Source organism: Rhamphochromis sp. 'chilingali' (genome assembly GCF_963969265.1).
Source record: "Rhamphochromis sp. 'chilingali' genome assembly, chromosome: 2".
In the NCBI taxonomy this organism is placed as follows: Eukaryota; Metazoa; Chordata; class Actinopteri; order Cichliformes; family Cichlidae; genus Rhamphochromis; species Rhamphochromis sp. 'chilingali'.
Window position 1 is genome coordinate 26515738 of NC_137930.1, and position 135028 is coordinate 26650765.

General features: G+C 40.0%; 9 protein-coding genes and 2 long non-coding RNA genes across 13 annotated transcripts; 5 read left to right on the forward strand and 6 right to left on the reverse strand.

Annotated features, from left to right (window-relative positions):
• Nucleotides 1-3702: 3702 nt before the first annotated feature.
• LOC308392281 (plasminogen receptor (KT)-like) lies at nucleotides 3703-6776 on the reverse strand. Its single transcript, XM_080875254.1, has 4 exons — nucleotides 6680-6776; nucleotides 5173-5303; nucleotides 4947-5056; nucleotides 3703-4053 (listed from the first exon to the last, which is right to left on the reverse strand). Exons 1-4 carry the CDS (start codon nucleotides 6758-6760, stop codon nucleotides 3926-3928), a joined length of 450 nt encoding a protein of 149 aa, XP_080731380.1. The 5' UTR covers nucleotides 6761-6776; the 3' UTR covers nucleotides 3703-3925.
• Nucleotides 6777-12452: 5676 nt separating this feature from the next.
• Nucleotides 12453-15525, reverse strand: LOC308383688 (plasminogen receptor (KT)-like; the record flags this gene model as incomplete). The annotated part of the gene is made up of 5 exons (XM_080861753.1): nucleotides 15387-15525; nucleotides 15199-15295; nucleotides 13692-13822; nucleotides 13466-13575; nucleotides 12453-12583 (listed from the first exon to the last, which is right to left on the reverse strand). The coding sequence occupies exons 2-5, from the start codon at nucleotides 15277-15279 to the stop codon at nucleotides 12453-12455; spliced, it is 453 nt and encodes a 150-aa protein (XP_080717879.1). The 5' UTR covers nucleotides 15280-15295; nucleotides 15387-15525.
• Nucleotides 15526-20221: 4696 nt separating this feature from the next.
• On the forward strand, nucleotides 20222-29333 carry LOC308391991 (plasminogen receptor (KT)-like). The gene is made up of 5 exons (XM_080874838.1): nucleotides 20222-20341; nucleotides 20433-20529; nucleotides 26453-26583; nucleotides 26700-26809; nucleotides 27703-29333. The coding sequence occupies exons 2-5, from the start codon at nucleotides 20449-20451 to the stop codon at nucleotides 27828-27830; spliced, it is 450 nt and encodes a 149-aa protein (XP_080730964.1). The 5' UTR covers nucleotides 20222-20341; nucleotides 20433-20448; the 3' UTR covers nucleotides 27831-29333.
• Nucleotides 29334-32638: 3305 nt separating this feature from the next.
• LOC308393035 lies at nucleotides 32639-37657 on the reverse strand. Its single transcript, XR_013970911.1, has 3 exons — nucleotides 37617-37657; nucleotides 36199-36365; nucleotides 32639-34592 (listed from the first exon to the last, which is right to left on the reverse strand). It is a non-coding gene; the product is annotated as an uncharacterized lncRNA (long non-coding RNA).
• A 1544-nt stretch (nucleotides 37658-39201) lies between these two features.
• On the forward strand, nucleotides 39202-84975 carry LOC308391962 (plasminogen receptor (KT)-like; the record flags this gene model as incomplete). Its single annotated transcript, XM_080874795.1, has 4 exons — nucleotides 39202-39282; nucleotides 82378-82508; nucleotides 82625-82734; nucleotides 83628-84975. The coding sequence occupies 4 exons, from the start codon at nucleotides 39202-39204 to the stop codon at nucleotides 83753-83755; spliced, it is 450 nt and encodes a 149-aa protein (XP_080730921.1). The 3' UTR covers nucleotides 83756-84975.
• LOC308391963 lies at nucleotides 41593-44218 on the forward strand. The gene is made up of 2 exons (XR_013970729.1): nucleotides 41593-41694; nucleotides 42588-44218. It is a non-coding gene; the product is annotated as an uncharacterized lncRNA (long non-coding RNA).
• LOC308391961 (sterile alpha motif domain-containing protein 3-like) lies at nucleotides 65051-66965 on the reverse strand. Its single transcript, XM_080874794.1, has 5 exons — nucleotides 66885-66965; nucleotides 66316-66403; nucleotides 66061-66225; nucleotides 65566-65772; nucleotides 65051-65332 (listed from the first exon to the last, which is right to left on the reverse strand). Coding segments are annotated over exons 1-5 (606 nt in total). The 5' UTR covers nucleotides 66887-66965; the 3' UTR covers nucleotides 65051-65188.
• LOC308392011 (plasminogen receptor (KT)-like) lies at nucleotides 70874-74208 on the reverse strand. The gene is made up of 5 exons (XM_080874855.1): nucleotides 74084-74208; nucleotides 73896-73992; nucleotides 72399-72529; nucleotides 72173-72282; nucleotides 70874-71280 (listed from the first exon to the last, which is right to left on the reverse strand). The coding sequence occupies exons 2-5, from the start codon at nucleotides 73974-73976 to the stop codon at nucleotides 71153-71155; spliced, it is 450 nt and encodes a 149-aa protein (XP_080730981.1). The 5' UTR covers nucleotides 73977-73992; nucleotides 74084-74208; the 3' UTR covers nucleotides 70874-71152.
• Nucleotides 84976-96398: 11423 nt separating the features above from the next.
• Nucleotides 96399-102476, forward strand: LOC308392234 (plasminogen receptor (KT)-like). The gene is made up of 5 exons (XM_080875193.1): nucleotides 96399-96517; nucleotides 96609-96705; nucleotides 99602-99732; nucleotides 99849-99958; nucleotides 100852-102476. The coding sequence occupies exons 2-5, from the start codon at nucleotides 96625-96627 to the stop codon at nucleotides 100977-100979; spliced, it is 450 nt and encodes a 149-aa protein (XP_080731319.1). The 5' UTR covers nucleotides 96399-96517; nucleotides 96609-96624; the 3' UTR covers nucleotides 100980-102476.
• Nucleotides 102477-110565: 8089 nt separating this feature from the next.
• On the forward strand, nucleotides 110566-119732 carry LOC308388676 (T-box-containing protein TBX6L-like). 3 transcript variants are annotated; one of them, XM_080869527.1, is made up of 9 exons: nucleotides 110566-110705; nucleotides 114851-114989; nucleotides 117344-117446; nucleotides 117933-118097; nucleotides 118188-118334; nucleotides 118448-118524; nucleotides 118658-118728; nucleotides 118880-119087; nucleotides 119225-119729. In XM_080869527.1, the coding sequence occupies exons 2-9, from the start codon at nucleotides 114871-114873 to the stop codon at nucleotides 119406-119408; spliced, it is 1074 nt and encodes a 357-aa protein (XP_080725653.1). In that variant the 5' UTR covers nucleotides 110566-110705; nucleotides 114851-114870; the 3' UTR covers nucleotides 119409-119729. The 3 variants fall into 3 exon arrangements, with proteins under 3 accessions (XP_080725653.1, XP_080725651.1, XP_080725652.1); XM_080869525.1 differs by lacking the exon at nucleotides 110566-110705 and adding an exon at nucleotides 113673-113806 and having other exon boundaries at nucleotides 119225-119727; XM_080869526.1 differs by lacking the exon at nucleotides 110566-110705 and adding an exon at nucleotides 113731-113806 and having other exon boundaries at nucleotides 114884-114989; nucleotides 119225-119732.
• A 2830-nt stretch (nucleotides 119733-122562) lies between these two features.
• crkl (v-crk avian sarcoma virus CT10 oncogene homolog-like) lies at nucleotides 122563-133123 on the reverse strand. The gene is made up of 3 exons (XM_080870955.1): nucleotides 131795-133123; nucleotides 130947-131418; nucleotides 122563-124973 (listed from the first exon to the last, which is right to left on the reverse strand). The coding sequence occupies exons 1-3, from the start codon at nucleotides 132103-132105 to the stop codon at nucleotides 124839-124841; spliced, it is 918 nt and encodes a 305-aa protein (XP_080727081.1). The 5' UTR covers nucleotides 132106-133123; the 3' UTR covers nucleotides 122563-124838.
• Nucleotides 133124-135028: the final 1905 nt, after the last annotated feature.

The following is a 135028-nucleotide window of genomic DNA, read 5'->3' on the forward strand; positions in this document are numbered from 1 at the left end:
AACTTCAGCTGCTTTTTGAAAGACTTGTCAAAAAGATATGCAACCATGGTCTCAGTGAGTCCACAGTCTACCGTCAATCCATCTACATCGTTATCTGAAATATAAAGTACAGTATGAAATAAAAATAAAACCATTTTCAAATTTAGTTTTAAAGTGACATTATGGTCAATAATAATAATAATAATAATAAGCTATCATTGTGAATCTGTCTATATTCCCCAAAAGGAAGTTACAATTAATTCTCTTGATTAATTGTTAATATAAATTAACTGGTAATATAAAAATGTAAGTAAGTGTCCCTGCGCAGAGCTTACAGCTCTCATATTCGAAAATCCCACTAAGTAGGTGGAATGGTACAAATGTGTGCCTTCCATTGTTTAAAATCCCTTTGAGCGGGAAACAAGTTAGATGCTATAAATTTTGCTTAGAAAACGATTTTGTTAATAGCTATATTTACATACTAGCATGTTTTGAGAAATTATTGATTTTTTTACATTGTTGTACAGGGTTCGTCACTATTTATTGATAAAACACTCGAATACGGCGGGCAGACAGACGTTGAACATTCCACCAACAGTCTAAATAGTCCACATTTGTACCTTTCTTTGTTTAAAACTTCGCTAACTGCTAGCTTTCGCCCATGTTAAATCTACCTCTTCGGACTTTTGCTAACTCTACTGTAAATCTTTGCGCCTCATCGTCTGACACGTCAATGCCTTCTTCCATCAACCTTTTAAGGAGCTCCTCCGTGGATAACCCCCTGAGAGTCATTTTCTGCGTCAACGCTAGTCAGCGCGGAGGCGGAGCACTCATCGCTGCTGCCTTTTCGGCCTTTGGGATTAATGCGCGTTGCGAACTTGACACATGAAAATACAACATTGTGGTATTAATGCGCAGTTGTTTAGAAACCGTTATGCTGTCTTGGCGAACTATATTTGTAACTTACAAAATGTAGTCACCGTAACATAAAAATCTGCTTGACATTTTAACTTCCAAAGAACCTCGGTTTAACTTGATGTTGCAAATTCCATAAAAACCTCACAATTAATGAACAATTCTAGGATGTAGTAAAAGCACAAAAGTAAATGGCCAAACATAACAGTAAAATGATTTCACGTTTTTGAAAGATTTAAAACATTAAAAAATTATAACTGGAACTTAATAAAATGGAAATGGACCAGTTTTTTTTTTAACATCATTTGGTTGTGCCTGCATGTCATTGTGTGTGTGTGTTTTTTAATATAATTTAACATAACTTACACAAAGGTAGGTTACAGATATTCTTTGCATCATAGGATAATTTACGTACAGAGGAGAGGACCAACAGATTTGATTATAACATGTAGCTTTTATGAGCACACTCACATCTCATATGAATTTTACAATTAACCAGGCCCATCCAGATTTTCCCATGCTGACCCATTACCACATTCTGCCCCTGTCACTGCAGTACAGGTCAAAATGGTACAGATTTGTACTTTATTTCAAATTGAACCTTTAAAGGGGCATTTCTGGACTTTTAAAGACCAGTATTGTACTTTTAAGGGAACATTTAAAAAAAAATTTACCTATAGGTACAAAAATGTTCTTCTCTCGTACCTCTATTGGGACAAATAGCCACAATTGCTGACTTGCACATGTTAGACACTGTGGTAATGGATTGTCCTAAAAATCCAGTTCCTCTCCTGATGATAGAAACCCCTCTATGAAGAATCCCATTATGTTCTTCTCTCCCTTCCAAAGGAGGCCTGTCTCTGTTCACAATTTCATCATGGTGTTCTGAGACTCTTTGACTAGGTCTTAGGTCTGAGATCCTGGATTCAGCAGGGTCTGCTGCATCTCGATTTGAATTTTCCCATAGCTGATGTCTTTGAATCACAGAAGGCTGCTGCTGTATATGTTCAGGGTGAAGAATTTCACACACTTGGTTTAAACCGCTATTCTGATTATGCTGTCCTCTGCAGCTGCTGAAGCGGGGTTCAGGTATATGCTGATCTGGCAATGGTACCTCATGTTCCGCGTGTAAAATTTGGTTACCACAGCGAACTTCAGGTGCCTCGCATACAGTTTGGTCAGCAGTGGGTGAACGTTGGTCATCAAATCCCAACGTTTTTCTCATAATTTTGTGAGCATAAGTGCCCACAGTGCAAATTGCGCCCCAAACGGAGTTTGACATGTTTACAGATGAGGAGTTCTCTATTGCTTTCCTTAATTCTTGCAGTATTGTACGATTGAAAGACGTGATTAATTTATATTTGCTAACTACAAGCGCAAGATTAATGAAAACTGTTTTCTACGTGCGGCCGTCCTAAAGGTAAACTGTGTTAAAGCACCTCTATTTAAGGACTCATGTGGCAGAGATGGTGACGTCAACCGTCACGGGAGACTGTGACGTGCGGTCGACCGTCACGTCACAGTCTCCCCTTTTGAGAAGATCAAAGGATCAAAGAATAGCTCCGTGTCATTCCGCGCATGCTCAGATCATGCGCATTGAAATGAACGGGATATATATTTATTCATTCTAGATACCTTGCTATATAACAAAGGCGACTGCGCACTCAAAGGACGAGGAGAGTTCAAAATAGGGCTGTTCGATATAACGACACATATGGATGACGATATGAAAAAGTCTATCGCTTCATATTACGGCAATATTTTTTTTCATGGTTTTTATGGCTGTATCCCAATTCAGGGTCTGCAGCCTTAAAGTACGCAGCCTCAATGGTCCTCAAGGGCCGTGTACTCAAAGACCGCTAAGGCCGGAAGTGCGAGGCTTGTGAAATGGGACGGTCTAGCCTCCGTCGCGCTGCCCAGGTTGCCTAGCAACCATGATAGCTGGAAACGTGTGGTTGACAGAAATTAAGGAGAACATATTTTGTTCGTTTGTTTCTACATGAGCTTTGTGTGATTTAATAAGCATCTGAGGCTGAGACCACAGGACTGTAAAACATGATTGTTGCATGCTTGCATATTTCTGAAAACATCTTAGTGGTGTGGCAGCCATGGGTTGAGCCAGCCCTGCAAACCCTGTGGATGGACGATGCAGTGGACAGTGGGAGGAAGCATCCTAAAGCTCTCTTTGCAGACCAGCCTGTGTGATTCTCCACTCGCCGACCAGAAAAGGCAAACGGCGGGTCTCAGTTGCAGCACTACATCGTGCAGGTAGCTGTTCAGGAGACACTTGTGCAGCAAGTTTGGCTCAGACACAGGTTCCTGAAAGCTCCCCGTCTGCACCTGTGCCTTCAACTGTTTCGGCTTGTCCTGCTTGTGCCGCCTCCTCTCCTTCTTCTTGGTAGACATCAAGTGTTGCCACACAGATATTATGTGGAGGATGCAGCAGGCCCCCACAACTTTGGGAGGAAACAGAGGCCGACCCTCAAGGGCTCACAAGAAGATGGAGTGCCAGCGTGTTTTGAGGATGCACAAAGTAGGATCTTTAATATTTCTGGCCTTTGCTGAGCTCTGGCTCTGCTAGTTTCACTGTTTCTCTGTTGGGGAATCCTCTCACACTCAAACTGTGAAATATGCTCCACTCCAGTCCACTGAATGGCTGTGGAAAATATGAAAGAGGACATAACTTTACACATTAACTTCTAACAATTTAAGCCCAAAGAGTCAGGAGCCTTTCGTTCAATAAGGTCAACCTGACAGAGAGAAATAGCAGAGCCTTAAAATTTTCCATGATAGAGGACGTTGGTTCTATAAATTATTACATTATTTCTCCAAGAAGGAGCTGAGGCCGCTTTTACCTTAATGCTACATAAAGTATAGTTGTGTATCGTTTAGGGAGTGGGTATGTTTTGGACAGCTAAACCTGAGGTTTCTTTGTGAGCCACTTCCCCGTCTTTGTGGTTTGTTGAAAACGAAATGTACAGTGGCTGCAGCTCCTCTCTGGAACCACGCTGTTAGACAATAACTAATTACATTATTTCTCCAAGAAGGCGCTGAGGCTGCTTTTAGCACGGCGGGCCTTCTCTATGCTCTCAAAGGTTGGAGTCCCTTGAGGTAACTGTAGACGGTCATTTTCAGTCTCCATGATATTCTCAGCTTCCCCTAAAGACATCATGAAAAACACATTTAATGGGTATAATTAGTGACTGCAATCTTTTTTAAAAATGTCATTAATGAATAACTAAACACAATATTTGTTAAACATTTAGATGCATTATTTGGTAAACAGTAAGGTCCATTTGGACAGAGACTTTTTCTTTTTTAGCATTTTGGTTCTGTTCATTACCACAATTAATTTTAAATATAACAACTTTAAATATAATTAACTCAGATCCAGTTGAACTGCCGACTGTCAGCCTTAATTCAGTGGGTTGAACAAAAAGATTGCACAAAAATGTGAGAACTAAAATGCAATCCCATCATTTCAGGACATCAAAAGTAACTGGACAAATAAAATAAAATGTATTCATTTGAATCGTGCTAATGCAAGCGCCACACCTCAAATCAACTCCAGGGCTTCTATCTGCTTAATTGATAATGACATAACAAAGGAAGTGCCCACACCTGCCCATGAAATAGCCTTTCAGTCAAATGTCCAATTACTTTTTGTCCCTTTAAAAAGCGGGGGGCACACGTTAAGGGGCCGGAACTCCAAAACCTTCATCCGATTTGAATGTGGATTTTCTCATATGAAAGCTGGGCGTCTACACATTATATAGATGCCCATCATAGCGGAAAGTGGAAATTGTTTTGGTAAACAGACACTATTCATGTATTCAAATATATATATGGACCTAACTGTATATTAGAGCCTGTGTTTTCTGGATATAGTGAGTCTGTGTTTTGCTGTTCAAAGTAAAATAATCCTCTAAAACCAAAGCAAAGAATCACTATATAATGCTTGATAAGGATTTATTTACCCGTCTGTGCACCCTCTTTTTAAATGTTAAACAGGTTTCCTTAAGATGATGATGCCTGTAAGTGTGTAGCTTTACCTCTCATACGATTAATAAGCGTTCCATAGGCGCTGTCCATCTGGTAGGCAAATATGAAACTGAGAGGTATGATGGGAGCCAGCATGCCTGGGTTCTTTCTTTTAATAGCTCTAAAGAAAAATGATGATAAACAGAAGACAATATTTAACTGCAAAGATAAAAGCACAACACAGAGATGAGTCTGTGTGTGTTTGTGTCAGATCTTTGTGAGGTGTTAGAATCTCACCCTGCAGTTAGTCCCACTGTGGCCACCGCAAAGAAACTGCCAAAGTATTTCAGAAACTCTCTGGACCAGGCGATCTGCATCGCCATCTGCCGCTCTCTCATCTGGTTCTGCATCAGAATCTGGCGCTCCATCTGGGCACATGCACGCGCGCACACAGACACACAAAAATAAATTAAGAAGAAATGATGAAATAAAATTTTCCCTGCTTGGTAAGATTTCATTTTCAGTTATAATCAATTTCAGTCAATTACTGTTGATCAGAGCTGTAATAATCATCTGATTCATCAGTTAATTGTTTTATGAGAGTACAGACAGTTTAAAGAGATCTCCATAAGCACCAAAGGCTTAGTACTTTTTAAAAAAAAGCCCCTAAAAACTTGTAGGAAGTGTACATTACGTGAACAGAGATGTGATTAGTTGGGAGCACAGACTGAACTTCTATGTATGCTTGAGAAGTTTCTTTGGAATTTTTTTTAAGTCATGAAACTAAACCCTGGAATCCACTGCTGTAAACATGCCAACTACAAACACTACGCTCTAGGGAAGGAGGAAGTGACAAACTTTTCATCTCCACAATCTGGGTGTTTCGTACTCCTGACATCGACTCTTGGCTGTACACTCTTTAGGTTCAATGGAAATTACAGGAATGACTTCTGTAATTGACAGTGTTTGTTCTTTTAAAGCCAGCATCCGCTGAAACAAACTAGTGAGTAGTCTGAGCACACTTAAGGGTGTCCCCCTTTAACGGCCCATGTTGTGAATGAGTGAAGAATGCAATTATGAAAAGAAAGCATTTCCCGCTCCTCCACACCATGTGTATGAGCTGCAGGAACGGGAAATGGGGTGACACGTTCGCTGAAAGGTCAGCTTTCATGACGGCTTCATCTGGGTCACAAAAAAGGAAGTAAATGGAAGATAGAGGATGTTAAATTTGAATAAACTATCCTGAAACTCACTCCAGCATCTAAGTACATAGATGCTGCAGGGTCTCCATCTTATAAAAATGAAGCAGTTCAATATGCCCATATACACAAATACGTAACATAAGTAAAGATCACTGCACATCTTTGCTCAGCCACCAGTTTCACATTATTAGTTAGTTTGTCTCCAAAGCGCTCAACCTGAAATGGCCCTCTGATGTACTCATTCCTAATCATGTCCTTCATGGTCACTCCAAACAAAAAAATCTTAACATCTTCAACTCTGTCACCTCCAGTTTTCCAAACCACACATCATAGCATCTTGAAAACCTTTCCTTTCAGTCTGCAACTATCCATCACAAATTACCGCTGACACTCGTCTCCACCCACTGTTACTTTGGATGGTTGGATGCTATTTGAACTCATCCACTTTCACTGCCTCTGCTCCTTCAATATTCTGCCCATCTCCCTCTCATTTTTGTGCTGATGCCAAATGAATCATGAGTGTTCCCCATCTTTCACTAGATGGTGAAAGATGTCACAGCAGAGGTCAGAGGTGATGTGCGAGTGGGTGCACTTTCACTCACCTGCAGCCGTGCATTCGTTAGCATGAATTCTTGTTGCTTTTTTAAATTGTCATCCATGGATTTGGACAGCAGGACACCCATGGCTGCGTTGGCGTTTCTATGAATTAAACACGCAGTCATTCAAACATGCTGCTCTGCTCTCATCACAGCAGCAAACAAAATTCCAGAGTTGGGCTTAGAAAAGCCACCTGCTTCAAACTGGATTTGTTTCAGCATGTAGTGACCTCTTCAGGCCTTCAGTGTCTCTTCACTTCAGCTTTAGCTTTAAGCCTCAACTCATTTTAAGCTTTCCCGTTAAGTTAGCGAATAACAACACGACTACTGTCTACACAGAGGAAGTATTTGCAGCCCACCAAAAGGTTTTACCAGAGAAAAAGAGGGGAAAGTGTTGTTGTTTTTTTACTTTTACACCAATTCAGGATTTTTCTTTTCTTTTCTTTATTCAAATCAAGCAACAAAGTATATATCTCATTTACATTGACAGTTTTTTTTTCCTTTTTTCCCCTTTTCCCTTTCCCTCCCCTCTTTTTCCCCTTCCCTTCCTTCCTCTCCCCATCCTTTTTACATAAAATATAATTACCATTATATAAACAATCATATCTATGTCTATATCAATTGTAGATGTGAGAAGCAACTGAATTGCTGCATCCTGTAATGCATACTCTATTGGAGCGCAGCTCAGTGACAGTTATTCCTCTTCCTTGATGCTGCACCTTTTCGTGGTACTGTTTAATAAGTAAACACAACATGACTTGATTTGGGGATAATGGCAGGATGTTTGATATATGGGTGTAGAGTTGCTCTTGTCCTCCCACCCTAAGTACTCCCTGCTCATCAACAAATGGACTTAGGCTGTAGAGCTTGTGTGTCTTATCCTTCAGTTGAATGTCCTTCCCTCGAGTCAAGTCCTTGATTTCTTTGTTCTGTTCTGTTCTTAAATAACTACATTTTCCGTAGCCTGTCACACCAGCGTCTGAAAAATGGTGTAGTTCACACTGCCTGTGTTTGCAGGTAAGACACGTCTTTGAACTTTCACCTTTGACAAGTTTTGAAGATCTAGGATTCCCACAGTGACAGTGTTGATCTGAGAGTGGCTCGTCCCATTCTACTTTCTCTTGGCATAACTGTTGCAGGATTTGTTTTCCTCTTAGGATGAAGGGTGCCACAAATCCCAGTGGGTCGTACACTGATGCTATTGTGCACAGAATTCCTCTTCTTGTCATTGGGCGCTCTTTTACAGTTACTCTGAACTAAAACTCATCAGAAGAAATGCACCACTGAACACCAAGTGGTCTTTCCATCAATAGATCTAAGTCCTTAATACTTTCAGCACTCTCTTCTCCCGACAGTGACTTTATCAGATTTTCACAGTTTGGTATGAACTTTGTCTAATCTTAGTTTACCCTTGCTACACAATTCTCTTGCCTCTTTCACTAGTTTTATTGCTTCAGCTTCTGATATAACACGTACAAGTCCATCATCTACATAAAAGTTCCTTTGAATGAACCTCACTGTGTTTGGAGTGAACTTTTCCTCACATTGCGTGGCTAGATGATTTAAACCAAAGTTGAAAATCTTAGGCCTTAATGTAGAGTCCAGTAGGTGGCAGTGTTGACCAAAGAATGCTTAATTTCACTGTGGTCTCAGTTTTTAACCCTCCTGTTGTGTTGTTTCTGTGGTACAGCAAGGATATCCCTGAGTCAGTTTGTTTAGCCATCCAGAAGTGTCAGAACCCAAAAACTTCCAGTAAACTTTGCTGATATCTTATTATCAACTCCATTACTGCCCACAGGAACAGGACAGTTCACAACACCTGCGTTCTTGCACTTTACACGTCAGGTCAATAGAATACGGAGTGTGTGTGTGTGTGTGTGTGTGTGTGTGTGTGTGTGTGTGTGTGTGTGTGTGTGTGTGTGTGTGTGTGTGTGTGTGCGTGTGTGTGTGTGTGTGTGTGTGTGTGTGTGTGTGTGTGTGTGTGTGTGTGTGTTGGGGAAATATCTCTCACAGTTGCAAAGACAGATGTAGTTTTAGACCCTTTCAGCCTCCACTTTGGCTGCCAGGTCAAACCATTTTCATTTTATATGCTGGTTACACTTTTTAATCCAAGCAGAAATTTTGTATAAGAAAGGTCCTTTTAACAATTTTCTTTTTACATTTTAAAACTTGAAATCAGGTCAATTCATCACAATGGGAAGGTTAAAGCTTTTCACACATTAAGATCTGTCACTTTCATTTAAAAAAAACTGGAGCTAGCAATGTTACTACTGTTGACCTTGTAACATTTATCATTTCAAACATAGCACAAGTCTAAAAGCATACCTGATCGGCAATCATAAGATTAACTAAATGATACGTCACCTACTGTGTGGACTGCAGGTGCGTTGTTCTGTGACGTCACTGAAAATGTTTCCGGCTTTAAAGTCTGAGGCTTTCTCTGTGTGGTGTCTGCACTCCCACGGGTCAGACATGCCAGTTAGGAAAAAACAGGAGAGCATAAGGATGAATGGGGCAAGAAGCTTAATTATTGCTACCAAGAAGCAGAAGACAAAACTGAAGTAAAAGGATTCTGTGAAGGTAAAGGAATCAAATCAAATCCATTCATTTCATTGAGAATTCAAATTTATTTATGTGGCTTTGAATGCAAACAACAGCTGCCTGTCTCTAATACTGTAAGGTAGTCCCTACAGTATTAGAGACAGGCCAGCAATCTGATGATCCCCTATGAGCAAGCACTTGGCAACTGTGGGGAGGAAAAACTCCCCGTTGGGAAGAAACCTCCAGCAGAACCAGGCTCAGGAAGGAGCAGCCTTCTGCCGTGACTGGCTGGGTTCTCAACTGTTGTTTGCATGACTGAGATGGTAAGAGCCTAATTAACCCCATTATACCCCAATTATTAGTTATTTCCCTATTAAAATCGTCATAGTCCAGTTAGAGCCAAATAAAGTTGGCACTGACATTAGGTTGTCTTCACCTTTTCCATTTCCATAGAGGAAAATTAAAGGTATTGTGCTAAAAATGAAAGTAAATAAATTAATATAGCTCGAATTTTGTTGACCAAGAACAATAAAATGCAAAGGCAAACGCAAATACATCCTACAGCACGTGACATCAGGTGTGCCACATAATGTCTGACCTCTTGGACCATTTTCCAGAACATGTGATGAATAGCCACAATTGCTAACTTGCACATGTTAGACACTGTGGTAATGGATTGTCCTAAAAATCCAGTTCCTCTCCTGATGATAGAAACCCCTCTATGAAGAATCCCATTATGTTCTTCTCTCCCTTCCAAGGGACTAGGTCTTAGGTCTGGGATCGTGGATTCAGCAGGGTCTGATGCATCTCGATTTGAATTTTCCCATAGCTGATGTCTTTGAATCACAGAAGGCTGCTGCTGTATATGTTCAGGGTGAAGAATTTCACACACTTGGTTTAAACCGCTATTCTGATTATGCTGTCCTCTGCAGCTGCTGAAGCGGGGTTCAGGTATATGCTGATCTGGCAATGGTACCTCATGTTCCGCGTGTAAAATTTGGTTACCACAGCGAACTTCAGGTGCCTCGCATACAGTTTGGTCAGCAGTGGGTGAACGTTGGTCATCAAATCCCAACGTTTTTCTCATAATTTTGTGAGCATAAGTGCCCACAGTGCAAATCGCGCCCCAAACGGAGTTTGACATGTTTACAGATATATTTGCTAACTACACGCGCAAGATTAATGAAAATTGTTTTCTACGTGCGACCGTCCTAAAGGTAAACTGTGTTGAAGCACCTCTATTTATAGACTCATGTGGCAGAGATGGTGACGTCAACCGTCACGGGAGACTGTGACGTGCGGTCGACCGTCACGTCACAGTCTCCCCTTTGAGAAGATCAAAGAATAGCTCCGTGTCATTCCGCGCATGCTCAGATCATGCGCATTGAAATGAACGGGATATTTATTTATTCATTTTAAATACCTTGCTATATAACAAAGGCGACTGCGCACTCAAAGGACGAGGAGAGTTCAAAATAGGGCTGTTCGATATAACGACACATATGGATGACGATATGAAAAAGTCTATCGCTTCATATTACGGCAATATTTTTTCATGGTTTTTATGGCTGTATCCCAATTCAGGGTCTGCAGCCTTAAAATACGCAGCCTCAATGGTCCTCAAGGGCCGTGTACTCAAAGACCGCTAAGGCCGGAAGTGCGAGGCTTGTGAAATGGGACGGTCTAGCCTCCGTCGCGCTGCCCAGGTTGCCTAGCAACCATGATAGCTGGAAACGTGTGGTTGACAGAAATTAAGGAGAACATATTTTGTTCGTTTGTTTGTTTCTACATGAGCTTTGTGTGATTTAATAAGTATCTGAGGCTGAGACCACAGGACTGTAAAACATGATTGTTGCATGCTTGCATATTTCTGAAAACATCTTAGTGGTGTGGCAGCCATGGGTTGAGCCAGCCCTGCAAACCCTGTGGATGGACGATGCAGTGGACAGTGGGAGGAAGCATCCTAAAGCTCTCTTTGCAGACCAGCCTGTGTGATTCTCCACTCGCCGACCAGAAAAGACAAACGGCGGGTCTCAGTTGCAGCACTACATCGTGCAGGTAGCTGTTCAGGAGACACTTGTGCAGCAAGCCTGGCTCAGACACAGGTTCCTGAAAGCTCCCCGTCTGCACCTGTGCCTTCAACTGTTTCGGCTTGTACTGCTTGTGCCGCCTCCTCTCCTTCTTCTTGGTAGACATCAAGTGTTGCCACACAGATATTATGTGGAGGATGCAGCAGGCCCCCACAACTTTGGGAGGAAACAGAGGCCGACCCTCAAGGGCTCACAAGAAGATGGAGTGCCAGCGTGTTTTGAGGATGCACAAAGTAGGATCTTTAATATTTCTGGCCTTTGCTGAGCTCTGGCTCTGCTAGTTTCACTGTTTCTCTGTTGGGGAATCCTCTCACACTCAAACTGTGAAATATGCTCCACTCCAGTCCACTGAATGGCTGTGGAAAATATGAAAGAGGACATAACGTTACACATTAACTTCCAACAATTTAAGCCCAAAGAGTCATCCTGAGAAATGTCATTTAATATGCAGCATTTCATTATCACGTTAAAAAACAAACAAACCCCACATACTGCTTAAGTTGCTGCTCTTTGAGATTAAAAGATCTCATTACATTAACAGAAACACTGACATCCCTGCTCTACAGCTTTGCATTCAGGGGGTGTCCTTGTCACAAAGATCAATTCAGACACTGAAATCTTTTCAATTTTCTTTTTTTATTAATTTAAAATTTTTTCCAGATGTCAAACACAAAGTATAGATATCAGCACCTTGGAATCTACTGTGATGGCTTAAATTTGGAGGTCCAACAGCTTTGTATTGAAGCTCCCTCACACCTACAATTAAAATTTTAGTGTTGAAAATAATACATTTTATCTGTCAATACAAATGTCTGAGAATCTTTACCAATAATGCACCATTACATTTTGATCACTTCAGCTGTTGGTTATCGGCAACTGCAAAAGTTACCAGCCTGGCAGAGGGCATTTCATCAAAACAAAGCTTCTTAGAAAGTATCACGTCTATGACCTGGATAGAAAAGAACCACAGACTGAATACAAAGGATGGATTGTAGCCACTGAAATGAGAAAGAAAGGGCAAGCCTTTGCTGTTCCAGGACAGCAGGAGCTGAATGTAAAGGAGAAAAAGTGGAGGGTTTGGATGCTACGTCCATCTTTTGCATACAGTCGATCATCTAAACAGAGAGGCAAGTGACCTGCAACAGTCATCAGTGTTTCAGGAGCTTTTTAAAGGCGACGCTTTTAGCACGGCGGGCCTTCTCTATGCTCTCAAAGGTTGGAGTCCCTTGAGGTAACTGTAGACGGTCATTTTCAGTCTCCATGATATTCTCAGCTTCCCCTAAAGACATCATGAAAAACACATTTAATGGGTATAATTAGTGACTGCAATCTTTTTTAAAAATGTCATTAATGAATAACTAAACACAATATTTAGATGCATTATTTGGTAAACAGTAAGGTCCATTTGGACAGAGACTTTTTCTTTTTTAGCATTTTGGTTCTGTTCATTACCACAATTAATTTTAAATATAACAACTTTAAATATAATTAACTCAGATCCAGTTGAACTGCCGACTGTCAGCCTTAATTCAGTGGGTTGAACAAAAAGATTGCACAAAAATGTGAGAACTAAAATGCAATCCCATCATTTCAGGACATCAAAAGTAACTGGACAAATAAAATAAAATGTATTCATTTGAATCGTGCTAATGCAAGCGCCACACCTCAAATCAACTCCAGGGCTTCTATCTGCTTAATTGATAATGACATAACAAAGGAAGTGCCCACACCTGCCCATGAAATAGCCTTTCAGTCAAATGTCCAATTACTTTTTGTCCCTTTAAAAAGCGGGGGGCACACGTTAAGGGGCCGGAACTCCAAAACCTTCATCCGATTTGAATGTGGATTTTCTCATATGAAAGCTGGGCGTCTACACATTATATAGATGCCCATCATAGCGGAAAGTGGAAATTGTTTTGGTAAACAGACACTATTCATGTATTCAAATATATATATGGACCTAACTGTATATTAGAGCCTGTGTTTTCTGGATATAGTGAGTCTGTGTTTTGCTGTTCAAAGTAAAATAATCCTCTAAAACCAAAGCAAAGAATCACTATATAATGCTTGATAAGGATTTATTTACCCGTCTGTGCACCCTCTTTTTAAATGTTAAACAGGTTTCCTTAAGATGATGATGCCTGTAAGTGTGTAGCTTTACCTCTCATACGATTAATAAGCGTTCCATAGGCGCTGTCCATCTGGTAGGCAAATATGAAACTGAGAGGTATGATGGGAGCCAGCATGCCTGGGTTCTTTCTTTTAATAGCTCTAAAGAAAAATGATGATAAACAGAAGACAATATTTAACTGCAAAGATAAAAGCACAACACAGAGATGAGTCTGTGTGTGTTTGTGTCAGATCTTTGTGAGGTGTTAGAATCTCACCCTGCAGTTAGTCCCACTGTGGCCACCGCAAAGAAACTGCCAAAGTATTTCAGAAACTCTCTGGACCAGGCGATCTGCATCGCCATCTGCCGCTCTCTCATCTGGTTCTGCATCAGAATCTGGCGCTCCATCTGGGCACATGCACGCGCGCACACAGACACACAAAAATAAATTAAGAAGAAATGATGAAATAAAATTTTCCCTGCTTGGTAAGATTTCATTTTCAGTTATAATCAATTTCAGTCAATTACTGTTGATCAGAGCTGTAATAATCATCTGATTCATCAGTTAATTGTTTTATGAGAGTACAGACAGTTTAAAGAGATCTCCATAAGCACCAAAGGCTTAGTACTTTTTAAAAAAAAGCCCCTAAAAACTTGTAGGAAGTGTACATTACGTGAACAGAGATGTGATTAGTTGGGAGCACAGACTGAACTTCTATGTATGCTTGAGAAGTTTCTTTGGAATTTTTTTTAAGTCATGAAACTAAACCCTGGAATCCACTGCTGTAAACATGCCAACTACAAACACTACGCTCTAGGGAAGGAGGAAGTGACAAACTTTTCATCTCCACAATCTGGGTGTTTCGTACTCCTGACATCGACTCTTGGCTGTACACTCTTTAGGTTCAATGGAAATTACAGGAATGACTTCTGTAATTGACAGTGTTTGTTCTTTTAAAGCCAGCATCCGCTGAAACAAACTAGTGAGTAGTCTGAGCACACTTAAGGGTGTCCCCCTTTAACGGCCCATGTTGTGAATGAGTGAAGAATGCATTTATGAAAAGAAAGCATTTCCCGCTCCTCCACACCATGTGTATGAGCTGCAGGAACGGGAAATGGGGTGACACGTTCGCTGAAAGGTCAGCTTTCATGACGGCTTCATCTGGGTCACAAAAAAGGAAGTAAATGGAAGATAGAGGATGTTAAATTTGAATAAACTATCCTGAAACTCACTCCAGCATCTAAGTACATAGATGCTGCAGGGTCTCCATCTTATAAAAATGAAGCAGTTCAATATGCCCATATACACAAATACGTAACATAAGTAAAGATCACTGCACATCTTTGCTCAGCCACCAGTTTCACATTATTAGTTAGTTTGTCTCCAAAGCGCTCAACCTGAAATGGCCCTCTGATGTACTCATTCCTAATCATGTCCTTCATGGTCACTCCAAACAAAAAAATCTTAACATCTTCAACTCTGTCACCTCCAGTTTTCCAAACCACACATCATAGCATCTTGAAAACCTTTCCTTTCAGTCTGCAACTATCCATCACAAATTACCGCTGACACTCGTCTCCACCCACTGTTACTTTGGATGGTTGGATGCTATTTGAACTCATCCACTTTCACTGCCTCTGCTCCTTCAATATTCTGCCCATCTCCCTCTCATTTTTGTGCTGATGCCAAATGAATCATGAGTGTTCCCCATCTTTCACTAGATGGTGAAAGATGTCACAGCAGAGGTCAGAGGTGATGTGCGAGTGGGTGCACTTTCACTCACCTGCAGCCGTGCATTCGTTAGCATGAATTCTTGTTGCTTTTTTAAATTGTCATCCATGGATTTGGACAGCAGGACACCCATGGCTGCGTTGGCGTTTCTGTGAATTAAACACGCAGTCATTCAAACGTGCTGCTCTGCTCTCATCACAGCAGCAAACAAAATTCCAGAGTCGGGCTTAGAAAAGCCACCTGCTTCAAACTGGATTTGTTTCAGCATGTAGTGACCTCTTCAGTCCTTCAGTGTCTCTTCACTTCAGCTTTAGCTTTAAGCCTCAACTCATTTTAAGCTTTCCCGTTAAGTTAGCGAATAACAACACGACTACTGTCTACACAGAGGAAGTATTTGCAGCCCACCAAAAGGTTTTACCAGAGAAAAAGAGGGGAAAGTGTTTTTGTTTTTTTACTTTTACACCAATTCAGGATTTTTCTTTTCTTTATTCAAATCAAGCAACAAAGTATATATCTCATTTACATTGACAGTTTTTTTTTTTCCTTTTTTCCCCTTTTCCCTTTCCCTCCCCTCTTTTTCCCCTTCCCTTCCTTCCTCTCCCCATCCTTTTTACATAAAATATAATTACCATTAAATAAACAATCATATCTATGTCTATATCAATTGTAGATGTGAGAAGCAACTGAATTGCTGCATCCTTTAATGCATACTCTATTGGAGCGCAGCTCAGTGACAGTTATTCCTCTTCCTTGATGCTGTTCTGTTTAATAAGTAAACACAACATGACTTGATTTGGGGATAATGGCAGGATGTTTGATATATGGGTGTAGAGTTGCTCATGTCCTCCCACCCTAAGTACTCCCTGCTCATCAACAAATGGACTTAGGCTGTAGAGCTTGTGTGTCTTATCCTTCAGTTGAATGTCCTTCCCTCGAGTCAAGTCCTTGATTTCTTTGTTCTGTTCTGTTCTTAAATAACTACATTTTCCGTAGCCTGTCACACCAGCGTCTGAAAAATGGTGTAGTTCACACTGCCTGTGTTTGCAGGTAAGACACGTCTTTGAACTTTCACCTTTGACAAGTTTTGAAGATCTAGGATTCCCACAGTGACAGTGTTGATCTGAGAGTGGCTCGTCCCATTCTACTTTCTCTTGGCATAACTGTTGCAGGATTTGTTTTCCTCTTAGGATGAAGGGTGCCACAAATCCCAGTGGGTCGTACACTGATGCTATTGTGCACAGAATTCCTCTTCTTGTCATTGGGCGCTCTTTTACAGTTACTCTGAACTAAAACTCATCAGAAGAAATGCACCACTGAACACCAAGTGGTCTTTCCATCAATAGATCTAAGTCCTTAATACTTTCAGCACTCTCTTCTCCCGACAGTGACTTTATCAGATTTTCACAGTTTGGTATGAACTTTGTCTAATCTTAGTTTACCCTTGCTACACAATTCTCTTGCCTCTTTCACTAGTTTTATTGCTTCAGCTTCTGATATAACACGTACAAGTCCATCATCTACATAAAAGTTCCTTTGAATGAACCTCACTGTGTTTGGAGTGAACTTTTCCTCACATTGCGTGGCTAGATGATTTAAACCAAAGTTGAAAATCTTAGGCCTTAATGTAGAGTCCAGTAGGTGGCAGTGTTGACCAAAGAATGCTTAATTTCACTGTGGTCTCAGTTTTTAACCCTCCTGTTGTGTTGTTTCTGTGGTACAGCAAGGATATCCCTGAGTCAGTTTGTTTAGCCATCCAGAAGTGTCAGAACCCAAAAACTTCCAGTAAACTTTGCTGATATCTTATTATCAACTCCATTACTGCCCACAGGAACAGGACAGTTCACAACACCTGCGTTCTTGCACTTTACACGTCAGGTCAATAGAATACGGAGTGTGTGTGTGTGTGTGTGTGTGTGTGTGTGTGTGTGTGTGTGTGTGTGTGTGTGTGTGTGTGTTGGGGAAATATCTCTCACAGTTGCAAAGACAGATGTAGTTTTAGACCCTTTCAGCCTCCACTTTGGCTGCCAGGTCAAACCATTTTCATTTTATATGCTGGTTACACTTTTTAATCCAAGCAGAAATTTTGTATAAGAAAGGTCCTTTTAACAATTTTCTTTTTACATTTTAAAACTTGAAATCAGGTCAATTCATCACAATGGGAAGGTTAAAGCTTTTCACACATTAACATCTGTCACTTTCATTTAAAAAAAACTGGAGCTAGCAATGTTACTACTGTTGACCTTGTAACATTTATCATTTCAAACATAGCACAAGTCTAAAAGCATACCTGATCGGCAATCATAAGATTAACTAAATGATACGTCACCTACTGTGTGGACTGCAGGTGCGTTGTTCTGTGACGTCACTGAAAATGTTTCCGGCTTTAAAGTCTGAGGCTTTCTCTGTGTGGTGTCTGCACTCCCACGGGTCAGACATGCCAGTTAGGAAAAAACAGGAGAGCATAAGGATGAATGGGGCAAGAAGCTTAATTATTGCTACCAAGAAGCAGAAGACAAAACTGAAGTAAAAGGATTCTGTGAAGGTAAAGGAATCAAATCAAATCCATTCATTTCATTGAGAATTCAAATTTATTTATGTGGCTTTGAATGCAAACAACAGCTGCCTGTCTCTAATACTGTAAGGTAGTCCCTACAGTATTAGAGACAGGCCAGCAATCTGATGATCCCCTATGAGCAAGCACTTGGCAACTGTGGGGAGGAAAAACTCCCCGTTGGGAAGAAACCTCCAGCAGAACCAGGCTCAGGAAGGAGCAGCCTTCTGCCGTGACTGGCTGGGTTTTCAACTGTTGTTTGCATGACTGAGATGGTAAGAGCCTAATTAACCCCATTATACCCCAATTATTAGTTATTTCCCTATTAAAATCGTCATAGTCCAGTTAGAGCCAAATAAAGTTGGCACTGACATTAGGTTGTCTTCACCTTTTCCATTTCCATAGAGGAAAATTAAAGGTATTGTGCTAAAAATGAAAGTAAATAAATTAATATAGCTCCAATTTTGTTGACCAAGAACAATAAAATGTAAAGGCAAACGCAAATACATCCTACAGCACGTGACATCAGGTGTGCCACATAATTTCTGACCTCTTGGACCATTTTCCAGAACATGGGACGAATAGCCACAATTGCTGACTTGCACATGTTGGACACTGTGGTAATGGATTGTCCTAAAAATCCAGTTCCTTTCCTGATGATAGAAACCCCTCTATGAAGAATCCCATTATGTTCTTCTCTCCCTTCCAAGGGACTAGGTCTTAGGTCTGGGATCGTGGATTCAGCAGGGTCTGATGCATCTCGATTTGAATTTTCCCATAGCTGATGTCTTTGAATCACAGAAGGCTGCTGCTGTATATGTTCAGGGTGAAGAATTTCACACACTTGGTTTAAACCGCTATTCTGATTATGCTGTCCTCTGCAGCTGCTGAAGCGGGGTTCAGGTATATGCTGATCTGGCAATGGTACCTCATGTTCCGCGTGTAAAATTTGGTTACCACAGCGAACTTCAGGTGCCTCGCATACAGTTTGGTCAGCAGTGGGTGAACGTTGGTCATCAAATCCCAACGTTTTTCTCATAATTTTGTGAGCATAAGTGCCCACAGTGCAAATCGCGCCCCAAGCGGAGTTTGACATGTTTACAGATGACGAGTTCTCTATTGCTTTCCTTGATTCTTGCAGTATTGTACGATTGAAAGACGTGATTTGTTTATATTTGCTAACTACACGCGCAAGATTAATGAAGGCTGTTTTCTACGTGCGGCCGTCCTAAAGGTAAACTGTGTTGAAGCACCTCTATTTATAGACTCATGTGGCAGAGATGGTGACGTCAACCGTCACGGGAGACTGTGACGTGCGGTCGACCGTCACGTCACAGTCTCCCCTTTGAGAAGATCAAAGAATAGCTCCGTGTCATTCCGCGCATGCTCAGATCATGCGTATTGAAATGAACGGGATATTTATTTATTCATTTTAAATACCTTGCTATATAACAAAGCGCGCACTCAAAGGACGAGGAGAGTTCAAAATAGGGCTGTTCGATATAACGACACATATGGATGACGATATGAAAAAGTCTATCGCTTCATATTACGGCAATATTTTTTCATGGTTTTTATGGCTGTATCCCAATTCAGGGTCTGCAGCCTTAAAGTACGCAGCCTCAATGGTACTCAAGGGCCGTGTACTCAAAGACCGCTAAGGCCGGAAGTGCGAGGCTTGTGAAATGGGACGGTCTAGCCTCCGTCGCGCTGCCCAGGTTGCCTAGCAACCATGATAGCTGGAAACGTGTGGTTGACAGAAATTAAGGAGAACATATTTTGTTCGTTTGTTTGTTTCTACATGAGCTTTGTGTGATTTAATAAGCATCTGAGGCTGAGACCACAGGACTGTAAAACATGATTGTTGCATGCTTGCATATTTCTGAAAACATCTTAGTGGTGTGGCAGCCATGGGTTGAGCCAGCCCTGCAAACCCTGTGGATGGACGATGCAGTGGACAGTGGGAGGAAGCATCCTAAAGCTCTCTTTGCAGACCAGCCTGTGTGATTCTCCACTCGCCGACCAGAAAAGACAAACGGCGGGTCTCAGTTGCAGCACCTCATCCATTCTGTATGCATGAATCTGCACGCATGTATCACCTTCATTCAAAAAAAAGGAGCCAGCTATTTTATTACTGTTGACCTTGTAACATTTATCACTTTAAACATAGCACAAGTCAAAAAGCATACCTGATAGGCAATCATAAGATAAAGCTCGTAAGCACTTACCTGTGGAAGTGCTTCAGTATTTATTGCATTTGGCAGTAACTGTGGTTCTAGCTGAAGCATTTACAGTATTTTTGAAGGAGGCGAATTCATCGTCTTATCTGACAAAAATCAACGCCTTTTCCTGTTATTTGTGACCATTTTGTAAACAAATATGCTTCTTAGAGTTGACATTATTAAAAATCCTGAATTGGTGTAAAAGTTAAAAAAAAAAAAAAACACTTTCCCCTCTTTTTCTCTGGTAAAACCTTTTGGTGGGCTGCAAATACTTCCTCTGTGTAGACAGTAGTCGTGTTGTTATTCGCTAACTTAACGGGAAAGCTTAAAATGAGTTGAGGCTTAAAGCTAAAGCTGAAGTGAAGAGACACTGAAGGACTGAAGAGGTCACTACATGCTGAAACAAATCCAGTTTGAAGCAGGTGGCTTTTCTAAGCCCGACTCTGGAATTTTGTTTGCTGTTGTGATGAGAGCAGAGCAGCACGTTTGAATGACTGCGTGTTTAATTCACAGAAACGCCAACGCAGCCATGGGTGTCCTGCTGTCCAAATCCATGGATGACAATTTAAAAAAGCAACAAGAATTCATGCTAACGAATGCACGGCTGCAGGTGAGTGAAAGTGCATCCACTCGCATATCACCTCTGACCTCTGCTGTGACATCTTTCACTAGTGAAAGATGGTGAAAGTGAAAAAGCAAAAAAAAAAAAGCAGATTTTTAATTATTTTTTAACACATAAAATTGCCCCAAACCTTCCCACCAAAAGGTTTTACCTTCATACTTTGAAATTGTACTAGTTGCAGATGCTGAAATGATGTCGGACTAAGTTTAAATTGTGCACTTGTTTATTTGCATTATTTTTGTATCAGCTCCATGAGTACAGGAGACATCCACAGCAACTGTAGGTCTGCAAACATTTTTAATCTCTATGACTACAACCAAATCCATTTAGACCCACTACTTTCCCACTACTCTCTGGAGGAGGTAATTAACTACACTGCTCATTGTCTGAGTAGTGTGATCACTGTGCGTTACTTCCTTTGTCCCACACACTGACACAAACCCCTGTCCTAATGACGACACGCATACCATCTTTCTTTTAGTGTTTAAGTATTACTACACACCAAAGTCAAAAACCAGCCCAAAGTGATTTCACAGCAGGTACCACTGTGATTCTACTTAAAGAGGAAACTTGCACAGGTAGAAAAAAAGTTTGTTACCCTGGTGAAGATCATGCTATGGCTTCTGGACTGGGGTGAGCATACACTCAGCTTTAACCTCACTCTTCTCATTTTTCTAGCTCTTATAGTGTGTTAGTAAGATGTGGATCCAAGTCTGTAAAGCAGTTCTGGAAGGCGGGGATACATATTCTAACATGTGGTCTAGTTCGGTGCCTGATACACAGTTTCAAAAATCTCCTGTGGCTGCTCATATGTACGGTACACATATTTTGAGAATGGACTTCCTAGGAATGAGGAATTGGTGCCATCAAAATGGATTTATAGTAGGGGGTAGAGGTGGGAATCACCATACAACTCGCGATACGATATTATCACAATATTTAAAGCACGATACGATATTATTGTGATTTTTTTTAAAAAAATATTTTGCGATATTCATATTCTGTACATAAAGATAAACTTTATCAATATTCATTTTATCTAATATCAAAGTCTCACACTCAGTCTTTCTCTCATTTCAGTCAGTTTTATTGTTGACAAATTGAATGGTTTGTATTACAGTCTAGTCCAGTGGTTCTTAACCTGGGTTCGATCGAACCCTAGGGGTTCGGTGAGTCGGTCTCAGGGGTTCGGCAGAGCCTCCACTGCGGAGGTCGCAGAGGTCCAGCCACGCCCGAATTATCGTGTAAATTTGTGATGACACGCCCCCTTCTGGCCATCACTGGCTGCAGACGATCATGCTACACTGCTTGGCCAATCAGGGCTGCGGGGAATGTAGCGCGCGCAGTAGTCAACATGTGAATGTCGTGGTAGTACTTCGCGTGATTTTTTTTTTTAACATTTTAATCCATACTAACTATGTCGGGCAAAAAAAGAAAGTGGTTGGACGAATATGTACAATATGGATTTACATGTATCACGGAACGTGATGGGAGTGAGCGTCCTATCTGCATGATTTGCAACGCCAAGTTGAGCAACTCTAGTCTCGCACCGGCAAAACTAAAGGAACACTTCTTGAAGCTGCATGGAGACGGGGAATACAAGAACACAACACTTGCTGAATTCAAGGTGAAGAGAGCCAGATTCGATGAAAGGCCCACTCTGCCTGCTCTTGGATTTGTACCCGTTAACAAACCGATCCTCACAGCATCGTACGAAGTTGCTTACCTGATCGCAAAGCAGGGCAAGCCACACACCATTGGTGAAACACTCGTGAAACCAGCCGCGTTAAAGATGGCAAATCTGATACTCGGAACAGCGGCCGAAGGTAAATTATCACAAATTCCTCTTTCAAATGACACCGTCAGCGACAGAATAGAAGACATGAGTAAAGACATCTTGGCTCAAGTAGTCGCCGATCTGATTTCAAGCCCGGCAAAATTCAGCCTTCAGCTCGATGAGAGCACAGACGTTGCTAATCTAAGCCAGCTTACTGTTTTTGTGCGCTATGTGAAAGATGACATGATAAAAGAAGATTTTTTATTCTGTAAGCCTCTTACAACAACAACTAAGGCAGCCGATGTGAAGAAGCTTGTGGATGACTTCTTCGGAGACAACAATCTTTCATGGGACATGGTTTCTGCAGTTTGTACAGACGGAGCTCCCGTCATGCTGGGAAGAAACTCTGGTTTTGGTGCGCTAGTAAAAGCCGATGCACCACACATCATTGTGACTCATTGTATTTTGCACAGGCATGCATTGGCAACAAAAACCTTGCCTCCAAAAATGGCAGAAGTATTAAAAACCGTGGTGGAATGTGTGAACTATGTGCGAAATAGTGCTCTGAGGCACCGCATCTTCAGTGAGCTGTGTAAAGAAATGGGCTCTGAATTCGAGGTACTTCTGTACCATTCTAATGTTCGGTGGTTATCCCGGGGACAGGTGCTGAATCGTGTTTTTGCCATGCGTGTGGAATTAGCCCTGTTTTTGCAAGAGCACCAACACTGTCATGCAGATTGCTTCAAAAATCCTGAGTTCATTCTCATTTTAGCGTACATGGCTGATATATTCGCAGCTCTCAATCATCTCAATCAGCAGATGCAGGGTGGTGGAGTCAATATCATAGAAGCGGAAGAACACCTGAAGGCTTTTCAAAAAAAAGCTAACGTTATGGAAACGACGAACAGAGAACAACAACTTTGCAAACTTCCCCCTTCTGGACAACTGTGTAAGTAAGGTCGAAGATGTGTCTGGAATCGGAGATGTTTCTGTATCCACGGAACTGAAGCAAACAATTGCAACGCACTTAGATGAGCTTGCAAAGTCTCTCGACAGATATTTCCCTACAAGAGAGTCATATCCAGCATGGGTGAGACAGCCGTTCACGTTTGCTGTTGAGACAGCAGATGTCAATGATGAATACCTTGACGAAATCATTGAAATTCAGCAGAGCCAGGTTCAACAGCAACTCTTCAGAACAACAACACTCTCAACGTTTTGGTGTCGACAAATGGACAAGTATCCAATTATTGCTAAGAAAGCCCTGGATTTTTTTATATCATTTGTTACAACATATCTTTGCGAGCAATCCTTTTCGACGATGCTGGACATAAAAACGAAGAAAAGGAACAGACTTTTCTGTGAAAATGACATGAGACTGGCACTTGCCAAGGTGAAGCCACGCATATCTGAACTGGTCTCTCAAAGGCAACAGCAGAAGTCACACTGATTTGCAGGTATGTAATTTGTTGTAAGTTCATGCATTGTGTTGGTTTTGTTCTTTGAACAAGGTGATGTTCATGTACAGCTCATTTTGTGCACCAGTAAAAAAACATATCTATGTCTTGAATTTGAAAAAAAAAAAAAAAATTTCACTAAAGAGGGGTTCGGTGAATGCGCATATGAAACTGGTGGGGTTCGGTACCTCCAACGAGGTTAAGAACCACTGGTCTAGTCCAACTTAACTGAATGCAACCATCTGGTACAATTATAGCTATTCTGAACTATGCAATTTATGAAAACTATGCAGCCCATTCAGCAACTGAAGAATTTGAAAGTAAATTTAAAAATATATATAATTTTACATTAAATAAAAAAGTTTTAAACTTAATTAAAATTAAACATGTCTTAAATTAAAATAAGTAAACTGTCATGTTTATTGCTGCCAAAAAAAAAAGTTAAACACATTTGGACACTCTTCCTCAATTTTTAGTCATAAAAAGAAATTCTTCTGTGGAAATACACCACTGGGCTCAGATGTTCATATTGCTGTCTTAAGCAGGAGGAACTTTCTTTGGAAAGATGGAGTCAAAGAGGGTCAAAGCTTTCTGAAATCTTTCCAAATTACTGTAACTGTAAGATGCTTTTTTAAATGCCTATTTTCAATCCCCTGGCAATATTTCAATAGAATTGAAATCTTAGCATTGGTTAGGCACCTCAGGTCCTTGAGTCCTTTCTTTGTGGATTTACTAGTACATTTAGGAACATTACTCCATATCCAATTTTGGACAAATCATTTTTAAAAGCATGAGAGCATACAGAGTGCCCAAAAGTCAAAGTTTGCAAACATGCAAAAAAAAAAAAAACCTTAATCCACAAAAAAACCCTAACATGAAATATTTTGTATTCATCAGGAATACCTGCTGCACATATTTTCCGCATGTATTTGCTCTGCTTTTCTTTCTCACATGTTACATCTGTTTCTTTTCCTTCTTCCAATGTGTAGATCATGATGATTTGTGTGCATCTGTTTTCAAGTTAGTGTCCCGCTTTGTGTTCATACTTGCACCCTTCACAAATGTCACCCTCAGACTGCGTTGGTTCATTTCTGCTTTTTCCAGTCCTGTCCCAGAGTCACAGTCTGCTGCTTGTCTGAGCTTGCCAAAACCAAATCTTTTCCTTTTGATATTCCCACCAGCAGATATGTTTGTCTAGTTTTGAATTGCACATCTACACTATAATAGGGCTAATTTATCACTTATGGGTTCGTAGCTATCCCATACAAACAGCCTGTAGAAACAGAAAATGGTAAAGAATGTTATACAAAGACCCTGAAGTCTTTAATGTAGATGACACATTATCATTATTATTGTTGTTATAAGTGTTCATTATTATAAACACTCATGAGTCATTTGGCATCAGCACAAAAATGAGAGGGAGATGGGCAGAATATTGAAGGAGCAGAGGCAGTGAAAGTGGATGAGTTCAAATAGCATCCAACCATCCAAAGTAACAGTGGGTGGAGACGAGTGTCAGCGGTAATTTGTGATGGATAGTTGCAGACTGAAAGGAAAGGTTTTCAAGATGCTATGATGTGTGGTTTGGAAAACTGGAGGTGACAGAGTTGAAGATGTTAAGATTTTTTTGTTTGGAGTGACCATGAAGGACATGATTAGGAATGAGTACATCAGAGGGCCATTTCAGGTTGAGCGCTTTGGAGACAAACTAACTAATAATGTGAAACTGGTGGCTGAGCAAAGATGTGCAGTGATCTTTACTTATGTTACGTATTTGTGTATATGGGCATATTGAACTGCTTCATTTTTATAAGATGGAGACCCTGCAGCATCTATGTACTTAGATGCTGGAGTGAGTTTCAGGATAGTTTATTCAAATTTAACATCCTCTATCTTCCATTTACTTCCTTTTTTGTGACCCAGATGAAGCCGTCATGAAAGCTGACCTTTCAGCGAACGTGTCACCCCATTTCCCGTTCCTGCAGCTCATACACATGGTGTGGAGGAGCGGGAAATGCTTTCTTTTCATAATTGCATTCTTCACTCATTCACAACATGGGCCGTTAAAGGGGGACACCCTTAAGTGTGCTCAGACTACTCACTAGTTTGTTTCAGCGGATGCTGGCTTTAAAAGAACAAACACTGTCAATTACAGAAGTCATTCCTGTAATTTCCATTGAACCTAAAGAGTGTACAGCCAAGAGTCGATGTCAGGAGTACGAAACACCCAGATTGTGGAGATGAAAAGTTTGTCACTTCCTCCTTCCCTAGAGCGTAGTGTTTGTAGTTGGCATGTTTACAGCAGTGGATTCCAGGGTTTAGTTTCATGACTTAAAAAAAATGCCAAAGAAACTTCTCAAGCATACATAGAAGTTCAGTCTGTGCTCCCAACTAATCACATCTCTGTTCACGTAATGTACACTTCCTACAAGTTTTTAGGGGCTTTTTTTTAAAAAGTACTAAGCCTTTGGTGCTTATGGAGATCTCTTTAAACTGTCTGTACTCTCATAAAACAATTAACTGATGAATCAGATGATTATTACAGCTCTGATCAACAGTAATTGACTGAAATTGATTATAACTGAAAATGAAATCTTACCAAGCAGGGAAAATTTTATTTCATCATTTCTTCTTAATTTATTTTTGTGTGTCTGTGTGCGCGCGTGCATGTGCCCAGATGGAGCGCCAGATTCTGATGCAGAACCAGATGAGAGAGCGGCAGATGGCGATGCAGATCGCCTGGTCCAGAGAGTTTCTGAAATACTTTGGCAGTTTCTTTGCGGTGGCCACAGTGGGACTAACTGCAGGGTGAGATTCTAACACCTCACAAAGATCTGACACAAACACACACAGACTCATCTCTGTGTTGTGCTTTTATCTTTGCAGTTAAATATTGTCTTCTATTTATCATCATTTTTCTTTAGAGCTATTAAAAGAAAGAACCCAGGCATGCTGGCTCCCATCATACCTCTCAGTTTCATATTTGCCTACCAGATGGACAGCGCCTATGGAACGCTTATTAATCGTATGAGAGGTAAAGCTACACACTTACAGGCATCATCATCTTAAGGAAACCTGTTTAACATTTAAAAAGAGGGTGCACAGACGGGTAAATAAATCCTTATCAAGCATTATATAGTGATTCTTTGCTTTGGTTTTAGAGGATTATTTTACTTTGAACAGCAGAACACAGACTCACTATATCCAGAAAACACAGGCTCTAATATACAGTTAGGTCCATATATATATTTAAATACGTGAATAGTGTCTGTTTACCAAAACAATTTCCACTTTCCGCTATGATGGGCATCTATATAATGTGTAGACGCCCAGCTTTCATATGAGAAAATCCACATTCAAATCGGATGAAGGTTTTGGAGTTCCGGCCCCTTAACGTGTGCCCCCCGCTTTTTAAAGGGACAAAAAGTAATTGGACATTTGACTGAAAGGCTATTTCATGGGCAGGTGTGGGCACTTCCTTTGTTATGTCATTATCAATTAAGCAGATAGAAGCCCTGGAGTTGATTTGAGGTGTGGCGCTTGCATTAGCACGATTCAAATGAATACATTTTATTTTATTTGTCCAGTTACTTTTGATGTCCTGAAATGATGGGATTGCATTTTAGTTCTCACATTTTTGTGCAATCTTTTTGTTCAACCCACTGAATTAAGGCTGACAGTCGGCAGTTCAACTGGATCTGAGTTAATTATATTTAAAGTTGTTATATTTAAAATTAATTGTGGTAATGAACAGAACCAAAATGCTAAAAAAGAAAAAGTCTCTGTCCAAATGGACCTTACTGTTTACCAAATAATGCATCTAAATGTTTAACAAATATTGTGTTTAGTTATTCATTAATGACATTTTTAAAAAAGATTGCAGTCACTAATTATACCCATTAAATGTGTTTTTCATGATGTCTTTAGGGGAAGCTGAGAATATCATGGAGACTGAAAATGACCGTCTACAGTTACCTCAAGGGACTCCAACCTTTGAGAGCATAGAGAAGGCCCGCCGTGCTAAAAGCAGCCTCAGCGCCTTCTTGGAGAAATAATGTAATTAGTTATTGTCTAACAGCGTGGTTCCAGAGAGGAGCTGCAGCCACTGTACATTTCGTTTTCAACAAACCACAAAGACGGGGAAGTGGCTCACAAAGAAACCTCAGGTTTAGCTGTCCAAAACATACCCACTCCCTAAACGATACACAACTATACTTTATGTAGCATTAAGGTAAAAGCGGCCTCAGCTCATTCTTGGAGAAATAATGTAATAATTTATAGAACAAACGTCCTCTATCATGGAAAATTTTAAGGCTCTGCTATTTCTCTCTGTCAGGTTGACCTTTATTGAACGAAAGGCTCCTTATTCTGTCTCATTTCAGTCTTTCAGATACACCAATCGGGCATTACATTATGACTACCTAACTAACACTGTGTTGGTCGCCCTTTTGCTGCCAAAGCGGCCCTGACCCATCACATGATATCTGGCACCAAGATGCCAGGTGTGGCCTCCGTGTTGAATAGTCTGAATCAGTGTTACTCACTTTGCTAGTGGTCATAATGTTATGCCTGATTGGTGTATGCCACATGTTGATCCATGAGTTAAGTTTTATTACAGTGTTATAAGAGCATTGTGTGACCACAGCAGATAACTTGTCTCTAAATATTGCACAATTGCAGTTATATCATCAGTGTTTTCTTTAGGTTGTTATTTTCCAGGGTTTGCTTTGATTATGTATGATGGACTTGAAGGGAAATTGATAGTAATATTAATCAGTTTATGTTATCTCTCTGGGGGGTTTTGTTGTATTTAGATGAACAAGAATACCAGCTGCTATAAGCCTGGTTCATGAATGTAATGATGATGATTGAACAAAGTGGTAAGACAATGATTGTTGACTTTGGTCAAAGCTGCAATTAGACCAGTGCAGAGCAGAAATTCTCTTAAACACTCTTCATAACAGCTCATTTTATCTGGCTCTTATGTGTAATACGTCGCCTTTAAAAAGCTCCTGAAACACTGATGACTGTTGCAGGTCACTTGCCTCTCTGTTTAGATGATAGACTGTATGCAAAAGATGGACGTAGCATCCAAACCCTCCACTTTTTCTCCTTTACATTCAGCTCCTGCTGTCCTGGAACAGCAAAGGCTTGCCCTTTCTTTCTCATTTCAGTGGCTACAATCCATCCTTTGTATTCAGTCTGTGGTTCTTTTCTATCCAGGTCATAGACGTGTTACTTTCTAAGAAGCTTTGTTTTGATGAAATGCCCTCTGCCAGGCTGGTAACTTTTGCAGTTGCCGATAACCAACAGCTGAAGTGATCAAAATGTAATGGTGCATTATTGGTAAAGATTCTCAGACATTTGTATTGACAGATAAAATGTATTATTTTCAACACTAAAATTTTAATTGTAGGTGTGAGGGAGCTTCAATACAAAGCTGTTGGACCTCCAACTTTTTTAAGCCATCACAGTAGATTCCAAGGTGCTGATATCTATACTTTGTGTTTGACATCTGGAAAAAATTTTAAATTAATAAAAAAAGAAAATTGAAAAGATTTCAGTGTCTGAATTGATCTTTGTGACAAGGACACCCCCTGAATGCAAAGCTGTAGAGCAGGGATGTCAGTGTTTCTGTTAATGTAATGAGATCTTTTAATCTCAAAGAGCAGCAACTTAAGCAGTATGTGGGGTTTGTTTGTTTTTTAACGTGATAATGAAATGCTGCATATTAAATGACATTTCTCAGGATGACTCTTTGGGCTTAAATTGTTGGAAGTTAATGTGTAAAGTTATGTCCTCTTTCATATTTTCCACAGCCATTCAGTGGACTGGAGTGGAGCATATTTCACAGTTTGAGTGTGAGAGGATTCCCCAACAGAGAAACAGTGAAACTAGCAGAGCCAGAGCTCAGCAAAGGCCAGAAATATTAAAGATCCTACTTTGTGCATCCTCAAAACACGCTGGCACTCCATCTTCTTGTGAGCCCTTGAGGGTCGGCCTCTGTTTCCTCCCAAAGTTGTGGGGGCCTGCTGCATCCTCCACATAATATCTGTGTGGCAACACTTGATGTCTACCAAGAAGAAGGAGAGGAGGCGGCACAAGCAGGACAAGCCGAAACAGTTGAAGGCACAGGTGCAGACGGGGAGCTTTCAGGAACCTGTGTCTGAGCCAGGCTTGCTGCACAAGTGTCTCCTGAACAGCTACCTGCACGATGTAGTGCTGCAACTGAGACCCGCCGTTTGTCTTTTCTGGTCGGCGAGTGGAGAATCACACAGGCTGGTCTGCAAAGAGAGCTTTAGGATGCTTCCTCCCACTGTCCACTGCATCGTCCATCCACAGGGTTTGCAGGGCTGGCTCAACCCATGGCTGCCACACCACTAAGATGTTTTCAGAAATATGCAAGCATGCAACAATCATGTTTTACAGTCCTGTGGTCTCAGCCTCAGATGCTTATTAAATCACACAAAGCTCATGTAGAAACAAACAAACGAACAAAATATGTTCTCCTTAATTTCTGTCAACCACACGTTTCCAGCTATCATGGTTGCTAGGCAACCTGGGCAGCGCGACGGAGGCTAGACCGTCCCATTTCACAAGCCTCGCACTTCCGGCCTTAGCGGTCTTTGAGTACGCGGCCCTTGAGGACCATTGAGGCTGCGTACTTTAAGGCTGCAGACCCTGAATTGGGATACAGCCATAAAAACCATGAAAAAATATTGCCGTAATATGAAGCGATAGACTTTTTCATATCGTCATCCATATGTGTCGTTATATCGAACAGCCCTATTTTGAACTCTCCTCGTCCTTTGAGTGCGCAGTCGCCTTTGTTATATAGCAAGGTATCTAGAATGAATAAATAAATATCCCGTTCATTTCAATACGCATGATCTGAGCATGCGCGGAATGACACGGAGCTATTCTTTGATCTTCTCAAAGGGGAGACTGTGACGTGACGGTCGACCGCACGTCACAGTCTCCCGTGACGGTTGACGTCACCATCTCTGCCACATGAGTCTATAAATAGAGGTGCTTCAACACAGTTTACCTTTAGGACGGTCGCACGTAGAAAACAGCCTTCATTAATCTTGCGCGTGTAGTTAGCAAATATAAACAAATCACGTCTTTCAATCGTACAATACTGCAAGAATCAAGGAAAGCAATAGAGAACTCGTCATCTGTAAACATGTCAAACTCCGCTTGGGGCGCGATTTGCACTGTGGGCACTTATGCTCACAAAATTATGAGAAAAACGTTGGGATTTGATGACCAACGTTCACCCACTGCTGACCAAACTGTATGCGAGGCACCTGAAGTTCGCTGTGGTAACCAAATTTTACACGCGGAACATGAGGTACCATTGCCAGATCAGCATATACCTGAACCCCGCTTCAGCAGCTGCAGAGGACAGCATAATCAGAATAGCGGTTTAAACCAAGTGTGTGAAATTCTTCACCCTGAACATATACAGCAGCAGCCTTCTGTGATTCAAAGACATCAGCTATGGGAAAATTCAAATCGAGATGCATCAGACCCTGCTGAATCCACGATCCCAGACCTAAGACCTAGTCCCTTGGAAGGGAGAGAAGAACACAATGGGATTCTTCATAGAGGGGTTTCTATCATCAGGAAAGGAACTGGATTTTTAGGACAATCCATTACCACAGTGTCCAACATGTGCAAGTCAGCAATTGTGGCTATTCGTCCCATGTTCTGGAAAATGGTCGAAGAGGTCAGAAATTATGTGGCACACCTGATGTCACGTGCTGTAGGATGTATTTGCATTTGCCTTTACATTTTATTGTTCTTGGTCAACAAAATTCAAGCTATATTAATTTATTTACTTTCATTTTTAGCACAATACCTTTAATTTTCCTCTATGGAAATGGAAAAGGTGAAGAGAACCTAATGTCAGTGCCAACTTTATTTGGCTCTAACTGGACTATGACGATTTTAATAGGGAAATAACTAATAATTGGGGTATAATGGGGTTAATTAGGCTCTTACCATCTCAGTCATGCAAACAACAGTTGAGAACCCAGCCAGTCACGGCAGAAGGCTGCTCCTTCCTGAGCCTGGTTCTGCTGGAGGTTTCTTCCCAACGGGGAGTTTTTCCTCCCCACAGTTGCCAAGTGCTTGCTCATAGGGGATCATCAGATTGCTGGCCTGTCTCTAATACTGTAGGGACTACCTTACAGTATTAGAGACAGGCAGCTGTTGTTTGCATTCAAAGCCACATAAATAAATTTGAATTCTCAATGAAATGAATGGATTTGATTTGATTCCTTTACCTTCACAGAATCCTTTTACTTCAGTTTTGTCTTCTGCTTCTTGGTAGCAATAATTAAGCTTCTTGCCCCATTCATCCTTATGCTCTCCTGTTTTTTCCTAACTGGCATGTCTGACCCGTGGGAGTGCAGACACCACACAGAGAAAGCCTCAGACTTTAAAGCCGGAAACATTTTCAGTGACGTCACAGAACAACGCACCTGCAGTCCACACAGTAGGTGACGTATCATTTAGTTAATCTTATGATTGCCGATCAGGTATGCTTTTAGACTTGTGCTATGTTTGAAATGATAAATGTTACAAGGTCAACAGTAGTAACATTGCTAGCTCCAGTTTTTTTTAAATGAAAGTGACAGATGTTAATGTGGGAAAAGCTTTAACCTTCCCATTGTGATGAATTGACCTGATTTCAAGTTTTAAAATGTAAAAAGAAAATTGTTAAAAGGACCTTTCTTATACAAAATTTCTGCTTGGATTAAAAAGTGTAACCAGCATATAAAATGAAAATGGTTTGACCTGGCAGCCAAAGTGGAGGCTGAAAGGGTCTAAAACTACATCTGTCTTTGCAACTGTGAGAGATATTTCCCCAACACACACACACACACACACACACACACACACACACACACACACACACACACACACACACACACACACACACACACACACACACACACACTCCGTATTCTATTGACCTGACGTGTAAAGTGCAAGAACGCAGGTGTTGTGAACTGTCCTGTTCCTGTGGGCAGTAATGGAGTTGATAATAAGATATCAGCAAAGTTTACTGGAAGTTTTTGGGTTCTGACACTTCTGGATGGCTAAACAAACTGACTCAGGGATATCCTTGCTGTACCACAGAAACAACACAACAGGAGGGTTAAAAACTGAGACCACAGTGAAATTAAGCATTCTTTGGTCAACACTGCCACCTACTGGACTCTACATTAAGGCCTAAGATTTTCAACTTTGGTTTAAATCATCTAGCCACGCAATGTGAGGAAAAGTTCACTCCAAACACAGTGAGGTTCATTCAAAGGAACTTTTATGTAGATGATGGACTTGTACGTGTTATATCAGAAGCTGAAGCAATAAAACTAGTGAAAGAGGCAAGAGAATTGTGTAGCAAGGGTAAACTAAGATTAGACAAAGTTCATACCAAACTGTGAAAATCTGATAAAGTCACTGTCGGGAGAAGAGAGTGCTGAAAGTATTAAGGACTTAGATCTATTGATGGAAAGACCACTTGGTGTTCAGTGGTGCATTTCTTCTGATGAGTTTTAGTTCAGAGTAACTGTAAAAGAGCGCCCAATGACAAGAAGAGGAATTCTGTGCACAATAGCATCAGTGTACGACCCACTGGGATTTGTGGCACCCTTCATCCTAAGAGGAAAACAAATCCTGCAACAGTTATGCCAAGAGAAAGTAGAATGGGACGAGCCACTCTCAGATCAACACTGTCACTGTGGGAATCCTAGATCTTCAAAACTTGTCAAAGGTGAAAGTTCAAAGACGTGTCTTACCTGCAAACACAGGCAGTGTGAACTACACCATTTTTCAGACGCTGGTGTGACAGGCTACGGAAAATGTAGTTATTTAAGAACAGAACAGAACAAAGAAATCAAGGACTTGACTCGAGGGAAGGACATTCAACTGAAGGATAAGACACACAAGCTCTACAGCCTAAGTCCATTTGTTGATGAGCAGGGAGTACTTAGGGTGGGAGGACAAGAGCAACTCTACACCCATATATCAAACATCCTGCCATTATCCCCAAATCAAGTCATGTTGTGTTTACTTATTAAACAGTACCACGAAAAGGTGCAGCATCAAGGAAGAGGAATAACTGTCACTGAGCTGCGCTCCAATAGAGTATGCATTACAGGATGCAGCGATTCAGTTGCTTCTCACATCTACAAGTGCACAACCTGCACAAAGTACAGGAGACATAGTCAAGATCATGGGAGGTCAGATTTACCAGAGGATAGAATGGAAACAACACCCCCATTCTCCTACTGTGGCATTGACTGTCTTGGACCTTTTTATGTAAAAGAGGGTAGAAAAGAACTTAAAAGGAATGGTCTTCTTTGTACATGTATGTGTTCTAGAGCAATACATAATGAAATGTTGGATGACCTTACAACTGATCATTTTATGAATGCATCATGTTGTTTTATTTCTATTTGTGGACATGTAATCAGGTGTGACCAAGGTACTAAATTATTTTGGTGCTAAGGGAGAGCTTTTGAGGGCAGCATGGTGGCACGGTGGTTAGCACTGTTGCCTCACAGCAAGAAGGTCCTGAGTTCAATTCCAACCGTGTTTGCATGGGTTATCTCCGGGTACTCCGGCTTCCTCCCACTGTCCAAAGACATGCAGTTTGTAGGGATAGGTTAATTGAAAAATCTAAATTGCCCGTAGGTGCGAATGGTTGTCCATCCCTGTGTGTTAGACTGGCGACCTGTCCAGGGTGTACCCCACCTCTCGCCCTATGACAGCTGGGATAGGCTCCAGCGCCCCCCGCGACCCTGAAAAAAAAGGAGAAATGGATGGAGAGCTTTTAAATGCACTGAATGATTTTGACAAAGAACAGTTGAAACAATGCAGATGTAAGTTTGTTCTGAGCACCCCTCTTCAAGCCACATGAGAGGTTTTTGGGGAAGGCAAATTAGGACTATTAGATGCGTTTTAACGACTATTCTAGATCACACTTCTAAGAGACTTGACACTTCCTCACTCAGAACGTGTCTTTATGAAGTTATGGTTATTGTGAATAGCACCTAGTAGTAGTAGAGAACCTAAATGACCCAAATTTAGAGCCTCGTACACCAAATCATATTCTCATGATGAAGGCCAGCATTATTCTACCTGCTCCTGGCAAATTTGTGAGCAGGGACCTGTACTTGAGAAGGAGATGGCGCCAAGTTTAGTTTTTAGCCAATTAATTCTGGACAAGGTGGAAGAAGGAATATCTTCTCACTCTTCAACAGAGACAGATCTGGCAAAAAGATAAAAGGAGTGCAAAGGTGAAAGATATTGTTATTCTTCAAGAAGACAATTCTCCAAGGAAAAAGTGGAAACTGGCAAGAGTAACAGAGGTATATCCAAGCGTAGATGGAAGTATTAGAATGGTTAAGCTTTTTCTCTGTGATTCAATTTTGGATAGGGATGGGAAAAGGACTGTCAAACCAGCGTATCTTGATAGGCCAGTACACAAAACTGTGCTATTGCTAGAAGCAGAATAAATGCTAAAATGTAAGCATGTTCCTACTATAATGTGTTTAGGCAGAAATCACAATAGGTTTGTCATTTGGTGGGAGTTTTACTGCCATACTTTTAGTTAACATATTTTGTTTTGCACTATGCATATTTTATATGTCATTAGGACATTTATTGTGGAAATTCTCATGTAGGAACTATTGTACTGCATGTTGGTTCCACTGGTGCACCTGAGGAAGATGCATGCCCATGCTGAGGTATGACCATGGCAAGCTGAAGCTGGAGAGACAAATTTAAGTCAGAAGAAGTTCAAATGTTCTTAAAAATATCTGTAAGGTGTTTATTTCTGCCTCAAAGCATGGGCCAGTATGTTTTGCATATTATATCGATGACTTTATGTCTCTGTTTCACCCGTCTTTCTATTTCATTGAATTTACATTGTGTTTTAGTTCAACGGTTGTGAGTTTGTGATCAAGTTGATGCTGTAACAATATCAACCCCGAGACCTTACAACTCACTTTAAAGCCAACTTCATGCCATCAATAAAAATAACTCTTTGACTTAAAGAAGAGGTGGAAGTGATAAATATGTTTTCCAATAAATCTGATGGCCTACTAATAAAAGCACTCAGTGTAATTTAGACTAAATTAAGTGAAATATATGTCTACTATCAGACTAGAAGACGGAAAACACATCATAAGATGTTTACTTGAATTCTCAGCAACTTTGGTCCTCAGCCAATAAAAAAAATATGAAACTTTTACTGTGACGTCATAGAAAAACTCACCAAGGTCAAATCTTATTATGTTTACACGCAAACACATATCATCATTCTCGGGTTGAGCAACGCTACGGCTTCACTACATCTGTTTGTTCTGTACAAAAAGACGTGCAGGTCACTTAAAAATATCTCACCCTGTGTTTCTCTGCCTGTGGTAGAGGTGGAACCAGATCAAGTGGAGCTGATTCTTGAACAGCCTCAAGTCAGAGCTGGATTGACCTTCTGTCACCAGGTACTGATGAGCCCGCTGTGGAGAAACATCACTGATGATGTTCATGAATCCCCAGCTGACTCTGGTAACCTTAATACAGCACAGAAAAAATGTCACAATATTCATTTATGTTGTGATTATTGTGATAATAACAGAAACAGATGCATCTATGTCATCATCTTTGAGCTTTTACACTTAACATAATTATAAAAACATGAGTATAAAAGGTGTTAAAACTCTGATGCCATCTTGGAATACTGCACTTTGTTCATGTCATTACAACATTTCTCTCTTTCTAATCATATATCTAGATGTTATGTCAACACACATTTAATCTACATTATAAGAGTGCCTTTGTGATAAATGTGTCTTTCATTCTTGAATTAACTGGTTAAATATTTAATCTAACTAAACCCTAAAGATGGAGTCAGAAGACAACAGTCACCTGAAGGGGCTGAAAATTGTAAAGACCCTACAGAACAATCAGTAAATGTGAGTAAATCTGTGATTCTGCGAGTAACACACTGGGTTCAGTTTGGAGGTTGAACTCTCACTCACCAGGATTGACAGCTGTCTGTGCCACAGTTAAACTCATGCAGTGCTAATTTAAAAACTCTCAAATATTTTGGACAATTTATATTTTTCTATCACAAAAAATACACGTCTTCATTGAAGTAAACACACAGAGCAATTAATATATATTTTTAAATATAATTTTTCTTTATTTTAATTATCAAATTACAAATAAAAAAAACAACCCACCTAACGAGCCCTGGTCAACCCCTCACTTGAATTTTTGATTTTCAGTTTAAGGCAATTAAATTCAATCCAAAGATTCAACCCCAACAATCAAGTGATTCCCTATGAGCAACGGTGGACAGGAAAAACTCCCTTTTAACAGGAAGAAACCTGTGACAGAACCAGGCTCAGTGTGGGGCAGTCTTCTGTCATGACTGGTTGGGAGGTGAGGGCAAAATAAAACTGAACATAAATGAGAGCACAGTATAGTTATTATGTTATAATTAGCCAATCAAGGTGGGCAGGTAATAAATAGCGCCCGTTATGGCAAGACCTAGACCTAGACCTAGACCTACGTTACTTGCGAAGTTGGCAAAAGCACTCTGTGGTGCTTTCTCACGCCTCACATTCTCAGTCTCTTTCTTTCGTACACTCAACTCCCTTTCAATGTTGTCCATCCTTGCATTAATCATTCTATTTTGCTCTATGAGAGCCTCTAAACGCTGAGCTATTCTCTCCATTGACTAACTTTGTAACTGCTGCAGGGACAAGTGTCAAAAGAAAAAAAATGTTCCCTGAATTATTTAAATGTAAAGGTATTACCTTTGTCAAAGACTCCTGCTTTGCAAAAACAAGTCGCTGTTACCGAAGACGCACCAAGGTAAACTGTGTTAAAGCACCTCTATTTATAAACTCATGTGGCAGAGATGGTGACGTCAACCGTCACGGGAGACTGTGACGTGCGGTCGACCGTCACGTCACAGTCTCCCCTTTGAGAAGATCAAAGGATCAAAGAATAGCTCCGTGTCATTCCGCGCATGCTCAGATCATGCGTATTGAAACGAACGGGATATTTATTTATTCATTTTAAATACCTTGCTATATAACAAAGGCGACTGCGCACTCAAAGGACGAGGAGAGTTCAAAATAGGGCTGTTCGATATAACGACACATATGGATGACGATATGAAAAAGTCTATCGCTTCATATTACGGCAATATTTTTTTCATGGTTTTTATGGCTGTATCCCAATTCAGGGTCTGCAGCCTTAAAGTACGCAGCCTCAATGGTCCTCAAGGGCCGTGTACTCAAAGACCGCTAAGGCCGGAAGTGCGAGGCTTGTGAAATGGGACGGTCTAGCCTCCGTCGCGCTGCCCAGGTTGCCTAGCAACCATGATAGCTGGAAACGTGTGGTTGACAGAAATTAAGGAGAACATATTTTGTTCGTTTGTTTGTTTCTACATGAGCTTTGTGTGATTTAATAAGCATCTGAGGCTGAGACCACAGGACTGTAAAACATGATTGTTGCATGCTTGCATATTTCTGAAAACATCTTAGTGGTGTGGCAGCCATGGGTTGAGCCAGCCCTGCAAACCCTGTGGATGGACGATGCAGTGGACAGTGGGAGGAAGCATCCTAAAGCTCTCTTTGCAGACCAGCCTGTGTGATTCTCCACTCGCCGACCAGAAAAGACAAACGGCGGGTCTCAGTTGCAGCACCTCATCCATTCTGTATGCATGAAGCTGCACGCATGTATCACCTTCATTCAAAAAAAAGGAGCCAGCTATTTTATTACTGTTGACCTTGTAACATTTATCACTTTAAACATAGCACAAGTCAAAAAGCATACCTGATAGGCAATCATAAGATAAAGCTCGTAAGCACTTACCTGTGGAAGTGCTTCAGTATTTATTGCATTTGGCAGTAACTGTGGTTCTAGCTGAAGCATTTACAGTATTTTTGAAGGAGGCGAATTCATCGTCTTATCTGACAAAAATCAACGCCTTTTCCTGTTATTTGTGACCATTTTGTAAACAAATATGCTTCTTAGAGTTGACATTATTAAAAATCCTGAATTGGTGTAAAAGTAAAAAAAAAAACACTTTCCCCTCTTTTTCTCTGGTAAAACCTTTTTGGTGGGCTGCAAATACTTCCTCTGTGTAGACAGTAGTCGTGTTGTTATTCGCTAACTTAACGGGAAAGCTTAAAATGAGTTGAGGCTTAAAGCTAAAGCTGAAGTGAAGAGACACTGAAGGACTGAAGAGGTCACTACATGCTGAAACAAATCCAGTTTGAAGCAGGTGGCTTTTCTAAGCCCGACTCTGGAATTTTGTTTGCTGTTGTGATGAGAGCAGAGCAGCACGTTTGAATGACTGCGTGTTTAATTCACAGAAACGCCAATGCAGCCATGGGTGTCCTGCTGTCCAAATCCATGGATGACAATTTAAAAAAGCAACAAGAATTCATGCTAACGAATGCACGGCTGCAGGTGAGTGAAAGTGCACCCACTCGCACATCACCTCTGACCTCTGCTGTGACATCTTTCACTAGTGAAAGATGGTGAAAGCGAAAAAGCAAAAAAAAAAAAGCAGATTTTTAATTATCTTTTAACACATAAAATTGCCCCAAACCTTCCCACCAAAAGGTTTTACCTTCATACTTTGAAATTGTACTAGTTGCAGATGCTGAAATGATGTCGGACTAAGTTTAAATTGTGCACTTGTTTATTTGCATTATTTTTGTATCAGCTCCATGAGTACAGGAGACATCCACAGCAACTGTAGGTCTGCAAACATTTTTAATCTCTATGACTACAACCAAATCCATTTAGACCCACTACTTTCCCACTACTCTCTGGAGGAGGTAATTAACTACACTGCTCATTGTCTGAGTAGTGTGATCACTGTGCGTTACTTCCTTTGTCCCACACACTGACACAAACCCCTGTCCTAATGATGACACGCATACCATCTTTCTTTTAGTGTTTAAGTATTACTACACACCAAAGTCAAAAACCAGCCCAAAGTGATTTCACAGCAGGTACCACTGTGATTCTACTTAAAGAGGAAACTTGCACAGGTAGAAAAAAAGTTTGTTACCCTGGTGAAGATCATGCTATGGCTTCAATTTTTAGTCACAAAAAGAAATTCTTCTGTGGAAATACACCACTGGGCTCAGATGTTCATATTGCTGTCTTAAGCAGGAGGAACTTTCTTTGGAAAGATGGAGTCAAAGAGGGTCAAAGCTTTCTGAAATCTTTCCAAATTACTGTAACTGTAAGATGCTTTTTTAAATGCCTATTTTCAATCCCCTGGCAATATTTCAATAGAATTGAAATCTTAGCATTGGTTAGGCGCCTCAGGTCTTCTCCTTGAGTCCTTTCTTTGTGGATTTACTAGTACATTTAGGAACATTACTCCATATCCAATTTTGGACAAATCATTTTTAAAAGCATGAGAGCATACAGAGTGCCCAAAAGTCAAAGTTTGCAAACATGTAAAAAAAAAAAAAAAAACCTTAATCCACAAAAAAAAAAACCCTAACATGAAATATTTTGTATTCATCAGGAATACCTGCTGCACATATTTCCCGCATGTATTTGCTCTGCTTTTCTTTCTCACATGTTACATCTGTTTCTTTTCCTTCTTCCAATGTGTAGATCATGATGATTTGTGTGCATCTGTTTTCAAGTTAGTGTCCCGCCTTGTGTTCATACTTGCACCCTTCACAAATGTCACCCTCGGAGTGCGTTGGTTCATTTCTGCTTTTTCCAGTCCTGTCCCAGAGTCACAGTCTGCTGCTTGTCTGAGCTTGCCAAAACCAAATCTTTTCCTTTTGATATTCCCACCAGCAGATATGTTTGTCTAGTTTTGAATTGCACATCTACACTAATAGGGCTAATTTATCACTTATGGGTTCGTAGCTATCCCATACAAACAGCCTGTAGAAACAGAAAATGGTAAAGAATGTTATACAAAGACCCTGAAGTCTTTAATGTAGATGACACATTATCATTATTATTGTTGTTATAAGTGTTCATTATTATTATCTGCTTCATTTTTATAAGATGGAGACCCTGCAGCATCTATGTACTTAGATGCTGGAGTGAGTTTCAGGATAGTTTATTCAAATTTAACATCCTCTATCTTCCATTTACTTCCTTTTTTGTGACCCAGATGAAGCCGTCATGAAAGCTGACCTTTCAGCGAACGTGTCACCCCATTTCCCGTTCCTGCAGCTCATACACATGGTGTGGAGGAGCGGGAAATGCTTTCTTTTCATAAATGCATTCTTCACTCATTCACAACATGGGCCGTTAAAGGGGGACACCCTTAAGTGTGCTCAGACTACTCACTAGTTTGTTTCAGCAGATGCTGGCTTTAAAAGAACAAACACTGTCAATTATAGAGGTCATTCCTGTAATTTCCATTGAACCTAAAGAGTGTACAGCCAAGAGTCGATGTCAGGAGTACGAAACACCCAGATTGTGGAGATGAAAAGTTTGTCACTTCCTCCTTCCCTAGAGCGTAGTGTTTGTAGTTGGCATGTTTACAGCAGTGGATTCCAGGGTTTAGTTTCATGACTTAAAAAAAATGCCAAAGAAACTTCTCAAGCATACATAGAAGTTCAGTCTGTGCTCCCAACTAATCACATCTCTGTTCACGTAATGTACACTTCCTACAAGTTTTTAGGGGCTTTTTTTTTAAAAAAGTACTAAGCCTTTGGTGCTTATGGAGATCTCTTTTAAACTGTCTGTACTCTCATAAAACAATTAACTGATGAATCAGATGATTATTTACAGCTCTGATCAACGGTATGCTGGCTCCCATCATACCTCTCAGTTTCATATTTGCCTACCAGATGGACAGCGCCTATGGAACGCTTATTAATCGTATGAGAGGTAAAGCTACACACTTACAGGCATCATCATCTTAAGGAAACCTGTTTAACATTTAAAAAGAGGGTGCACAGACGGGTAAATAAATCCTTATCAAGCATTATATAGTGATTCTTTGCTTTGGTTTTAGAGGATTATTTTACTTTGAACAGCAGAACACAGACTCACTATATCCAGAAAACACAGGCTCTAATATACAGTTAGGTCCATATATATATTTAAATACGTGAATAGTGTCTGTTTACCAAAACAATTTCCACTTTCCGCTATGATGGGCATCTATATAATGTGTAGACGCCCAGCTTTCATATGAGAAAATCCACATTCAAATCGGATGAAGGTTTTGGAGTTCCGGCCCCTTAACGTGTGCCCCCCGCTTTTTAAAGGGACAAAAAGTAATTGGACATTTGACTGAAAGGCTATTTCATGGGCAGGTGTGGGCACTTCCTTTGTTATGTCATTATCAATTAAGCAGATAGAAGCCCTGGAGTTGATTTGAGGTGTGGCGCTTGCATTAGCAAGATTCAAATGAATACATTTTATTTTATTTGTCCAGTTACTTTTGATGTCCTGAAATGATGGGATTGCATTTTAGTTCTCACATTTTTGTGCAATCTTTTTGTTCAACCCACTGAATTAAGGCTGACAGTCGGCAGTTCAACTGGATCTGAGTTAATTATATTTAAAGTTGTTATATTTAAAATTAATTGTGGTAATGAACAGAACCAAAATGCTAAAAAAGAAAAAGTCTCTGTCCAAATGGACCTTACTGTTTACCAAATAATGCATCTAAATGTTTAACAAATATTGTGTTTAGTTATTCATTAATGACATTTTTAAAAAAGATTGCAGTCACTAATTATACCCATTAAATGTGTTTTTCATGATGTCTTTAGGGGAAGCTGAGAATATCATGGAGACTGAAAATGACCGTCTACAGTTACCTCAAGGGACTCCAACCTTTGAGAGCATAGAGAAGGCCCGCCGTGCTAAAAGCAGCCTCAGCGCCTTCTTGGAGAAATAATGTAATTAGTTATTGTCTAACAGCGTGGTTCCAGAGAGGAGCTGCAGCCACTGTACATTTCGTTTTCAACAAACCACAAAGACGGGGAAGTGGCTCACAAAGAAACCTCAGGTTTAGCTGTCCAAAACATACCCACTCCCTAAACGATACACAACTATACTTTATGTAGCATTAAGGTAAAAGCGGCCTCAGCTCCTTCTTGGAGAAATAATGTAATAATTTATAGAACAAACGTCCTCTATCATGGAAAATTTTAAGGCTCTGCTATTTCTCTCTGTCAGGTTGACCTTTATTGAACGAAAGGCTCCTTATTCTGTCTCATTTCAGTCTTTCAGATACACCAATCGGGCATTACATTATGACTACCTAACTAACACTGTGTTGGTCGCCCTTTTGCTGCCAAAGCGGCCCTGACCCATCACATGATATCTGGCACCAAGATGCCAGGTGTGGCCTCCGTGTTGAATAGTCTGAATCAGTGTTACTCACTTTGCTAGTGGTCATAATGTTATGCCTGATTGGTGTATGCCACATGTTGATCCATGAGTTAAGTTTTATTACAGTGTTATAAGAGCATTGTGTGACCACAGCAGATAACTTGTCTCTAAATATTGCACAATTGCAGTTATATCATCAGTGTTTTCTTTAGGTTGTTATTTTCCAGGGTTTGCTTTGATTATGTATGATGGACTTGAAGGGAAATTGATAGTAATATTAATCAGTTTATGTTATCTCTCTGGGGGGTTTTGTTGTATTTAGATGAACAAGAATACCAGCTGCTATAAGCCTGGTTCATGAATGTAATGATGATGATTGAACAAAGTGGTAAGACAATGATTGTTGACTTTGGTCAAAGCTGCAATTAGACCAGTGCAGAGCAGAAATTCTCTTAAACACTCTTCATAACAGCTCATTTTATCTGGCTCTTATGTGTAATACGTCGCCTTTAAAAAGCTCCTGAAACACTGATGACTGTTGCAGGTCACTTGCCTCTCTGTTTAGATGATAGACTGTATGCAAAAGATGGACGTAGCATCCAAACCCTCCACTTTTTCTCCTTTACATTCAGCTCCTGCTGTCCTGGAACAGCAAAGGCTTGCCCTTTCTTTCTCATTTCAGTGGCTACAATCCATCCTTTGTATTCAGTCTGTGGTTCTTTTCTATCCAGGTCATAGACGTGATACTTTCTAAGAAGCTTTGTTTTGATGAAATGCCCTCTGCCAGGCTGGTAACTTTTGCAGTTGCCGATAACCAACAGCTGAAGTGATCAAAATGTAATGGTGCATTATTGGTAAAGATTCTCAGACATTTGTATTGACAGATAAAATGTATTATTTTCAACACTAAAATTTTAATTGTAGGTGTGAGGGAGCTTCAATACAAAGCTGTTGGACCTCCAACTTTTTTAAGCCATCACAGTAGATTCCAAGGTGCTGATATCTATACTTTGTGTTTGACATCTGGAAAAAATTTTAAATTAATAAAAAAAGAAAATTGAAAAGATTTCAGTGTCTGAATTGATCTTTGTGACAAGGACACCCCCTGAATGCAAAGCTGTAGAGCAGGGATGTCAGTGTTTCTGTTAATGTAATGAGATCTTTTAATCTCAAAGAGCAGCAACTTAAGCAGTATGTGGGGTTTGTTTGTTTTTTAACGTGATAATGAAATGCTGCATATTAAATGACATTTCTCAGGATGACTCTTTGGGCTTAAATTGTTAGAAGTTAATGTGTAAAGTTATGTCCTCTTTCATATTTTCCACAGCCATTCAGTGGACTGGAGTGGAGCATATTTCACAGTTTGAGTGTGAGAGGATTCCCCAACAGAGAAACAGTGAAACTAGCAGAGCCAGAGCTCAGCAAAGGCCAGAAATATTAAAGATCCTACTTTGTGCATCCTCAAAACACGCTGGCACTCCATCTTCTTGTGAGCCCTTGAGGGTCGGCCTCTGTTTCCTCCCAAAGTTGTGGGGGCCTGCTGCATCCTCCACATAATATCTGTGTGGCAACACTTGATGTCTACCAAGAAGAAGGAGAGGAGGCGGCACAAGCAGGACAAGCCGAAACAGTTGAAGGCACAGGTGCAGACGGGGAGCTTTCAGGAACCTGTGTCTGAGCCAAACTTGCTGCACAAGTGTCTCCTGAACAGCTACCTGCACGATGTAGTGCTGCAACTGAGACCCGCCGTTTGCCTTTTCTGGTCGGCGAGTGGAGAATCGCACAGGCTGGTCTGCAAAGAGAGCTTTAGGATGCTTCCTCCCACTGTCCACTGCATCGTCCATCCACAGGGTTTGCAGGGCTGGCTCAACCCATGGCTGCCACACCACTAAGATGTTTTCAGAAATATGCAAGCATGCAACAATCATGTTTTACAGTCCTGTGGTCTCAGCCTCAGATGCTTATTAAATCACACAAAGCTCATGTAGAAACAAACAAACGAACAAAATATGTTCTCCTTAATTTCTGTCAACCACACGTTTCCAGCTATCATGGTTTCTAGGCAACCTGGGCAGCGCGACGGAGGCTAGACCGTCCCATTTCACAAGCCTCGCACTTCCGGCCTTAGCGGTCTTTGAGTACACGGCCCTTGAGGACCATTGAGGCTGCGTACTTTAAGGCTGCAGACCCTGAATTGGGATACAGCCATAAAAACCATGAAAAAAATATTGCCGTAATATGAAGCGATAGACTTTTTCATATCGTCATCCATATGTGTCGTTATATCGAACAGCCCTATTTTGAACTCTCCTCGTCCTTTGAGTGCGCAGTCGCCTTTGTTATATAGCAAGGTATTTAAAATGAATAAATAAATATCCCGTTCATTTCAATACGCATGATCTGAGCATGCGCGGAATGACACGGAGCTATTCTTTGATCCTTTGATCTTCTCAAAGGGGAGACTGTGACGTGACGGTCGACCGCACGTCACAGTCTCCCGTGACGGTTGACGTCACTATCTCTGCCACATGAGTCTATAAATAGAGGTGCTTTAACACAGTTTACCTTTAGGACGGCCGCACCTAGAAAATAGTTTTCATTAATCTTGCGCTTGTAGTTAGCAAATATAAATAAATCACGTCTTTCAATCGTACAATACTGCAAGAATTAAGGAAAGCAATAGAGAACTCGTCATCTGTAAACATGTCAAACTCCGTTTGGGGCGCGATTTGCACTGTGGGCACTTATGCTCACAAAATTATGAGAAAAACGTTGGGATTTGATGACCAACGTTCACCCACTGCTGACCAAACTGTATGCGAGGCACCTGAAGTTCGCTGTGGTAACCAAATTTTACACGCGGAACATGAGGTACCATTGCCAGATCAGCATATACCTGAACCCCGCTTCAGCAGCTGCAGAGGACAGCATAATCAGAATAGCGGTTTAAACCAAGTGTGTGAAATTCTTCACCCTGAACATATACAGCAGCAGCCTTCTGTGATTCAAAGACATCAGCTATGGGAAAATTCAAATCGAGATGCAGCAGACCCTGCTGAATCCAGGATCTCAGACCTAAGACCTAGTCAAAGAGTCTCAGAACACCATGATGAAATTCTTGGTAGCAATAATAGTTTTGTCAATTAAGCTTTCTTTCCCCACCTGCAGCATGCACCTATTTTCCACTTTTCTGGATTTGACAGCACTAATTAGAGCATCTGAGTGCTCACCCATCATTTGGTTCAGTCCAAGCCATAGCTAATTGTTTGCTGGTGGTTTGAGTTGGTTGTCAGTCCACGCAGGAGTCTGATTGCTCCGTAAGGTGAGAAACATCATTTCATTTTATTTTAAAATTTCATCAAAATACTAAATTCATTAGTTCACTTTGGCAGCCCCCAGTTTTATCCAAACCACAGAAGCCACAGGTGTGCTTAGTCATTGCATTAAGCCTGTACATAATTCAGACAGTTTTAGAATATTGGACCTCCTTTTTAATCATAAATTTAAAAACAAATCCTTCAAAATCTGTCTCATCATAATAAATATACATTCAAGTGAACATTAAATTCTCTTACTTTAGGCTTAATTACGCAGAACGTTTGATCAGGAGGACATCAGGTGTTTTAGGAAAGTGATTTGGAGGTATTCATGCCATTTAGGGTCCAGTAGGTGGCAGCATTGACCAAAAATTCTCGTCACAGTCTCACAATTTTTAATCTCCTTTTCACACATTTTTCACACATATCCTGTTAGTCAGACAGCATCTCTGTATGCATGAAGCTGCACGCATGTATCACCTTCATTTAAAAAAAAAAAAGGAGCCAGCTATTTTATTACTGTTGACCTTGTAACATTTATCATTTCAAACATAGCACAAGTCTAAAAGCATACCTGATCGGCAATCATAAGATTAACTAAATGATACGTCACCTACTGTGTGGACTGCAGGTGCGTTGTTCTGTGACGTCACTGAAAATGTTTCCAGCTTTAAAGTCTGAGGCTTTCTCTGTGTGGTGTCTGCACTCCCACGGGTCAGACATGCCAGTTAGGAGAAAACAGGAGAGCATATGAATGGGGCAAGAAGCTTAATTATTGCTACCAAGAAGCAGAAGACAAAACTGAAGTAAAAGGATTCTGTGAAGTTAAAGGAATCAAATGAAATCCATTCATTTCATTGAGAATTCAAGTTTATTTATGTGGCTTTGAATGCAAACAACAGCTGCCTGTCTCTAATACTGTAACATGTAACATGACAGAAATTCCTCCAATTAGTAGTAATACTTTAACATAACACAAATGTTATGATTTGGCACAAAAATCATGATTTGGCAAAAATACTATGATTTAGCAGAAATACTATGATTGAGCAGAAGTACTAAGATGTAGTAAAAGTACTTTGATTTAACAGAAATACAATTATGGAGGAGTAATACTTTAAAATGGGAGAAATATTGATACACACACACACATACACAGAGCCTAAAGGGAAGAGTATTTGTGCCATGGAGTGTTAACAAGAATGTGAGGTCCATATTAGAAAAGCTGGTAAAATCATAAAAGTTTGCAGAATTGTAATAAATGATGAATATGAATTACTGGTCTGTGACAGTGTATTAATTTGTAGGGAAAAAAACATGTTGACCAAGGTGGAATCGAACCCACGATCTTTGGCTTGCAGACCTGTGTCATTACCAACTGCGCCACTGGGAAAGAGAAGAGCTGCTTTGAAAAACAGGGTGATGAGGAGTCAGAATTAGATCGCGGTGAGAGGCGAAAAACGCCGTTTTTTGGAGTTACAAAATGTTGTGTAACTCAAAAACTAGGTGGACTAGAAGCTTAATTTTTGTACTGGCTGAATCAGCTTTGGTGTACTTTGACTGCGATTTTCATTGCTCTTTGTACAACCGTCACTGAGATATGACGAGAGAGGAAACGGAAGACCTCAGATATGATTGGCTGGCTGGGGACCTGGCAGAAATATATAGAAATAGTATGATTAAGCATAAATACTACATTTACCAGAAATACTATATTAAGCACAAATCCTATAAAAAGCAGAAATACTATATTAAGCACAAATCTTATGAAATAGCAGAAATAGTATGATTTAGCACAATAGTAATAAGTTAAACAGAAAAATTGGAAAAGCAAAATGGACAGCTGAAAAAATGCTGAACATGCTGAGGGTCCCTCAAATATACTTGTTAAATGAAAAAAAAAGTTTATTTATGTGGCTTTGAATGCAAACAACAGCTGCCTGTCTCTAATACTGTAAGGTAGTCCCTACAGTATTAGAGACAAGGCCAGCAATCTGATGAAAACTCCCCGTTGGGAAGAAACCTCCAGCAGAACCAGGCTCAGGAAGGAGCAGCCTTCTGCCGTGACTGGCTGGGTTTTCAACTGTTGTTTGCATGACTGAGATGGTAAGAGCCTAATTAACCCCATTATACCCCAATTATTAGTTATTTCCCTATTAAAATCGTCATAGTCCAGTTAGAGCCAAATAAAGTTGGCACTGACATTAGGTTTGTCTTCACCTTTTCCATTTCCATAGAGGAAAATTAAAGGTATTGTGTTAAAAATGAAAGTAAACTAGAAAAATTTGCATTTCCTGCGAAAATGCAGTGTGGATGCTTAAAGCTGAAGCTGTATGCAAAAAGTAGCTGAAAAAGCTGAAAAGTTGCAGAAATTGTAAAAACTTTGCAGAAGCAAAAGAAGTTTGCTAAAATGGAATAACTTAGCAGAACTGCAATATCTTAGAGGAAACATAATACTTGGCAGAAATACAATAGCATAGCAGAATTTAGCAGAAATATTGTAACTTACCAGAAACATGATAACTTCTCAAAAATACAAGAATTTAGGAGAAATAGTATAAGATAACAGAAAGAATATATTTAGCCAAAAATACTTAAACATTACAGAAACACTATGATTTAGAAAAATAGTACAACAGAGCAGAAATATTGTGATTTACCAGAGACACTGTGATGAACTATGAATATTGTAATTTTAAATTAAGACTATGTTTTAGCACAAATATTATAATTTGGCAGAAATACTATAATTTAGCAGAAATACTATATTAAGCACAAATCCTATAAAAAGCAGAAATGGTATGATTAAGCATAAATACTACATTTAGTAGAAATACTTTGTTTTAGCACAAATCCCATAAAAAGCAGAAATACTGTACTATGATTTAGTAGAAAAACTATAATTAATCAGAAATACTAAATTTAGCAGAAATACTATATTAAGCACAAATACTATGAAAAGCAGAAATAATATGATTAAGCATAAATACTACATTTAGCAGAAATACTATATTAAGCACAAATCTTATAAAAAGCAGAAATACTATATTAAGCACAAATCCTATAAAAGCAGAAATAGTATATTAAGCACAAATCTTATAAAATAGCAGAAATAGTATGATTTAGCACAATAGTAATAAGTTAAACAGAAAAATTGGAAAAGCAAAATGGACAGCTGAAAAAATGCTGAACATGCTGAGGGTCCCTCAAATATACTTGTTAAATGACAAAAATCTGAAAAAAAATTTATGACAGCCACACAATTACAAATATGTACACATGAGGAAACACACATGCACAGAGAGACACACACACAAGATCCAATTCAGTCAACCAGTCTAACTATATTCAATTTAAATCCTACAATGACATGCTGCCAAATAAGGGCAGGGTCCTCTCTCTCCCACTAAACACACACACACACACACACACACACACACACACACACACACACACACACACACACACACACACACACACACACAGAGGGAGAGAGCTGCCGAATTTAAATCCACCAATCAGAGTGGCTGTTTACGTTTTCCCGCCAAAACAGGTGCATCTTTTTACACACGCAGCACAGAGAGGCACAGGATTATTGCAGCCTATTTCTCATAGTGAGGACTCCCCTCAAACAAATGACCATAATTTCCTAACTGTAGGGGCTAGAGCGGTCATTCTTACACCGTTTTGTTCAGAAGTGATTGGGGAATCTTCAAGTGTTGACAATTTATCATTCAAATATGAATTTTTAGAGATATATGACATGGATGACTTATTGACTTAGAAGCCACGAATTCCCCAATATGCAAATTTGAATGGCTCAGGCCACATATATGATTGGCTGGCTGGGAAGCCATGCAGGCCCTGATATGATTGGCTGGCTTAGAAGCCATGAAGGCCCCAATATGCAAATTTGAATGCCTCAGGACACATATATGATTGGCTGGGAAGCCGTGCAGGCCCTGATTTGAAAATTTGAATGTCTCAGTCCTCAGAGAGGATTGGCTGCCTGGGGACCTGGCAGATATATATATAGAAATACTATGATTAAGCATAAATACTACATTTAGTAGAAATACTATGTTTTCGCACAAATACTATAAAAAGCAGAAATACTATAATTTAGCAGAAATACTATATTAAGCACAAATCCCATAAAAAGCAGAAATACTGTACTATGATTTAGTAGAAAAACTATAATTATTCAGAAATACTACATTTAGCAGAAATACTATATTAAGCACAAATCTTATAAAAAGCAGAAATACTATATTAAGCACAAATCCTATAAAAGCAGAAATAGTATATTAAGCACAAATCTTATAAAATAGCAGAAATAGTATGATTTAGCACAATAGTAATAAGTTAAACAGAAAAATTGGAAAAGCAAAATGGACAGCTGAAAAAATGCTGAACATGCTGAGGTTCCCTCAAATATACTAGTTAAATGACAAAAATCTGCAAAAAAATTTATGACAGCCACACAATTACAAATATGCACACATGAGGAAACACACATGCACAGAGAGACACACACACAAGATCCAATTCAGTCAAACAGTCTAAATATATTGAATTTGAATCTTACAATGAGATCATCCCATTAAAAGGCTTTCTCTCTCTCTCTCTCTGTCACACACACACACAAACACACACACGCACACGCACACACAAACACACACAGACAGACACAGAGGGAGAGAGCTGCCGAATTTAAATCCACCAATCCGAGTGGCTGTTTACGTTTTCCCGCCAAAAACATTTAGTAGAAATACTATGTTTTAGCACAAATACTATAAAAAGCAGAAATACTATATTAAGCACAAATCCTATAAAAAGCAGAAATACTATATTAGGCACAAATAGTATAAAAAGCAGAAATACTATAATTTAGCAGAAATACTATGTTAGGCACAAATCCTATAAAAAGAATAAATACTATAATTTAGCAGAAATACTATATTAGTCACAAATCTTATGAAAAGCAGAAATAGTATGATTTAGCAGAAATACTGTATTTAGCACAAGTACCGAAAAGTACCAGAAATACTATGATTTAGCAGAATAGTAATAACTTACAAAATTACAAATATGGAGGCATATTGAAACAGAAATGCACAGAGGGACACACAAACACAGGCTCTAATCCAGTCAACCAGTCTAACTATATTCAATTTAAATCCTACAATGACATGCTGCCAAATAAGGGCAGGGTCCTCTCTCTCCCACTAAACACACACACACACACAAACAGACAGACACAGAGGGAGAGAGCTGCCGAATTTAAATCCACCAATCAGAGTGGCTGTTTACGTTTTCCCGCCAAAACAGGTGCATCTTTTTACACACGCAGCACAGAGAGGCACAGGATTATTGCAGCCTATTTCTCATAGTGAGGACTCCCCACAAACAAATGACCATAATTTCCTAACCGTAGGGGCTAGAACGGTCATTCTTACACCGTTTTGTTCAGAAGAGATGGGGGAATCTTCCAGTGTTAACAATTTATCATTAAAATGTGAATTTTTAGAGATATACGACATGGATGACTTGTTGACTTAGAAGCCACGAATTCCCCAATATGCAAATTTGAATGCCTGAGGCCACATATATGATTGGCTGGCTGGGAAGCCGTGCAGGCCCTGATTTGTGGATTTGAATTCCTCAGCCCTCAGATATGATTGGCTGGCTTAGAAGCCATGAAGGCCCCAATATGCAAATTTGAATGCCTCAGGACACATATATGATTGGCTGGGAAACCGTGCAGGCCCTGATTTGAAAATTTGAATGTCTAAGTCCTCACAGAGGATTGGCTGCCTGGGGACCTGGCAGAAATATATAGAAATACTATGATTAAGCATAAATACTACATTTAGTAGAAATACTATGTTTTAGCACAAATACTATAAAAAGCAGAAATACTATAATTTAGCAGAAATACTATATTAAGCACAAATCCTATAAAAAGCAGAAATAGGATGATTAAGCATAAACACTACATTTAGTAGAAATACTATGTTTGAGCAAAAATCCTATAAAAAGCAGAAATACTATATTAGGCACAAATCCCATAAAAAGCAGAAATAGTATGATTAAGCATAAATACTACATTTAGTAGAAATACTATGTTTTAGCACAAATAGTATAAAAAGCAGAAATACTGTAATTTAGCAGAAATACTATATTAGGCACAAATCTTATAAAATAGCAGAAATAGTATGATTTAGCACAATAGTAATAAGTTAAACAGAAAAATTGGAAAAGCAAAATGGACAGCTGAAAAAATGATGAACATGCTGAGGGTCCCTCAAATATACTTGTTAAATGAAAAAATCAGCAAAAAAATGCACAGGGAGAGAGAAGTAAGTTTCTAGGTCAGCCTGGGAGCTGCTAAATTTGAATCCACCAATCAGAGAGCCTGTGTACTTTTTCCCGCCAAAACATGTGCATCTTTTTACACACGCAGCACAGAGAGACACAGGATTATTGCAGTCTATTTCTCATAGTGAGGACTCCCCTCAAACAAATGACCATAATTTCCTAACTGTAGGGGCTAGAGCGGTCATTCTTACACCGTTTTGTTCAGAAGTGATTGGGGAATCTTCAAGTGTTGACAATTTATCATTAAAATATGAATTTTTAGAGATATATGACATGGATGACTTATTGACTTAGAAGCCACGAATTCCCCAATATGCAAATTTGAATGCCTGAGGCCACATATATGATTGGCTGGCTGGGAAGCTCTGCAGGCCCTGATTTGAAAATTTGAATTTCTCAGTCCTCACAGAGGATTGGCTGCCTGGGGACCTGGCAGAAATATATAGAAATATTATGATTAAGCATAAATACTACATTTAGTAGAAATACTATGTTTTAGCACAAATACTATAAAAAGCAGAAATACTATAATTTAGCAGAAATACTATATTAAGCACAAATCCTATAAAAAGCAGAAATACTATATTAGGCACAAATCCTATAAAAAGCAGAAATACTATATTAGGCACAAATCTTATAAAAAGCAGAAATACTATATTAGGCACAAATAGTATAAAAAGCAGAAATACTATAATTTAGCAGAAATACTATGTTAGGCACAAATCCTATAAAAAGAATAAATACTATAATTTAGCAGAAATACTATATTAGGCACAAATCTTATGAAAAGCAGAAATAGTATGATTTAGCAGAATAGTAATAACTTACAAAATTACAAATATGGAGGCATATTGAAACACAAATGCACAGAGGGACACACAAACACAGGCTCTAATCCAGTCAACCAGTCTAACTATATTCAATTTAAATCCTACAATGACATGCTGCCAAATAAGGGCAGGGTCCTCCCTCTCCCACTAAACACACACACACACACACACACACACACACACACACACACACACACACACACACACACACACACACACAGAGGGAGAGAGCTGCCGAATTTAAATCCACCAATCAGAGTGGCTGTTTACGTTTTCCCGCCAAAACAGGTGCATCTTTTTACACATGCAGGACAGAGAGGCACAGGATTATTGCAGTCTATTTCTCATAGTGAGGACTCCCCTCAAACAAATGACCATAATTTCCTAACCGTAGGGGCTAGAGCGGTCATTCTTACACCGTTTTGTTCAGAAGAGATGGGGGAATCTTCCAGTGTTAACAATTTATCATTAAAATATGAATTATTAAAGATATTTGACTTCTAATGCACCATAACTGAGCAGAGCGAAGCAAAAACTGCCTTGACTTGCCCTCAAACAACGCTTTCTAACTCTAAATCTATTTGGAGTATCGATATCATTCTTTCACCGTAAGAGACAGCAGGCTTTGGTGAACAATCATGGAAATTTTCAGGTCTCTGTGGAAATCCAACAAAAAGTTATGACGAGAGAAAAAAGTGGTTCATTTCCAGAGTTTGAAATCTGAAGAAATCTGAGCGAAGGACAAATTTCCTACCCTCAAACAAGTCCAACTCATTTCAGAACGGTAATAGGTGAGAAAGAAATTCTTGAATTGTGAGCGTCACAAGTGTCTGAAGATATACCGGGACAAGCCTCATGTCTTAACTTTGCTTCGTTAAGGAGATATGACGATTCGAATATGCCTCTCATTACAGAAATCCAGCGGTCATTTTGAACAAGCTCTCCATTCACTTTATATGGAGAGGTTTTCTGACATTGTGTTGGTCTGAGGAGATTTGCCAAAATTCTATAAATCCCACAACAATGATAGTGACATTTTCTGAAAGCCAGCAAAAATACCTACATTTTGATGTATAATTTGTGGAAGTTGAGTGAAAATTGAGCAAGTAGCAAACAGTTGTTCGGACATGAAGAGAAGACTGCAAAACCTTCAGTGACACACTGGAAGCCAAGAGCATAGCAACGATAACAACGCATGTATTTTGTGAAAAATCACAATTTTGCAACTCAAAACTTTAAGAGGCATAAAAGTAAAACAGTAAAAGATTTGAAAAAGCTGAATCATACCTGAATAGCCCAATATTTTGTGAACATTTTAAAGTTTGAATGGTTGTTCTAGGTGAAAGTATGAGGAAGTAGTTAAGTTTCAAAAACAAGCAAAATTTAGCAGAATTTTGGAAGTTTCCCATTCATTTCAATGGGACAAATTAAAGGAAAAAAGCTTAATATTTTAAAAAGTATAATAGCAAAAAATAGCAAAAGTCATAGCGATCATTAGCAGAAATAGCAGAATAGTTTAAAATTTGAACGGTGAAAATCGGCTGAAAATTATGGAAGTAGTTAAGTGCCAAAAAAAGCACAAAAAGTGGCAACTAGAATAAAGTAGAACTAGAAAAATTTGCATTTCCTGCGAAAATGCAGTGTGGATGCTTAAAGCTGAAGCTGTATGCAAAAACTAGCTGAAAAAGCTGAAAAGTTGCAGAAATTGTAAAAACTTTGCAGAAGCAAAAGAAGTTTGCTAAAATGGAATAACTTAGCAGAACTGCAATACCTTAGAGGACACATAATACTTGGCAGAAATACAATAGCATAGCAGAATTTAGCAGAAATATTGTAACTTACCAGAAACATGATAACTTCTCAAAAATACAAGAATTTAGGAGAAATAGTATAAGATAACAGAAAGAATATATTTAGCCAAAAATACTTAAACATTACAGAAACACTATGATTTAGAAAAATAGTACAACAGAGCAGAAATATTGTGATTTACCAGAGACACTGTGATGAACTATGAATATTGTAATTTTAAATTGAGACTATGTTTTAGCACAAATATTATAATTTGGCAGAAATACTATAATTTAGCAGAAATACTATATTAAGCACAAATCCTATAAAAAGCAGAAATGGTATGATTAAGCACAAATACTACATTTAGTAGAAATACTTTGTTTTAGCACAAATCCCATAAAAAGCAGAAATACTGTACTATGATTTAGTAGAAAAACTATAATTAATCAGAAATACTAAATTTAGCAGAAATACTATATTAAGCACAAATACTATGAAAAGCAGAAATAATATGATTAAGCATAAATACTACATTTAGCAGAAATACTATATTAAGCACAAATCCTATAAAAGCAGAAATAGTATATTAAGCACAAATCTTATAAAATAGCAGAAATAGTATGATTTAGCACAATAGTAATAAGTTAAACAGAAAAATTGGAAAAGCAAAATGGACAGCTGAAAAAATGCTGAACATGCTGAGGGTCCCTCAAATATACTTGTTAAATGACAAAAATCTGCAAAAAAATTTATTACAGCCACACAATCACAAATATGTACACATGAGGAAACACACATGCACAGAGAGACCCACACACAAGATCCAATTCAGTCAACCAGTCTAAATATATTGAATTTAAATCTTAGAATGAGATCATCCCATTAAAAGCCTTTCTCTCTCTCTCTCTCTCTCTCTCTCTCTCTCTCTCTCTCTCTCTGACACACACACACACACACACACACACACACACACACACACACACACACACACACACACACACACACACACACACACAGGGAGAGAGAAGTAAGTTTCTAGGTCAGCCTGGGAGCTGGTGAATTTGAATCCACCAATCAGAGAGGCTGTGCACTTTTCCCCACCAAAACAGGTGCATCTGTTTACACACGCAGCAGCACAGAGAGACACAGGATTTTTGCAGTCTATTTCTCATAGTGACGACTCCCCTCAAACAAATGACCGTAATTTCCTAACCGTAGGGGCTAGAACGGTCATTCTTACACCGTTTTGTTCAGAAGAGATGGGGGAATCTTCAAGTGTTGACAATTTAATATTAAAATATGAATTTTTAGAGATATATGACATGGATGACTTGTTGACTTAGAAGCCACGAATTCCCCAATATGCAAATTTGAATGCCTGAGACCACATATGTGATTGGCTGGCTGGGAAGCCGTGCAGGCCCTGATTTGTGGATTTGAATTCCTCAGCCCTCAGATATGATTGGCTGGCTTAGAAGCCACGAAGGCCCCAATATGCAAATTTGAATGCCTCAGGACACTTATTTGATTGGCTGGGAAACTGTGCAGGCCCTGATTTGAAAATTTGAATGTCTCAGTCCTCACAGAGGATTGGCTGCCTGGGGACCTGGCAGAAATATATAGAAATACTATTATTAAGCATAAATACTACATTTAGTAGAAATACTATGTTTTAGCACAAATACTATAAAAAGAAGAAAAACTATAATTTAGCAGAAATACTATATTAAGCACAAATCCTATAAAAAGCAGGAATACTATAATTTAGAACAAATAGTATAAAAAGCAGAAATACTATAATTTAGCAGAAATACTATGTTAGGCACAAATCCTATAAAAAGCAGAAATACTATAATTTAGCAGAAATACTATGTTAGGCACAAATCCTATAATTTAGCAGAAATACTATATTAGGCATAAATCCTATGAAAAGCAGAAATAGTATGATTTAGCAGAAATACTGTATTTAGCACAAGTACCGAAAAGTACCAGAAATACTATGATTTAGCAGAATAGTAATAACTTATTGAAACACAAATGCACAGAGGGACACACAAACCCAGGCTCTAATCCAGTCAACCAGTCTAACTATGTTCAATTTAAATCCTACAATGACATGCTGCCAAATAAGGGCAGGGTCCTCTCTCTCCCACTAAACACACACACACACACACACACACACACACACACACACACACACACACACACACACACACACACAGGGAGAGAGGACTAAGTTTCTAGGTCAGCCTGGGAGCTGCTGAATTTGAATCCACCAATCAGAGAGGCTGTTTACGTTTTCCCGCCAAAACAGGTGCATCTTTTTACACACGCAGCACAGAGACATAGACCTGCTTCTTTCAGTTTATTTCACATAGTGAGGATTCCCCTCAAACAAATGACCATAATTTCCTAACCATAGGGGCTAGAGCGGTCATTCTTACACCGTTTTGTTCAGAAGAGATGGGGGAATCTTCAAGTGTTGACAATTTATCATTAAAATATGAATTTTTAGAGATATATGACATGGATGACTTGTTGACTTAGAAGCCACGAATTCCCCAATATGCAAATTTGAATACCTGGAGCCCACATACATGATTGGCTGGCTGGGAAGCTGTGCAGGCCCTGATTTGTGGATTTGAATTCCTCAGCCCTCAGATATGATTGGCTGGCTTAGAAGCCATGAAGGCCCCAATATGCAAATTTGAATGCCTCAGGACACATATATGATTGGCTGGGAAACCGTGCAGGCCCTGATTTGAAAATTTGAATGTCTAAGTCCTCACAGAGGATTGGCTGCCTGGGGACCTGGCAGAAATATATAGAAATACTATGATTAAGCATAAATACTACATTTAGTAGAAATACTATGTTTTAGCACAAATACTATAAAAAGCAGAAATACTATAATTTAGCAGAAATACTATATTAAGCACAAATCCTATAAAAAGCAGAAATAGGATGATTAAGCATAAACACTACATTTAGTAGAAATATTATGTTTGAGCAAAAATCCTATAAAAAGCAGAAATACTATATTAGGCACAAATCCCATAAAAAGCAGAAATAGTATGATTAAGCATAAGTACTACATTTAGTAGAAATACTATGTTTTAGCACAAATAGTATAAAAAGCAGAAATACTGTAATTTAGCAGAAATACTATATTAGGCACAAATCTTATAAAATAGCAGAAATAGTATGATTTAGCACAATAGTAATAAGTTAAACAGAAAAATTGGAAAAGCAAAATGGACAGCTGAAAAAATGCTGAACATGCTGAGGGTCCCTCAAATATACTTGTTAAATGAAAAAATCAGCAAAAAAATGCACAGGGAGAGAGAAGTAAGTTTCTAGGTCAGCCTGGGAGCTGCTGAATTTGAATCCACCAATCAGAGAGCCTGTGTACTTTTTCCCGCCAAAACATGTGCCTCTTTTTACACACGCAGCACAGAGAGGCACAGGATTATTGCAGCCTATTTCTCATAGTGAGGACTCCCCTCAAACAAATGACCATAATTCCCAAACCGTAGGGGCTAGAGCGGTCATTCTTACACCGTTTTGTTCAGAAGAGATGGGGGAATCTTCCAGTGTTTACAATTTATCATTAACATATGAATTTTTAGAGATATATGACATGGATGACTTGTTGACTTAGAAGCCACGAATTCCCCAATATGCAAATTTGAATGGCTGAGGCCACATATATGATTGGCTGGCTGGGAAGCCGTGCAGGCCCTGATTTGTGGATTTGAATTCCTCAGCCCTGATATGATTGGCTGGCTTAGAAGCCATGAAGGCCCCAATATGCAAATTTGAATGCCTCAGGACACATATATGATTGGCTGGGAAGCCGTGCAGGCCCTGATTTGAAAATTCTAATGTCTCAGTCCTCACAGAGGATTGGCTGCCTGGGGACCTGGCAGAAATATATGGAAATACTATGATTAAGCATAAATACTACATTTAGTAGAAATACTATGTTTTAGCACAAATACTATAAAAAGCAGAAATACTATATTAAGCACAAATCCTATAAAAAGCAGAAATACTATATTAGGCACAAATAGTATAAAAAGCAGAAATACTATAATTTAGCAGAAATACTATGTTAGGCACAAATCCTATAAAAAGAATAAATACTATAATTTAGCAGAAATACTATATTAGTCACAAATCTTATGAAAAGCAGAAATAGTATGATTTAGCAGAAATACTGTATTTAGCACAAGTACCGAAAAGTACCAGAAATACTATGATTTAGCAGAATAGTAATAACTTACAAAATGACAAATATGGAGGCATATTGAAACAGAAATGCACAGAGGAACACACAAACACAGGCTCTAATCCAGTCAACCAGTCTAACTATATTCAATTTAAATCCTACAATGACATGCTGCCAAATAAGGGCAGGGTCCTCTCTCTCCCACTAAACACACACACACACACACACACACACACACACACACACACACACACACAAACACACACACACACACACACACACACACAGAGGGAGAGAGCTGCCGAATTTAAATCCACCAATCAGAGTGGCTGTTTACGTTTTCCCGCCAAAACAGGTGCATCTTTTTACACACGCAGGACAGAGAGGCACAGGATTATTGCAGCCTATTTCTCATAGTGAGGACTCCCCTCAAACAAATGACCATAATTTCCTAACCGTAGGGGCTAGAGCGGTCATTCTTACACCGTTTTGTTCAGAAGAGATGGGGGAATCTTCCAGTGTTAACAATTTATCATTAAAATATGAATTATTAAAGATATTTGACTTCTAATGCACCATAACTGAGCAGAGCGAAGCAAAAACTGCCTTGACTTGCCCTCAAACAACGCTTTCTAACTCTAAATCTATTTGGAGTATCGATATCATTCTTTCACCGTAAGAGACAGCAGGCTTTGGTGAACAGTCATAGAAATTTTCAGGTCTCTGTGGAAATCCAACAAAAAGTTATGACGAGAGAAAAAAGTGGTTCATTTCCACAGTTTGAAATCTGAAGAAATCTGAGCGACGGACGAATTTCCTACCCTCAAACAAGTCCAACTCATTTCAGAACGGTAATAGGTGAGAAAGAAATTCTTGAATTGTGAGCGTCAGGGGTGTCTGAAGATATTCGGGGACAAGCCTCATGTCTTAAAGTCGCTTCGTTAAGGAGATATGACGATTCGAATATGCCTCTCATTACAGAAATCCAGCGATGATTTTGAACAAGCTCTCCATTGACTTTATATGGAGAGTTTTGAGACCTTGTGTTGGTCTGAGGAGATTTGCCAAAATTCTATAAATCCCACAACAATGATAGTGACATTTTCTGAAAGCCAGCAAAAATACCTACGTTTTGATGTATAATTTGTGGAAGTTGAGTGAAAATTGAGCAAGTAGCAAGAAGTTGTTCGGACATGAAGTGAAAATTGCAAAACCTTCAGTGACACACTGGAAGCCAAGAGCATAGCAACCATAACAACGCATGTATTTTGTGAAAAATCACAATTTTGCAACTGAAAACTTTAAGAGGCATAAAAGTAAAACGGTAAAAGATTTGAAAAAGCTGAATCATACATGAATAGCCCAATAATTTGTGAACATTTTAAAGTTTGAATGGTTTTTCTAGGCGAAAGTATGAGGAAGTAGTTAAGTTTCAAAAACAAGCAAAATTTAGCAGAATTTTGGAAGTTTTCCATTCATTTCAATGGGACAAATTAAAGGAAAAAAGTGGAATATTTTAAAAAGTATAATAGTTAAAAATAGCAAAAATCATAGCGATCATTAGCAGAAATAGCAGAATAGTTTAAAATTTGAACGGTGAAAATCGGCTGAAAATTGTGGAAGTAGTTAAGTGCCAAAAAGTGTACGGAAGCAACTGGAATAATAAAGTATAAAGAATAAAGAGAAACAGGAACTCAATAGTGTGGATGCTTAAAGCATCCACACAACTAGAAAGATTTGCATTTCCTGCGAAAATGCAGTGTGGATGCTTTAAAGCTGAAGCTGTATGCAAAAACTAGCTGAAAAAGCTGAAAAGTTGCAGAAATTGTAAAAACTTTGCAGAAGCAAAGTAACTTTGCTAAAATGGAATAACTTAGCAGAACTGCAATATCTTAGAGGAAACATAATACTTGGCAGAAATACAATAGCATAGCAGAACTTAGCAGAAATATTGTAACTTACCAGAAACATGATAACTTCTCAAAAATACAAGAATTTAGGAGAAATAGTATAAGATAACAGAAAGAATATATTTAGCCAAAAATACTTAAGCATTACAGAAACACTATGATTTAGAAAAATAGTACAACAGAGCAGAAATACTGTGATTTACCAGAGACACTGTGATGAACTATGAATATTGTAATTTTAAATCAATACTATGTTTTAGCACAAATACTATAATTTGACAGAAATACTATATTTAGCACAAATCTTATAAAATAGCAGAAATAGTATGATTTAGCACAATAGTAATAACTTAAACAGAAAAATTGGAAAAGCAAAATGGACAGCTGAAAAAATGCTGAACATGCTGAGGGTCCCTCAAATATACTTGTTAAATGAAAAAAATTGGCAAAAAAAAATATAACAGCCACACAATCACAAATATGGACACATATGGAAACACACATGCACAGAGAGAGACACACACAAGATCCAATTCAGTCAACCAGTCTAAATATATTGAATTTGAATCTTACAATGAGATCATCCCATAAAAAGGCTTCCTCTCTCTCTCTCTCTCTCTCACACACACACACACACACACACACACACACACACACACACACACAGAAGTAAGTTTCTAGCTCAGTCAAGCAGCCTTGGAGCTGTTGAATTTGAATCCACCAATCAGAGAGCCTGTGCACTTTTTCCCGCCAAAACAGGTGCATGCAGCACAGAGAGACACAGGATTTTTGCAGTCTATTTCTCATAATGACGACTCCCCTCAAACAAATTACCATAATTTCCTAACCGTAGGGGCTAGAACGGTCATTCTTACACCGTTTTGTTCAGAAGAGATGGGGGAATCTTAAAGTGTTGACAATTTATCATTAAAATATGAATTATTAAAGATAATTGACTTCTAATGCACCATAACTGAGTAGAGCAAAGCAAAAACTGCCTTGACTTGCCCTCAAACAACACTTTCTAACTCTAAATCTATTTGGAGTATCAATATCATTCTTTCACCGTAAGAGACAGCAGGCTTTGGTGAACAATCATGGAAATTTTCAGGTCTCTGTGGAAATCCATTAAAAAGATATGACGAGAGAAAAAAGTGGTTCATTTCCAGAGTTTGAAATCTGAAGAAATCTGAGCGAAGGACGAATTTCCTACCCTCAAACAAGTCTAACTCATTTCAGAACGGTAATAGGTGAGAAAATAATTCTTGAATTGTGAGCGTCAGGAGTGTCTGAAGATATACTGGGACAAGCCTTATGTCTTAACTTTGCTTCGTTGAGGAGATATGACGATTCGAATATGCCTCTCATTACAGAAATCAAGCGGTGATTTTGAACAAGCTCTCCATTGACTTTCTATGGAGAGTTTTGCGACTTTGTGTTAGTCTGAGGAGATTTGCCAAAATTCTATAAATCCCACAACAATGATAGTGACATTTTCGGAAACCCAGCAAAAATACCTACGTTTTGATGTATAATTTGTGGAAGTTGAGTGAAGATTGAGCAAGTAGCAAGAAGTTGTTCGGACATGAAGAGAAGACTGCAAAACCTTCAGTGGCAGACTGGAAGCCAAGTGCATAGCAACCATAACAACGCATGTATTTTGTGAAAAATCACAATTTTGCAACTGAAAACTTTAAGAGGCATAAAGGTAAAACGGTAAAAGATTTGAAAAAGCTGAATCATACCTGAATAGCCCAATAATTTGAGAACATTTTAAAGTTTGAATGGTTGTTCTACGTGAAAATATGAGGAAGTAGTTAAGTTTCAGAAACAAGCAAATTTTAGCAGAATTGCAGAAGTTTCCCATTCATTTCAATGGGACAAATTAAGCTTAATATTTTAAAAAGTATAATAGTGAAAAATACCAAAAGACATAGCAGGAATTAGCAGAAATAGCAGAATATTTTAAAATTTGAACGGTGAAAATCGGCTGAAAATTGCGGAAGTAGTTAAGTGCCAAAAAGTGTACGGAAGTCCCAAGAGGAACTCAATAGTGTGGATGCTTAAAGCATCCACACAATAAAGAATAAAGAGAAACAGGAACTCTATAGTGTGGATGCTTAAAGCATCCACACAATAAATTAATATAGCTTGAATTTTGTTGACCAAGAACAATAAAATGCAAAGGCAAACGCAAGTACATCCTACAGCACGTGACATCATGTGTGCCACATAATGTCTGACCTCTTGGACCATTTTCCAGAACATGGGACGAATAGCCACAATTGCTGACTTGCACATGTTAGACACTGTGGTAATGGATTGTCCTAAAAATCCAGTTCCTCTCCTGATGATAGAAACCCCTCTATGAAGAATCCCATTATGTTCTTCTCTCCCTTCCAAAGGAGGCCTGTCTCTGTTCACAATTTCATCATGGTGTTCTGAGACTCTTTGACTAGGTCTTAGGTCTGGGATCGTGGATTCAGCAGGGTCTGATGCATCTCGATTTGAATTTTCCCATAGCTGATGTCTTTGAATCACAGAAGGCTGCTGCTGTATATGTTCAGGGTGAAGAATTTCACACACTTGGTTTAAACCGCTATTCTGATTATGCTGTCCTCTGCAGCTGCTGAAGCGGGGTTCAGGTATATGCTGATCTGGCAATGGTACCTCATGTTCCGCGTGTAAAATTTGGTTACCACAGCGAACTTCAGGTGCCTCGCATACAGTTTGGTCAGCAGTGGGTGAACGTTGGTCATCAAATCCCAACGTTTTTCTCATAATTTTGTGAGCATAACTGCCCACAGTGCAAATTGCGCCCCAAACGGAGTTTGACATGTTTACAGATGACGAGTTCTCTATTGCTTTCCTTAATTCTTGCAGTATTGTACGATTGAAAGACGTGATTAATTTATATTTGCTAACTACACGCGCAAGATTAATGAAAACTGTTTTCTACGTGTGACCGTCCTAAAGGTAAACTGTGTTAAAGCACCTCTATTTAAGGACTCATGTGGCAGAGATGGTGACGTCAACCGTCACGGGAGACTGTGACGTGCGGTCGACCGTCACGTCACAGTCTCCCCTTTGAGAAGATCAAAGGATCAAAGAATAGCTCCGTGTCATTCCGCGCATGCTCAGATCATGCGCATTGAAATGAACGGGATATATATTTATTCATTCTAGATACCTTGCTATATAACAAAGGCGACTGCGCACTCAAAGGACGAGGAGAGTTCAAAATAGGGCTGTTCGATATAACGACACATATGGATGACGATATGAAAAAGTCTATCGCTTCATATTACGGCAATATTTTTTTCATGGTTTTTATGGCTGTATCCCAATTCAGGGTCTGCAGCCTTAAAGTACGCAGCCTCAATGGTCCTCAAGGGCCGTGTACTCAAAGACCGCTAAGGCCGGAAGTGCGAGGCTTGTGAAATGGGACGGTCTAGCCTCCGTTGCGCTGCCCAGGTTGCCTAGCAACCATGATAGCTGGAAACGTGTGGTTGACAGAAATTAAGGAGAACATATTTTGTTCGTTTGTTTGTTTCTACATGAGCTTTGTGTGATTTAATAAGTATCTGAGGCTGAGACCACAGGACTGTAAAACATGATTATTGCAAGAACATTTTGAAGAACAGCAGTGAAGTTTTCGCTAAAGCGGCGACAGATGTTGTCTTGGCAGGGATGCATTAAATCAACCTCATCACACAACTGGAAATGAAAAGAGCAGAATAGACAAAAGAATGACATTTTACATTGAGGATTTAAACTTTTGACATGTTTAAAGACACAGACTGGAGATAAATGTAAAGTGCTTTAACCCTTGAACAAAAATTCTAAAGATAATGAACAGATTGATTAATCAGTTAGTACAGAAAATAATAATCAGATTTAGAGACAAAAAAATCATTAGCTGTTTCCCCAATCATCTTAACAATTCTTACCCCTGCAGATGTCCCCAGGAATGGATCTCTCTTTAATAGGTCCACAGTACACATTCCTTCAGCTACCTCTCGACGTCTCCATGCAAAGTTTTTTGTCATGCGGTCTTTCACCAGTGCTGTGTCAGGATGTAGCTTCTTGTGCTGATCATTTAGCACCTTGATATGAGCATCAACGGAGGCTGCATCTTCCCCCACAAAGCACGAATCCTTTGTCAAAGCAGATATCAGTATTATCATAAGTAAAATCTGATAAGTTAATGTTACTCGAAATGCGGTAATTTGTACACCAAATGCTTTGAAAAAAATGCAAAAATGTTGAATAGGAATTGCAAGTTGAGCTGACTTTTGTTAAATCAACTGTGAAGTTCCTTTTTCTATGTTAATGTTATCTGTTAACATGTTTCTTTCAATTAATGTTTACTTTTAGCTTTACAGTGAACATAATAAGACTATATGTTACCTTAGCTCTTAGAGGCTGAGGGTGTGAGGACTTACGAGAGAGGGCTTCAGTCTCTTCAGACAGGAGCTGCTCGATTCCTCTGTGGTCCGATGTTTCTGCGTGCATACAAACTTTTCTTTAACCCGGTTCACTTCTTCGTTGCTGATTAGGGGAGCCCGTTCTGCTTTGAACTTTCTCTTGAGTTGGCTGTGCCAGGTGTCCTAGTTGTTTCAAATGTATATAAGTAGTTAATTATGCTTACTTTATATTAATATAATCTATAAAAGAAACAAAAAAGGAGAGGTACTCACATAACCATTTCCGTGTACATCTCTTAAGAAAGGATACTTCACAATCAGGGCTTTGATGACCTGGATGTAGTCTGAGTGGGTTGGGTACCTGTTTCAAACATAAGAAAAACAACCGACAGTACACTGATTACTCTTATCCTTTCCTGGGGGCTTTTCTGTTCTTCAATTCTTCTAATCATATTGTTATTACCGTAAATAGTATGTTGTAGACCAATGTCAAATCAATGTAGCTAAAGTTGATTTTAATTTTTTAAAAATGGGCGTGGACAAACAGCCACACCTCTCCCAAACTTCATTAATTAATTGACTGCAGTCCTGAATTATTAATTTACTCTTGAGCAAATTCGAAAATGAACACTTTGGATATCATAGTCCAGACAAGGTCTGGAGACACAGGATGTATGGTTTTACCACTATTGCCAGTTCATTGGAACCGTGTGTCACGCCAGACTCGAACGCTGGTCTCCAGATTGGGAGGCAGATGGGCTAAGCATTTGTTCTCTGCCTCTCTTACAACAGCAATATTAATATTAAGAAATTAATGTAATTATTCAGAAAGGAACCCTTACATTGTGTACTATGACAGCATTTCATAAAGAGTCCCAATTATTTTGTTTCGGTACTTCTGTTCTTTCTAGACTGGTTCTTTGAGATCCAAGCGACTCTGGACATCTTGTGGGAATTTTGGAATGGAAATAACTGCAGGCAGTCTACGGCAAGAAGGTATAGAACTGCAATACAGTAGGAAAACAGCATTAACTAGCCATTTTGCAAGCACTTAAATGCATATGCAAATTTAGACATTTATCGCAACTTACCTCTGGTTTGCTTGGGACACTGGACCTTCAACTGTACCTTCAAATGGGTCGACCGGTTGTAAAGTGATGATGACTTCCTTGTAGCGGTTTGTGAAGTCTCTGAACTTCAGCTGCTTTTTGAAAGACTTGTCAAAAAGATATGCAACCATGGTCTCAGTGAGTCCACAGTCTACCGTCAATCCATCTACATCGTTATCTGAAATATAAAGTACAGTATGAAATAAAAATAAAACCATTTTCAAATTTAGTTTTAAAGTGACATTATGGTCAATAATAATAATAATAATAATAAGCTATCATTGTGAATCTGTCTATATTCCCCAAAAGGAAGTTACAATTAATTCTCTTGATTAATTGTTAATATAAATTAACTGGTAATATAAAAATGTAAGTAAGTGTCCCTGCGCAGAGCTTACAGCTCTCATATTCGAAAATCCCACTAAGTAGGTGGAATGGTACAAATGTGTGCCTTCCATTGTTTAAAATCCCTTTGAGCGGGAAACAAGTTAGATGCTATAAATTTTGCTTAGAAAACGATTTTGTTAATAGCTATATTTACATACTAGCATGTTTTGAGAAATTATTGATTTTTTTACATTGTTGTACAGGGTTCGTCACTATTTATTGATAAAACACTCGAATACGGCGGGCAGACAGACGTTGAACATTCCACCAACAGTCTAAATAGTCCACATTTGTACCTTTCTTTGTTTAAAACTTCGCTAACTGCTAGCTTTCGCCCATGTTAAATCTACCTCTTCGGACTTTTGCTAACTCTACTGTAAATCTTTGCGCCTCGTCGTCTGACACGTCAATGCCTTCTTCCATCAACCTTTTAAGGAGCTCCTCCGTGGATAACCCCCTGAGAGTCATTTTCTGCATCAACGCTAGTCAGCGCGGAGGCGGAGCACTCATCGCTGCTGCCTTTTCGGCCTTTGGGATTAATGCGCGTTGCGAACTTGACACATGAAAATACAACATTGTGGTATTAATGCGCAGTTGTTTAGAAACCGTTATGCTGTCTTGGCGAACTATATTTGTAACTTACAAAATGTAGTCACCGTAACATAAAAATCTGCTTGACATTTTAACTTCCAAAGAACCTCGGTTTAACTTGATGTTGCAAATTCCATAAAAACCTCACAATTAATGAACAATTCTAGGATGTAGTAAAAGCACAAAAGTAAATGGCCAAACATAACAGTAAAATGATTTCACGTTTTTGAAAGATTTAAAACATTAAAAAATTATAACTGGAACTTAATAAAATGGAAATGGACCAGTTTTTTTTTAACATCATTTGGTTGTGCCTGCATGTCATTGTGTGTGTGTGTTTTTTAATATAATTTAACATAACTTACACAAAGGTAGGTTACAGATATTCTTTGCATCATAGGATAATTTACGTACAGAGGAGAGGACCAACAGATTTGATTATAACATGTAGCTTTTATGAGCACACTCACATCTCATATGAATTTTACAATTAACCAGGCCCATCCAGATTTTCCCATGCTGACCCATTACCACATTCTGCCCCTGTCACTGCAGTACAGGTCAAAATGGTACAGATTTGTACTTTATTTCAAATTGAACCTTTAAAGGGGCATTTCTGGACTTTTAAAGACCAGTATTGTACTTTTAAGGGAACATTTTAAAAAAAATTTACCTATAGGTACAAAAATGTTCTTCTCTCGTACCTCTATTGGGACAAATAGCCACAATTGCTGACTTGCACATGTTAGACACTGTGGTAATGGATTGTCCTAAAAATCCAGTTCCTCTCCTGATGATAGAAACCCCTCTATGAAGAATCCCATTATGTTCTTCTCTCCCTTCCAAAGGAGGCCTGTCTCTGTTCACAATTTCATCATGGTGTTCTGAGACTCTTTGACTAGGTCTTAGGTCTGAGATCCTGGATTCAGCAGGGTCTGCTGCATCTCGATTTGAATTTTCCCATAGCTGATGTCTTTGAATCACAGAAGGCTGCTGCTGTATATGTTCAGGGTGAAGAATTTCACACACTTGGTTTAAACCGCTATTCTGATTATGCTGTCCTCTGCAGCTGCTGAAGCGGGGTTCAGGTATATGCTGATCTGGCAATGGTACCTCATGTTCCGCGTGTAAAATTTGGTTACCACAGCGAACTTCAGGTGCCTCGCATACAGTTTGGTCAGCAGTGGGTGAACGTTGGTCATCAAATCCCAACGTTTTTCTCATAATTTTGTGAGCATAAGTGCCCACAGTGCAAATTGCGCCCCAAACGGAGTTTGACATGTTTACAGATGACGAGTTCTCTATTGCTTTCCTTAATTCTTGCAGTATTGTACGATTGAAAGACGTGATTAATTTATATTTGCTAACTACAAGCGCAAGATTAATGAAAACTATTTTCTACGTGCGGCCGTCCTAAAGGTAAACTGTGTTAAAGCACCTCTATTTAAGGACTCATGTGGCAGAGATGGTGACGTCAACCGTCACGGGAGACTGTGACGTGCGGTCGACCGTCACGTCACAGTCTCCCCTTTGAGAAGATCAAAGAATAGCTCCGTGTCATTCCGCGCATGCTCAGATCATGCGCATTGAAATGAACGGGATATATATTTATTCATTCTAGATACCTTGCTATATAACAAAGGCGACTGCGCACTCAAAGGACGAGGAGAGTTCAAAATAGGGCTGTTCGATATAACGACACATATGGATGACGATATGAAAAAGTCTATCGCTTCATATTACGGCAATATTTTTTCATGGTTTTTATGGCTGTATCCCAAGTCAGGGTCTGCAGCCTTAAAGTACGCAGCCTCAATGGTCCTCAAGGGCCGTGTACTCAAAGACCGCTAAGGCCGGAAGTGCGAGGCTTGTGAAATGGGACGGTCTAGCCTCCGTCGCGCTGCCCAGGTTGCCTAGCAACCATGATAGCTGGAAACGTGTGGTTGACAGAAATTAAGGAGAACATATTTTGTTCGTTTGTTTGTTTCTACATGAGCTTTGTGTGATTTAATAAGCATCTGAGGCTGAGACCACAGGACTGTAAAACATGATTGTTGCATGCTTGCATATTTCTGAAAACATCTTAGTGGTGTGGCAGCCATGGGTTGAGCCAGCCCTGCAAACCCTGTGGATGGACGATGCAGTGGACAGTGGGAGGAAGCATCCTAAAGCTCTCTTTGCAGACCAGCCTGTGCGATTCTCCACTCGCCGACCAGAAAAGGCAAACGGCGGGTCTCAGTTGCAGCACTACATCGTGCAGGTAGCTGTTCAGGAGACACTTGTGCAGCAAGCCTGGCTCAGACACAGGTTCCTGAAAGCTCCCCGTCTGCACCTGTGCCTTCAACTGTTTCGGCTTGTCCTGCTTGTGCCGCCTCCTCTCCTTCTTCTTGGTAGACATCAAGTGTTGCCACACAGATATTATGTGGAGGATGCAGCAGGCCCCCACAACTTTGGGAGGAAACAGAGGCCAACCCTCAAGGGCTCACAAGAAGATGGAGTGCCAGCGTGTTTTGAGGATGCACAAAGTAGGATCTTTAATATTTCTGGCCTTTGCTGAGCTCTGGCTCTGCTAGTTTCACTGTTTCTCTGTTGGGGAATCCTCTCACACTCAAACTGTGAAATATGCTCCACTCCAGTCCACTGAATGGCTGTGGAAAATATGAAAGAGGACATAACTTTACACATTAACTTCTAACAATTTAAGCCCAAAGAGTCAGGAGCCTTTCGTTCAATAAGGTCAACCTGACAGAGAGAAATAGCAGAGCCTTAAAATTTTCCATGATAGAGGACGTTTGTTCTATAAATTATTACATTATTTCTCCAAGAAGGAGCTGAGGCCGCTTTTACCTTAATGCTACATAAAGTATAGTTGTGTATCGTTTAGGGAGTGGGTATGTTTTGGACAGCTAAACCTGAGGTTTCTTTGTGAACCACTTCCCCGTCTTTGTGGTTTGTTGAAAACGAAATGTACAGTGGCTGCAGCTCCTCTCTGGAACCACGCTGTTAGACAATAACTAATTACATTATTTCTCCAAGAAGGCGCTGAGGCTGCTTTTAGCACGGCGGGCCTTCTCTATGCTCTCAAAGGTTGGAGTCCCTTGAGGTAACTGTAGACGGTCATTTTCAGTCTCCATGATATTCTCAGCTTCCCCTAAAGACATCATGAAAAACACATTTAATGGGTATAATTAGTGACTGCAATCTTTTTTAAAAATGTCATTAATGAATAACTAAACACAATATTTGTTAAACATTTAGATGCATTATTTGGTAAACAGTAAGGTCCATTTGGACAGAGACTTTTTCTTTTTTAGCATTTTGGTTCTGTTCATTACCACAATTAATTTTAAATATAACAACTTTAAATATAATTAACTCAGATCCAGTTGAACTGCCGACTGTCAGCCTTAATTCAGTGGGTTGAACAAAAAGATTGCACAAAAATGTGAGAACTAAAATGCAATCCCATCATTTCAGGACATCAAAAGTACTGGACAAATAAAATAAAATGTATTCATTTGAATCGTGCTAATGCAAGCGCCACACCTCAAATCAACTCCAGGGCTTCTATCTGCTTAATTGATAATGACATAACAAAGGAAGTGCCCACACCTGCCCATGAAATAGCCTTTCAGTCAAATGTCCAATTACTTTTTGTCCCTTTAAAAAGCGGGGGGCACACGTTAAGGGGCCGGAACTCCAAAACCTTCATCCGATTTGAATGTGGATTTTCTCATATGAAAGCTGGGCGTCTACACATTATATAGATGCCCATCATAGCGGAAAGTGGAAATTGTTTTGGTAAACAGACACTATTCATGTATTCAAATATATATATGGACCTAACTGTATATTAGAGCCTGTGTTTTCTGGATATAGTGAGTCTGTGTTCTGCTGTTCAAAGTAAAATAATCCTCTAAAACCAAAGCAAAGAATCACTATATAATGCTTGATAAGGATTTATTTACCCGTCTGTGCACCCTCTTTTTAAATGTTAAACAGGTTTCCTTAAGATGATGATGCCTGTAAGTGTGTAGCTTTACCTCTCATACGATTAATAAGCGTTCCATAGGCGCTGTCCATCTGGTAGGCAAATATGAAACTGAGAGGTATGATGGGAGCCAGCATGCCTGGGTTCTTTCTTTTAATAGCTCTAAAGAAAAATGATGATAAACAGAAGACAATATTTAACTGCAAAGATAAAAGCACAACACAGAGATGAGTCTGTGTGTGTTTGTGTCAGATCTTTGTGAGGTGTTAGAATCTCACCCTGCAGTTAGTCCCACTGTGGCCACCGCAAAGAAACTGCCAAAGTATTTCAGAAACTCTCTGGACCAGGCGATCTGCATCGCCATCTGCCGCTCTCTCATCTGGTTCTGCATCAGAATCTGGCGCTCCATCTGGGCACATGCACGCGCGCACACAGACACACAAAAATAAATTAAGAAGAAATGATGAAATAAAATTTTCCCTGCTTGGTAAGATTTCATTTTCAGTTATAATCAATTTCAGTCAATTACTGTTGATCAGAGCTGTAATAATCCTCTGATTCATCAGTTAATTGTTTTATGAGAGTACAGACAGTTTAAAGAGATCTCCATAAGCACCAAAGGCTTAGTACTTTTTAAAAAAAAGCCCCTAAAAACTTGTAGGAAGTGTACATTACGTGAACAGAGATGTGATTAGTTGGGAGCACAGACTGAACTTCTATGTATGCTTGAGAAGTTTCTTTGGCATTTTTTTTAAGTCATGAAACTAAACCCTGGAATCCACTGCTGTAAACATGCCAACTACAAACACTACGCTCTAGGGAAGGAGGAAGTGACAAACTTTTCATCTCCACAATCTGGGTGTTTCGTACTCCTGACATCGACTCTTGGCTGTACACTCTTTAGGTTCAATGGAAATTACAGGAATGACTTCTGTAATTGACAGTGTTTGTTCTTTTAAAGCCAGCATCCGCTGAAACAAACTAGTGAGTAGTCTGAGCACACTTAAGGGTGTCCCCCTTTAATGGCACATGTTGTGAATGAGTGAAGAATGCATTTATGAAAAGAAAGCATTTCCCGCTCCTCCACACCATGTGTATGAGCTGCAGGAACGGGAAATGGGGTGACACGTTCGCTGAAAGGTCAGCTTTCATGACGGCTTCATCTGGGTCACAAAAAAGGAAGTAAATGGAAGATAGAGGATGTTAAATTTGAATAAACTATCCTGAAACTCACTCCAGCATCTAAGTACATAGATGCTGCAGGGTCTCCATCTTATAAAAATGAAGCAGTTCAATATGCCCATATACACAAATACGTAACATAAGTAAAGATCACTGCACATCTTTGCTCAGCCACCAGTTTCACATTATTAGTTAGTTTGTCTCCAAAGCGCTCAACCTGAAATGGCCCTCTGATGTACTCATTCCTAATCATGTCCTTCATGGTCACTCCAAACAAAAAAATCTTAACATCTTCAACTCTGTCACCTCCAGTTTTCCAAACCACACATCATAGCATCTTGAAAACCTTTCCTTTCAGTCTGCAACTATCCATCACAAATTACCGCTGACACTCGTCTCCACCCACTGTTACTTTGGATGGTTGGATGCTATTTGAACTCATCCACTTTCACTGCCTCTGCTCCTTCAATATTCTGCCCATCTCCCTCTCATTTTTGTGCTGATGCCAAATGAATCATGAGTGTTCCCCATCTTTCACTAGATGTCACAGCAGAGGTCAGAGGTGATGTGCGAGTGGGTGCACTTTCACTCACCTGCAGCCGTGCATTCGTTAGCATGAATTCTTGTTGCTTTTTTAAATTGTCATCCATGGATTTGGACAGCAGGACACCCATGGCTGCGTTGGCGTTTCTGTGAATTAAACACGCAGTCATTCAAACGTGCTGCTCTGCTCTCATCACAACAGCAAACAAAATTCCAGAGTCGGGCTTAGAAAAGCCACCTGCTTCAAACTGGATTTGTTTCAGCATGTAGTGACCTCTTCAGTCCTTCAGTGTCTCTTCACTTCAGCTTTAGCTTTAAGCCTCAACTCATTTTAAGCTTTCCCGTTAAGTTAGCGAATAACAACACGACTACTGTCTACACAGAGGAAGTATTTGCAACCCACCAAAAAGGTTTTACCAGAGAAAAAGAGGGGAAAGTGTTTTTGTTTTGTTTTTTACTTTTACACCAATTCAGGATTTTTTTTTCTTTTCTTTATTCAAATCAAGCAACAAAGTATATATCTCATTTACATTGACAGTTTTTTTTTTCCTTTATCAGATTTTCACAGTTTGGTATGAACTTTGTCTAATCTTAGTTTACCCTTGCTACACAATTCTCTTGCCTCTTTCACTAGTTTTATTGCTTCAGCTTCTGATATAACACGTACAAGTCCATCATCTACATAAAAGTTCCTTTGAATGAACCTCACTGTGTTTGGAGTGAACTTTTCCTCACATTGCGTGGCTAGATGATTTAAACCAAAGTTGAAAATCTTAGGCCTTAATGTAGAGTCCAGTAGGTGGCAGTGTTGACCAAAGAATGCTTAATTTCACTGTGGTCTCAGTTTTTAACCCTCCTGTTGTGTTGTTTCTGTGGTACAGCAAGGATATCCCTGAGTCAGTTTGTTTAGCCATCCAGAAGTGTCAGAACCCAAAAACTTCCAGTAAACTTTGCTGATATCTTATTATCAACTCCATTACTGCCCACAGGAACAGGACAGTTCACAACACCTGCGTTCTTGCACTTTACACGTCAGGTCAATAGAATACGGAGTGTGTGTGTGTGTGTGTGTGTGTGTGTGTGTGTGTGTGTGTGTGTGTGTGTGTGTGTGTGTGTGTGTGTGTGTGTGTGTGTGTGTGTGTGTGTGTGTGTGTTGGGGAAATATCTCTCACAGTTGCAAAGACAGATGTAGTTTTAGACCCTTTCAGCCTCCACTTTGGCTGCCAGGTCAAACCATTTTCATTTTATATGCTGGTTACACTTTTTAATCCAAGCAGAAATTTTGTATAAGAAAGGTCCTTTTAACAATTTTCTTTTTACATTTTAAAACTTGAAATCAGGTCAATTCATCACAATGGGAAGGTTAAAGCTTTTCACACATTAACATCTGTCACTTTCATTTAAAAAAAACTGGAGCTAGCAATGTTACTACTGTTGACCTTGTAACATTTATCATTTCAAACATAGCACAAGTCTAAAAGCATACCTGATCGGCAATCATAAGATTAACTAAATGATACGTCACCTACTGTGTGGACTGCAGGTGCGTTGTTCTGTGACGTCACTGAAAATGTTTCCGGCTTTAAAGTCTGAGGCTTTCTCTGTGTGGTGTCTGCACTCCCACGGGTCAGACATGCCAGTTAGGAAAAAACAGGAGAGCATAAGGATGAATGGGGCAAGAAGCTTAATTATTGCTACCAAGAAGCAGAAGACAAAACTGAAGTAAAAGGATTCTGTGAAGGTAAAGGAATCAAATCAAATCCATTCATTTCATTGAGAATTCAAATTTATTTATGTGGCTTTGAATGCAAACAACAGCTGCCTGTCTCTAATACTGTAAGGTAGTCCCTACAGTATTAGAGACAGGCCAGCAATCTGATGATCCCCTATGAGCAAGCACTTGGCAACTGTGGGGAGGAAAAACTCCCCGTTGGGAAGAAACCTCCAGCAGAACCAGGCTCAGGAAGGAGCAGCCTTCTGCCATGACTGGCTGGGTTCTCAACTGTTGTTTGCATGACTGAGATGGTAAGAGCCTAATTAACCCCATTATACCCCAATTATTAGTTATTTCCCTATTAAAATCGTCATAGTCCAGTTAGAGCCAAATAAAGTTGGCACTGACATTAGGTTGTCTTCACCTTTTCCATTTCCATAGAGGAAAATTAAAGGTATTGTGCTAAAAATGAAAGTAAATAAATTAATATAGCTCCAATTTTGTTGACCAAGAACAATAAAATGTAAAGGCAAATGCAAATACATCCTACAGCACGTGACATCAGGTGTGCCACATAATTTCTGACCTCTTGGACCATTTTCCAGAACATGGGACGAATAGCCACAATTGCTGACTTGCACATGTTGGACACTGTGGTAATGGATTGTCCTAAAAATCCAGTTCCTTTCCTGATGATAGAAACCCCTCTATGAAGAATCCCATTATGTTCTTCTCTCCCTTCCAAGGGACTAGGTCTTAGGTCTGGGATCGTGGATTCAGCAGGGTCTGATGCATCTCGATTTGAATTTTCCCATAGCTGATGTCTTTGAATCACAGAAGGCTGCTGCTGTATATGTTCAGGGTGAAGAATTTCACACACTTGGTTTAAACCGCTATTCTGATTATGCTGTCCTCTGCAGCTGCTGAAGCGGGGTTCAGGTATATGCTGATCTGGCAATGGTACCTCATGTTCCGCGTGTAAAATTTGGTTACCACAGCGAACTTCAGGTGCCTCGCATACAGTTTGGTCAGCAGTGGGTGAACGTTGGTCATCAAATCCCAACGTTTTTCTCATAATTTTGTGAGCATAAGTGCCCACAGTGCAAATCGCGCCCCAAGCGGAGTTTGACATGTTTACAGATGACGAGTTCTCTATTGCTTTCCTTGATTCTTGCAGTATTGTACGATTGAAAGACGTGATTTGTTTATATTTGCTAACTACACGCGCAAGATTAATGAAGGCTGTTTTCTACGTGCGGCCGTCCTAAAGGTAAACTGTGTTGAAGCACCTCTATTTATAGACTCATGTGGCAGAGATGGTGACGTCAACCGTCACGGGAGACTGTGACGTGCGGTCGACCGTCACGTCACAGTCTCCCCTTTGAGAAGATCAAAGAATAGCTCCGTGTCATTCCGCGCATGCTCAGATCATGCGTATTGAAATGAACGGGATATTTATTTATTCATTTTAAATACCTTGCTATATAACAAAGCGCGCACTCAAAGGACGAGGAGAGTTCAAAATAGGGCTGTTCGATATAACGACACATATGGATGACGATATGAAAAAGTCTATCGCTTCATATTACGGCAATATTTTTTCATGGTTTTTATGGCTGTATCCCAATTCAGGGTCTGCAGCCTTAAAGTACGCAGCCTCAATGGTCCTCAAGGGCCGTGTACTCAAAGACCGCTAAGGCCGGAAGTGCGAGGCTTGTGAAATGGGACGGTCTAGCCTCCGTCGCGCTGCCCAGGTTGCCTAGCAACCATGATAGCTGGAAACGTGTGGTTGACAGAAATTAAGGAGAACATATTTTGTTCGTTTGTTTGTTTCTACATGAGCTTTGTGTGATTTAATAAGCATCTGAGGCTGAGACCACAGGACTGTAAAACATGATTGTTGCATGCTTGCATATTTCTGAAAACATCTTAGTGGTGTGGCAGCCATGGGTTGAGCCAGCCCTGCAAACCCTGTGGATGGACGATGCAGTGGACAGTGGGAGGAAGCATCCTAAAGCTCTCTTTGCAGACCAGCCTGTGTGATTCTCCACTCGCCGACCAGAAAAGACAAACGGCGGGTCTCAGTTGCAGCACCTCATCCATTCTGTATGCATGAAGCTGCACGCATGTATCACCTTCATTCAAAAAAAAGGAGCCAGCTATTTTATTACTGTTGACCTTGTAACATTTATCACTTTAAACATAGCACAAGTCAAAAAGCATACCTGATAGGCAATCATAAGATAAAGCTCGTAAGCACTTACCTGTGGAAGTGCTTCAGTATTTATTGCATTTGGCAGTAACTGTGGTTCTAGCTGAAGCATTTACAGTATTTTTGAAGGAGGCGAATTCATCGTCTTATCTGACAAAAATCAACGCCTTTTCCTGTTATTTGTGACCATTTTGTAAACAAATATGCTTCTTAGAGTTGACATTATTAAAAATCCTGAATTGGTGTAAAAGTTAAAAAAAAAAACACTTTCCCCTCTTTTTCTCTGGTAAAACCTTTTGGTGGGCTGCAAATACTTCCTCTGTGTAGACAGTAGTCGTGTTGTTATTCGCTAACTTAACGGGAAAGCTTAAAATGAGTTGAGGCTTAAAGCTAAAGCTGAAGTGAAGAGACACTGAAGGACTGAAGAGGTCACTACATGCTGAAACAAATCCAGTTTGAAGCAGGTGGCTTTTCTAAGCCCGACTCTGGAATTTTGTTTGCTGTTGTGATGAGAGCAGAGCAGCACGTTTGAATGACTGCGTGTTTAATTCACAGAAACGCCAACGCAGCCATGGGTGTCCTGCTGTCCAAATCCATGGATGACAATTTAAAAAAGCAACAAGAATTCATGCTAACGAATGCACAGCTGCAGGTGAGTGAAAGTGCACCCACTCGCACATCACCTCTGACCTCTGCTGTGACATCTTTCACTAGTGAAAGATGGTGAAAGTGAAAAAGCAAAAAAAAAAAAAGCAGATTTTTAATTATTTTTTAACACATAAAATTGCCCCAAACCTTCCCACCAAAAGGTTTTACCTTCATACTTTGAAATTGTACTAGTTGCAGATGCTGAAATGATGTCGGACTAAGTTTAAATTGTGCACTTGTTTATTTGCATTATTTTTGTATCAGCTCCATGAGTACAGGAGACATCCACAGCAACTGTAGGTCTGCAAACATTTTTAATCTCTATGACTACAACCAAATCCATTTAGACCCACTACTTTCCCACTACTCTCTGGAGGAGGTAATTAACTACACTGCTCATTGTCTGAGTAGTGTGATCACTGTGCGTTACTTCCTTTGTCCCACACACTGACACAAACCCCTGTCCTAATGATGACACGCATACCATCTTTCTTTTAGTGTTTAAGTATTACTACACACCAAAGTCAAAAACCAGCCCAAAGTGATTTCACAGCAGGTACCACTGTGATTCTACTTAAGGAGGAAACTTGCACAGGTAGAAAAAAAGTTTGTTACCCTGGTGAAGATCATGCTATGGCTTCTGGACTGGGGTGAGCATACACTCAGCTTTAACCTCACTCTTCTCATTTTTCTAGCTCTTATAGTGTGTTAGTAAGATGTGGATCCAAGTCTGTAAAGCAGTTCTGGAAGGCGGGGATACATATTCTAACATGTGGTCTAGTTCGGTGCCTGATACACAGTTTCAAAAATCTCCTGTGGCTGCTCATATGTACGGTACACATATTTTGAGAATGGACTTCCTAGGAATGAGGAATTGGTGCCATCAAAATGGATTTATAGTAGGGGGTAGAGGTGGGAATCACCATACAACTCGCGATACGATATTATCACAATATTTAAAGCACGATACGATATTATTGTGATTTTTTTTAAAAATATTTTGCGATATTCATATTCTGTACATAAAGATAAACTTTATCAATATTCATTTTATCTAATATCAAAGTCTCACACTCAGTCTTTCTCTCATTTCAGTCAGTTTTATTGTTGACAAATTGAATGGTTTGTATTACAGTCTAGTCCAACTTAACTGAATGCAACCATCTGGTACAATTATAGCTATTCTGAACTATGCAATTTATGAAAACTATGCAGCCCATTCAGCAACTGAAGAATTTGAAAGTAAATTTAAAAAAATATATAATTTTACATTAAATAAAAAAGTTTTAAACTTAATTAAAATTAAACATGTCTTAAATTAAAATAAGTAAACTGTCATGTTTATTGCTGCCAAAAAAAAAAGTTAAACACATTTGGACAGTGAAGAAATGTCAGGATTCTTGCTCAGAAAAAGGATCAACATGCTGTGAAGTCAACATGCTCTGATTCCAGAGCATGTTGACTTCAGAGAAAAAATTGTTTGTAACAAAATATCGATTTCTGCTGACCCTGTATCGATACATTATTAGCAAACAAAATATCACGATACTACACAGTATCGATTTTTTCCCCCACCCCTAGTAGGGGGGGTTTGTTTTCTTTCAAGGAAAAAAAAAACTGATGCAAATATCTACTGACATCAGAGCATTATAGTGACTTACATAAAAACGAAAAGAAAGTAGATCTTATTTACGTGAAATTGGAAAACCCAAACACCGACAAATGGGGGGGGGGGGGGGGAATCTTTAGTCACAAAAAGAAATTCTTCTGTGGAAATACGCCACTGGGCTCAGATGTTCATATTGCTGTCTTAAGCAGGAGGAACTTTCTTTGGAAAGATGGAGTCAAAGAGGGTCAAAGCTTTCTGAAATCTTTCCAAATTACTGTAACTGTAAGATGCTTTTTTAAATGCCTATTTTCAATCCCCTGGCAATATTTCAATAGAATTGAAATCTTAGCATTGGTTAGGCGCCTCAGGTCTTCTCCTTGAGTCCTTTCTTTGTGGATTTACTAGTGCATTTAGGAACATTACTCCATATCCAATTTTGGACAAATCATTTTTAAAAGCATGAGAGCATACAGAGTGCCCAAAAGTCAAAGTTTGCAAACATGTAAAAAAAAAAAAAAACCTTAATCCACAAAAAAAAAAACCCTAACATGAAATATTTTGTATTCATCAGGAATACCTGCTGCACATATTTCCCGCATGTATTTGCTCTGCTTTTCTTTCTCACATGTTACATCTGTTTCTTTTCCTTCTTCCAATGTGTAGATCATGATGATTTGTGTGCATCTGTTTTCAAGTTAGTGTCCCGCCTTGTGTTCATACTTGCACCCTTCACAAATGTCACCCTCAGACTGCGTTGGTTCATTTCTGCTTTTTCCAGTCCTGTCCCAGAGTCACAGTCTGCTGCTTGTCTGAGCTTGCCAAAACCAAATCTTTTCCTTTTGATATTCCCACCAGCAGATATGTTTGTCTAGTTTTGAATTGCACATCTACACTAATAGGGCTAATTTATCACTTATGGGTTCGTAGCTATCCCATACAAACAGCCTGTAGAAACAGAAAATGGTAAAGAATGTTATACAAAGACCCTGAAGTCTTTAATGTAGATGACACATTATCATTATTATTGTTGTTATAAGTGTTCATTGTTATAAACACTCATGAGTCATTTGGCATCAGCACAAAAATGAGAGGGAGATGGGCAGAATATTGAAGGAGCAGAGGCAGTGAAAGTGGATGAGTTCAAATAGCATCCAACCATCCAAAGTAACAGTGGGTGGAGACGAGTGTCAGCGGTAATTTGTGATGGATAGTTGCAGACTGAAAGGAAAGGTTTTTAAGATGCTATGATGTGTGGTTTGGAAAACTGGAGGTGACAGAGTTGAAGATGTTAAGATTTTTTTGTTTGGAGTGACCATGAAGGACATGATTAGGAATGAGTACATCAGAGGGCCATTTCAGGTTGAGCGCTTTGGAGACAAACTAACTAATAATGTGAAACTGGTGGCTGAGCAAAGATGTGCAGTGATCTTTACTTATGTTACGTATTTGTGTATATGGGCATATTGAACTGCTTCATTTTTATAAGATGGAGACCCTGCAGCATCTATGTACTTAGATGCTGGAGTGAGTTTCAGGATAGTTTATTCAAATTTAACATCCTCTATCTTCCATTTACTTCCTTTTTTGTGACCCAGATGAAGCCGTCATGAAAGCTGACCTTTCAGCGAACGTGTCACCCCATTTCCCGTTCCTGCAGCTCATACACATGGTGTGGAGGAGCGGGAAATGCTTTCTTTTCATAATTGCATTCTTCACTCATTCACAACATGGGCCGTTAAAGGGGGACACCCTTAAGTGTGCTCAGACTACTCACTAGTTTGTTTCAGCGGATGCTGGCTTTAAAAGAACAAACACTGTCAATTACAGAAGTCATTCCTGTAATTTCCATTGAACCTAAAGAGTGTACAGCCAAGAGTCGATGTCAGGAGTACGAAACACCCAGATTGTGGAGATGAAAAGTTTGTCACTTCCTCCTTCCCTAGAGCGTAGTGTTTGTAGTTGGCATGTTTACAGCAGTGGATTCCAGGGTTTAGTTTCATGACTTAAAAAAAATTCCAAAGAAACTTCTCAAGCATACATAGAAGTTCAGTCTGTGCTCCCAACTAATCACATCTCTGTTCACGTAATGTACACTTCCTACAAGTTTTTAGGGGCTTTTTTTTAAAAAGTACTAAGCCTTTGGTGCCTATGGAGATCTCTTTAAACTGTCTGTACTCTCATAAAACAATTAACTGATGAATCAGATGATTATTACAGCTCTGATCAACAGTAATTGACTGAAATTGATTATAACTGAAAATGAAATCTTACCAAGCAGGGAAAATTTTATTTCATCATTTCTTCTTAATTTATTTTTGTGTGTCTGTGTGCGCGCGTGCATGTGCCCAGATGGAGCGCCAGATTCTGATGCAGAACCAGATGAGAGAGCGGCAGATGGCGATGCAGATCGCCTGGTCCAGAGAGTTTCTGAAATACTTTGGCAGTTTCTTTGCGGTGGCCACAGTGGGACTAACTGCAGGGTGAGATTCTAACACCTCACAAAGATCTGACACAAACACACACAGACTCATCTCTGTGTTGTGCTTTTATCTTTGCAGTTAAATATTGTCTTCTGTTTATCATCATTTTTCTTTAGAGCTATTAAAAGAAAGAACCCAGGCATGCTGGCTCCCATCATACCTCTCAGTTTCATATTTGCCTACCAGATGGACAGCGCCTATGGAACGCTTATTAATCGTATGAGAGGTAAAGCTACACACTTACAGGCATCATCATCTTAAGGAAACCTGTTTAACATTTAAAAAGAGGGTGCACAGACGGGTAAATAAATCCTTATCAAGCATTATATAGTGATTCTTTGCTTTGGTTTTAGAGGATTATTTTACTTTGAACAGCAGAACACAGACTCACTATATCCAGAAAACACAGGCTCTAATATACAGTTAGGTCCATATATATATTTAAATACATGAATAGTGTCTGTTTACCAAAACAATTTCCACTTTCCGCTATGATGGGCATCTATATAATGTGTAGACGCCCAGCTTTCATATGAGAAAATCCACATTCAAATCGGATGAAGGTTTTGGAGTTCCGGCCCCTTAACGTGTGCCCCCCGCTTTTTAAAGGGACAAAAAGTAATTGGACATTTGACTGAAAGGCTATTTCATGGGCAGGTGTGGGCACTTCCTTTGTTATGTCATTATCAATTAAGCAGATAGAAGCCCTGGAGTTGATTTGAGGTGTGGCGCTTGCATTAGCACGATTCAAATGAATACATTTTATTTTATTTGTCCAGTTACTTTTGATGTCCTGAAATGATGGGATTGCATTTTAGTTCTCACATTTTTGTGCAATCTTTTTGTTCAACCCACTGAATTAAGGCTGACAGTCGGCAGTTCAACTGGATCTGAGTTAATTATATTTAAAGTTGTTATATTTAAAATTAATTGTGGTAATGAACAGAACCAAAATGCTAAAAAAGAAAAAGTCTCTGTCCAAATGGACCTTACTGTTTACCAAATAATGCATCTAAATGTTTAACAAATATTGTGTTTAGTTATTCATTAATGACATTTTTAAAAAAGATTGCAGTCACTAATTATACCCATTAAATGTGTTTTTCATGATGTCTTTAGGGGAAGCTGAGAATATCATGGAGACTGAAAATGACCGTCTACAGTTACCTCAAGGGACTCCAACCTTTGAGAGCATAGAGAAGGCCCGCCGTGCTAAAAGCAGCCTCAGCGCCTTCTTGGAGAAATAATGTAATTAGTTATTGTCTAACAGCGTGGTTCCAGAGAGGAGCTGCAGCCACTGTACATTTCGTTTTCAACAAACCACAAAGACGGGGAAGTGGCTCACAAAGAAACCTCAGGTTTAGCTGTCCAAAACATACCCACTCCCTAAACGATACACAACTATACTTTATGTAGCATTAAGGTAAAAGCGGCCTCAGCTCCTTCTTGGAGAAATAATGTAATAATTTATAGAACAAACGTCCTCTATCATGGAAAATTTTAAGGCTCTGCTATTTCTCTCTGTCAGGTTGACCTTTATTGAACGAAAGGCTCCTTATTCTGTCTCATTTCAGTCTTTCAGATACACCAATCGGGCATTACATTATGACTACCTAACTAACACTGTGTTGGTCGCCCTTTTGCTGCCAAAGCGGCCCTGACCCATCACATGATATCTGGCACCAAGATGCCAGGTGTGGCCTCCGTGTTGAATAGTCTGAATCAGTGTTACTCACTTTGCTAATGGTCATAATGTTATGCCTGATTGGTGTATGCCACATGTTGATCCATGAGTTAAGTTTTATTACAGTGTTATAAGAGCATTGTGTGACCACAGCAGATAACTTGTCTCTAAATATTGCACAATTGCAGTTATATCATCAGTGTTTTCTTTAGGTTGTTATTTTCCAGGGTTTGCTTTGATTATGTATGATGGACTTGAAGGGAAATTGATAGTAATATTAATCAGTTTATGTTATCTCTCTGGGGGGTTTTGTTGTATTTAGATGAACAAGAATACCAGCTGCTATAAGCCTGGTTCATGGTAAATGGCCTGTATTTGTATAGCGCTTTTCTAGTCCCTAAGGACCCCAAAGCGCTTTACACAACCTGTCATCCACCCATTCACACACACATTCACACACTGGTGATGGCAAGCTACATTGTAGCCACAGCCACCCTGGGGCGCACTGACAGAGGCGAGGCTGCCGGACACTGGCGCCACCGGGCCCTCTGACCACCACCAGTAGGCAACGGGTGAAGTGTCTTGCCCAAGGACACAACGACCAAGACTGTCCAAGCCGGGGCTCGAACCGGCAACCTTCCGATTACAAGGCGAACTCCCAACTCTTGAGCCACAATCGCCCCATGAATGTAATGATGATGATTGAACAAAGTGGTAAGACAATGATTGTTGACTTTGGTCAAAGCTGCAATTAGACCAGTGCAGAGCAGAAATTCTCTTAAACACTCTTCATAACAGCTCATTTTATCTGGCTCTTATGTGTAATACGTCGCCTTTAAAAAGCTCCTGAAACACTGATGACTGTTGCAGGTCACTTGCCTCTCTGTTTAGATGATAGACTGTATGCAAAAGATGGACGTAGCATCCAAACCCTCCACTTTTTCTCCTTTACATTCAGCTCCTGCTGTCCTGGAACAGCAAAGGCTTGCCCTTTCTTTCTCATTTCAGTGGCTACAATCCATCCTTTGTATTCAGTCTGTGGTTCTTTTCTATCCAGGTCATAGACGTGATACTTTCTAAGAAGCTTTGTTTTGATGAAATGCCCTCTGCCAGGCTGGTAACTTTTGCAGTTGCCGATAACCAACAGCTGAAGTGATCAAAATGTAATGGTGCATTATTGGTAAAGATTCTCAGACATTTGTATTGACAGATAAAATGTATTATTTTCAACACTAAAATTTTAATTGTAGGTGTGAGGGAGCTTCAATACAAAGCTGTTGGACCTCCAACTTTAAGCCATCACAGTAGATTCCAAGGTGCTGATATCTATACTTTGTGTTTGACATCTGGAAAAAAATTTAAATTAATAAAAAAAGAAAATTGAAAAGATTTCAGTGTCTGAATTGATCTTTGTGACAAGGACACCCCCTGAATGCAAAGCTGTAGAGCAGGGATGTCAGTGTTTCTGTTAATGTAATGAGATCTTTTAATCTCAAAGAGCAGCAACTTAAGCAGTATGTGGGGTTTGTTTGTTTTTTAACGTGATAATGAAATGCTGCATATTAAATGACATTTCTCAGGATGACTCTTTGGGCTTAAATTGTTAGAAGTTAATGTGTAAAGTTATGTCCTCTTTCATATTTTCCACAGCCATTCAGTGGACTGGAGTGGAGCATATTTCACAGTTTGAGTGTGAGAGGATTCCCCAACAGAGAAACAGTGAAACTAGCAGAGCCAGAGCTCAGCAAAGGCCAGAAATATTAAAGATCCTACTTTGTGCATCCTCAAAACACACTGGCACTCCATCTTCTTGTGAGCCCTTGAGGGTCGGCCTCTGTTTCCTCCCAAAGTTGTGGGGGCCTGCTGCATCCTCCACATAATATCTGTGTGGCAACACTTGATGTCTACCAAGAAGAAGGAGAGGAGGCGGCACAAGCAGGACAAGCCGAAACAGTTGAAGGCACAGGTGCAGACGGGGAGCTTTCAGGAACCTGTGTCTGAGCCAGGCTTGCTGCACAAGTGTCTCCTGAACAGCTACCTGCATGATGTAGTAACGCACAGTGATCACACTACTCAGACAATGAGCAGTGTAGTTAATTACCTCCTCCAGAGAGTAGTGGGAAAGTAGTGGGTCTAAATGGATTTGGTTGTAGTCATAGAGATTAAAAATGTTTGCAGACCTACAGTTGCTGTGGATGTCTCCTGTACTCATGGAGCTGATACAAAAATAATGCAAATAAACAAGTGCACAATTTAAACTTAGTCCGACATCATTTCAGCATCTGCAACTAGTACAATTTCAAAGTATGAAGGTAAAACCTTTTGGTGGGAAGGTTTGGGGCAATTTTATGTGTTAAAAAATAATTAAAAATCTGCTTTTTTTTTTTTTTTTGCTTTTTCACTTTCACCATCTTTCACTAGTGAAAGATGTCACAGCAGAGGTCAGAGGTGATATGCGAGTGGGTGCACTTTCACTCACCTGCAGCCGTGCATTCGTTAGCATGAATTCTTGTTGCTTTTTTAAATTGTCATCCATGGATTTGGACAGCAGGACACCCATGGCTGCGTTGGCGTTTCTGTGAATTAAACACGCAGTCATTCAAACGTGCTGCTCTGCTCTCATCACAACAGCAAACAAAATTCCAGAGTCGGGCTTAGAAAAGCCACCTGCTTCAAACTGGATTTGTTTCAGCATGTAGTGACCTCTTCAGTCCTTCAGTGTCTCTTCACTTCAGCTTTAGCTTTAAGCCTCAACTCATTTTAAGCTTTCCCGTTAAGTTAGCGAATAACAACACGACTACTGTCTACACAGAGGAAGTATTTGCAGCCCACCAAAAGGTTTTACCAGAGAAAAAGAGGGGAAAGTGTTTTTTTTTTTTTTAACTTTTACACCAATTCAGGATTTTTAATAATGTCAACTCTAAGAAGCATATTTGTTTACAAAATGGTCACAAATAACAGGAAAAGGCGTTGATTTTTGTCAGATAAGACGATGAATTCGCCTCCTTCAAAAATACTGTAAATGCTTCAGCTAGAACCACAGTTACTGCCAAATGCAATAAATACTGAAGCACTTCCACAGGTAAGTGCTTACGAGCTTTATCTTATGATTGCCTATCAGGTATGCTTTTTGACTTGTGCTATGTTTAAAGTGATAAATGTTACAAGGTCAACAGTAATAAAATAGCTGGCTCCTTTTTTTTGAATGAAGGTGATACATGCGTGCAGATTCATGCATACAGAATGGATGAGGTGCTGCAACTGAGACCCGCCGTTTGTCTTTTCTGGTCGGCGAGTGGAGAATCACACAGGCTGGTCTGCAAAGAGAGCTTTAGGATGCTTCCTCCCACTGTCCACTGCATCGTCCATCCACAGGGTTTGCAGGGCTGGCTCAACCCATGGCTGCCACACCACTAAGATGTTTTCAGAAATATGCAAGCATGCAACAATCATGTTTTACAGTCCTGTGGTCTCAGCCTCAGATGCTTATTAAATCACACAAAGCTCATGTAGAAACAAACAAACGAACAAAATATGTTCTCCTTAATTTCTGTCAACCACACGTTTCCAGCTATCATGGTTGCTAGGCAACCTGGGCAGCGCGACGGAGGCTAGACCGTCCCATTTCACAAGCCTCGCACTTCCGGCCTTAGCGGTCTTTGAGTACACGGCCCTTGAGGACCATTGAGGCTGCGTACTTTAAGGCTGCAGACCCTGAATTGGGATACAGCCATAAAAAAAATATTGCCGTAATATGAAGCGATAGACTTTTTCATATCGTCATCCATATGTGTCTTATATCGAACAGCCCTATTTTGAACTCTCCTCGTCCTTTGAGTGCGCAGTCGCCTTTGTTATATAGCAAGGTATTTAAAATGAATAAATAAATATCCCGTTCGTTTCAATACGCATGATCTGAGCATGCGCGGAATGACACGGAGCTATTCTTTGATCCTTTGATCTTCTCAAAGGGGAGACTGTGACGTGACGGTCGACCGCACGTCACAGTCTCCCGTGACGGTTGACGTCACCATCTCTGCCACATGAGTCCTTAAATAGAGGTGCTTTAACACAGTTTACCTTGGTGCGTCTTCGGTAACAGCGACTTGTTTTTGCAAAGCAGGAGTCTTTGACAAAGGCAATACCTTTACATTTAAATAATTCAGGGAACATTTTTTTTCTTTTGACACTTGTCCCTGCAGCAGTTACAAAGTTAGTCAATGGAGAGAATAGCTCAGCGTTTAGAGGCTCTCATAGAGCAAAATAGAATGATTAATGCAAGGATGGACAACATTGAAAGGGAGTTGAGTGTACGAAAGAAAGAGACTGAGAATGTGAGGCGTGAGAAAGCACCACAGAGTGCTTTTGCCAACTTCGCAAGTAACGTAGGTCTAGGTCTAGGTCTAGGTCTTGCCATAACGGGCGCTATTTATTACCTGCCCACCTTGATTGGCTAATTATAACATAATAACTATACTGTGCTCTCATTTATGTTCAGTTTTATTTTGCCCTCACCTCCCAACCAGTCATGACAGAAGACTGCCCCACACTGAGCCTGGTTCTGTCACAGGTTTCTTCCTGTTAAAAGGGAGTTTTTCCTGTCCACCGTTGCTCATAGGGAATCACTTGATTGTTGGGGTTGAATCTTTGGATTGAATTTAATTGCCTTAAACTGAAAATCAAAAATTCAAGTGAGGGGTTGACCAGGGCTCGTTAGGTGGGTTGTTTTTTTTATTTGTAATTTGATAATTAAAATAAAGAAAAATTATATTTAAAAATATATATTAATTGCTCTGTGTGTTTACTTCAATGAAGACGTGTATTTTTTGTGATAGAAAAATATAAATTGTCCAAAATATTTGAGAGTTTTTAAATTAGCACTGCATGAGTTTAACTGTGGCACAGACAGCTGTCAATCCTGGTGAGTGAGAGTTCAACCTCCAAACTGAACCCAGTGTGTTACTCGCAGAATCACAGATTTACTCACATTTACTGATTGTTCTGTAGGGTCTTTACAATTTTCAGCCCCTTCAGGTGACTGTTGTCTTCTGACTCCATCTTTAGGGTTTAGTTAGATTAAATATTTAACCAGTTAATTCAAGAATGAAAGACACATTTATCACAAAGGCACTCTTATAATGTAGATTAAATGTGTGTTGACATAACATCTAGATATATGATTAGAAAGAGAGAAATGTTGTAATGACATGAACAAAGTGCAGTATTCCAAGATGGCATCAGAGTTTTAACACCTTTTATACTCATGTTTTTATAATTATGTTAAGTGTAAAAGCTCAAAGATGATGACATAGATGCATCTGTTTCTGTTATTATCACAATAATCACAACATAAATGAATATTGTGACATTTTTTCTGTGCTGTATTAAGGTTACCAGAGTCAGCTGGGGATTCATGAACATCATCAGTGATGTTTCTCCACAGCGGGCTCATCAGTACCTGGTGACAGAAGGTCAATCCAGCTCTGACTTGAGGCTGTTCAAGAATCAGCTCCACTTGATCTGGTTCCACCTCTACCACAGGCAGAGAAACACAGGGTGAGATATTTTTAAGTGACCTGCACGTCTTTTTGTACAGAACAAACAGATGTAGTGAAGCCGTAGCGTTGCTCAACCCGAGAATGATGATATGTGTTTGCGTGTAAACATAATAAGATTTGACCTTGGTGAGTTTTTCTATGACGTCACAGTAAAAGTTTCATATTTTTTTTATTGGCTGAGGACCAAAGTTGCTGAGAATTCAAGTAAACATCTTATGATGTGTTTTCCGTCTTCTAGTCTGATAGTAGACATATATTTCACTTAATTTAGTCTAAATTACACTGAGTGCTTTTATTAGTAGGCCATCAGATTTATTGGAAAACATATTTATCACTTCCACCTCTTCTTTAAGTCAAAGAGTTATTTTTATTGATGGCATGAAGTTGGCTTTAAAGTGAGTTGTAAGGTCTCGGGGTTGATATTGTTACAGCATCAACTTGATCACAAACTCACAACCGTTGAACTAAAACACAATGTAAATTCAATGAAATAGAAAGACGGGTGAAACAGAGACATAAAGTCATCGATATAATATGCAAAACATACTGGCCCATGCTTTGAGGCAGAAATAAACACCTTACAGATATTTTTAAGAACATTTGAACTTCTTCTGACTTAAATTTGTCTCTCCAGCTTCAGCTTGCCATGGTCATACCTCAGCATGGGCATGCATCTTCCTCAGGTGCACCAGTGGAACCAACATGCAGTACAATAGTTCCTACATGAGAATTTCCACAATAAATGTCCTAATGACATATAAAATATGCATAGTGCAAAACAAAATATGTTAACTAAAAGTATGGCAGTAAAACTCCCACCAAATGACAAACCTATTGTGATTTCTGCCTAAACACATTATAGTAGGAACATGCTTACATTTTAGCATTTATTCTGCTTCTAGCAATAGCACAGTTTTGTGTACTGGCCTATCAAGATACGCTGGTTTGACAGTCCTTTTCCCATCCCTATCCAAAATTGAATCACAGAGAAAAAGCTTAACCATTCTAATACTTCCATCTACGCTTGGATATACCTCTGTTACTCTTGCCAGTTTCCACTTTTTCCTTGGAGAATTGTCTTCTTGAAGAATAACAATATCTTTCACCTTTGCACTCCTTTTATCTTTTTGCCAGATCTGTCTCTGTTGAAGAGTGAGAAGATATTCCTTCTTCCACCTTGTCCAGAATTAATTGGCTAAAAACTAAACTTGGCGCCATCTCCTTCTCAAGTACAGGTCCCTGCTCACAAATTTGCCAGGAGCGGGTAGAATAATGCTGGCCTTCATCATGAGAATATGATTTGGTGTACGAGGCTCTAAATTTGGGTCATTTAGGTTCTCTACTACTACTAGGTGCTATTCACAATAACCATAACTTCATAAAGACACGTTCTGAGTGAGGAAGTGTCAAGTCTCTTAGAAGTGTGATCTAGAATAGTCGTTAAAACGCATCTAATAGTCCTAATTTGCCTTCCCCAAAAACCTCTCATGTGGCTTGAAGAGGGGTGCTCAGAACAAACTTACATCTGCATTGTTTCAACTGTTCTTTGTCAAAATCATTCAGTGCATTTACAAGCTCTCCATCCATTTCTCCTTTTTTTTCAGGGTCGCGGGGGGCGCTGGAGCCTATCCCAGCTGTCATAGGGCGAGAGGTGGGGTACACCCTGGACAGGTCGCCAGTCTAACACACAGGGATGGACAACCATTCGCACCTACGGGCAATTTAGATTTTTCAATTAACCTATCCCTACAAACTGCATGTCTTTGGACAGTGGGAGGAAGCCGGAGTACCCGGAGATAACCCATGCAAACACGGTTGGAATTGAACTCAGGACCTTCTTGCTGTGAGGCAACAGTGCTAACCACCGTGCCACCATGCTGCCCTCAAAAGCTCTCCCTTAGCACCAAAATAATTTAGTACCTTGGTCACACCTGATTACATGTCCACAAATAGAAATAAAACAACATGATGCATTCATAAAATGATCAGTTGTAAGGTCATCCAACATTTCATTATGTATTGCTCTAGAACACATACATGTACAAAGAAGACCATTCCTTTTAAGTTCTTTTCTACCCTCTTTTACATAAAAAGGTCCAAAACAGTCAATGCCACAGTAGGAGAATGGGGGTGTTGTTTCCATTCTATCCTCTGGTAAATCTGACCTCCCATGATCTTGACTATGTCTCCTGTACTTTGTGCAGGTTGTGCACTTGTAGATGTGAGAAGCAACTGAATCGCTGCATCCTGTAATGCATACTCTATTGGAGCGCAGCTCAGTGACAGTTATTCCTCTTCCTTGATGCTGCACCTTTTCGTGGTACTGTTTAATAAGTAAACACAACATGACTTGATTTGGGGATAATGGCAGGATGTTTGATATATGGGTGTAGAGTTGCTCTTGTCCTCCCACCCTAAGTACTCCCTGCTCATCAACAAATGGACTTAGGCTGTAGAGCTTGTGTGTCTTATCCTTCAGTTGAATGTCCTTCCCTCAAGTCAAGTCCTTGATTTCTTTGTTCTGTTCTGTTCTTAAATAACTACATTTTCCGTAGCCTGTCACACCAGCGTCTGAAAAATGGTGTAGTTCACACTGCCTGTGTTTGCAGGTAAGACACGTCTTTGAACTTTCACCTTTGACAAGTTTTGAAGATCTAGGATTCCCACAGTGACAGTGTTGATCTGAGAGTGGCTCGTCCCATTCTACTTTCTCTTGGCATAACTGTTGCAGGATTTGTTTTCCTCTTAGGATGAAGGGTGCCACAAATCCCAGTGGGTCGTACACTGATGCTATTGTGCACAGAATTCCTCTTCTTGTCATTGGGCGCTCTTTTACAGTTACTCTGAACTAAAACTCATCAGAAGAAATGCACCACTGAACACCAAGTGGTCTTTCCATCAATAGATCTAAGTCCTTAATACTTTCAGCACTCTCTTCTCCCGACAGTGACTTTATCAGATTTTCACAGTTTGGTATGAACTTTGTCTAATCTTAGTTTACCCTTGCTACACAATTCTCTTGCCTCTTTCACTAGTTTTATTGCTTCAGCTTCTGATATAACACGTACAAGTCCATCATCTACATAAAAGTTCCTTTGAATGAACCTCACTGTGTTTGGAGTGAACTTTTCCTCACATTGCGTGGCTAGATGATTTAAACCAAAGTTGAAAATCTTAGGCCTTAATGTAGAGTCCAGTAGGTGGCAGTGTTGACCAAAGAATGCTTAATTTCACTGTGGTCTCAGTTTTTAACCCTCCTGTTGTGTTGTTTCTGTGGTACAGCAAGGATATCCCTGAGTCAGTTTGTTTAGCCATCCAGAAGTGTCAGAACCCAAAAACTTCCAGTAAACTTTGCTGATATCTTATTATCAACTCCATTACTGCCCACAGGAACAGGACAGTTCACAACACCTGCGTTCTTGCACTTTACACGTCAGGTCAATAGAATACGGAGTGTGTGTGTGTGTGTGTGTGTGTGTGTGTGTGTGTGTGTGTGTGTGTGTGTGTGTGTGTGTGTGTGTGTGTGTTGGGGAAATATCTCTCACAGTTGCAAAGACAGATGTAGTTTTAGACCCTTTCAGCCTCCACTTTGGCTGCCAGGTCAAACCATTTTCATTTTATATGCTGGTTACACTTTTTAATCCAAGCAGAAATTTTGTATAAGAAAGGTCCTTTTAACAATTTTCTTTTTACATTTTAAAACTTGAAATCAGGTCAATTCATCACAATGGGAAGGTTAAAGCTTTTCACACATTAACATCTGTCACTTTCATTTAAAAAAAACTGGAGCTAGCAATGTTACTACTGTTGACCTTGTAACATTTATCATTTCAAACATAGCACAAGTCTAAAAGCATACCTGATCGGCAATCATAAGATTAACTAAATGATACGTCACCTACTGTGTGGACTGCAGGTGCGTTGTTCTGTGACGTCACTGAAAATGTTTCCGGCTTTAAAGTCTGAGGCTTTCTCTGTGTGGTGTCTGCACTCCCACGGGTCAGACATGCCAGTTAGGAAAAAACAGGAGAGCATAAGGATGAATGGGGCAAGAAGCTTAATTATTGCTACCAAGAAGCAGAAGACAAAACTGAAGTAAAAGGATTCTGTGAAGGTAAAGGAATCAAATCAAATCCATTCATTTCATTGAGAATTCAAATTTATTTATGTGGCTTTGAATGCAAACAACAGCTGCCTGTCTCTAATACTGTAAGGTAGTCCCTACAGTATTAGAGACAGGCCAGCAATCTGATGATCCCCTATGAGCAAGCACTTGGCAACTGTGGGGAGGAAAAACTCCCCGTTGGGAAGAAACCTCCAGCAGAACCAGGCTCAGGAAGGAGCAGCCTTCTGCCATGACTGGCTGGGTTCTCAACTGTTGTTTGCATGACTGAGATGGTAAGAGCCTAATTAACCCCATTATACCCCAATTATTAGTTATTTCCCTATTAAAATCGTCATAGTCCAGTTAGAGCCAAATAAAGTTGGCACTGACATTAGGTTTGTCTTCACCTTTTCCATTTCCATAGAGGAAAATTAAAGGTATTGTGCTAAAAATGAAAGTAAATAAATTAATATAGCTCCAATTTTGTTGACCAAGAACAATAAAATGTAAAGGCAAATGCAAATACATCCTACAGCACGTGACATCAGGTGTGCCACATAATTTCTGACCTCTTGGACCATTTTCCAGAACATGGGACGAATAGCCACAATTGCTGACTTGCACATGTTGGACACTGTGGTAATGGATTGTCCTAAAAATCCAGTTCCTTTCCTGATGATAGAAACCCCTCTATGAAGAATCCCATTATGTTCTTCTCTCCCTTCCAAGGGACTAGGTCTTAGGTCTGGGATCGTGGATTCAGCAGGGTCTGATGCATCTCGATTTGAATTTTCCCATAGCTGATGTCTTTGAATCACAGAAGGCTGCTGCTGTATATGTTCAGGGTGAAGAATTTCACACACTTGGTTTAAACCGCTATTCTGATTATGCTGTCCTCTGCAGCTGCTGAAGCGGGGTTCAGGTATATGCTGATCTGGCAATGGTACCTCATGTTCCGCGTGTAAAATTTGGTTACCACAGCGAACTTCAGGTGCCTCGCATACAGTTTGGTCAGCAGTGGGTGAACGTTGGTCATCAAATCCCAACGTTTTTCTCATAATTTTGTGAGCATAAGTGCCCACAGTGCAAATCGCGCCCCAAGCGGAGTTTGACATGTTTACAGATGACGAGTTCTCTATTGCTTTCCTTGATTCTTGCAGTATTGTACGATTGAAAGACGTGATTTGTTTATATTTGCTAACTACACGCGCAAGATTAATGAAGGCTGTTTTCTACGTGCGGCCGTCCTAAAGGTAAACTGTGTTGAAGCACCTCTATTTATAGACTCATGTGGCAGAGATGGTGACGTCAACCGTCACGGGAGACTGTGACGTGCGGTCGACCGTCACGTCACAGTCTCCCCTTTGAGAAGATCAAAGAATAGCTCCGTGTCATTCCGCGCATGCTCAGATCATGCGTATTGAAATGAACGGGATATTTATTTATTCATTTTAAATACCTTGCTATATAACAAAGCGCGCACTCAAAGGACGAGGAGAGTTCAAAATAGGGCTGTTCGATATAACGACACATATGGATGACGATATGAAAAAGTCTATCGCTTCATATTACGGCAATATTTTTTCATGGTTTTTATGGCTGTATCCCAATTCAGGGTCTGCAGCCTTAAAGTACGCAGCCTCAATGGTCCTCAAGGGCCGTGTACTCAAAGACCGCTAAGGCCGGAAGTGCGAGGCTTGTGAAATGGGACGGTCTAGCCTCCGTCGCGCTGCCCAGGTTGCCTAGCAACCATGATAGCTGGAAACGTGTGGTTGACAGAAATTAAGGAGAACATATTTTGTTCGTTTGTTTGTTTCTACATGAGCTTTGTGTGATTTAATAAGCATCTGAGGCTGAGACCACAGGACTGTAAAACATGATTGTTGCATGCTTGCATATTTCTGAAAACATCTTAGTGGTGTGGCAGCCATGGGTTGAGCCAGCCCTGCAAACCCTGTGGATGGACGATGCAGTGGACAGTGGGAGGAAGCATCCTAAAGCTCTCTTTGCAGACCAGCCTGTGTGATTCTCCACTCGCCGACCAGAAAAGACAAACGGCGGGTCTCAGTTGCAGCACCTCATCCATTCTGTATGCATGAATCTGCACGCATGTATCACCTTCATTCAAAAAAAAGGAGCCAGCTATTTTATTACTGTTGACCTTGTAACATTTATCACTTTAAACATAGCACAAGTCAAAAAGCATACCTGATAGGCAATCATAAGATAAAGCTCGTAAGCACTTACCTGTGGAAGTGCTTCAGTATTTATTGCATTTGGCAGTAACTGTGGTTCTAGCTGAAGCATTTACAGTATTTTTGAAGGAGGCGAATTCATCGTCTTATCTGACAAAAATCAATGCCTTTTCCTGTTATTTGTGACCATTTTGTAAACAAATATGCTTCTTAGAGTTGACATTATTAAAAATCCTGAATTGGTGTAAAAGTTAAAAAAAAAAAAAACACTTTCCCCTCTTTTTCTCTGGTAAAACCTTTTGGTGGGCTGCAAATACTTCCTCTGTGTAGACAGTAGTCGTGTTGTTATTCGCTAACTTAACGGGAAAGCTTAAAATGAGTTGAGGCTTAAAGCTAAAGCTGAAGTGAAGAGACACTGAAGGACTGAAGAGGTCACTACATGCTGAAACAAATCCAGTTTGAAGCAGGTGGCTTTTCTAAGCCCGACTCTGGAATTTTGTTTGCTGTTGTGATGAGAGCAGAGCAGCACGTTTGAATGACTGCGTGTTTAATTCACAGAAACGCCAACGCAGCCATGGGTGTCCTGCTGTCCAAATCCATGGATGACAATTTAAAAAAGCAACAAGAATTCATGCTAACGAATGCACGGCTGCAGGTGAGTGAAAGTGCACCCACTCGCATATCACCTCTGACCTCTGCTGTGACATCTTTCACTAGTGAAAGATGGTGAAAGTGAAAAAGCAAAAAAAAAAAAAAAGCAGATTTTTAATTATTTTTTAACACATAAAATTGCCCCAAACCTTCCCACCAAAAGGTTTTACCTTCATACTTTGAAATTGTACTAGTTGCAGATGCTGAAATGATGTCGGACTAAGTTTAAATTGTGCACTTGTTTATTTGCATTATTTTTGTATCAGCTCCATGAGTACAGGAGACATCCACAGCAACTGTAGGTCTGCAAACATTTTTAATCTCTATGACTACAACCAAATCCATTTAGACCCACTACTTTCCCACTACTCTCTGGAGGAGGTAATTAACTACACTGCTCATTGTCTGAGTAGTGTGATCACTGTGCGTTACTTCCTTTGTCCCACACACTGACACAAACCCCTGTCCTAATGACGACACGCATACCATCTTTCTTTTAGTGTTTAAGTATTACTACACACCAAAGTCAAAAACCAGCCCAAAGTGATTTCACAGCAGGTACCACTGTGATTCTACTTAAAGAGGAAACTTGCACAGGTAGAAAAAAAGTTTGTTACCCTGGTGAAGATCATGCTATGGCTTCTGGACTGGGGTGAGCATACACTCAGCTTTAACCTCACTCTTCCTCAATTTTTAGTCACAAAAAGAAATTCTTCTGTGGAAATACGCCACTGGGCTCAGATGTTCATATTGCTGTCTTAAGCAGGAGGAACTTTCTTTGGAAAGATGGAGTCAAAGAGGGTCAAAGCTTTCTGAAATCTTTCCAAATTACTGTAACTGTAAGATGCTTTTTTAAATGCCTATTTTCAATCCCCTGGCAATATTTCAATAGAATTGAAATCTTAGCATTGGTTAGGCGCCTCAGGTCTTCTCCTTGAGTCCTTTCTTTGTGGATTTACTAGTGCATTTAGGAACATTACTCCATATCCAATTTTGGACAAATCATTTTTAAAAGCATGAGAGCATACAGAGTGCCCAAAAGTCAAAGTTTGCAAACATGCAAAAAAAAAAAAACCTTAATCCACAAAAAAACCCTAACATGAAATATTTTGTATTCATCAGGAATACCTGCTGCACATATTTTCCGCATGTATTTGCTCTGCTTTTCTTTCTCACATGTTACATCTGTTTCTTTTCCTTCTTCCAATGTGTAGATCATGATGATTTGTGTGCATCTGTTTTCAAGTTAGTGTCCCGCCTTGTGTTCATACTTGCACCCTTCACAAATGTCACCCTCAGACTGCGTTGGTTCATTTCTGCTTTTTCCAGTCCTGTCCCAGAGTCACAGTCTGCTGCTTGTCTGAGCTTGCCAAAACCAAATCTTTTCCTTTTGATATTCCCACCAGCAGATATGTTTGTCTAGTTTTGAATTGCACATCTACACTAATAGGGCTAATTTATCACTTATGGGTTCGTAGCTATCCCATACAAACAGCCTGTAGAAACAGAAAATGGTAAAGAATGTTATACAAAGACCCTGAAGTCTTTAATGTAGATGACACATTATCATTATTATTGTTGTTATAAGTGTTCATTATTATAAACACTCATGAGTCATTTGGCATCAGCACAAAAATGAGAGGGAGATGGGCAGAATATTGAAGGAGCAGAGGCAGTGAAAGTGGATGAGTTCAAATAGCATCCAACCATCCAAAGTAACAGTGGGTGGAGACGAGTGTCAGCGGTAATTTGTGATGGATAGTTGCAGACTGAAAGGAAAGGTTTTTAAGATGCTATGATGTGTGGTTTGGAAAACTGGAGGTGACAGAGTTGAAGATGTTAAGATTTTTTTGTTTGGAGTGACCATGAAGGACATGATTAGGAATGAGTACATCAGAGGGCCATTTCAGGTTGAGCGCTTTGGAGACAAACTAACTAATAATGTGAAACTGGTGGCTGAGCAAAGATGTGCAGTGATCTTTACTTATGTTACGTATTTGTGTATATGGGCATATTGAACTGCTTCATTTTTATAAGATGGAGACCCTGCAGCATCTATGTACTTAGATGCTGGAGTGAGTTTCAGGATAGTTTATTCAAATTTAACATCCTCTATCTTCCATTTACTTCCTTTTTTGTGACCCAGATGAAGCCGTCATGAAAGCTGACCTTTCAGCGAACGTGTCACCCCATTTCCCGTTCCTGCAGCTCATACACATGGTGTGGAGGAGCGGGAAATGCTTTCTTTTCATAAATGCATTCTTCACTCATTCACAACATGGGCCGTTAAAGGGGGACACCCTTAAGTGTGCTCAGACTACTCACTAGTTTGTTTCAGCGGATGCTGGCTTTAAAAGAACAAACACTGTCAATTACAGAAGTCATTCCTGTAATTTCCATTGAACCTAAAGAGTGTACAGCCAAGAGTCGATGTCAGGAGTACGAAACACCCAGATTGTGGAGATGAAAAGTTTGTCACTTCCTCCTTCCCTAGAGCGTAGTGTTTGTAGTTGGCATGTTTACAGCAGTGGATTCCAGGGTTTAGTTTCATGACTTAAAAAAAATTCCAAAGAAACTTCTCAAGCATACATAGAAGTTCAGTCTGTGCTCCCAACTAATCACATCTCTGTTCACGTAATGTACACTTCCTACAAGTTTTTAGGGGCTTTTTTTTAAAAAGTACTAAGCCTTTGGTGCTTATGGAGATCTCTTTAAACTGTCTGTACTCTCATAAAACAATTAACTGATGAATCAGATGATTATTACAGCTCTGATCAACAGTAATTGACTGAAATTGATTATAACTGAAAATGAAATCTTACCAAGCAGGGAAAATTTTATTTCATCATTTCTTCTTAATTTATTTTTGTGTGTCTGTGTGCGCGCGTGCATGTGCCCAGATGGAGCGCCAGATTCTGATGCAGAACCAGATGAGAGAGCGGCAGATGGCGATGCAGATCGCCTGGTCCAGAGAGTTTCTGAAATACTTTGGCAGTTTCTTTGCGGTGGCCACAGTGGGACTAACTGCAGGGTGAGATTCTAACACCTCACAAAGATCTGACACAAACACACACAGATTCATCTCTGTGTTGTGCTTTTATCTTTGCAGTTAAATATTGTCTTCTATTTATCATCATTTTTCTTTAGAGCTATTAAAAGAAAGAACCCAGGCATGCTGGCTCCCATCATACCTCTCAGTTTCATATTTGCCTACCAGATGGACAGCGCCTATGGAACGCTTATTAATCGTATGAGAGGTAAAGCTACACACTTACAGGCATCATCATCTTAAGGAAACCTGTTTAACATTTAAAAAGAGGGTGCACAGACGGGTAAATAAATCCTTATCAAGCATTATATAGTGATTCTTTGCTTTGGTTTTAGAGGATTATTTTACTTTGAACAGCAGAACACAGACTCACTATATCCAGAAAACACAGGCTCTAATATACAGTTAGGTCCATATATATATTTGAATACATGAATAGTGTCTGTTTACCAAAACAATTTCCACTTTCCGCTATGATGGGCATCTATATAATGTGTAGACGCCCAGCTTTCATATGAGAAAATCCACATTCAAATCGGATGAAGGTTTTGGAGTTCCGGCCCCTTAACGTGTGCCCCCCGCTTTTTAAAGGGACAAAAAGTAATTGGACATTTGACTGAAAGGCTATTTCATGGGCAGGTGTGGGCACTTCCTTTGTTATGTCATTATCAATTAAGCAGATAGAAGCCCTGGAGTTGATTTGAGGTGTGGCGCTTGCATTAGCACGATTCAAATGAATACATTTTATTTTATTTGTCCAGTTACTTTTGATGTCCTGAAATGATGGGATTGCATTTTAGTTCTCACATTTTTGTGCAATCTTTTTGTTCAACCCACTGAATTAAGGCTGACAGTCGGCAGTTCAACTGGATCTGAGTTAATTATATTTAAAGTTGTTATATTTAAAATTAATTGTGGTAATGAACAGAACCAAAATGCTAAAAAAGAAAAAGTCTCTGTCCAAATGGACCTTACTGTTTACCAAATAATGCATCTAAATGTTTAACAAATATTGTGTTTAGTTATTCATTAATGACATTTTTAAAAAAGATTGCAGTCACTAATTATACCCATTAAATGTGTTTTTCATGATGTCTTTAGGGGAAGCTGAGAATATCATGGAGACTGAAAATGACCGTCTACAGTTACCTCAAGGGACTCCAACCTTTGAGAGCATAGAGAAGGCCCGCCGTGCTAAAAGCAGCCTCAGCGCCTTCTTGGAGAAATAATGTAATTAGTTATTGTCTAACAGCGTGGTTCCAGAGAGGAGCTGCAGCCACTGTACATTTCGTTTTCAACAAACCACAAAGACGGGGAAGTGGCTCACAAAGAAACCTCAGGTTTAGCTGTCCAAAACATACCCACTCCCTAAACGATACACAACTATACTTTATGTAGCATTAAGGTAAAAGCGGCCTCAGCTCCTTCTTGGAGAAATAATGTAATAATTTATAGAACAAACGTCCTCTATCATGGAAAATTTTAAGGCTCTGCTATTTCTCTCTGTCAGGTTGACCTTTATTGAACGAAAGGCTCCTTATTCTGTCTCATTTCAGTCTTTCAGATACACCAATCGGGCATTACATTATGACTACCTAACTAACACTGTGTTGGTCGCCCTTTTGCTGCCAAAGCGGCCCTGACCCATCACATGATATCTGGCACCAAGATGCCAGTTGTGGCCTCCGTGTTGAATAGTCTGAATCAGTGTTACTCACTTTGCTAGTGGTCATAATGTTATGCCTGATTGGTGTATGCCACATGTTGATCCATGAGTTAAGTTTTATTACAGTGTTATAAGAGCATTGTGTGACCACAGCAGATAACTTGTCTCTAAATATTGCACAATTGCAGTTATATCATCAGTGTTTTCTTTAGGTTGTTATTTTCCAGGGTTTGCTTTGATTATGTATGATGGACTTGAAGGGAAATTGATAGTAATATTAATCAGTTTATGTTATCTCTCTGGGGGGTTTTGTTGTATTTAGATGAACAAGAATACCAGCTGCTATAAGCCTGGTTCATGAATGTAATGATGATGATTGAACAAAGTGGTAAGACAATGATTGTTGGTCAAAGCTGCAATTAGACCAGTGCAGAGCAGAAATTCTCTTAAACACTCTTCATAACAGCTCATTTTATCTGGCTCTTATGTGTAATACGTCGCCTTTAAAAAGCTCCTGAAACACTGATGACTGTTGCAGGTCACTTGCCTCTCTGTTTAGATGATAGACTGTATGCAAAAGATGGACGTAGCATCCAAACCCTCCACTTTTTCTCCTTTACATTCAGCTCCTGCTGTCCTGGAACAGCAAAGGCTTGCCCTTTCTTTCTCATTTCAGTGGCTACAATCCATCCTTTGTATTCAGTCTGTGGTTCTTTTCTATCCAGGTCATAGACGTGATACTTTCTAAGAAGCTTTGTTTTGATGAAATGCCCTCTGCCAGGCTGGTAACTTTTGCAGTTGCCGATAACCAACAGCTGAAGTGATCAAAATGTAATGGTGCATTATTGGTAAAGATTCTCAGACATTTGTATTGACAGATAAAATGTATTATTTTCAACACTAAAATTTTAATTGTAGGTGTGAGGGAGCTTCAATACAAAGCTGTTGGACCTCCAACTTTTTTAAGCCATCACAGTAGATTCCAAGGTGCTGATATCTATACTTTGTGTTTGACATCTGGAAAAAATTTTAAATTAATAAAAAAAGAAAATTGAAAAGATTTCAGTGTCTGAATTGATCTTTGTGACAAGGACACCCCCTGAATGCAAAGCTGTAGAGCAGGGATGTCAGTGTTTCTGTTAATGTAATGAGATCTTTTAATCTCAAAGAGCAGCAACTTAAGCAGTATGTGGGGTTTGTTTGTTTTTTAACGTGATAATGAAATGCTGCATATTAAATGACATTTCTCAGGATGACTCTTTGGGCTTAAATTGTTGGAAGTTAATGTGTAAAGTTATGTCCTCTTTCATATTTTCCACAGCCATTCAGTGGACTGGAGTGGAGCATATTTCACAGTTTGAGTGTGAGAGGATTCCCCAACAGAGAAACAGTGAAACTAGCAGAGCCAGAGCTCAGCAAAGGCCAGAAATATTAAAGATCCTACTTTGTGCATCCTCAAAACACGCTGGCACTCCATCTTCTTGTGAGCCCTTGAGGGTCGGCCTCTGTTTCCTCCCAAAGTTGTGGGGGCCTGCTGCATCCTCCACATAATATCTGTGTGGCAACACTTGATGTCTACCAAGAAGAAGGAGAGGAGGCGGCACAAGCAGGACAAGCCGAAACAGTTGAAGGCACAGGTGCAGACGGGGAGCTTTCAGGAACCTGTGTCTGAGCCAGGCTTGCTGCACAAGTGTCTCCTGAACAGCTACCTGCATGATGTAGTAACGCACAGTGATCACACTACTCAGACAATGAGCAGTGTAGTTAATTACCTCCTCCAGAGAGTAGTGGGAAAGTAGTGGGTCTAAATGGATTTGGTTGTAGTCATAGAGATTAAAAATGTTTGCAGACCTACAGTTGCTGTGGATGTCTCCTGTACTCATGGAGCTGATACAAAAATAATGCAAATAAACAAGTGCACAATTTAAACTTAGTCCGACATCATTTCAGCATCTGCAACTAGTACAATTTCAAAGTATGAAGGTAAAACCTTTTGGTGGGAAGGTTTGGGGCAATTTTATGTGTTAAAAAATAATTAAAAATCTGCTTTTTTTTTTTTTTGCTTTTTCGCTTTCACCATCTTTCACTAGTGAAAGATGTCACAGCAGAGGTCAGAGGTGATGTGCGAGTGGGTGCACTTTCACTCACCTGCAGCCGTGCATTCGTTAGCATGAATTCTTGTTGCTTTTTTAAATTGTCATCCATGGATTTGGACAGCAGGACACCCATGGCTGCGTTGGCGTTTCTGTGAATTAAACACGCAGTCATTCAAACGTGCTGCTCTGCTCTCATCACAACAGCAAACAAAATTCCAGAGTCGGGCTTAGAAAAGCCACCTGCTTCAAACTGGATTTGTTTCAGCATGTAGTGACCTCTTCAGTCCTTCAGTGTCTCTTCAGCTTTAGCTTTAAGCCTCAACTCATTTTAAGCTTTCCCGTTAAGTTAGCGAATAACAACACGACTACTGTCTACACAGAGGAAGTATTTGCAGCCCACCAAAAGGTTTTACCAGAGAAAAAGAGGGGAAAGTGTTTTTTTTTTAACTTTTACACCAATTCAGGATTTTTAATAATGTCAACTCTAAGAAGCATATTTGTTTACAAAATGGTCACAAATAACAGGAAAAGGCGTTGATTTTTGTCAGATAAGACGATGAATTCGCCTCCTTCAAAAATACTGTAAATGCTTCAGCTAGAACCACAGTTACTGCCAAATGCAATAAATACTGAAGCACTTCCACAGGTAAGTGCTTACGAGCTTTATCTTATGATTGCCGATCAGGTATGCTTTTTGACTTGTGCTATGTTTAAAGTGATAAATGTTACAAGGTCAACAGTAATAAAATAGCTGGCTCCTTTTTTTTGAATGAAGGTGATACATGCGTGCAGATTCATGCATACAGAATGGATGAGGTGCTGCAACTGAGACCCGCCGTTTGTCTTTTCTGGTCGGCGAGTGGAGAATCACACAGGCTGGTCTGCAAAGAGAGCTTTAGGATGCTTCCTCCCACTGTCCACTGCATCGTCCATCCACAGGGTTTGCAGGGCTGGCTCAACCCATGGCTGCCACACCACTAAGATGTTTTCAGAAATATGCAAGCATGCAACAATCATGTTTTACAGTCCTGTGGTCTCAGCCTCAGATGCTTATTAAATCACACAAAGCTCATGTAGAAACAAACAAACGAACAAAATATGTTCTCCTTAATTTCTGTCAACCACACGTTTCCAGCTATCATGGTTGCTAGGCAACCTGGGCAGCGCGACGGAGGCTAGACCGTCCCATTTCACAAGCCTCGCACTTCCGGCCTTAGCGGTCTTTGAGTACACGGCCCTTGAGGACCATTGAGGCTGCGTACTTTAAGGCTGCAGACCCTGAATTGGGATACAGCCATAAAAACCATGAAAAAACATATTGCCGTAATATGAAGCGATAGACTTTTTCATATCGTCATCCATATGTGTCGTTATATCGAACAGCCCTATTTTGAACTCTCCTCGTCCTTTGAGTGCGCGCTTTGTTATATAGCAAGGTATTTAAAATGAATAAATAAATATCCCGTTCATTTCAATACGCATGATCTGAGCATGCGCGGAATGACACGGAGCTATTCTTTGATCTTCTCAAAGGGGAGACTGTGACGTGACGGTCGACCGCACGTCACAGTCTCCCGTGACGGTTGACGTCACCATCTCTGCCACATGAGTCTATAAATAGAGGTGCTTCAACACAGTTTACCTTTAGGACGGCCGCACGTAGAAAACAGCCTTCATTAATCTTGCGCGTGTAGTTAGCAAATATAAACAAATCACGTCTTTCAATCGTACAATACTGCAAGAATCAAGGAAAGCAATAGAGAACTCGTCATCTGTAAACATGTCAAACTCCGTTTGGGGCGCGATTTGCACTGTGGGCACTTATGCTCACAAAATTATGAGAAAAACGTTGGGATTTGATGACCAACGTTCACCCACTGCTGACCAAACTGTATGCGAGGCACCTGAAGTTCGCTGTGGTGACCAAATTTTACACGCGGAACATGAGGTACCATTGCCAGATCAGCATATACCTGAACCCCGCTTCAGCAGCTGCAGAGGACAGCATAATCAGAATAGCGGTTTAAACCAAGTGTGTGAAATTCTTCACCCTGAACATATACAGCAGCAGCCTTCTGTGATTCAAAGACATCAGCTATGGGAAAATACAAATCGAGATGCATCAGACCCTGCTGAATCCACGATCCCAGACCTAAGACCTAGTCCCTTGGAAGGGAGAGAAGAACATAATGGGATTCTTCATAGAGGGGTTTCTATCATCAGGAGAGGAACTGGATCTTTAGGACAATCCATTACCACAGTGTCTAACATGTGCAAGTTAGCAATTGTGGCTATTCATCACATGCTCTGGAAAATGGTCCAAGAGGTCAGAAATTATGTGGCACACCTGATGTCACATGCTGTAGGATGTATTTGCGTTTGCCTTTGCATTTTATTGTTCTTGGTCAACAAAATTCGAGCTATATTAATTTATTTACTTTCATTTTTAGCACAATACCTTTAATTTTCCTCTATGGAAATGGAAAAGGTGAAGACAACCTAATGTCAGTGCCAACTTTATTTGGCTCTAACTGGACTATGACGATCTTAATAGGGAAATAACTAATAATTGGGGTATAATGGGGTTAATTAGGCCCTTACCATCTCAGTCATGCAAACAACAGTTGAGAACCCAGCCAGTCACGGCAGAAGGCTGCTCCTTCCTGAGCCTGGCTCTGCTGGAGGCTTCTTCCCAACGGGGAGCTTTTCCTCCCCACAGTTGCCAAGTGCTTGCTCATAGGGGATCATCAGATTGCTGGCCTTGTCTCTAATACTGTAGGGACCACCCTACAGTTGTCTCTAATACTGTAGGGACCACCTTACAGTTGTCTCTAATACTGTAGGGACCACCCTACAGTTGTCTCTAATACTGTAGGGACCACCCTACAGTTGTCTCTAATACTGTAGGGACCACCCTACATTTGTCTCCAATACTGTAGGGACCACCCTACAGCATTAGAGACAGGCCAGCAATCTGATGATCCCCTATGAGCAAGCACTTGGCAACTGTGGGGAGGAAAAGCTCCCCGTTGGGAAGAAGCCTCCAGCAGAGCCAGGCTCAGGAAGGAGCAGCCTTCTGCCGTGACTGGCTGGGTTCTCAACTGTTGTTTGCATGACTGTATTTGCGTTTGCCTTTGCATTTTATTGTTCTTGGTCAACAAAATTCAAGCTATATTAATTTATTTACTTTCATTTTTAGCACAATACCTTTAATTTTCCTCTATGGAAATGGAAAAGGTGAAGACAACCTAATGTCAGTGCCAACTTTATTTGGCTCTAACTGGACTATGACGATCTTAATAGGGAAATAACTAATAATTGGGGTATAATGGGGTTAATTAGGCTCTTACCATCTCAGTCATGCAAACAACAGTTGAAAACCCAGCCAGTCACGGCAGAAGGCTGCTCCTTCCTGAGCCTGGTTCTGCTGGAGGTTTCTTCCCAACGGGGAGTTTTTCCTCCCCACAGTTGCCAAGTGCTTGCTCATAGGGGATCATCAGATTGCTGGCCTGTCTCTAATACTGTAGGGACTACCTTACAGTATTAGAGACAGGCAGCTGTTGTTTGCATTCAAAGCCACATAAATAAATTTGAATTCTCAATGAAATGAATGGATTTGATTTGATTCCTTTACCTTCACAGAATCCTTTTACTTCAGTTTTGTCTTCTGCTTCTTGGTAGCAATAATTAAGCTTCTTGCCCCATTCATCCTTATGCTCTCCTGTTTTTTCCTAACTGGCATGTCTGACCCGTGGGAGTGCAGACACCACACAGAGAAAGCCTCAGACTTTAAAGCCGGAAACATTTTCAGTGACGTCACAGAACAACGCACCTGCAGTCCACACAGTAGGTGACGTATCATTTAGTTAATCTTATGATTGCCGATCAGGTATGCTTTTAGACTTGTGCTATGTTTGAAATGATAAATGTTACAAGGTCAACAGTAGTAACATTGCTAGCTCCAGTTTTTTTTAAATGAAAGTGACAGATGTTAATGTGGGAAAAGCTTTAACCTTCCCATTGTGATGAATTGACCTGATTTCAAGTTTTAAAATGTAAAAAGAAAATTGTTAAAAGGACCTTTCTTATACAAAATTTCTGCTTGGATTAAAAAGTGTAACCAGCATATAAAATGAAAATGGTTTGACCTGGCAGCCAAAGTGGAGGCTGAAAGGGTCTAAAACTACATCTGTCTTTGCAACTGTGAGAGATATTTCCCCAACACACACACACACACACACACACACACACACACACACACACACACACACACACACACACACACTCCGTATTCTATTGACCTGACGTGTAAAGTGCAAGAACGCAGGTGTTGTGAACTGTCCTGTTCCTGTGGGCAGTAATGGAGTTGATAATAAGATATCAGCAAAGTTTACTGGAAGTTTTTGGGTTCTGACACTTCTGGATGGCTAAACAAACTGACTCAGGGATATCCTTGCTGTACCACAGAAACAACACAACAGGAGGGTTAAAAACTGAGACCACAGTGAAATTAAGCATTCTTTGGTCAACACTGCCACCTACTGGACTCTACATTAAGGCCTAAGATTTTCAACTTTGGTTTAAATCATCTAGCCACGCAATGTGAGGAAAAGTTCACTCCAAACACAGTGAGGTTCATTCAAAGGAACTTTTATGTAGATGATGGACTTGTACGTGTTATATCAGAAGCTGAAGCAATAAAACTAGTGAAAGAGGCAAGAGAATTGTGTAGCAAGGGTAAACTAAGATTAGACAAAGTTCATACCAAACTGTGAAAATCTGATAAAGTCACTGTCGGGAGAAGAGAGTGCTGAAAGTATTAAGGACTTAGATCTATTGATGGAAAGACCACTTGGTGTTCAGTGGTGCATTTCTTCTGATGAGTTTTAGTTCAGAGTAACTGTAAAAGAGCACCCAATGACAAGAAGAGGAATTCTGTGCACAATAGCATCAGTGTACGACCCACTGGGATTTGTGGCACCCTTCATCCTAAGAGGAAAACAAATCCTGCAACAGTTATGCCAAGAGAAAGTAGAATGGGACGAGCCACTCTCAGATCAACACTGTCACTGTGGGAATCCTAGATCTTCAAAACTTGTCAAAGGTGAAAGTTCAAAGACGTGTCTTACCTGCAAACACAGGCAGTGTGAACTACACCATTTTTCAGACGCTGGTGTGACAGGCTACGGAAAATGTAGTTATTTAAGAACAGAACAGAACAAAGAAATCAAGGACTTGACTCGAGGGAAGGACATTCAACTGAAGGATAAGACACACAAGCTCTACAGCCTAAGTCCATTTGTTGATGAGCAGGGAGTACTTAGGGTGGGAGGACAAGAGCAACTCTACACCCATATATCAAACATCCTGCCATTATCCCCAAATCAAGTCATGTTGTGTTTACTTATTAAACAGTACCACGAAAAGGTGCAGCATCAAGGAAGAGGAATAACTGTCACTGAGCTGCGCTCCAATAGAGTATGCATTACAGGATGCAGCAATTCAGTTGCTTCTCACATCTACAAGTGCACAACCTGCACAAAGTACAGGAGACATAGTCAAGATCATGGGAGGTCAGATTTACCAGAGGATAGAATGGAAACAACACCCCCATTCTCCTACTGTGGCATTGACTGTTTTGGACCTTTTTATGTAAAAGAGGGTAGAAAAGAACTTAAAAGGAATGGTCTTCTTTGTACATGTATGTGTTCTAGAGCAATACATAATGAAATGTTGGATGACCTTACAACTGATCATTTTATGAATGCATCATGTTGTTTTATTTCTATTTGTGGACATGTAATCAGGTGTGACCAAGGTACTAAATTATTTTGGTGCTAAGGGAGAGCTTTTGAGGGCAGCATGGTGGCACGGTGGTTAGCACTGTTGCCTCACAGCAAGAAGGTCCTGAGTTCAATTCCAACCGTGTTTGCATGGGTTATCTCCGGGTACTCCGGCTTCCTCCCACTGTTCAAAGACATGCAGTTTGTAGGGATAGGTTAATTGAAAAATCTAAATTGCCCATAGGTATGAATGGTTATCCATCCCTGTGTGTTAGACTGGCGATCTGTCCAGGGTGTACCCCACCTCTCGCCCTATGACAGCTGGGATAGGCTCCAGCGCCCCCTGCGACCCTGAAAAAAAAGGAGAAATGGATGGAGAGCTTGTAAATGCACTGAATGATTTTGACAAAGAACAGTTGAAACAATGCAGATGTAAGTTTGTTCTGAGCACCCCTCTTCAAGCCACATGGGAGGTTTTTGGGGAAGGCAAATTAGGACTATTAGATGCGTTTTAACGACTATTCTAGATCACACTTCTAAGAGACTTGACACTTCCTCACTCAGAACGTGTCTTTATGAAGTTATGGTTATTGTGAATAGCACCTAGTAGTAGTAGAGAACCTAAATGACCCAAATTTAGAGCCTCGTACACCAAATCATATTCTCATGATGAAGGCCAGCATTATTCTACCCGCTCCTGGCAAATTTGTGAGCAGGGACCTGTACTTGAGAAGGAGATGGCGCCAAGTTTAGTTTTTAGCCAATTAATTCTGGACAAGGTGGAAGAAGGAATATCTTTATTTGGCTCTAACTGGACTATGACGATTTTAATAGGGAAATAACTAATAATTGGGGTATAATGGGGTTAATTAGGCTCTTACCATCTCAGTCATGCAAACAACAGTTGAAAACCCAGCCAGTCATGGCAGAAGGCTGCTCCTTCCTGAGCCTGGTTCTGCTGGAGGTTTCTTCCCAACGGGGAGTTTTTCCTCCCCACAGTTGCCAAGTGCTTGCTCATAGGGGATCATCAGATTGCTGGCCTTGTCTCTAATACTGTAGGGACTACCTTACAGTATTAGAGACAGGCAGCTGTTGTTTGCATTCAAAGCCACATAAATAAATTTGAATTCTCAATGAAATGAATGGATTTGATTTGATTCCTTTAACTTCACAGAATCCTTTTACTTCAGTTTTGTCTTCTGCTTCTTGGTAGCAATAATAGTTTTGTCAATTAAGCTTTCTTTCCCCACCTGCAGCATGCACCTATTTTCCACTTTTCTGGATTTGACAGCACTAATTAGAGCATCTGAGTGCTCACCCATCATTTGGTTCAGTCCAAGCCATAGCTAATTGTTTGCTGGTGGTTTGAGTTGGTTGTCAGTCCACGCAGGAGTCTGATTGCTCCGTAAGGTGAGAAACATCATTTCATTTTATTTTAAAATTTCATCAAAATACTAAATTCATTAGTTCACTTTGGCAGCCCCCAGTTTTATCCAAACCACAGAAGCCACAGGTGTGCTTAGTCATTACAATAAGCCTGTACATAATTCAGACAGTTTTAGAATATTGGACCTCCTTTTTAATCACAAATTTAAAAACAAATCCTTCAAAATCTGTCTCATCATAATAAATATACATTCAAGTGAACATTAAATTCTCTTACTTTAGGCTTAATTACGCAGAACGTTTGATCAGGAGGACATCAGATTTTTTAGGAAAGTGATTTGGAGGTATTCATGCCATTTAGGGTCCAGTAGGTGGCAGCATTGACCAAAGATTCTCGTCGCAGTCTCACAATTTTTAATCTCCTTTTAACACATTTTTCACACATATCCTGTTAGTCAGACAGCATCTCTGTATGCATGAAGCTGCACGCATGTATCACCTTCATTTAAAAAAAAAAAAGGAGCCAGCTATTTTATTACTGTTGACCTTGTAACATTTATCACTTTAAACATAGCACAAGTCAAAAAGCATACCTGATAGGCAATCATAAGATAAAGCTCGTAAGCACTTACCTGTGGAAGTGCTTCAGTATTTATTGCATTTGGCAGTAACTGTGGTTCTAGCTGAAGCATTTACAGTATTTTTGAAGGAGATGAATTCATCGTCTTATCTGACAAAAATCAATGCCTTTTCCTGTTATTTGTGACCATTTTGTAAACAAATATGCTTCTTAGAGTTGACATTATTAAAAATCCTGAATTGGTGTAAAAGTAAAAAAAAAAAAAAAAAAACGCTTTCCCCTCTTTTTCTCTGGTAAAACCTTTTTGGTGGGCTGCAAATACTTCCTCTGTGTAGGAAAAGGCCCACGAGGTAGTGAGCTGAGCAGAGCCAAGTGTGTAAACTACCAGTGGTGATGTCATGCGCTGCATCTTTGAGCTGCAGTTTAGACTAACTTGCTGAAACCACAGAATTTCCTGTGGCATGAGATATTTTTACTGCAGCAGAACTGATGCATTGGAAATAGCAAAACGACAGACATGCAGAAGAAATGTTAGTGATAATATCTTACAACCTACAATAGTGTGGCTTTCACCTTTTAACATCATTTGGTGGTTTTCAGTTTGATTCGTTTTAAATCACATGGGTAAAAGTGCAAAGGGAGGATGTAAACTTTGGTGATGGGTGACGAATTAAGGCAAATCTCAGCAAAAATGTCTTGGTGAGGTGTTCGGCTACCACATGTTCTCTTCAACATGTTATTGATGTTAATCTTAAGTTCCCTAGAGCTTTAATGCAAGGACTGAAAATCCTTCTTTCCTGTATGTGGTGAGAACAATGCAACACACCGGTCTAAAGCTGACTTGGATTTAGTAGTGACTAAAAGGATATGATTTACATAACTGCCAATGATGCCTCCTGTGGGTTGAGGTAGTGTCATCCTGGAAGAGAAGATGGATATGTTTCATCATTAAATGAAGGTGATCACTCTGAACAACTCTGAAGTCAGTAAACTGTCAGTGTAAGGGGACCAAAACTATGCTAATCAAATGTCCCTGTAAAGAAGCAACTGGTTCCTAATAAAAGGCTTTGTTCTCATGAAATGTCATTAGCAGAGCTAAATTATGACTTTTCCATACAGACTTTGTGGCATACTTTCAGAGGTGATCCATGCCGTAGGCAGACCAAATTCCATCTTCAAGCCTGAAGTTGACTTAAGCAGAGGAGAAATGTTTCAACATGCCCTTTATTTGGAGGAGAAATGTGTTCACAGGGCAAGCGAGCCACTCTTCCTTATAAGATGGCTGTAAAATGTAGAGAGGGAAATCTGACCGTAAATAATCTGACAGCACTATGAAGTATGCATTCCTAAAGACTTAGAAACTTTTAACATCCAGATTTGTCTTCTAAAATTTGGCATCAGCAGGCCTCTTCCTTTGTTCTTTAAAGTGATTTTTTTTAAACATATGGGAATTACTGTATGTGGTTTGTAAGCAGAGGAAGGCTAAAAGATGCACATTATGCCATTTTTGTATCTGTTTGGGAACTGTGGCAATTTTGATGAAGGATTTTAATCATAATTACTCTCAGTGCAAATAAATCTGTTGAAACTTGATCAAAAACGGCTCAGAGAGATCTTCAGATAGATAGATAGGGATGTTTTCTATTTGCACTTTTTCTGTTTTTATCCTTAGCATTTGGTTTTCAAACTTTAACACAGCTGCTCAACTCTTCTGCCACCGGTCTTTGATTTGAACTGGCTTCTGACTGCTTGCCTGTCTCTTCCCAGAGAGTAGTAGTGAGTGGGTGTGTGGCGGGGGCTTGAGTAAATGAGGCCATTTGGCCAGTTTAGCATCATTGTCAAGGCTAGACACAAACTCTCAAACAGCTTGTTCTCAATACACATTCAAAGCTGCCGAGAGGGGTCGTGCCCCCCCCTCCCCCCAGCCCACATTTTTTTTAAATGGTTGCTGTCCGTTTTCTTTGGGAATGCAGGAGAAAAGTAGGGAATTAATATTTTTATGGGTTTCAGGTCTAGTACACGCATACTGTGTGCCTTGAACATAGCAGAACACCAGTTCTTGCATCAAAGCCAAATCAACCGCCTTTCTGTCTTTGAGGGCTTTAAAGGTGTGTTCAGACGTGATTTCTACCATCTACGTGTAAATGCAGTCAATGGACCAAATAAAGAATGGAACATACTAATTTATTGGATACATTTATGGTTTAATATGATGGAAAAATCTTATTTCTTCCCAAGACTCAAATTTAAATAGCAGTGTTTGGAAAAAAAAAAGCAACAAATGGTTGCACACAAGCCCTTTAAAAAGAAAAATAAAGAAACTAAATAGCAGGTAAACCCCCCCCCTCCCACCCCCCAAAAAAGGCCACCCCTCTTCTTATGACCAATCGAGTTCAAGGCCCACAGATCAAGGATATAAACTCCTGAGTGTTCTCACTACAGTTTGACCATTTCAAGGCTGGATTTGGTTTAAAAGCTTGAGGGATTCACAGGGTGATTGTGATGGAGATGACAGGAGGACATGATAACCTGCACCATATCGCTGGTAAGTTCAGTTATCACACCATGTACTGCATGAATGTGCATGTTTAAAATGACACACAAAAAATCTTCTAGAAAGACAATAAATTACCTTATTTTTCGAGCCATAAGGCACACAGGGTTACAAGGCGCACTGTTGAACAGTCTGTTTTCATACATAAGACGCATTAAGCGAAACAAAACCATCAGATAAGTCATTCTTCTTGCTTCCTCCAATTCCGTACCATTGATTCATTAATGTTGAATTCTCTGGCAGCTGCTCTATTCCCATGTATATCAATGACTAATACAAAAAAAACTTAATTTTCATCCTCCAGCTTCACTATTTTTTATGCTAACATAGCTATGTCGTTAGCCATCACGTACCACATCATTATATACCAGGTAGCCCAACTTCAGTAACCCTAAAAAAGTCACTGCTGTTTACTTCTCGGTCTTCATTTATGTTGGAAGTGATAGCAGAGCAGTACGTTTTACTTGTTTCAGAAATCTCTCAGTCAGAACATGCTATATCATGTTTAGGTGGAAACTAGCGCGCTAACTTCTAACTTTGTTAAATTTAATAAATTCTGTTTTCATGGATGGACAGAGTTTTGGGCCAATCCATCAAGTGGTGCAGGTTCCTAGCTTACCAAAGTTGTACTAAAACATTTTTGACAGATTTTTGAGCGCCGGCTACCACATAAAATTAGTTTGAGGTCAGTAAGCACAACCAGATTCATACATAAGGCGCACTGTCGATTTTTGGGAAAATTAAAGGATTTTAAGTGCGCCTTATAGTCTGAAAAATGTAATGATTTGTAGGTGAATAATAACTTATGCGAGATGAGCACCCAAACTAACAACAATAAAAAAAAAAGGGTAAACTCTTACAGAGAGAGTGTACATTCATATTTTATTGGCTTGAGGAGAACTGTTGATCCTGTGGAAGGCCTCTTCAGATGTGGAGGCTGGCTTTTCATGCTGCAGTAAACCATTCCCAGGTTCTATCAATACAGCTGCAGAACTGTTTACATGTATACTTGTATTCTTTTTATTCATTTCCAAGACTCCAGTTTGAATGAGAGCATGTCGTTGTTAGCTCACCCATACCAGCCCAGTGGCATCAGGGTGACCCTGGAGAACGCTGATCTCTGGCAGTCCTTTCACAGCATCGGTACAGAGATGATTATCACAAAACATGGAAGGTAATGAAGCTGATACTTGGAACATGTTCTGCTCACTAAAGAGTGCTTTGTGTTGTGCCTTCAGCAGTTTTTCATGACATCAGTATTTCTCACAACAGCTGGAGAACTGCTAGAATGACTAGTTTGGCTCACTGAAAATCTTGCTGTCTTTCAGTTTCAAGAAGTTCTTTTAAGGTGTTGCTATATTTTTTTTAGCAGTCTTTTTCACTTTAATTAACTTTAGTTAAATTTTAGTTGACTGCATTGGCGTTTCTGATACTATGTGTTATCTGCTTATTTGAATGTTGGGCGATATGATTATTTGATCCCCCTGCTAATTCACTTCAATAGAAATGAACATTTTAATGGTGAGAGACAGAACCATAAAAGTTATTAACTGATGTGCATGTAATGGAGTGAAATAAGCATTGAGTGAAATAATCTCACGAGCGATTTTGGCCCACTCCACTTTAAAGAAACTCTGTAACTCCTTCAGGGTTTTTTAGCTGCCACTTGGCATTTGATGCTTCAGCTCCCTCCACAGACTGTCTATAGGACTGGGGGCTGGAGAATGGCTAGACCACAACATGGCCTTAGTGTGCCACCTCTTTGTTGCCTTGGCAGTATGTTTTGAGTTACTGACCCATCTTCAGTGTTCTGGCTGAGGCAAGAAATGGTAAATGGCCTGTATTTGTATAGCGCTTTTACTAGTCCCTAAGGACCGCAAAGCGCTTTACACAATCAGTCATCCACCCATTCACACACACATTCACACACTGGTGATGGCAAGCTACGTTGTAACCACAGCCACCCTGGGGCACACTGACCGAGGCGAGGCTGCCGGACACTGACGCCACCGGGCCCTCTGACCACTACCAGTAGGCAACGGGTGAAGTGTCTTGCCCAAGGACACAACAACCGAGACTGTCCAAGCCGGGGCTCGAACCGGCAACCTTCCGATTACAAGGCGAACTCCCAACTCTTGAGCCACAATCGCCCTGCAGTAGCAGCGTCTGATGTCTTTGAGTTAAATCCTAAAGAATACACATATAAAATGACTTCTGTCAGTCACACTATAGCTCACTTGATTGAGTGACACGTGCAACCCATACATGCAACAGGGGTCTGGTGTTATTGTAAATGCACACCTGTGGCAATTTAGTAGGTATTTACAGGTAGGAATAATGAAAATACATAAATGGATGCTGACTCTTATATTGCTGCTAATACCTGAATATATTAATGTATTTTACTTGTAATGGTATATTGTGGTATTGCTACTTTAAATAAAAGAAGTACTTCCCCTACCATTAATAAAAGCAGATAAGAAAGCTTTAAGTTGCACCCATCTTTAAATCTTTGCCTATTGATTCAGGAAGAGGTTGCTTTTGTTGTTTAATAAAGCAGACTGTCCCTTTGCAGGGAGTTCACTGTGCTATACAGTTAAATTTTCTATCGCTGCTTTTACTTGCAATCAGACAACGCAGATGCATTCACTGGAAGACAGACACGGGCACTTCAGGGAGTAAACTTGACTTGCGTCTTTCATAGTCATGGCCTGTCTAGCCTCTCCATGGTATTCCCTTTCCTTAATCTGACAGCAGCATGTGAATGGCTTCATGTCTCATTGGATTGAAACTTGAAACTGCTAATTTCTAGTGTCAACGCTCTAGAACACAGAGTAGAAAATAACATGTGTAACTTTGAAGACGAATGTTACACATCCAGTGGGTACAGTTAAATAAATAGTCAAAAGGACCTCTGTGTTTTCCTTAAAACACTTCCATGACTCCAAAATAAAATATTATTTCCAGGAACGATGTGAAGCACACAATCTGGTTACTAATCCAGCAGCATTTTCTCATTTTACTGAAAATTAGAAAAGACTGCTTTTCAATGAATTCAGTTTATCTTCATGTAGCTTCCAGAGTGTATTTTCTTTTAGTTTTCAAAGATCTCTCTTTGCTCTACAAGGGCCCGACACCCACATTCGAGGACATTATACTGCCACTGTTCTATCGAAATTTAAAACGAATGTCCTCATATGTGGATCTCATTTTTCTCAGAAACAATAAGTCAGGTAAAATGCCATTAAAAGCGTTCAGGTCTTAGGGGGTTAAAAAACCTTGGTGGTGACAATACAAGGTCCTGAAAAAGGACTACACAAAGTGCATTTTTACATATTGTTTCATGCAGGCCACATAAAAGTGGATGACCTGTTTTGCGCGTCATTTTGTTTTTCAGGTTTCTGGGTAGAAGAAACTTTGAAATGGACCTGCATGCAAAAAAGAAATCCCCAAATTAAGTGTTTAAAAAGTTGTTTATTTTTAATTTGAGCCACATTTTTGCTTCTGACTTGGTGCGTGCCTTTTCAGGAGGATGTTTCCACACTGCAGCGTCAGGGTATCCAGGCTCCAGCCTTTTACCAACTACGTCATCACGATGGACATTGTTCCTGTAGATGGCTTCAAGTACAAGGTATGATCGCATGCAACAAGCGATGATTGTGTGCTGTAGCTAGTTCGCTCCCACCCACCCCCCTTCTTTCTTGGCCTTAAAGTGAGCCGAGTGCTGTTTGTAAAAGGCTGCAGTTTGGAGCCAGACCTCAGTCTGCCCGTTCTGGGTCGTTCACTGCTGCATATCAAAGCAAGCCTATAAGTGCAGTCTCGGCTGGAAGCCCAATCAATTAGCATCACCGATCAGTGAATGAGGAGTAGTTGACCTTCCATAGATTCAGCAGCTCATGCATTGTTCCCTTTAATCATCCCCATCCAACTGGGTCACTCCCTTTTAGCATAGTGTATTGGGTTGTCAAGTACTGTAAGGAGTGCTTTTTTTCTTTTTCTTTCTCTCCCCCATGTGTGAGTTTGTAGGGTTTTCTTGTGGTTCGTGAAGAGTTTGCTTAATTATACACATCCTGAAGTCTCACACTTGAATCTGCCCCACTTCACTATTTCTCTGTAGTGGAAAAAGGAGCATTGGGAGATCGCAGGAGCAGCAGACCCCCACCCCCCGTGTCGTACATACACGCACCCAGACTCTCCTGCGCCAGGAAGGCACTGGATGAAGCAGCCACTATCTTTCCCCAAGCTTAAGCTCACCAACAATACCTTGGATCAGCATGGCCATGTAAGACACCCCCCCCCCCCCTTTTTTTTTTTTTCCTATATTGTCGTCTTCACTGTATTTGACCATTTGCTTTCTTGTCCTTACAATCAGATCATCCTGCTCTCCATGCATCGCTACTACCCGAGGTTTCATGTGGTCCAGGCAGATAACCCGTACACTCTCCGCTGGGGCTCTGTGCAGAGCTTCTCATTCCCAGAGACGGCGTTCACTGCAGTCACTGCTTACCAAAACCCAAAGGTTCAAATCTGCCAGAAACAGTCAATAACATTCAAATTTTTGTGCAGAACATCCTTTTTATTTAACAGAATTCTGCAATGCCAATTCAACTGTCTTTTCTTGTTTCTTCAAAGATTACCAAACTGAAAATTGATCACAACCCCTTCGCTAAAGGCTTCAGGGAAGGAGGCACTCATTCTCACAGTAAGAGGTAAGAATGCCTCTCAGGAGACTTAAATTTTGTTATACTTTTCAATTTGTTTTTCTTAATTTAGGTCATTGTAAACATGAAATTAACATTAATTGGAAAGAACATGTAAATTATTATATACGATATATTTTAGGTTGTCAAATAAAAGCCCCCGTGCTAAGAGACCCACACTGGACAGGGATGACTTGAGCAACAGCTCTCCAAGTAAGCTTCTGTAATGTTTATCTTCAAGTTTTTACTAAATGAATACTAAAAGAAAATGTAAGAAAATAATTTATGGTGATGTAAGTTGTGCCAAAGCAGTGTGAAAATGTGGCGACACTCCCGAGATTTAAATGTTGCATTTCCCTCTTAGGCCTGCAGAGGATGCTCTCCACCTCTCAGTTCACACAGACTGAGGAGAGTCGGGCCTCCACACAGCAGTCACTGAAGGGAGGTCACCTTTCAGGCTCAGCTCTGGAGCCGTCTGAGAATATACACGTTGAGCCCCTGGTGCTGCGGGAGTACAACTGCAGCAGTGATGAACAGATGGTGCCTGCTTCCGTGCCATACCAACCATACAGGTCTGATTTTAAAAATAACCAGTATTGTTTAAATGCTTGGTACACTTCTACCCACTCAAAGACTACCTGAGATCAAGATGAATAGCACCAGGCATCAGTCACATTACATTTAACCTCCGTGTGACTCTTCCATGCAGGTCTGAGTATGGTATGCTCCCATACCCTTCCAGAGATCCAGACGGTGCGCAGATCATCCTCCACCCCCCTCCTAATTCACGTTCTGCAGTTGAACCTTGCATCCAACAACATGGCTACTTCCACCAGTATAACACCACAGCAGACTGGAGCCAGAGCCCTGTCCTGTCATACACAACTTGGTAAAGATTGATCTTTTTTTAAGGTAGTGAAATTGTTGGATGATGACGATACGAAAGAACTAAAGGATTGTGATAGACATGGAGGAATAACTGACCTTCCACTTGTTTTATTTCCATTAGCTTGGATTATATACAGCAGCAACTTAAAATAGTCTGTTTTAATGGACGAAAAAAAAAAATCTGTTTAGCTTGAGGTTTTAGCTTTTGTGTTATTTTGTATTTTATATATATATATCTTTTGGTCAGTCTAACTTGAGATTTGTCTATGCTCAAGTTTAGTTTTTTTTTTTTAAAGTTAACATGTATATTGTGTTTTTGTTTTGTTTTTTCTCTCTCAGCTGAGAAATAAATGTGAGAATGAATGTAAAAGTGAAACGATCCATTCTGTTCTATAACACACCTACAGACCGCTCTACCTCACACTTCAATGAGTCCAATTAACACCATGTGCAACAACGTGTCAGACACCGTTCAAGAAGAACGGAGCTATGATAGACTGCCCTGGCGTAGTGTCTGACTCGATAAAGAAATGACAGACTACTAGTGTGGAAATGCGATCATAGCCTGGCATGCTTCCCTAGCAGAAGGCAGGAGCGTCTGTCCTGTAAATGTTTTACGAATGACAGGGCAAAGCCATATCTGGGACATTCATAAAGCTTTAGGGAGCAGACACTGCAGCAAGTAGTTTTCTAGAACATGCGCGCAGACTTGCATCTTTTTGTGTTGTAGATTTGAACTCCTTTTTTTCCCTTCTTCCTTTAAACAAACGCACAGACATAAATGGTACCAAAACTGGAGCAGTGTGTACTTGAAGGGCTAGCTGTGACTTACTTTTAGTTGGAAGTTAATTTAATTTAACCCAGGCAAACTCCTTATTGTGTTTTTGACTTATGGAACATTTTTTGCCAAACATAACTTGTAGTCCTTTTAATTTTAAGTTGGGCAACTCTAGCTTCTGAGAAACTAACCTGGAATTTTAACATGCACTTTTTAAAGCGGTGGAAATACACTTGTGTAAGTGACGGATTTCTGACACCATTAATTCATGTTTAACGGGTCATCTTTCTGAATTCTATCATCTTTTTTTGATTTGGTACCATTTATGCTGCCACCAAAAATGTACATAACATCCATATCTGATAAGTTATTGCAAAGCAGACTCTGCTCCTGTAGTTGCGAACATCTCAGATTGCACTGAAGAAAAATTACCTTTGGATCACTTGCAAGGAAGTGACAAGATCCGAGTGACTTTCTCGGTCACCGGTTTCAGGTCATACTTCATAATCATCAGTGGTCATCATTCTAATCACATGTGAGGATCAGATTGGGGTTTAAAACGCCACAAGGTTAAAGGGAAAAATGCTTGTGCCCTTTGGGTTTTTTGTTTATGGTGTTTGGAAAGAGTTGACGTGCCATAAAGTCAGTTACTGCTTCTGCTGAGTGTCCAGAGGGCAAACAAACCACATTCATTACTATACCTTATGAAGATTAATGTTGTGTATTTGGTCGGCTATTTTAGATGAATTCAAATTAGAATTAAAAAAGGAAAAATTACTGTACGTTCACTTCTGCGGGCCAAGTGCTCTACAGCACAATAACTGCCATCACAGCTAGCTTGAGGGCGGTGGCCATAATGGACTGTAGGAAGGCCTTTATCGACCCTGCTGCACATCTATTTAAACCCTCACTAACGCACACTGTGCCCCGAAGAGAGGTCAGCATCAGTCAGGTTTGATTCATTATGGTCGTTCTCGCTGCGGCCTGTGCCTTACACAGTGCAGAGGAATACATTGATTGGCTTTAATGGCAACTTAACCCACACATGAGGTACAAGGGATCCAGACAAAAAGGACAAAGAGAATCAATGTGGAAATTCAAACTGCCTTATATGGATACATATTTGCCCGTACGCTTTCATTAATATCCTCGAAGTGTCAAAGAAATGCTGCTTTTGATGGTTTGTGTCATAGCAAGTCTAGATCACTTGACAATACTAGGTACAACACAAAATTAAAATTCGCAAATATTTATCCACTCAAGCCTCCCCATTTAAAATTTGGTCAGGAGTACGCCTCAGATTTTCTCTACCAATAACAGCTTTTAGTAAAAACTAGTGCCAGGTTTATGGGTTTGCGCAATGCTGCTTGCATCCATATTCCCCCTCGAGTCATTTGACGCAATGGTCAAAATGCAAAAAAAAAAAAAAATCAAGGCTACAAAGCATCACTCTGCAAACAGGACAGTTCAACCTCTAGTGTTTTATGGACAACATGTAAGTTTCACCAACTTGAAGACCGCTGCTGTCTGTGTACAAGGGTAGCACTCAATACTTGTACATACATTCGTTGGTGTGCCTTGAACATCAGCATTCGTTTCAGGGTGTGGACTTTCCATGCAAGATGAGAGCTGGTTATTGTATCTGTGTATAGGTCACTGCAACAATATCCACTTTTCTGAATATGCGTCACGATGGATTAAATATTAGCGTGCCAAAATGTCTGGGTTTTGTTCATAATTCACCAGATAAAAAAAATAAAAAAATAAACCTGATACTATGTTAAGAGCAGTAATGGTTTGCATAAACAAAACTAACACGAGCAACCGTCTGTAGGCTCAAGCTAAGTTATTAGCATCATTAAATTCCCATTAACCTGTCCTAGTCAGTGGCAGGAATCATTTTAGTGCATTTAGCCAAGCGCATCAGCAGCAGTACTGTCCCCCAGCAGCAGAAAGGATCATCAGAGACAGCAGGGCACTCATTTCTCACAACACTGTTTGCAGAGACCTTGTTACAGTAGTCATAATAGCACATACAAAGTAGAAATATTGGTGGACCTGCTGATTTATACCGCTCAGTACCTGGTTTGCAAAGTGCGGAACAAACAGAGCATGACCACCAGAAACATTGCCCTTGAAAACTTTTCCATTCCCCCATCTGCGGGTCAGCTGACTGTCTTTTATTAGCACTTCATTAAAATTCATTAATTGCTTCCTTTCTCCTGGGCACGGGGAGAATCGAAACTGGAACTGTCAAAAAGAAGAAGAAAAAAAAAGCAACTGTCCTGCGCTCTACATACACAACTGTTAATGTCGAGCCGCAGCCAACACGCGTCACACCCAACCATCTGTTAACACGATGACAGAACCAGAGGGCAAACTTAAAGAAGTAAACATTTTTATTTACTTGTTATGTACATAAAGGGTCTTTACCAGCACAGGTGTTAACCATGGGAAATATTAACACATGTAAATGGAATAAGAAAATAAAAGGCACAATCTTTCAATTTTTTTAAGTAAAAGACAAGCTTTCCTAAAATATGTGAAGAGAGCACAGTAATACTGTTAATGCCATTACAAAATAACTCAGAAGCATGAGGAAAAAGCAAAGTTCATCTCAAAGGGAAATTATCAGAGTGTATTGCTTAATTAGTAAGATTTCATTAAGCTTGACAAGGAAAACCCCAACACGGTGCGTCTGTACACAGCAGGTGGGATTAAACGAGAAACTTTTATTTAATGAGGAATTTAATGACATCAAGCAGCATTTGGCGAGGGGGGAAAAAAAACAAAAAAAAATATGATCTCCCTGGCTAAGAGGTCATGCACAGAGGCAACCAGCAGGCATTTATTCATTTTCCCTTTTTAAAATGTCACCCATGGTTACTTTTAATAACATCACTCATTAACAAAAATACTTGATTTCATAGCTTACTACGAACTCACCGAAAAGGAAAACAGGGATACAACTAAAAGATTTCTAAGTCGTTTGCTGAGCAATGATTTTCTCCTTTTCCTTTTGTTAACAGAAAGCGCTAAAAGAAGTGACAGAGAGGGGGGTAGGATGGGCAGGGGTGGGATTGATCAGTTTTTACAGCACAGACCTGGGGTTCTGCACCGTTTGCACATCTGTTTAATCCTCGGCTCGACAGAATCGGCTGTGGCACGGTGTGATGAGATTCTTTCTACTACTCAGCATGAAGGAGAAGAATAATTGGTGTGCAGACCGAAAATACTCAAGGAATAAAGCTGGTTGAAAAAAGTTAATAAAAATCCTACATTGAGAGGAGTATCATCACAATAAAAACTAAAGGGCCAGAGATGGGATTGCATGCGCTAGAAGTAAGACTTGTCTTACTTTGAAAAGGCATTGATGGGATCTCATTGGCTTGCTCAGACATTCCTCCTTCCCCGACCTACACCACTGAGTTCTTCATCTCAGTGGAAAGGCTTCAAGTCCTCATGCCCACACTGTGTGGACACTATGTTTTTAGTATGTTTAGCCTTGTAGTCAGATGCTTGTGGAAAGTGCTCGCCAGGGCTGTTGCTATTTGGCTTTAGAAACCCTGCTCAAAGCTTGGCACTCCTAATGCATATAATCTAAAATGTGTCTTAGTCTTCAATGATCTCCAAGCAAGTAAAGAGGCACCAACGTGGAGATGCAAGGTTACCCCACTATCCATGTCAACAAATCCAAACAAAAAAATAAAATTAATCATTGGACAATGATTTAGAAAATAGCAACAATTATGATGAAGTCACATGGCCGTGTCATGTCTTAGTAACATAAGATAAATAAGCTATCAGCCAGTCAGGATGTAGAATGGATGGGATAATGAGATCTACCGTGCCATGTTCCAACTCAAATCCTCCACACACCCCATCTCTTTCTACTTCCTCCTAATCTGTAACACACACACACACACACACACACACACACACACACACACACACACACACACACACACACAAAAAAAATCTGTCTACCTGAATAACTCATGGCCAATGTGTACAAGTGTGTGCTTGTGCAATGGTTAAGGTACAACAGTGACTTGATTGTTTGGAGAAATAACATGACTGGCTGGTTAGCTCCTCATTGCCTCAGTGCTCTCCCTAGTCCATAGGGATAATTCTTTCTTTCCCTATTTCATACAAATATTCTCACATCAACAAAACAAGCATACATCAACACTTCCGAAAGTCCCAAAGACGTCAAACATAACAAATATTAAGAGAAAACTTTTTTTTCCTTTTTTTTTTTTTTAAAAGACGTGATGTTATATGCTAACTATCCATTGTGGACACACACATACACAAAAACATACATACCCACACACACAGTCTGATGCCCAGTGATCTGGAAATGAAAAGAACACTAATGCAAAAATGCCACCCAGCCTGGAACAAAGATAAGGGAAAAGGGACCTGGGAAAGTGGGGTCAGGTTTTAGTTTGGATCTAATGTCCAAAGCTGTAAACAGTCAGAAAGCCTTGCAATGGCTGGCAACAACAACAGGAAAGGGGGAGGGGGGTTGCTATCATGGTACAGCCCCAAGCAGGCAAGCACATAACTGTGACACTGGCAGGAAAAGATGGAGACAGCCAGCAGATTCGGGTACTCGGCGATACGGGAGAGAGGCTTCAGCTGAACGCCTAGGTCAGTCACTCTCCTCTGGATTCTGGGGGTCTATGATTTTGACATGGGTGAACGGGAAGAGACCCCTCCGTCCGTTCACCTCTCCCTCCCACTGACCGCTGATGTTCATCCGCGTAACCTTGACAATGTCACCAACCTGAGAAAAGAAAGCAGAGTTACAGGAGAACTGGTGTCAAAGTCTAACCTAATTACACACAAGACATTCTGCACGATGCAGTATTGGGGAGTTGTTTTGTGCCATTTAAACATTTTAGTCAGAAACTTGTAAAACAAAACTACAATCCGTGTCTTACAGTAGTCAGTCATAGGCCCAATTAAAAAAAACGAAATCCTTATGACAAGTGGCTTATGTTTGTTTTAAAGCCTGTTCCAAACTACAACAATAAACCCTTTGAGGTTTAGGGCTGCCACAAACGATTATTTTGATAGTCGACTAGTCACCGATTATTTATGCGATTAGTCGACTAATCAGATCATCATCCACTGGACGTAAAACTACAGCTTATTGCACCAGCAGCATCTACTCTTATATAACTATCATTAGCTTACAGCTTTAAGCTTTTAAGGTGCTAACTAAAAATAAAGACAAGATGGTAGTTTATTCAATTTTAATGAAATTAGCAGATTGTCTCGGTGGAGTTTAATAAACTCCTTGCTATCTAAAATATAACAGGACACCGGAGTAAATTCTCCAGCATCTCACACTTCTGATAATCAGCTGTCTGCTTGACGTTTATTCAGCTGTGTAAAAACTATAACTTTAATCTCAGACAAACCGATTTACTCAGGAACAACTAAAATACTGAAAAAAAAAGCCAAACAACAACATTTTTAATTTATCTAAGTGACTCATATATATTTAACCTGAGTAGCGAAAGACGGCGGTGGGTTTGAAAACAATTTGCTGGGAGTCCGGTGTTCTCACAGCGCTAGTGACCTAGCCCCCGGCTAGCTATCGAGCTAGTGGGTAACAGACGTCTCCGAAAACGTCGGAGCGCTTTTGAAAATATGTGGTGTCCTGATAAACTGAGCCGATATTTGAGGTTTACACAGCTACATTCTCGCCTGAAAATATGTTAAACGTTTATTTTGTGACCCAGAAAGAATAATAAGAGTAATATTAAAACTAACTAGCTACCGCCATTGTTGGAAACTAAGCTGGGCCGCGCTATGAATTCTGGGACACAGCTGCTTCTTCTTCTTCGGGGTTTAACGGCAGCTGGCATCCTTGTACATGCAGTGCTGCCATCTTCTGTTTCAGTCCGTTATTACACTCTTAAATCCTGCTACTTATTCCTGGGTCTTTTGGGATCTTACAAAGCTTCAAACGACGCGTCGACTATTAAATCAGTCGTCGACGATTTTGATAGTCGACGTAATCGTGACTAGTCGACAAATCGTGGCAGCCCTATTGAGGTTACAGAACATCCAGTCTGATTTATTAATACACGCTTTCTAAAATAAAACCCAGACTGTCAGATCTCCACTGTCACATTACACCGCAGGTTAAAAGATGACAGAAGAGCGCCGAGCTGTCGCTCAGATGGTTTGTGACACTGCGTGTGACCCCAATCTGTTAAAGCCATATGTTCTTTATCAGGATTAGGAGGGGGGAAAAGTCCATCATCAAAACCATGACTGAAAATACGATGTGAGGGCACACCAGTGTGGCATCGATTTGAATGAAGCTTCAAATCCTGTCCTGGACTTTGGAACTACAACGATGTCACTCTCAAATGACAAGTATATGATGTATACAGTCATAAAAAGTATTAGTGAGATCTGTCAAAAAGTCAGAAAAGGTCAGGTTTGTACGTTGAGAACTTCATAAGGTTTAAATTAATGTGTTAAATGTTGCCTTATGTCAAGTAGATAGAAATCTTCAGCCAGAAAAGCATTGTTATTTAAGAATGCATGTTTTAAGTATTTTGAATACTTGATTTTATCTGCCTGTATGTCCAGTCGCAGCTTCTATATATGGAAACACCGCTTTAGCTAGTGAAAGTTTTTGATGCCTTTTTTGAATTAACCAACTATAATGAACACTGGTGAAGTGTAGATACTTAAAATTCTGGGTGCTCTTCTTTGTCTTGAACTTCTACAGCATCATCTCCATTTAGGCCGAGCTTTTTGCAGCATGCTACACAGTATATTTAAAAACCAAAGACTTAGAAAATGTGGATACATTGAAATAGATGGTGTACAAATCTGGAATTCCAAGAGCTTCCAGATTTAAAAATAAAAAAATAAAAAAATAAAGACAGACCCAACCGAGAGGAAACTCTCTTGTGGGAATCACCTTTTATGACTTGAAGTTATGGAGTTGTGTAATTGTAAAAGTACAGCAGAAAAAGTCAATAAAGCTTTTTAAGCTGCGTCAGTTCATTCAAAAGTTATGACGCACATTAATAGCCAGAGTCTGTGATCGTATACTGTGTATCAATCAGAGGCTGAAAGGGGGCACACACCAACAGCTGTGAACAGCAAAGCTTTGTTGACAGGCGAATGGTGACTTGGGGTTTAGTCAAATTGCAAACCAAAATTGTCGGGAATTGCAAAATAGAAAAAGCAAGGCTGCAGATTACGCAAATGAACAAGGAAAAGCATAACCAGGAGGAGGTTTTCGATTAAGGAATGCTGCCCCCCCCCCCAGTATTCACATTTTGAGAGACATAAGTAGCGAAGGTATCCCAGAGAACTAACCAGCAGTAATTAAAGCTGTATCCATATATACATTCAGAGAACCTTATGGATGTCTACATTTGTAAGTCTTCACAGGACCGTAAACACACAGAACCTAGATTGAATATGCAGATTCCTTAAATGAAGCTCAGTTAAGAGAATTCAAATCAGGACTCTGCAGAGTGAACCTATTGAACCATTCAAGTGCTGCCCATCTTTAAGCAGGTACAAGGGCTATCACTATCCACACTAGAGAGAAGACTGTGCCAAGAAACAAATCTGCATTTGTTGCATGGACAATGTAACGAATGCAGCAACACTGAATCTGGAACAGTTTCATTACTTTACTCTGAGGAAGACTGGCGCTGGTGGCAAAGTGGTGATACATGTATCTGACCATGAGCTTTCTGTTCCTAAAGCTGGAAGCACTGACGTCAAAGACTTTATCTATGATGCAGATTTCAACAACTACCATTATTATTATTTTTTCTCTGTGGAAATCAATCCAACCATTGAAATTTAGCACTGTGCAACATCAGGTATTAACAGTACTTCCACGGCAAAGTTGGGGAATGAAACCTCCTGTGGCTTTATGGTTACTTATGTCCAGTTGAAATAAACTAATACTTGGAGTTAGGTGGAGCTCGCCAATGCAAATAGATGTGGCAATTTCTAAAACCTGCGATGACAACATAAAATGGCATAACCTAGGATGAACCGTGGGAACGCATTACCCATATCACCCTGAACACAGGTCGGTGATTACAAGTTGGGAAAAAGAATCAAAGCAGTGTCACAGAAAATTTTGGTTTTGTGACATTTACAACTAAAATATAAATAAATGAAATGGAAACAAAAGAAGCAACAATGAAAATGGATGCCAATCGGATTTAAATCAATCCCTGATTAATAATAATCATTTTAAAAAAATGTTAGGTCAAGTTTATTTTTATTCTCACATGTTAACATTTTTAATGCCTTCAGGGGCCAAAGTTTCCTTTTTGCCAGACTCTGGTGGTTTATTAAAAAATAAATAAATAAAAATAAAACGAGTTAATTCCGATTCCGGACAAAACATCTAAAGCTGTTCACCTGAAGGTCCATCAGACCAGCTTGGGGAATCTCTTAGAAACAGAGAAAATGTACTCTTCACTTAACTAATGACACGAGCCAGCAAGCATTATACGAGCATCTATGCCGGCACCAACAAATGCACTGTTGCATCAATAATCATCTCAGATGTACTTTTGGGAATCATGCATGTACCGAGAAGAGCCACATTTAACTTTAATATTTCATCTCTTGCTAACCATGGCTCCATCTGCTGCTTCACTGCTACACCATATGATCACAGAGAAAACGTAAGCGGCAAACACAGTCCCGCCTCAAGTTTCAGTTCTCACATGCTCACTCTTGACTGCTCATTCGGGTGCAACCCGTCTTTCTTTACAGCCGTCCCTTGGCCTCGTCTCTTCCTCTCTTCTATCTATTACAGTAAGTTACATGAACATTTATTAAATGGAAGCTGGAATCTCATTTCGGTGCTAATAAAAGATGGGCGACAACAGGCCCAGAAGGGTGCAGAGACACTAGCCAGCTGATGCATCTTGTTTATGCACTCAACCAGCATCGCAGTTTGAGTCTAAATGAGGTTAGGGACATTTTTTGAGGTGACTGCTATTAGCTGTCGATTACTTAACAACACATCAACGAAACACCCCCCCCCCCCCCCCCCCCCCCACACACACACACACACACACACACACAAAACTGCTTAACCTTTAGCAGGATTCAGATATGCTCAATTTACACTCATTTATGTGCAAGAAAGAGTCACAGGGAGGAAGTACTTCTCTGTATCCATATCTACTGCCCTATTTTACACCTATAACTGCTGTCAAACTGATGGGAGTGAATGGAAGTGGCACTATTTTAAGATAGCTTGCATTCTCATCCTTCCCCTGGGGTGAAAAATAAAAAGATAAAAAAAAACCAACAAAAAAAAAAAAACTACACTACAGCTCAATCTGCTATTGGAGCTGAGTGTTTTGGAGGCCCACTATATTTCTGAGGCACATATTGAGCATTGCATTGCATGTTTCGACATGCCACCACAGTCAGAGCAGATTTGTATTAGCCACAGCGTACCACTGAGGAAGGCAAGACTGCTGAGAAATGCTTTCGTCAAAGCCGCTTCCAGGTTAGCATTTAGATGGACAGCACTGAGTGTAAGCTTCAGTCACAGAGACAAGTGATCAAAAGCCACAATGCTGTGGTGAGTTTCACTAGATTCCCCACCCACCCTCCAATTTACATCTGCAAACTTTTGTTTTGCATTTATTATTCATCATTCCAAGAATCATATTAAGCTCTCTCAAACCACCCATCTCATATCTGCATGACTTTTGGTCCAATCCAAAGCCAGAAACTTGTTTTGTTTTTTTTAACTATCCAAGGCTACAAAATAGATGTGGTTCATGTATTCTGACTGAACAGCAGCACCCCATAACCAAAGCATCTTTGTGCAGCCAGTGTCCAGAGCTAGTTGTGAACTTGCAGATAGTCTCCTGGTGTAATAATAACTTTTTATATTCAAACAAACAGGAAGGGCCTGATAAGAGCAAGCAGCAAGATGCTAAAACCACAGTTTGGTTATTATTCTTTTAGTGTGAGCACACATCAACAGGCTAGAATGTCAAAAGGACTGAGAAAGGGCGAAGCTTATCTGTAGACACTTTCTCACATTGAACCAGCAAAACTACTGCGGTAACTGAAGGCGGCACTGGTGTTTCCCCAGGTCCCTCTACTACTTAATTTTGCAATTTTAGTATAAAAAGAAGTGATCGTTTTACACAGAAGCCTCTCCAAGCTTTGGTCACACAACCTAATTTTTATAAGAGTTAACTCTTGAGATTGGCGATTGTTGTCTATGTTTAAGTAACCTGACAGCTCCAAGAGAGATGTCAGGTTGTGAAAATGTAAAAACAAAGTCTTCTATAAAACCTCTTAGCTTCTGTGACTTCTACACAAGTTTTTTCAGTGTTTTAACTTGACTGAGGTGATAAACTCTAATTTATGTAGAAAAGTCTAAGCTGCACACAGACATTTTTGATTTATTTGGGCACAAATGGAAAAATAATTAAGAAATGACTGAAGATGGGATACTGCTGCTTTAGGCAAAGAAGCTTATAGCGTGTTGTACTCCAGGCCCTTACCTGGCATATTAATTTACTGCATGATGTTGCGTTACAGATCAAAGGTCCAGCTAAACAGATTTTAGAAAAGCTAATGATTTAATTACAATATCCATCCTTTATAAAAAATGAGCAGTGCATTAAAACATGATGAAATCACATTGATCGCCTAGAAAAAACACAAAAAACAAAAACAAAGAAATAAAACAGGTAAGATCAAATAAATACAATACCTCTAGAGCAAGAGCAGTCTTGTCGTAGGCACAGGGCACTCGTTTCTGGATGGCTTTCGCCATGACAGGGCCATTCTGCATGGACGGTAGCGGAGCGATAACTGCTCCAGGTGCGTTGGGCATTGGAGAAGGCGTCTGGGGTTGGGCATAGGCATGAGCAAGAGCATTGGAGGGCTCAGGGATCCCATAGCTGTTGGAGTTTCGCGATCCATGAGAAGGTTGGACAGGGTGGGGTGAAGGTCGTACCACTTTCTCTACGTAGGGCACAGGGATCATCCCAACACGTCCATCTTTATTCTTGGCGCTCCACCACTGCTCCTCCGGTCTTTCCAGGATGATAAGGATCTCCCCCTTCTTGAAGGGAAGGTCCTCAGCATCGCTCCCGGTGAAGTCGTACAGAGTCCGCACATACTCCAGATTCTCCTCTGCTCCAACCATGGGCTGGACAGGAGGACTCGGCGTACTTGAATACCTTAGCAAAAACGAAAAATAATGAGGAAATTAAGTAAATGTTAATTTGTTATCCTTAAAAGTTATCACTGTGAAGCCTAGAATACAACAAAACTGCATTATTTGTTGAATAAAATCCTTTACAAACACGATTACCCAACTCCTCAATTACCAAAATGTGGTATCATGTTTGGTTGTAAAACCACACAAATCCTCAGTGAGGTTTATTTTTCCAGTGGTACCAAAACCCAAACAAACAAGCAAGCAAACTAGATGTGTGGTAATAGTGCTGATTTTATGACATAACCAAGTGAAACTGGGTTAGTTCTGATAAAAATATTTAAAAAAAAAATAGTATGGTAAAGTGCTGGAGGAGGCGTGGTGGGTGACCTCCCTACCTGGGGGCTGGCTCTATCAGCGTGGTCGTGTCCAAGTAATGGATTTTGTAGAACTCCAGGAGAGCTGCGAGGTGGTCGAACTCTTGATCCCCTATTTTGAACCTCTTGCTGGGCAAAGAGTTGATGATATAGTGAGACACTTTGGAGTTTTCCGACACCGACAGTACGTAGTCGCCGGGGCAGGTCGACGAGTCTCGAACAAGAAACATGCCATGTCTCTGTCCTTGTAACCTATTCTGTGCCTCCTGTCGTGACACGGGTCCAAAATACCAGGCGGACCGATCAGAGGAATCAAATCGAGCAGTTGACATTTCTGTTCAAAAATAAGTTAATGTGGCTTACAAATTAATATTAATAATAATAGAAAGGAAAATACTACAGGATTGGCTAGGCAATAAGTTAAAAGCTGTATGCGTGGTTCCAATTGGCCAATCACAGCAAACTGTAGGATTTGGAAGACTCAGGGCAGGGCACTCGTCGCTCTGGAAGGAGTTTCCGAGTGATTTCTTCACAAAACGCCTCAGGCACCGAAAAAATCTGTTTAAGAAAAACAAAAACAACTTGGCGTTTTTGTTTTCTTTTTTTTCTCCTTTCAGATGCAGGCTGCCAGTGACTTGATCCAACTCTGGAGCATACTGTTGTCCCTGTGTTCAGCAGTCCAGGCTGCGGCCGAGCAGTTGTTAAAAGGGGGCCAAATAACAGAAGAAAAACGAGCAAACTTACGACAGGCTACCATTGACGGAGGGCCAGAGCAACAAACGATCAATGAAGCTTCCCCTTTTCGTTCCGCCTTCCGAGAAAACACCAAATCTTCTCTTCTAATAAATGTATCTCCTCCAGTCAGTGTCAGTTCTAAGAGCGGAAAATGTGGCCTCACTTTCCCCCCTTCTTCTTCCTTTTTCTTACATCTGATAATCCCTCATCTGTGCACAAAGGTCCACGGCAGGTCACGAAACTATCAGCCGAAATCCCGCGGAGCTCACGGCGATACACACTTCATGGAAACGCGTTTTCGAATCCCCTTTCTCGAGTCGGAGCAGACTTTTGAGGCAACACAGCAGAAAAATGGCGGCTCGCAACACGTCTTCACACAAAAAAATGATTTCAGGGCAGCGACTCGTCTCTTGCGCGTGCATCTCAGGAGCCACGACCGTTTACGGAAGCTGTCGCGTGCATCCCCGACCGCTCACAAGGGATCTCGGCTTAACGATTGCTTTATTTTATACTTTCCCTTATTTCCGCTCGTCCCCACTAGCACAGGCTACCAGAAGTACTGAGGTCGAAAAATGGCGACCGGAGGGCAGGTCCCGCTTTCTATCAGCGCGTCACTGACGGCAGGAGCGAGAGAGAGGGGAGGGGGAGTGATGGAAGGAGGTGGGCGGTTGGCGAAGCCACGGACAGCCCCTAGCTCCGCGAGAGTAGGTGTCAGTCATTTCTCAGTGAAGCATTCTGCTGATAGATTCTTCTGCTGTTCCATCGTCTCGGGATTATAGTGCAAATAGCAATGTGGAGCAGGTCGAGATACAAGTGTGTTTTTTACTCAGTGTTCCTGCTTTGACGTAGTCATTTAATTGGATGTTTGCTTTTCAAAACTTCAAAGGGAATCAGCGTGTGACTCAAAAATATAACACAGTTTAGTATGGCTAAACCTCAAATAAATGCTAAACCAATCCAGCAGAGGCTAAGCAGTCAGGTCTTAAGTAGGCAACACTGATGTTAAAGGCTGCTGTAACATACTAAATGTGTATGAGAGCGAGGTGTTATTTCAGTTTAAATGCCCACACTGTCATTAGTTGATTCTTAATTGGAAATATGTGTAGGCAGTGTTTCACAGTCATAGCTGGTTCTGTTAAATCTAGGCTAATTTAACTACTACTTTTACCGTACAACACTGGAGCATATTTTTTGCAATCTATTGCAGCTTTGAAGTATTGTGGAGTAGAAAGTGCCAATATATGTGCTTTTGACAGGTAGTTATGTAGGTGTGTGAAGAGAAGCATCATGATTGAGCTTTTTTTCTACAAATAGAAACATTACTCTATCAAATGATTCACAGATAGAATAAGCTATAATTCTGAATAAAAAAAAGTTAGATGTCTGCCGAACAACGTGTTCTTATGTTAGTACTGTGTTTAATGATTGTCTCGGATCTTTTTGTGTTCTGTGCCTTTAAGTCAGTGGTCAGCTCGTGTGTTTTTAATATACTTTTTTAGCCACATAACCGCAGCTCATAGGTACAGTATATTTGCTCAGTCAACAACTTATTCATACCACCAGTATAAAATTGTACTTGTTTCCTATTTTCATTTCCTGGTGTTATTTAACTTCCCCTTCATTCATTCGATAATAAGTATTATCTGGCAAAGAACTGTGAAAAATCGATTTGGAGCTCACCCAAAATGACCCAATCCAAAACAGAATATGCTGCAGAGAGAGCGCGCATTTAAATGCAAGGGGCAGTGTCTCTGAAGAAGAAGAATACAATATAAGAGAAAGAATGCATCTGAGAACACAAGCAGAGTGCGGCAAGCCATTCAGCCAAGCAGAATAAGTTTTGCTCAGTGATAAAAGCAGGATCTGTAAAGAAGCTCTGTCCCTGTGGTGACTGAGCTTTCAGTGGCCGTGCCTCATGAGGCTACAGCTGGCACAGAACAGCTCTCATCACTGAAACACTGTCTGAATGTTAATAGATTTGCACCCACCGAGACTTAATGGCTTAAGCCTGCCAACTCCCACATTTCCACAAAGATGCAGTGCTGCAACTAATTGAAAAGAGAAACAAAAACAGACTAGTTTACTTCGAATTATGGGTAAAAAGGCTTATATTGGCTTCAACCTCATGCTTTGATGCATTTAAAACTAGGGCAACTTTTCATTTAAGTGATGGGTTTTGTGGGATTTTGCAGGGTGAGACATACAGTACCTTTATCTGACCTGCTGTCTAACCTTGTATGTAGATGCACACTGAAGGTTTCTTCACAAACATCACCATCTAGTGGATGTACGCAAAATGCAATGTCTGCCATCATCCCATTATCAATAGATTTTGTTGTCTGTCTGTGTGGCAGGTTAAGGTTAAGCGATACTACAGGTCCAAACGTAATGAAACGTGACATTTTGACTACCTAACAGCAGTTCCACAGTCCTTCAAGTGCTCTTTTGAAGTACCAGCTGCTACAAAAACCCACCATACTAAAATGGATAACTTCAGGTCAGCACACATGCAGAAAAGCC

Coding starts and splice junctions, on each gene's coding strand:
- LOC308392011 (XM_080874855.1), bottom strand. CDS start 73,976: ATGGGTGTCCTGCTGTCCAAATCCATGGATGACAATTTAAAAAAGCAA. Junction 72,530..73,895: donor TAACGAATGCACGGCTGCAG/GTGAGTGAAAGT, acceptor GCATGTGCCCAG/ATGGAGCGCCAGATTCTGAT. Junction 71,281..72,172: donor GCTTATTAATCGTATGAGAG/GTAAAGCTACAC, acceptor TGATGTCTTTAG/GGGAAGCTGAGAATATCATG.
- LOC308392234 (XM_080875193.1), top strand. CDS start 96,625: ATGGGTGTCCTGCTGTCCAAATCCATGGATGACAATTTAAAAAAGCAA. Junction 99,733..99,848: donor ACAGTGGGACTAACTGCAGG/GTGAGATTCTAA, acceptor ATTTTTCTTTAG/AGCTATTAAAAGAAAGAACC. Junction 99,959..100,851: donor GCTTATTAATCGTATGAGAG/GTAAAGCTACAC, acceptor TGATGTCTTTAG/GGGAAGCTGAGAATATCATG.
- LOC308388676 (XM_080869525.1), top strand. CDS start 113,764: ATGGAGATGACAGGAGGACATGATAACCTGCACCATATCGCTG. Junction 114,990..117,343: donor ATTATCACAAAACATGGAAG/GTAATGAAGCTG, acceptor GTGCCTTTTCAG/GAGGATGTTTCCACACTGCA. Junction 118,098..118,187: donor CCTTGGATCAGCATGGCCAT/GTAAGACACCCC, acceptor CCTTACAATCAG/ATCATCCTGCTCTCCATGCA.
- crkl (XM_080870955.1), bottom strand. CDS start 132,105: ATGTCAACTGCTCGATTTGATTCCTCTGATCGGTCCGCCTGGTATTTT. Junction 131,419..131,794: donor CTGATAGAGCCAGCCCCCAG/GTAGGGAGGTCA, acceptor GTTTTTGCTAAG/GTATTCAAGTACGCCGAGTC. Junction 124,974..130,946: donor AGACTGCTCTTGCTCTAGAG/GTATTGTATTTA, acceptor TTCTTTTCTCAG/GTTGGTGACATTGTCAAGGT.
- LOC308392281 (XM_080875254.1), bottom strand. CDS start 6,760: ATGGGTGTCCTGCTGTCCAAATCCATGGATGACAATTTAAAAAAGCAA. Junction 5,304..6,679: donor TAACGAATGCACGGCTGCAG/GTGAGTGAAAGT, acceptor GCATGTGCCCAG/ATGGAGCGCCAGATTCTGAT. Junction 4,054..4,946: donor GCTTATTAATCGTATGAGAG/GTAAAGCTACAC, acceptor TGATGTCTTTAG/GGGAAGCTGAGAATATCATG.
- LOC308391991 (XM_080874838.1), top strand. CDS start 20,449: ATGGGTGTCCTGCTGTCCAAATCCATGGATGACAATTTAAAAAAGCAA. Junction 20,530..26,452: donor TAACGAATGCACGGCTGCAG/GTGAGTGAAAGT, acceptor GCATGTGCCCAG/ATGGAGCGCCAGATTCTGAT. Junction 26,810..27,702: donor GCTTATTAATCGTATGAGAG/GTAAAGCTACAC, acceptor TGATGTCTTTAG/GGGAAGCTGAGAATATCATG.
- LOC308391961 (XM_080874794.1), bottom strand. Junction 66,226..66,315: donor ATGTACACGGAAATGGTTAT/GTGAGTACCTCT, acceptor TGAAACAACTAG/GACACCTGGCACAGCCAACT. Junction 65,333..65,565: donor TCCTGGGGACATCTGCAGGG/GTAAGAATTGTT, acceptor TTTCATTTCCAG/TTGTGTGATGAGGTTGATTT.